This window comes from Phaenicophaeus curvirostris, chromosome 1, assembly GCF_032191515.1.
Source record: "Phaenicophaeus curvirostris isolate KB17595 chromosome 1, BPBGC_Pcur_1.0, whole genome shotgun sequence".
Taxonomy (NCBI): domain Eukaryota; kingdom Metazoa; phylum Chordata; class Aves; order Cuculiformes; family Cuculidae; genus Phaenicophaeus; species Phaenicophaeus curvirostris.
The window spans coordinates 105,295,079-105,439,257 of NC_091392.1; the positions used below are offsets into that span (position 1 = coordinate 105,295,079).

Consider the following 144,179-nt stretch of genomic DNA (forward strand, 5'->3'; position numbering starts at 1 on the left):
TTAATAATGCCTCTAAGAAATCATCCAAGCTTAAATAAGCCATGGTATATCACATATAGTCCCACCCAGGATAATAAAACTCATTACTTCATAGAGACCACAGTCCATTTTCCACCTTACAACTTCACAACTTAACTCTGGTGTCCAGAATTGTGCCACCTTCTAGTGTAGAGACATGAATAGACAGAACCGACCTCACTTTTTGACCTTCTGCTACTTGATGCCCTCACAAATTACTCATCTAACCCACTACAGGCTCAAACTTCAGAGCAAAACTCAGGTAAAAGCTTTATGTCTCAGAAAATGCATACAAACCAAGCTGTGCAAAGTAATCTCTCCAGCTGTCTGAATAAATGCCACTGAATTTTCAGTTATTTATAGCTATGTAACAGAGCAGGCATGATTGTCTCTTGGCTAGAAAGATTCTTGGTAGCAACAAACTGAAATCACAACAAGATAGAATTCTATGCTCTTGACTTCCCTAACATTATGTGACAAATTGCTCCTATTACCTCCAAATACATTTAAATTTTTAAATACAGGAACTTGTACAGCCAGGTTAAAAAAGTCACAACGCTGCAATAGAAAGAAAACTCTTTTCTTTTTTAAATGGGAAAATATGGATTATGCTGGATCAGTTAAAATGTTCCTATAGCAGACTTGAAAAGAATAATGAGGCAACAGGAAAGACTGACAACTGACTTAAGTACTCACTAGAAAATATTTAGCTACCCAATTAACCTCAGTTGGATGGCAAACTTTTAGATAACCAAATAATAAGAAAATTAATTCCACCCTAAAACTCTGCGGTATAATTCCAGATTATATCAATTTCTTGCCAAGAAAAGCATGCTGAAAGACAAAAATATTCTTATCCTTCAGTTAAGTATTGGCTGAAAGTCCACAGCCAGAAAGATAATTATATCAGAAAAATCATGCCATCTTGTAAAAAACAAAAACAAAAAACAGAAAAAGGAAAAGCATAACTTAACAGGGAAAAGGCAAATGAATGCTTCAATGGTATAGCAATAAGATTTTTAGGAAGTAGTGCATGAAACCATACATTAAAAAGAACAGTGTTATCATAGTAATAATGTATAATTATCCCTTCAGAGTTATCTCACGTTAAATAGGCTTATTAAAGAAGGTAAGAGCTAATACCTTCATTTTACAGCTGGCATACCATAGAGCAAAATATCACTCTTAAAGAAGGATAGTAGAGTGCATAAGCGGTTCAGGCATCCCATAAAACTTTGTCTTTCCTTCATGACTCTGTTTCAATTAAAAAAAAAAATCATATACAAGTTTCCGTGCAAAAGAAAACTGTGGTTTACAGATCTCTGACTTCATGGTGCATCAGAGCCTTACTACAGAATTCTGTAACCTAGAGTACCTGTTTGCCAGTCTCAGGGAAAAAAGGAGATGAGAAGAAACATTTCATACAATTTCTAAAGTTGTTTCAATACTAAATTTTTATAAAACAGCACATCTGTAGCCCAGTACTTGTATATGAACTCGAACTTTATGTAACAGAGCTATTCAGAGACCCCATTCTTAGTGTAAATTAGCATATTCAGATATATCAGCCTGCTTGCTTTATTTCCAAAAATGTTCTGCAGAGATTTATACTTACCATATTTATAGAAAACCTAGCGAATATTCCTGCTAGATAAATGCATACATACCTACCTACAACGTTACAGAAATAAATAAGATGGCTAGCAATCAATGACATTCCAAGACAGTAGGACTGCAAATTGCATCCTGTTTTGCACAAGCCTGCATTTTTTGCATTCTAGGTGCTGCAACAGGGCATAGCAGTACCGTGGCAACATCTGAGTTAAGCGTCGTGGTAAAGTGCCGTTCCTGGGAGCCAAAGGCACATCAGAAGTTATGTGCCTCACCAGCAACATATAGACTCATTGGAAAGCCAAATATGGGGTCAGGTCTTACTAGATAAAGGTCCACTAGGTTATAGGCCCCAGGGAGGAATATGGGCAACATCACAGCCTGCAAGGGAGGGCTTGAATGGCTACAACCAGCAAAAAACCTCGAAGACTGAAATACATTTTAAGCATGTAATCTCCCATCATGTGGTATTATTCAGGAAGCTGCTTGAGCTTGGAGGTGACAGGGCTTATTCTCTTAGGGCTGGTGCGTTAGCAGGAGATTATTGCTGTGCACATTACAGAAAAGGAAAAGGATTGCATTGCTTGTGACGTAGGAGAGAAAGGAGGTTACACAGCATGAGCCAGAAAAGGGAAAGGATCTGCAGGCACAACAGAAAGAGCACGTGATGGTCCCCGTGACTAATAATGAAAAGGCTGGCAGCCACTCTGACAATAAGAATCAGTGGTTTAAAGCTGAAATCACAGTGACTGCATTTCAAAGCAAAAAGTCACCAAACAGTGATTCTGAGAGAACAAAAGAGTCTTAATTGTTAAATGTATATTAGTAGCTCTGAGATTAGGCTAAGCATTCCTGTACAGTTTTCTATACAGAAATGATTAATTTGGATGTGCAAAAACTGCTATACTCACTGAATAGATGACCAAAGTCCTCCAAAGTAAACTGGATAAGCTGACACCATTGCTTTCACTAGGGCTGAATTTGTGCCATCATTTTACCAGAATCAATACCTAGAGATGCTTCCAAGGCATCACAATGAAATCTTGGCATTCTTACAGATGAGAAAGCACCCTCTTCAGATCTGCACGTGTGCGCTGCCTTTCAGGTAGATTGGAGCTTCTAAATCGTTCATCCCCCTCACAACAAGAAGAAGGAACTACTGTGCGCTTGAGGCAACCAGTGAGGATAGGGAAGGTATTTAATAAGTTTCACTGTAGTTTCAATACCCAATCTATACTTTTCCAAATGGCACAAAAAAAAAGTAATAAGATTGCAAATCTCTCTAGTTAAGACTATCATCATTATGATAGGAGCTGGCAATATCAGTTACTGATTTACATTTACCAGACCTCTGAAATGCTAGATTTTATTTCTAAAGCAAATCAATATATGAATTGGTAAAGGTCTGGGGCATATAGGCTCTTTTCATAGTCATTCCAAGTACTCTTTTGTCATTTTGTCACATGGAAATCAACTGAAAAATGGTTATAATTCTTTTATCTTGGGAAAGACTGCAACAGCAGCAGCATGCTTGTTATTTTCTCTGGGAATTTCCTCATATATTTTCTAGCTTTGATTTTCTGTCTTTGGCTCTTGCACTGATATTTCCTTGTAATTCTGCTACATTCTCTGCTTTATGTTCTTCTGGGGTCAGTACACATTATGACACCCAGTCTATCTATTTCAAGGACCTGCAGAGTTTTTAATACTACAGGTGGGTTCCAAAACTTCATTATTGCTTCTTGACTGCACTACACTTAAAAACCCAGACCATAAGCTACATCTAAATCTGTTACCAAAAACTATTTAACCTTTTGCCCTATATACTTCCATGCTCTGCTGCTTCTCTTGCAGAGATGCATTAACCCTACTGTGCTCTGTGACTGCTCATGGTTGTTTCTCCATAAGCCTTAGCTTTTATTGTTCTAGAGTTGAAATACTACCATAATGACACTTCCTGCCTGTCTGATGACTAGTTGTTTTTTTGTGGATGCCACTTTAACCAGTAAACTCTGGTCTAATTTTGGAGGCTTGGAAGAAAGAGGTAGAGAGACAGGGTAGCTGGGCAGCATAAACAGTTAAATACGAGAAAGTATGGAAGAGATCTAACAGGGAAACTTCAGCTACTATAATTACCAGAGCCTCAGTTTAACTGTGCTACACTGATTTTTGCAAAATGAGCTTCTTATCTATTAAAGATGAAGCTGAGAGCTTCAGTTCATTGGCCTAGTTCCTTGCTAAAGCTATCTCCACAGATGCAGCACTCCTGATGACTTTAACAGCATCATTCCATCAGAGTTTCTTTAAACCTTGGATATTTCACTTCATATTACCTCCATTATCAAGTTGCTTTGTTCAGCAGCTTTGAAATATTATATAACACTAATCTCTCCCGTCTCCCTGAATGCAACATATCGCCATTAATCCTTTTGCAACTGTGAATATAGGTTATACCATTCCTTCGGTAGACTTTTTCTAAACTTGCTAGAAAATGCAGCAAAGGTCTTTCCTGATTTAAATTTTAGAGCTTGTTCCTAATGTAAAAATACTCTCTTGGCCTTTAGGCAGTGTATCAACTGAGGCAGACATATTTAACCAGAACAGTGGATGCGCTGAAACCAATAAGGTGCTGATACAGTCTTCTGGGCATTTTCAAATCTGTATGCTGAAATTATTACAGAATTTAGACATGCATCAAAAATATAAGGCTGAACTCTGTGATGAAAATCTTGAGGGTTTTATGTAACGATATTTCACAGATTCTAACTTCAGTATAGTGTTTCTCCTGACAAACTACTCGGAAGTTACTCGTGCAGGAAAAAATACATTCAGCCTACTTGTCTCTATAACACGCTAAATTTTTGTGAAATATTATGAGGAAGTTTGTAACTACACTCTCTACATTCACATTAAGAAGCATCATAATCTAAGCAATTAAACGAGTGACAATAAAATAAATCATATTCTTATTAAGGCTGAGCAAAGTGATTTTCACTCAGTGGGCAAAGAGGCTAGAAGAATTCCAAGTTCTACGGATAAAAAATGAAATCTATCTTTCTCTGTGCATTGAGTTCAATTCAGACCCCTGTCCAGATCTGAACAAACTCAGGGGCTATAGATCAAGTCCAGGAATCATGTTACAGCCAAAGAAGGGATACTATTGTTCCGCTGTTGTCTCTGCTGATGTAATAAGGTCCTGTAACAGTACAAGCTTCATTTCTGAAATTTTGTAGACTGAGAGATATATCATCTATAATACTTCTAATTTTATAACTGCGAAAAATGAAAATTAAAAACTTCCATTCTGGAAGTGGAAAACAAAGTGCTACCACAATTTTTTTAATTATTAGTATTATTTTAAGGTGCCTTCCTAAAATATGAAAACAAACCCAAACTTCCAGAGTTTAACAATACAAGGGCTGTAAACATTAAGAAGGTTTACATTCATTTTGGTTTTCTGCCATGAAGCTTGACGAGTATTTGACTGGCTGTCCAACAGAACTGACAATCACTGTTTGCCAGTCAGCTCTAGTTGGTTTTGCTTTCACCATCTATACATACAATATTGTCAAAACAAGCCACTCTGGGATGAACAGGTATGATTACAGGCCAAATATGCAATTTTTAGATGGCTAGAACATTATAATGTTTTCTTTTTGATTAGCCTTTCTTCTTTTCTGGCCAATAACTTTGCTGAGTACTTTATCACTGAGACCGAGGCTCCATTCAAAAGATTTGATGGTGATAGCTGAATTCAAAGCCTCTTCCTGGCACTCAGTAATATTAATCTTACCAATTTGATTGAATATTTTCAGGGTGTCATTAAAAGATTCAAGTATCATCCTCAAAGTGATCGTCTGTATACTAACAAGCTGTAGAAAAGGATGAGTTTGCAGATGATGCAAGCTAAGAAGGGATCTTGCCATGGCAATTTTCATACATGGAAAGTTGCTCCAAGTTAGAACTCTGTGTTTTTTACAAAACTATGCTAGTGGATATCCAAAATCTGACATTAGCAGCCTTGACAGAGTTGTTTGACTGCTGGATGTTTACTGGACACCGTTCCAGAGCAGTACCTGTGGAAAAGAGCAGAAAGTAAACATCAGAACCTCAGCAGAGCATTGGATGCATCATTCATTCCAAATATTATTTTCTTGATGATCTAAACAAGCTCTCTCCCCAAAAGCAAAGAGATGTTGCTTCCTCATATATTGTTGTCTTGGAGAGAGTACTACCAAGGTAAACATGTCAATCACTTGGAACCTTGTTTCATCAACTGTGGCTGTGAAAAAGCTGTGTAATTGCCTTGGGTCAGTGCATACAATGACCTCTATCTTCTATATACTAATGACAAGGCAAATGTCTCTGAAAGACAGCAAAACAACTGAGGATAGCCTGATGACTTCCATCAAATAGGAACGCATTTCTGCAATCATGAATGAAGACTGGATGGATCCTCCCTAGGCTGGGCTCTCAGTCTGCTGAGGTTAAACTTGCGGCCTTCAGTTCTCTAGTGAATTTAACATGTTAAAAAAAAAAAAAAAGGGAGGGCCAAGGAGAATCTCCATCCTTTACTGGATGCAGGAGGAACAATTGTGAAAAAGGATGAAGATAAGGCTAAGTTACTTAATGTCATCTTTGCCTCAGCCTTTAATAAGGTCAGCTATTCTCCAGGTATCCAGCCCCTTAAGCCAGAAGACAGGGATGAGGAGTTAGAATAAAGCTCCCATGATCCAAGAGGAAATGGTTGGGGACCTGCTCAGCCAATTAGACATTCACAAGTCTATGGAGCTGGAGGATCCACCTAAGGGTATAGAGAGAGATGGCAGAGGTGCTCACTAAATCCCTTTCCATCATCTACCAGCAGTCCCACTTGACTGGAGGGCAGCAAATGTTAAGCCTATTTACAAGACTGGCTGGAGGGAGGATCTAGGGAATTACAGGCCCCTCAGTCTGACCTCGGTGCTGGGGAACATCATGGAGCAGATCATCTTGAGTGCTATTACACAGTGCACACAGGACAACAAGGTGATCAGCCCAGTGAACATGCATTTATGAAAGGCACATCCTGCCAAACTAACCTGATCTCCTTCTATGACAAGGTGACCTGCTTAGTGGATGAGGGAAAGGCAGTGGATATAGTGTACCTGGACTTCAGTAAAGCCATTGACAATTTTCTTCATAGTATTCTGCTGGAGAAACTGGCTGTCAATGGCCCAGACAGGTATACTCTCTGCTGGGTAAAAAACTGGCTGGATGGTTGGGCCCAAAGAGTGATGGTAAATGGAGTTAAATCCAGTTGGAGGCCAGTCACTAGTGGTGTTTCCTGAGGCTGAGTGTTGGGTCCAGTTCTGCTCAATATCTTTATCAATGATCCAGATGAAGGGATTGAGTGTATCCTCAGTAAGTTTGTGGATGACACTAAGCTGGGCAGAAGTGTTGGTCTGCTTGAGGATAGGGAGGCTCTATAGAGAGATCTGGACAGGCTGTATCAATGAGCTATGACTAACAGTATGAGGTTCAAAAAGGTCAAGTACCAGGTCCTGCACGACAACCCTACATGACAATGCTACGTGCTTGGAGAAGAGTGGCTGGAAAGCTGCCTGTCAGAGAAAGACCTAGAGGTGTTGGTTGACAGCCAGCTGAATATGAGCAAGCAGTGTGCACAGGTGGCCAAGAATGCCAATGGCATCCTGTCCTATATCTTAAACAGTGTCACCAGCAGAACCAGGAAAGTGATTGTGCCCCTGTACGCAATATTGGTGAGGCCACACCCTGAATACAGTGTTCAGTTTGGAGCCCCTCACTACGAGGACATTGAGGCACTGGAGCATGTCCAAAGAGGAGCAACAAACCTAGTAAAGGGGCTGGAGAATAATTCTTATGAGAAAGTGCTGAAGGAACTAGGGTTGCCTAGTCTGGAGAAAAGGAGGCTGAGGGGAGACCTTATCACTGAAAGGGTTGTCAGGCACTGGAACAGGCTGCCCAGGGAAGTGTTGAGTCCCCCTCCCTAGATGTATTTAAAAGATTGGCAGATGAGGTGCTCTATTATGGTTTAGTAGTAGACAGGTACACTTGGACTTGATGATTTTCAAAGGCCTTTTCCAACCTAACAATCCTATGATACTATGATTCTAAGCTGCATTCTTTAGTCATGTTCTGGGAAGCATTAAGACAGAAAAATGAATAGGCTAGGTGCAAGTCCAGTAATATGTGACCATACTGGGAGCAAGAAACTACTCTAAAATTGAGAATTATGGGCTTTTTTGTCATTGTGAAAGGAGCAGATGAGGTTATAGAGTCAAAACAGCCTGGACTGCTTAGGACTTGCAGACTGCTGAGTCTTGAAAAAGACAATCAAATAGTTTAGTCCAATTAGTAATGCTTACAGTACGAATTCTGATTCCAGGTTGTTAGAAGCCAACAGAACATATTGGGAGAAGTAATATGTATTAGTTCCCTCTTACAGTCACCCTTAAACATGCACTAATAGCCACTCCAAGCCAAAACACTGAACTAAGATGAATCTTTTATCTTATCTAGTACAGAATTCTTACTAATCTCTTTGCTTTTCCTGTCAAAGCACAAATATCTCAGGGTTGCCACACACAGTCCAGAAACTGCCTGGTCATGAGGCATCACTCTCAAAAGGATGAACTCATGTTAAGGACAACCTGAACTAACTATTTCCAGAGTATAAATTGGAGGAGGATACTAGATAGCTCTCTCATAATGGATAATAACATTTCTTTTTTTTCTGTAGCTATGCAATTAACGCATCTTTAAAGTCTTCCATCACTTCTCCTTTTCCACATATTCAGGTGAATAGTGAAAGAGCTCCACAGAATAGACTTCTTCCACATGTAAGTATGCTAGCAGCTATCCTACCATCCTTGGGGATATATCCCCTTGTAGTATTTTATATATAATTTTTCCATTTGATCACATTAATCATTGCGTGATGGAGATGAGAGGTGACTGACTAAAGACCTTTTTCAACTGCCAAGATCAAAAATGCTACTCCAAGATCTGTCAAAGCAGTTAAAGCCAGTAATGGTGGGACTCCATACAGAGATCTTTTCAGAAATATATTTGGTGTTGTATGTATTAGTACAGGACGGCATGTCCTCAGTCTTCTCTTTATCCTACGCATCTTCCATTTCCCAAAGGTGTCACATTACACAAAGATTTAAAATGTTCCTGCTTCTTGTGAAGTTTAACATTTGAGCTGTGCTAGACAGAAAGAGTCTGTTTGATCTCCTCATAATTTTAATCTGTCCATCTTTATGTCTGCTTTTAATAGAGCCGATTGGTGATTTGGGTACGGCAAGTGAGGCATCTTTAAGATGTGCTGGCTGTTTTCTCTATGTTGCTGCACTGCTTGAAATGGAATAGAGACTGTGTCTAATGCCAGGTGGGCACTGGGGCTTCCTCCCTGTGGCAAAGAGCCAAGATGACCTGGGCACAGGCAGAGCTCTCTCACACAGAACTACACACAACAGCTGAGGTTGGGAGGGACCACTAGAGGCCATCTGGTCCAACACAACCTTTCACATAAGACCATCCAGAGCCCACAGTCCAGGGCCATGTCCAGAAATCTTTTTAATATCTCCAAGGATGGAGGAAACAGCAACTTCTGTGGGCAACCTGTGCTTCTCCTTATGTTCAGGTGTAGTCTCCCTTGTTTCAGCTTGTGACCATTGCCTCTTGTCCTGATACTGTGCACCACTGAAAAAAGCCTATCTTCGTCTTTACATTCTCTCTTCAGATAATTAAATACATTACACTAATAAAATTCTGAGCTTTCTCTACTCTAAGCTGAGCAGTCCCAGCCATCTCAGCCTTTCATTAATAAAAGAGACAGCCTTACAGGGAAAGTTTCGTAGTTTGCTTTTTCTCTTAGACTGACTTACTCTTCAAAGCACACAGACAAGGAGAGAGCATGAGAAAATACCAGTCACAGCCGTACTGCACATTCTGCTGAATAGGAAACCTTAACCTGTAGACTTAGCACCACATTTCACTGTGTTTGACACTGTACAGCAAATGGGAAATAATCATTTGCCCCTACCACCTGTACAGCTCACTATCCCACTGCCCGGGAAGCATGAAGGTACTTCTGGCCTTTTGTTGCTGACTTTATTGTGTTCCTCCACTTTCTAAGCTTTCACCTGTAATCCTGACAAATGAGATCTTGAGATCTTACTGGGTGCTTCCAATGACTCTAGTATATATGCAACTGTAATTTGTAAACGTTAAAATTCTCTGGGTTTGTGGTTTTTTTTTTTGGTTTTTTGTGTTTTTTTTTTAAAGAATAAAAGATGAAAAGCATTTTTCCCTGGTAGGCAGAATACTTCCTGGATGTTTTATGATTTTATACTGCTGCCATCAGGCTTACCTGAGGTGTTTTGCTATGACCTTGCTTCTGATAGAAAACTTTCAAATAGCAGCAAATCCTTTTTTATTGTTGTTGTCTTAAGATCTTTCTATTTTCACCCAGATTGGTAATGCCTGTAAACAAAGGGCAGGCAGCTAGAAGACGAACAGCAAATGTCAGTGCTTGTGGAGAAAAGTACATTCATGATTAATTATGAACCAGGACTTCCCATATCAGGAAGGTAGGACTGGAAGTATCCAAGCTAAGGCAGACATTCCTCTCCTGCAAATTCAATGTGAAACATATGGAAAGTGATATACCAGGCTGAATTTTTAAATACCTATACTGAAGACATTTACAGAACAATGTGGGAAACAATCAGCTGTTCTTCAATATATATTGTGTGGGAGATAACCAACATCACCTGGCTACAACAGGGAAATAAAATGTTAATAAAGCTCACTAGGGACAAGTATTACAAGGAGGAAACTTCCCTACACTCCTCTATCAATATAAAATGAAAGTCTGACAAAATGTGAACAAAATTAACAGCAGCCTGGCTAATAGCACTTAGAGTAACTTGCCCACAATCATAACGATTTTCAGAATATTATCTGAATATGTAAAAGTAACTTAAAATTAATAACTATCTCAGTTATGTAAAGGCAATGATTTTGAGAGAAATGTGAATCAGTGGGCTGCAATTGAAAGCATTGGCTCTGGGAAACAGGTATAAAATGCTGGATGAAATGATTTTTACATCAACTTATAGAAAAAGAAATGTTTTTAAGAATGCACATGAAAGTAATTTTCTGGCATCCACAACCATTGGATGTAATTTCTTTTTGCTTATGACAGGGTTTTCATATCAAACTTTCACATTTGCTGTCATTGATGGTATTCAACCCAGCACTTACCTTTGACTTCTAAGGGCCTTGGAGAAAGTGATCAGTAAACTAATGTTTTCTACCTCTTCTGTTTAAGTTTCTTAAATATTAGAAACAGATGTCTTCAGTAGAACTTCTTTCCTCCTTATGCTTTCATTATATTCAAGCTACTAATACTTTACATTGAAAACTTATACAGCTGTGACACTTTGTGAAGGTGTGACATCCTGTTAACACAAGCTTTCAATTTCATTAAAGCCCTTATTAACACTTTCATTCATTTCTCAATGCTGCCTGCTAAGCTGTGGTTACAAGGCAGACTTCTCAGTTTTATTTTAGAAAATGTGTCACCATAAATAGAAGAAGACTGGTTATTTTCCAATTATTCTGACACTTAAACCAGAGCACTACTGATTTTGACAGGCCTTCAATAAACTCAACAAAACAGAACACTTGGTTTCTATCACCAAAGAGCCTACGTTGTCAACAGTAGGATAACTGAAAAAGAGGTTTGATGATTTGTGGTTTAGTTATCTACTGACTCACAGCAAAGATCATGGTCTTACACTTACAAACTACTGAAAATTTGCAGTAAAGCAGACCAGCATTGCATAGCATTAGACCAGTGAATTCATATGACACATGCCATGATGCTCTCTACATAAACTGAACTGATATGCTCTGAGGACACAATTACACTTATGATCCTAAAATACATAACCTTGGAGAGAATTTCTATGAAGGAAAATACGAAGAATGAGTAATCAACAATTCCACTGGGAAAGTGATCTCACTGAAGTTTGCAGTCCCCACTAAATATTCCCACAACCAGCTTTAACATATTTTGGAGCTTCAAATAAAAGTCTAGAGAGTACTTTTTTAAAACAAATCAAAATAAAAATGAACACAAAACAAGTCTCTGTGTATTTACTTTACCTGGTAATGACATGCACTAACACCTTATTGCTTTTCAAAGCCAGAATGTATTTATAGAACTGTAAAACACAAGTCTCCTTCTTTGGCCCCAGGATCTAGGGTTTGTTTTTAACTGCTTATGGCTCAGTCTCATGTTTGTCTACAGAATATGGAACCAGAAAATTCATTTTTTCATTGGACTTTAGTGCATAAATGTGTACTTTGAACCAAACCAGCAAATGCACGGGTGGCTAAAAGAAGTGGTATTGGGTTTCACTGTGCGTTTCTTTTGCAGGAAACAGGGAAGAATATGGGACGGCATCGTTGTATCCCATTCTTCAGCAGGTGACAAGCAAGTACTTAAAAGAAGTCTGGAAATAACTCACATCCTCTGTGGAAAGTCCATGAACAGTGGTTTTGGATGAAAACTGCACCAGGACTAAGCAGTGCTAGACTTATCTCATCCAGACTTATGGTCGTAACTCAAAGGCCCTACTCAGCCACTTTCTGTCAGCTGTAATTGATGCCTACAACCTGAAGAGCCCTTTCTGTCCTGCTGACCACTCCAGAAAGCAGCTGCCTTTATTCACATGAGATACACGATACAGTTCACACATCAATCGACAGCAGTAATTTTGGAAAGAAGTTACTATTTCCTTATTCAGTTAGAAGCTGCAGATTTGCTAAGTCAACCCATGTGTGCCTGCCTAATAACAGCAACAGTATGTAGCATTTCCATCAGGGGCTTTCAAATCCCTCTATAATCTTTAACAAAATTACTTCTCCAGCACATCAGCTATATATATGCTGAACTTGTACTACATTATCCTGAATTTACTGATTCTGTAAATTTTAAATTCTGTACCAGAATTGTGGTATAGATAATAGTTAATGGAAGATACCATTAAAATCCAGCTCATGCTACAGTGCATAACAGTCTGGAAAGCTTCCATCTCAGTTTCCAGCAAATTCCTCTCTTAACATTTGCACAGCAATATTTTATTCCATCTATGAACAGCCTCTTAGATATTTTTCTGATTGTTGACTCTTTTCTGTTGAGAATTGCATCTAAAATACTTAATCCATATTTGACCCTTAAATTGTACAATTTAAATCTTAGTTTCCAATTTGTAAAAAAAATAAATGAGCTGGGTTTTTTTCCTCACACTAAGTCCAACTAGATCGCTCCTTCAATATGTCTATTCAGACCTGAAGTGTTTTTCAAAAACCTGAGGCAGTCATCAGCAGGATTAAAAAACTATAATAGGATAACTCCTCAGAAATCAATAAACAAACATCTAATAGTGTAATGCACACCACTCAACTTTTCTGTATCAGGTGAAACATTTCTCAGTAATTGAATTTGCCTCAGATTCTTTAGGAATGTTGATGATCCACACAGGTGACTGGAATTAAAAATTGGAACATGACTCTAAGTAATTTTATTTAACACACAATAGAAATTTATCACAGAAAGGCTTGTGTCAACCATTCTTGAGCATCTTATCTAAAAGGATTGGGACAAATTTTTCACTTGATTCTTCAGTTGCCTATGCTTTTATTACCAAAGCCTCTCAAATATCCGGTGAAAGCATCGCTGACATGATCAAATAGCCAAAGTGGTGCTGCGTACTAAAAGAAACTAGACTGAAGTATGTTCCCAGTGGAAAAACCTCAGGCCACTTCTCTGCTGACCTACCACTGCTTTTACTGCAGTTCAACATGGGACTGAACAAGAGATATTTGCTTTTTGATTCCTGGCCTTACAGGTGGATTGGAGGTGAAAAGAGAGTAAAATGTTGCATTTTGGATCTTGATACATCAAGGAATATTTTTTTTTTTTCCTATGGGCTTGGAGATAGGAAAACAAGGAATGGACCTGGTAGGGCTGTACAATTAAGTGCTGTGCATTGAAATAAATCTATGCTTTTGTTTTGTGAGCAATGCAGTTTTACAAAAATCCTCTTTTCACACAGCGTCAGCTTTTAGCTGGCAGCTATATATGATACATTTCCAGAAAACTCTATTTTAGCAATAAGGTATTTTTTTGTAATTACCCTCCTAGCTGAAAAGAAAAGTCACTGGAGAGATCCATCAGCTGATATAAATCAACAGAGCTGCACCAAAGCAAAGATTGCGACGCCAGCCTATTAGCTAAGACTTTTATCCCAGTACATTCCATGAGTCTGTGTACCTTTGGCATACATAGAGTGGGCTGTTTAAGAGAGCTGTTCTATGAAATTTGAAATGATTTTTGCCCGAGGCAGGAGAGATAATAAGCAACCACCCTTTCAGCAGCAAAAAATGGAAGGGGTGGATACCGCCAGTGAGGAGGAGCAGCAAACCTGTGCAGTGATTTCCTACTGAAGATAAGGTCTCAGGTTCAGTGACTTACATGAGATGCATGTGACCACTGTATTTCAACAAGAGAGTTGAGCAGAACTAACAAGCAACAAAACCAAATCTGATGTTTTTAGAAATGAAGTCATGGCCTACTTTTACTTCCTGACCCCAGGCAAATGATTGACATTGGAGCAGACTGTGACCTGTTTAGACTGGTTTAGTGTGTCAACTGCCACCTGGTTTTATGTCACTGAACATGTAATGAGGCTCACTAAATAAGGCAGACCTAACCTAGAAAACTGCATCAGTATTCACTTATATTTTTGGGTTGATTTCTTCCCAAATAAATTTAAATACCAACCCGAGTCATTCACTGTGAAAGTCTGTACAAGCTTTTCTGTGCTATCGAAAGAGACTAAGGATTCTAGCCAGCTGCATGATGTCATTTTATTCTGTTTTTTAAACCAACTCTCTTGTTTTGGGCTGAAAACCTGAAGGCAAACAGCACGCCAAAGCCAGAAATTTCTTGTTTTCAGGAGATAAGAAATACCGACACAAAATCAGAGAATTCACCTGCCAACCCCAGTAACTGGCCAATGAGACTGCTCTTCCCCAGTAACAAGTTAACATTATTTTTATTACTAGTATTGGACCCACGTGAGGCAACAGTGATCCTGCTCCATGCTTTTCTAACAGCAAACAGTACAGTTGTTTGTGACAGGACGGCTCCAGCCTGCCACATTTCTGGGTACTCTGCGGAGATCTCAGAGTCAGTACTTCCATGGTGACAAACTATATTGCCTGGGGGAAGCTGAATACTTGCTACCTTTCCTTCTCCACTTTAGGACTGAATCAACCTCGTCATGTGCAAGGATGTTTTTGATAGCCCTGGTGGTAGGAAGGCTCTGCCTGCACACAAAGCAGCTGGGCAGGACTGAGGCAGATGGAAGAACTGTGGCATCACACAGGCCCCAAGGTGGGGTATAACAGAATGACTCAAAGGCCAAAATCAAGCTTCATGCTTAGCTTCCTCTCACAGAGACTTATTCCTACTGCTGTTCCTCATAAGCTCATATGAGAAGTAGGGCACCTGTCAGCTGAAGCTTAACCTTTTTAAATTTTTTCCCTGACTGAACATTTCTTAAAAAAAGGATGATGATTTAGTCTCATTTTCTATGTTATTGCAGCATTAGAAGGTCTTGGATCAGACTTTGGGATGTTCAGTTGACTCCTGGATCTGCTGCAAAGCAATGGCTTTAGGCAGTGCCTACGCTTTGAAAAAAATGCAGATACTTTCAGTGAGTTATTCAAACTGCAGCACTGGGTCTAAACTCACTGACCTACTTTAACTTGCTTTTTGAGTGGCTGAGCTTCAGACTTATCTTCATTTTATCTGAATGTTAAATATTGCTTGGCTTTCAGAATTTTGTGCATGGTCCCTTCTGTAGTCAATCTCTTCTCTAGGTAGGTGGTTTCCTGTCCTAAATTTCCGTTACTAATTGTAGTCATTCCTAATGCACATAAAAAGCACCATCCCAGGCTACAACATCACCAATGTGTGCTCTCATACCCAAGAGGCCTTCAGACAGCTGACGCATTATGCAGTTAAGTACTTCCACATCTGAACGTATTTTTAAAAGTGCATGGAAAAAAGAATAATTGCAAAGTGTTTGCTTGCTTCCTTAAAACCCTAACAGTTGGCAGGCTATCAGAGCATCCAGTCAGTTTGCAGCAATGGCAATCAAGTGTGTGGGCAAAGATTAGCCACCAGGAGTATTACACATGATCGGGCTGTCAAATTTCAGAGGAGAGATTCAAATCCATGAATGCTCCTCATTCAAAGGCAGCTGCCCAGACTCTGTCAATTCACTTCAGTTGTGGCAAAACATGGCCCCAGAGCATCATTCCTGATGGGCAGATGTTAATATTCTCATGTAGGGCTCCCATTCACTTCCTCAGAGCTGTCTGTCGGCATCTCTAGTCTGTGAAGCACACCGTTACCACAAGTTTTCTTGCAAGGAATTTTCATGCTTCTCTGCAGACGTAACTTGTGCAGGCTTGAGTTCCAACTATGTGAAAAAAGAGCAGCAGTTTCAGACACATTAACTCCTCTTCCCTTCGTTGGGTGCATTTCAGTCTCCATCACTCACTTGGCTTATGGAGTGTCTGAGATTCCTCCCCAGTCGGTGAAACTAATAACTGCCTGTACTGCTACTTCTCTACACCTGACAGATCTCACTCTTGGAGAGAAAGGATCTGTGAAGCCTTTGGTCACAAAGCCAAAATCAGCTTGTTCACTGTCCCCTGTATTTCACTAGCGTCTTCCTCCAAAATTCTCTGTGTCAGCTCTAGAAGTCATTGTTTCCTTAGACTACCTTGACTCTGTTAAGTAGCTCATAGACCTGGGCACAGTAGAGATGTCATCATAGCTGCGGTATTTGACTTTGTCCTGGCAAGACCTAATTGACATAGAGTCAGCGGTGATTCAGTTGGCTGTGAGATTTTATTGAGTCATTTGTGGAAGAGAGCTGCTATTGGCAGAACCACTCTCCTCAAGCCCTATCTCCTTCCTTCTAAGCGATACCCAAGCGCCCTTGAGAGGCCTTACCCCAGAAGTCCTCTACTATGGGCTGGCATGGTGAGCCTTTGTCTTGTTTCCAGGACAGGAGTACTTGGGAGGAAACACTAGCTACAGCACATTTTTATGCTGGACACCTGTTTGGAGTTTTTTACCTGCATCATGCCTCACCTGGTCAGAGCACTAGCATGACCCAGCTGGAGCAGCACATCGATATGCTCAGTGCCAGGATAAGAGGGTGTGAATGGGTTTGACATGATGCAGACAAGCCCAAAATAATCTCAGCTCTTCGCAGAGCTGACAGAATTTTTATCGGGAGACTTTAGGCTAGTTAGTACTCATCGTAAGACACAATAGATCTGTTACATTTTTTAAAAATGCATTTGAAAGAGAAGTTTGCAAAGTTCCTCTTCTTCATCTTGAGGCTGGTGTTTTTTCCCTCACTTTTGGAATTTACAAAATGACGTCAGCAGAGGGGGAACCTCTTGCAAGCACATACCATGCATTTTCCATCACACTCAGACACCACCTCCAAAGTCATTGCCTCGGCATGTGCCCTCTGCTCCTCCTAAACCAGTAAAAGTGCTTCATCTGAGAGCTTGACAGATGTTATTTTTCTTCATTCATGTCATGGCACAGGGTTGCTGGGGACATGGCCTGGCCAATCCCACTGCCTCTGCAGGGAGCAGGGGTGGCCCAGATGCAGTCCCAGCCCCAAGGGCACCATGGGGCCAGATGAGCCCTGCAATGAGGGAGGCAGAGGCAGTGACAGGCTCACTGTGGTGCTGGCACTTGCAACCTGACTGGACAGGGGCAGTGCAGTGGGGTCAGCAGGGTGTTATATATACACATTTAAACAAATAACTTCACAGAAGAAAATACTGGAAATCTAGCATCAGCAAGAATGGTCAAGACACACACTGTACAGCAACAGAGCTGGATCCTGCACTTCAAGCTACACTCGTGTGCTTGCAGATGCAGGAGTTAATAAGTTTCTTTGCTTAAAATCCCCCTCCTGGTAAAACCCTTGTCAGCTCTGGCATGTCAGCCACAAAAAGCTCCTTACAGCGTAGCTGTCACATCATGCCAGATGCAAACCCTTCCTGCACAGCAGCCCTGATTTTTTTTTTTTAAATAGGATCATAAACAGAAGTTTCTTCAGCAAATCGCAAAGGTATTAAAATATGTGTTACGAATGCTTGCCCACTGCTCCCTCAAACAGCCAAAAGGGCCACATGGGGCAGCTGGGTGGCCAGCTGCAGGCTCTCCTCCACAAGGAGACAGACTTCAATGCTGTGCCTTCCTCTGGTTCTGACCCAGAAACTTTGCCTTCTGCACTAAAAACAATTGCTTGTCTATAAAACCAGATGATAGTCTGATTAAAACACGGGTGGTGTTCAACTATGGGGGAAAGACTAGTGTATACCCCATGTTTTAGACTAAGTATCCTTAGATGGTGAGTTTCTCTCCCATAACAGGTACCCAAAAGACAAGACAAGAGTGTTTATACAGAAATAAACTCGTACTGCTGGGTGAAAAAAACCTCACAACTTTTTTAAAACCTGTGTTAGCATCTCTAAATCAGTGACAAGAAATGTACAAACATAAAAAGAAATACTAACCCTGCTTCACAATGCTTGCATCCTCTCCACGTTCCCCAGTGCAAATGCCCTAAATGTTGCTTTAAAATAGTCTTCTCCCGAATGGTATATGATGCAGATCCATTGGAAACCTACTGGATCTACATATGCAGATGCAAAGCCCACAGTTTCTTTTGCAGAAGATCTCTGCATCTCCCTGGAACAAAGACGTGGTCTCAGACAGCTGCCCAGGCAAAGCCACAAGCAAGCACCAGGAGCTACTCACAAGCGTGCTGGATATCTATGCACCATAGACTTAATATTGGCAGCACAGTCGCATGCCTGACTTTCTAAAGCCAATAAGAATCAATCACTATAGAGTGTATCAAACCATTTCTTCTTTACAGGGGCATAATTTACTAAGGTATAAAATTGTAAGACCCAGAAGTGTTTGCAAATTTAATGCAAAGCGTGCTTTTCTCTGTTTAAGTTGGGGCAGTAACAACTTGCATCACAATCTATAGTTACAATCTTGCATTACCATTCAGAGTGATACTGTACCATAAAAAAAATCACAACCAAATCAGGGAATTACAAAAGATGGGGCTGGCACTGGGAGTTAAGATTGAAATTCACAAGCATGGCTGAGTTTGGAGTTGTCATGGTACCAGTGCTACTATGTGTGAATCACTGTGCCATCAGATTGCATGCTGAAAGCAGCAGTTTTACCTGCATACAAAGCAAGCAAAACCTTAGAACAAACTGTTAAAGAACTCAATGTTCTCTCCAATACAGCAGGCTGGATTCAAAGTTTAAAAAGTGGTGAGATTTTTGAGGAATTAGTGACTTTCAGCAAGCAAGGCCTAGCTCCCCACTGCTGTGTTTTTTTATGGCTTTGGAACTCTGCAACCCAGGGATTAAGAAGCACCAGAAACACTGCAGCTCTTCTCACACACTGCTGAAAAAACATGTGGCTTGCTTAGGCCACTGAACCTTGTCCATGGCAATAATAAAAATCAGCAAAATCAGTCTGTAATCAATGCTTTTATTAGTATTAGCCCTCCTGTGCTTTGCAGAGGACCACGTGCATTGTAGCACACATAATCCATCACATCTTGTTAAACTTATTTTGCAAAATTTTCTTCAATATGTAGGCTAAGGTTTGCTCCCTTTATTGCTATGTTCTTAATAATGGTGCGCAGCCAAGTGTAAAAGATCTTCTGTCTTCTCAATTAACAGACGATTAAGCTATCCCCTAAGAGTAATAAACTCCTGTAATCTGGCAGGGGCAGCAGTCCACAGATGTGGGTTTCTTTTCCCGAAATGCAAGTTTGTGTTTCCAGATCTGTGCAGGTTGTTCTAAACAGATTTTGCTGAGGAGGCACACAGAAGGTATGTTCACTCTAACTAACATGCTAAACAGGTGAAAAGTCATCTGGTATACAATTAAATCTAAATTGTTCCAAAATATTTATTTTCATTTCATTGAGTATTCCTGCATGTTTTACTCATCATACATAAACACTCTTCAGAGACTCTCTCTCAACAGCAGACATTTTTCTACTTGGAGATGAGGAAAATGTCTAGGAAGCCTATGAAAGACAGCTGGAAAAAGCAACATTTTTTATCAGGATGGTTGAATTCATTGGCTTAAAAGTGTCAGCACTGCTGTGAAATAAATGAAGGAGTTTGTAAATCCCAGAACCCCTGCTCTGAATTGAGGAGTTGACAAATGAAGAAACCAAAGATAATGGCAAATTCCCCTAAATGCATAGCAGATATCATGCATTTTACACAAATTTATATCTAAATGCACTGTTGTTTAGTCTAAGTCTCAATGTTCTTCATAAAAAATGGTAAGTGAGATCAGGCTGAAGAGGTGAGGTGTTACCAATACTCATTAAGTTGCATCAAAGGAGAACCAAAGATCACACTCAAAAGAAATAAACCTGCTTTGTTTTCACAGTGAAAAAGCAAAAGCTAGGCATTCATACCTTAACTGATCCAAGGCCAGAACATGTTCTTGGGTAGTTTTTAAAAAGGACAAAGAGCTCCTTCCTGAAAATAATGATCTGAAGACTTGAAGGAAGATCATCTGCCCCTCTCCCCACTGTGCTGCAGAGAACAATCAGGCACATCTGCTGCCTGTAGCTGCTTGGCTCCATGTAGGTGTGCAGTCCCAAAGAGAACACAGTCATATTATGGAAGAAAAGAAGGTGCAGATAGATTCTTTTACAATTTATAGAGCATGTAAGGTCATCTGCTTCACCAAACTGTATAAAACCATGGCCGGTTTGAAAACTTCCCAAGAGCTATGCTATACTAGCCTTAATTTGTTATTTTCTTGTCCCTTGAAACCAGATATCAGGAAAATTCCCTAAAACTCCCTTCTAGGAAGTCTCATTACATTTTTTTCAACTTGCAGTGATAAGATGGTATTGTCAGCACTAACCTTTAACTAAGCAAGGACTAGCCTTGGGTTGCAATGCAGAGACCACCCACACACCAGACTATATTTCTGTGCTTGTTAAAAGCAACAAAGTATAAACAAAGAGAGCACCTAGGGACTTGGGCGTCCGCTCTCCCCACATAGCCTTCCCTGGTTTTACCTTGCTACTGCTCGCTTTTCAGATCCAGATGACACTTCACTTCTCTGCTAAAATCTCAAGGCCAGTCTCATGCAGAGCCCTGAGAGCATGTCTGTACAGCCCAGTACTGCTCTGCTGCTGTGGATGTGCAGAATGTCCACACTAACTCTAAATGAGTTGGCATGAGCACCAGCAGTATTTCCAACAACATTAGAGCTTTTAGCTAAACACTTCAATGGGTATTTTCCATTTCTGAATATATTAAACAAGGTTTTTTTTACTTTTTCTCTCTGGGTGATTTAATGAGTAACTTCTTTCTCACCCCGCTTTTGATTTTCACATTTTTTCCTCAGACTTATTTCTGGGTTCATACATACTTTTTTAAGAGATCACTGAGGAAACTCACAGTGACAGGTCTGTTTTTTTGATCCCCTCCGTGACACAATCCATATACAATAATTCGTGTTTCAAGTTAAGAAACAAAATTCCCTTCTGAAATAAGGAATACCAATGCTGAGATAGTTAATTTATCATTAAATAAACCTTTCTCCTCCTCTACTCGTTTCATTTACCATTTTTCCAAAGTTTGTAAGACATTGAATGCACTGGCTTGATTCAACTCCTAAAAATCATCTCAGTACCATCTGTAACCAGTTTGTCTTTACTAGCTCCAAATCAAGCTGAGTTGTTATTTTTGTAGTTGCATACATCCAAATTCTTCCCTCTTTCCCTTCCTACACTCATCTTCCCCTCATTGCCTTCAAAAGTTGCCTTCAACTCCCACTGCAAAACTTTTCCCTCCAGTTCAACCTGCTTCCCTTTTCTTCTCCTCTCCGTAACAGCTTCTTCAAACGGGAAGTCATCTTTCCCAAGCATTAGGGATAAAATCCACCCCATGCAGAGGAGCTGGTGCCGGGTCCACTTAAGTCTTCCAAGGAATTTGACCTCAGGTGACTTTCCCCTCTCCTCCTCCCCTCACTTACTCTTTCCACAATAGTTTCCAACAATGGCCTTAGCCAGTTTCCTTCATTACTGCTAACTTTTACCAGCACTTAATGTACTTTATGTGCCTGCAGTGTTTTTTCTGAGTTTGTAATAGGCTGCAAATTCCTTGAAGCATGTCTCATTATATTTTTGTATAGCTCCACTCATTCTGTCTCTACTGAATAAATAATGGCTACCCTACAAGAACACTTACTATACACCCCTACTGTTTTAAATATCAGCCATTGCATTGTCAGCTTTCTTAATTTTTCTTTTGTCTGCATGAGTCATTGTACCCATCTTCTGTGTGTGTTTACATACAGATGCTCATAGATATTTCTCTCCACAGAAAGAAATGGTAAAATAATCCCCTGCACCAAAATTCCTTATTTTGCAAATAAATCCAAACATTTTGGATTAGCTAGAGACACAGTCAGCTTTTTTATTCTTCTGAAAAAAGTTCCTCTTCCCTCACAGCTATTTTAGACATGAGACCCTGAGTTTAACTTGCCTTGCTGTTGATATAAGAAATATATAGCAAGTGATAAACAAAAAACATGCTAAAAATATACTTGAACACTGGAACTAAGCCTAAATGAAAGAGCTTTATATGTTGAAGAAAACACAGTGAAGTGTAGCCCAGCTGAGAAAAACTACTGTCATCAGGCTCCCACGAGCACAGTTGCAATAAGGCACTTTCACTGCTGCAAGGTCTTATTTACTTGTCCAAGCATATTAGGGGTTAGACCCACTATACAATTGCAAGCCTGGAGTCAGATTTCAGAGGTTTCAGGTACAAATCATAACCAGTGCTCTACTTCTATTTAGGTTACCCTCTGGCATCAAAAAACTTCCTTCCATTTTCTTAATCCTCATTGGGTTTTAAACTTGCTTATTTAATGCATTGTAATTAAGTTATATTTCCAAAATATTTCTCTTGCAAGAACATTTTAACCTTGATTTACTCAAATGTCCCAGGTGAGATGACAAAAGCAGGGGCAGGGTTAAAGAGTGTGAGTTAAATAAACAGACCAGTTATGGAGTTTATCTTCTGCTTTGTGATACATTGCTTGCAAAGCCATTTTTGACAGGTTACGAGACGACAGCAGTTCCACCCCATCAAGGAATTTTCCCATCTGATGGGAATCTTTACGTTTAGGTCCTCTAAATAGGAAGGCTAAATTGCATACTATGTCTTTTAACACACCAAAACGATATAGGCTGACCAGGGAGGTGGTTGAGTCACCTTCCCTGGAGGTGTTTAAGGGACAGGTGGAACAGGTGCTGAGGGGCATGGTTTAGTGTTTGATAGGAATGGTTGGACTCAATGATCCAGTGGGTCTTTTCCAACCTGGCGATTCTATGATTCTGTGATTCTATACTCTCGTCTGTCTTGGGCACATGTACAATTCTATTTTACTAGCACTGTAGCCTCCCTAAACCATGGGGAAGTCTTATTTTGTCTATTTAACACAGAAATCCTAACATTTGCCCCACCTGAAATCTCATGTAACTCCACAGTCAACCACAATGCAAATCTGGGGTTCCTCTATCGTAATGTGCAGACCATCCCTCCTCCGGTGAGGATGGTGGTAGGAAATAAAACCAGTCATGACAGCCTGTGGGCACTACCTGATAGTAATATAGGTCCTATCTATACTGTGTATTTCCAACCACTGAGGCAAGAGCAACCTTTGCTCATGGCAGGAAGGCTGCAGTGACTGCTGCTGAACTTGACTAAAGAGTGATGGTGTATAATTTCTGCTATGGAAAAAGAAAACATAGCAAACAGGGACTTCTGCTTCATCAGGAGCCTTATCTTGGCTCTGTAACCTGACCTTGTTTGCTCAGATGCTAAAACAAAGCATCCTGATACCGCAATACTCTTCGTGATGTCCTTTTCTGCATTCCATTCTTATCCTGGACTCCTTCTGCAAGTCTAATCCAGTCATCATTCTCTCCAGGTTCAGGATGCTACCTTATACCCAGCTGGCCACTGTGTATTCCCCACTCCACTCAGCAGTAGTAGCAGCTGCAGCTTGCAGGGCCACCTTTTTTGGTACCTCTTTTAATCCATGCCAGGTTCCTAGTAACACCAGGAATTTGCATGCTAGACAGAAAAGACATTCAGCATCCCTCCAAGCGCTCCTCCTTTGACCGGTCTACTTCTGTAACTGTCTTTTGGCCTTGATGCCTTTCTGGATAGAGATCTCTGTGCTTCACCACTTTCTGATCTGGTTCCTCGTTCCAAGGACTGTACTTAGCCCTGTGAGTGCTGCTCTCCTTCATCCAATTCTTCCCCTCGTTGTTCCCAGTTCAGAAAAATACATGCAACAGTGCCTCGAGCAGAGGAGGAGAGCAGACGCCAAGCATCCAGCACAGCTCTTCAAAAAAGGAAACACTACCCTGCCTCTACAGATGTTTCAAGTTTCCTATCACATGCAGAGTTTTCTACCTGCTGGTGAAGCACAGGGCTTCATGCCACAGGCAGCCATGTTCCACATCAAAATTGACAGCACCATCTCAGCTCCAGCATAATCATGTTTGAGCAGGTGCCAAATTGGCCCAAAGCAAAGGGTGAAGCTGGCAGGGCTAAGCCATTAACACAGGGTAGCATGAATATAGTAGATGCCTGGAAGTTGACTGCTACTTCTGCACCCATGCTTTACATATGACCAAAATTTTCCGTATTCCCTTGATCCGAACAAGGAGATACAAAAACTGAACAAGGCAGAAATTTCTACAGTGCTCGATGTATCACTAACATTACCACTTATCGCTCCAGGCATCCTAGCAGCAAGAAACAACCGTTAGCCTGGGTCAGAGGAGACTTCTGTTCCATGTAGGAGGTTCCTGGTGCTGCCAGGAGATGTTTCGCAGGCAGAATTGCACTGTTACAGACATAGCTTGAAATCAAACAAGGGATAGCAAGCCATGTTTCTAGTGTAAACACAAGAAAAAAATGTTTATGTAAAAAGAAAGAAAAAGCTGACAGGAAAACTGCAATAGTACTTACTAAAATGAACCAAATTTCCAAGTACTAAGCAGATGTGGGAAGACAATTTAAAAAAACCCAAACACTGTTGAAGCAAGTGGATATTAAAAGCCATTTTTATGCAACTAGGTTTATCCTTAAACCTTCTACATAAGATTTTAAGAGTGAGATGTATTCCATGTAATAGCTGCTGTCTGTTTCTAGACAATTATTCCTTTTGCTTCTAAATTAATAGCTGAAAATCTATGCGATGCAAAAATAGAGAAAAATTCTTCGGGTGCTAACATTTTTTTAGCAGGGGATTTCAGTGTCTCTTCTTCCTCTATCAGCACCTGACACTGTTTTGTTAGCAGTGAGAGAGTAGCTGCCACCAGCAATCTGTTTTGGATCCCATGCAAATAGCAGCATTTGACCCTCTGGGAAGCAACCACTGCCTGCAGCACCATTGAGCTTTCCCTCTGGGAAACAGGTGGTAGGACAGAATAGGAGCAGGCAACAGGTTGCCAGCTGGAACCAGCTTAGGATGCTTATAAAAAAAAAAAAAAAAAATCCCTTTATCTCATTTTCCTTCTTTTACTGTCCTTGGACTTGCATCTTCTATTCTGCATCACTTAAAAAAAAAACCAAAACAACCCACCTTGAATAACTCTTTTTTTGGGGGGAGGCGGTATCAGGGGGAAAAGGGCTGTGACGTATGCTTTGCTTCTTCCTGCCATAGTAAGCAGCGTCCTAAAATAAAGGAAAGGGCTACTGGGGGTAGGTACCATTAGAGGTCATCACCTCTCTTGGTAAGCAGGCACTGTGCAGTGCCTTGAGTGAATAGTTTCAGGAGGAGAGACCAAGACACAGCATTCAATACAGTCAATGCATAACATAGTACCTCAGGCAAATGCCTATTTCAAAGCAGGGTTTTTTTGTCTAAAAATATATATAGTTTTTCCACCTTCTATGCCCTTTATGAGCGATGACTAGGCTCCCACATACTTTGAAAATGAAATGAAGGGACTAAAAATAATGCGGAAAAGGAAGGGGAAAATGGCATGAGATTTAACAGTTCCTAGCATAAAAGACAGACAAATCGCTACATGCGAGGATTAACTAAACTAATTCCTCTCAGATTTTCAAGTATGCTTATGCACCAACCAACTAGCTATTGGTATGTCTGCATAATGAAAGGTAAGGAGTAGGGAGAAAGTAAACTTACATCAATATACTCTGAAATTTAAGCAGTGATACTGAAGCACAGATAGTATGTTATCTACGATATGAAGAGCTGTATGAAGTTTTTGTCTTCTGGATGTATGTAGTTCTTGCTGCAGATGCTAACAAAGACTTTCTCCCAGCGACCGTGTTGAACACGGGAAAACAAGGTGGGACTAGAAAGCAAAAGGCACTTGAGAATAACGTCCTTGTAGCTCACCACCCTAGGATTCTCCTTCCCTGTCCTTCTTCCTCCTCCTCTTAATTTAACTGTGTTCCAAGAGGTGAGTAACAGCCCCAAGTCACACAATGGACAAGCACAGATACATGTGAGCACTAGGGTCATGTATAGCAACCGAAAGAACACAGCTTTCCTGCATGACCGAAGGCAAATCATATGCTGAGCCAGCTGTAGAGCAAGTGAGAGTCACTTAGGTTTCTTTAAAGTAAGGAAGGTGGTGAGAAGGGTGTTCTTTCAGACTCAAATGTGAATAATAGATTTGGAAAAAATTGTACAGTTCTAACAACTAACTTCCTTCCATCTTCCACAGAACCTCTAGTAACGCTTCCAAATCAAGGCATATAAGAGACTGGGCATCAGGGCATCCAACTCCAAAACATGCTTGAATTTTACCTCTTTCTCATTTGGTACCAGTGATGAGACTTGGACGTAGGTTCTAGTTAGGCAGAACTTGGAAAATGATGACATTTTGCTGCAGACAGGTAACTATTAAGAGGTAACAGCAACAGACTGGATGTATTTAGTTCCCAGAGGCTACCCACAACTCCTTTACATTTGAGGTCTGTACTAAAATTTTCAAACGACTTCTAAGCATGCAAGGATGTGAGTCAACACCAGCTTCAGTAAAGACGGGCCACAGAGCCCCCACAGAACCACTAACTTACAGAATAGCCCAGTTTGCCCTCCGTTTAGTGAGAGAGTATTTTTGTCTCACCAAACTAGACTAGGCAAAGGGAATCAAGATCATCTAATACTGTAATAAGCCGCACAGTTATTTCTCCATCACTCCCCAGCACCCCAAGATGCACTGAAGGCACATCATCAGTTTAATCGTGGAGGCAGGCATCAAACTTATCTAACTGGCACAGCTGCAAGTCAATAATGGTCGGTTTGCATTCAGTTAAATTCCAAGCAGTTTAATCAGAAAAGTAATCTGGAAATAGTGACAAATCTCTTTATTCATTAAGAGCAAGCAGTCCTTAAAAAGTCAAATCAAAGTGCGCTGCTGTGAGCTTGGATCAGCATATGCTCTTTCATTAGCAGCATTGATATTTACCAGCAGAGAGGATTTTCATGCCCTGAGTTTGTGCCATGCTCCTTTTGAGTCCCTCTGACAATCAAAAGGAAATAAAAATTTTATCAACATTTATTACCTGCATGTCCTAGGCACTGCCTGAGGCTCATACCAAGTCCCTACAGACATCCCCATAGGTACATTACATGTCTAGTGTGCCAAGCTGTGTCATAGAGAAAACCTTTGTCATGGTATTCTTCAGTTTCAAAACCCAATTTTTCTTGACAAAATTTAGTCAATGAAGAATAATTTGCTTTACAGCGTGTAGATTTATTTGTATTAGTGCAACAGGTTTTTCTACTCTGATTAAAGCTTCCACAATGCGTGGGCCCGCAAATGATCTATCAGTGTCCAGATCTGTCCTCAACACCCACACTGCTAATTTCACTGAGGAGCATAACATTGGGCTGCCAAGTCCTGTGAACATAATTGCTACCCTTTCCCCATCCCCCATTTTGAAATCTCTGAAGAAAACCCTTTCATTTCTTTATCCAGTGGCTGTTTTACAAAAAATCATCAACACCACACACGTGTTTAATTTTGTGAGGAACAAATTGATGATCAAGAAGAGTCTGCATGACCATAGGTCTGTCTGTAAAAAGTTCACTAGAGGTTTGAGGTATTTTTGAGTGAGTTTATGATGAATCATTATGCAAATGTTGTTAACGTTCACTCAAAGTGAAATGCGTCTCAGAAAATTTATACCACTTCAACATCCTCATCATTCCACAGGCAGTTTAAGTGTATCATACGCTCAGCTCCCCAGGGTTGTTTGCTCTGATAGACACAATGCAAGTTTTACCTGGTGTTACAGCATAATATATTGAATAAATACAGTGAAGTTCTAAGAGCCTGAACTCCAGGTAATAAAATAGAAAAACAGTGATATGCAGGTGCTCCAAGGAACTGTCCTAGGGCACCATCACATAAGAAATAGAGGCATACCATCGATTTCTGCTTGGTTCATAGAATTAAAGCCAAAGGAACTGACTCGGGAAGGAAGCATGTATTTCAAAAATTATTTCCAAGCTTCACTGCCATTAGAAAACTAGATTGGCTCCTCAGGTATATCATAGTTTTTCACGTGGCTGTAGTTTGGCTTAGTCATTCATCCCTCAAATTAGAAGCAACCCTATTTACACTGACAAGAGTCTATGCAGAAGCTGGGCCACTGGTCTTTTCCCTCTGAAGCACTACTGAGTACCACTGGTGGCATTCTATATGTACTTTAAGACAACATATCTAAAGAGATACCGAAGGATAGCCGGTATCCAGATCCTATTCCATTTAGGAAAACAATCAAAATGTTCAGCTATATACTTGAAGCGCCGGCTGAGATCTATGGAGTTGGAATTATTGTTTTAACTTTATGGATTATAATTTGTTTTCAAGAAAGCTTCCGAAGAACCTCATGCATGTATGTTTATTGCTAAGAGATCAGAAAACATATGATGATTCATGAAAATAGCAGTTTCTGCTACCCAAGACAGCTATGACCAAAGTGCCTGCTTACGGCTCCAGACTTAGTGTGCCTCTGTATCTTCGAACACCACTTGTACTTATGTTGCAATCCACAATTTGCACTGATGTCATAACCCAACTTAAGAGCTGCAAAATATGTTGCAAGTGCACTGTTAAATCTCTGTACAGTCTCCACAGACAATTTGCATTCACTTTTCTAAATGTTTGCTTAAGAACTTCAATTGAATACAACTAAAATGTCTTCTTTGACAGACCAAAGTAGATCCTAGTGGGAAAATACACCTTTCCAGCCCTACACAGGGGACCTGAACAATGTTTTGTTTAAAATTTTCAGATGAGAATTCTCATCTAGAGGTTACCAGTGCGTGGTCACTGATTTCAAGTCAATAAGCAGAAAGGTGTTTGAATAAAACACAATATGGTGGTATGTAAAGTGAAGCTGCTAATCTGATTTAGATCATTTCATTTCCAGCTCCATGACTGTTTCCAGTCAGCAGCCCCGTTGAAAGCTGTGTGTCCCTTAGTTCCTTGAGATATTTTTGTTGTCAGAAAATTATATTAATATCACTGATGCAGAGAGCCCGTTAACCCTCCAATAATGAAAAGTGCACATGAAATAAAGCAGATTTAAAAGCCATCAAGACAATGCATTTTTCTCATTTATTCAAATCTTCTGCAGGAAGTAAACACTGAAAGATTTAAAAAAACTTCACACTGCAGTATGTACAGTTTTGTGACACCACATGAGGAAATTAATTTCTAATAAAAAAATGAGACCAGTTAGATAAATTACTGAAGACACATCACAATAAAACTGGTTGTGGTAAAATCCTGAATTCTAATGTATGGCAATGAAAATCAATATTCCTTTGCTTTACAGGGATGGAATAGTCCTGGTACAATATTTCAATTACGCAAAATGGAGTCCTGAATTTACATGACTGATTATATTTATATGAGTACTTCATGTTTTAAAAGTAGTTTTGCATTTGTTTTTTTTTTTTAATCCAGACCCTTTTGATTTGAAGCACATTCTTTCACAAAGCTAAAATACCACAGCAGAAGTCATGTCCAGAAGTGGAATACTGTTGTGTTTTGAACTGACCTGACTTGTTAAGACATATTTTTTTTTTGCCAACGCACAGATGCACAGGGTCCCCCATGCACTTTTCATGCAGCAGGTAATCACAACTTTAAATAAAAGTATTTTTCTATACATTCTTCCAGACTTGCAACTGTATACATACATGCAAAAGTTTTTAAACCTATGTGATCATATTTACACTTATACATGGAATATACATAACAAAAAAGATTAAAAGGGTTTTTCTTCCTTTGCATTAGAACAATACAAAATATGTATTTCTCATTAAGGAAACCACTATTTACATCACCTTTTAAAAACCAATTTCAACATATTATAGGTGTAACAAGTCAATATATTTACATTATATATAAATATATATAATATATACTTACCAGCTTACTCCTCTGTAAGATGTGACAGAGAAAAAACTGGTAATATCATGTCACTGACGTCAATGAGAGCTGTAACTTTCACCAACATTTAACAGGGAAAATTTAAACCATTCATTTCTTTCTTTTAAAAACATTGGTAAATTAAAAATTTAAAAACATTACTAAGAGTAAATGGCTAAGAAAAGTGAAAGTTATGGCTGAATTCCCTTTTGATCTCATAGTGTTGATAAACTTCTCAAACTGAGCCACTCAGTTACACGGTATCAGCAGAGAAGCCCTCCAGCAAAACAGCTTTGAGTCCGTAGTCACGCGTTACCCCCACCCCATCATTTCCTTAAATTTTGGCAGAGGAGACACTTAGAAATCTGGTTACCTCAGTTCCGTACACTTTCCTGTAGAAACAAAAGGCATGCCTGTGTGGCAATTGTAAGACAATCCCCAAATATAACTAGCTTGAGCACTACACCACAGTGGGTGAAGCAGCATGAGCCTGTAGATGCCCTCTAAAGTAAGGCATCGGGCACTTTACAACCCGACTGCTGCTATGAGGTTAAAGTTAATTCAGGTGTAAGTCCCAAGGGGCTGCAATTGCAATTTTAAGTGAAGTAGACACATCTCTAACTAACTTCTTCCCTGCTCCATGGGGTGGAGACAGCTTTCCCTCAGCAGTCTCACGCAGCTAAAACTGGGAGATGATTTTCTCCCCTCCCTCCCCTCCTTCTCCTTTGATGATGAGATCACACAATGGCACCCATCTATCCCGCACCTCTTTGCCTACACAGCCACTGCTAATACCTGAAAGGGCTCCATGTTCCTTCAAGTCTCTAATCTGAAAGCATAGCTGAAACTTCAGCCTCCTGAGTTTGCAGAACTATCTTTGAAGCTTCTACTCCCATGACCGAGGAAGCATACTGCGGACAGCCGAAATGCATAACCTAGCAGTGAATGTTTACAGAAACAAGGAAACAGGAGTTGCTGAGAATGTCAAGCACTACTCAGATGACCTAGTGAAAATCAAGGATCTTTAAGCTACTTGGAAAAACATGGTCATTCTGCTGATGCAGCACACCCAGCTTCTGTACCTTCCTTTTCTGATGGGAAAGTCCCCAAGGAAAACAAGGGGGACTTCTTCTTACTTACCCATACTACAAGATAAAAAGATTAAAAAGCCTTTGGTCCTCAGATTTAAAGGCTGTAAGTGTGGATAGTCAAGATTTTAAAGACCTCCTACCTAGCGAGGGGTAACATCAGTGATACTGGAGAATTTCACATAGGAGATTATTGCCCTCTTAGCAGCTGTCTGAAAAGCATGAAGTTAGCATGCTCCACCCTCTCCCAAGGGCCTCACAGTTATATTACATGCTGCTTGAGATCGCAATGTCTACAAAAGGTAAAATTCTTTCATGAACATCATGTCCTAAACTCAAATTCTTGTGTATTATGGTTTACTGACGTCTGTGAGAATGGTAATACCCTTTTCATTAACATCACCTAAAAAGAAAGCTAAATCATTAACTGGTCAAACTGTTAACATTTTAACTTAAAGTTTCCTAAAACTTTAAAAACTAAATGTTCAAAAGTATATATTATAACAATAGAGTACCATAGAATAAATACATAGGTAAACACACTTCCTAGACTCCAATATTACTTTTTCTTAGGGTTAGACTCTTCTCCCTACTTTTTATCTCAGCTTTGTTTTGATGAAGTTTTTCCAACCAGATTATTTCATGTCCATTCAAGCTGCATTTTTCTGCGGAGCCCTTCCAAGTAAATTATAGCCCTGTATTTACTCTGGGGACCATCTATTATTCTATATTGCATATATTTCCTAGCTATATACATGTTGTTTCCAGAAAAATAATCAATTAAGACTTTAAGAGACATTTAATGGATGGAACAAATACCATCTTTTAATATTTCTGCTGGGTTGACTCATATAAAAAGAATTCAGTTCCACTATCAATCCAAAATATATTTTATCTTGTTAATGATTACTCTGAGACATCTGAATTGTCACTGGGCCACTTATAAATGCAGTATTAAAACCAAACAATTTTATTTTTATATTATACTTCAGACAATGACATTTAAAATGATACTAGATGTGTGAAGGTTTTAAAATATAAATCTTCTTTGTACAGCCCATTAATATATTACGCTTCACCCAAATAACATAAAAATATATATTTAAATGACTCTGTTATTTCTTATATAAACCAGGGGGGAATGTTTTATACTGGATACTGCCAAATATTTGTGTTCCCTAAAAGAAGGTATCCCCCAGAGGGATGAAACAGAATAGTGGTGCGTTTTTCAGCTGGCAGAGAGAAGTCCCTTTCAGTAGAGACTGCACTGGAAAAAACGGAAACAGATCCCAGGCAAGGGGTGGCGGATAAGAGGGGAACAACAGCTCCCTCTGTCTCAGCAAGCCAGCAGTCTGGGAAAAGACTCTCTGAAACTGAACCAGAAAGCAAGACAGCAAAATGCCCCATCACTCATCTCTGCTATGCAAACAGGAGACGGACAGAAACAGGGGTTTTGTCAAGTCATTGGCTCTCAATGGTGAAAATGGTCAAAATTAAAAGAGAGCGTAACTTTCATGACCCTTGCAAGTCAACTACTTCGCTGTCTTCTGACAGCATAGTGGATTATTACTCAAATTAGAAGCTACAGAGAACTTTTTTTTTTCCACACATGTAAAAGGTTCAGCAAAACTTATGGTTGCCAATCATGCATATAATTTAGAGGAACTGGGTTTTGTCCTCCTCCTCCTCCCAAGAAATAAGGGCTGCAAACAGAATTAACACTGACAGTGTTAACAGGAAAGCAGAGCCACATGGCTCCTCCCCAGCCAGCAATTCTTTTAAGGTCTCAGCTTTGACTGTAATTTTCAGTTACTCCCATCTCCAGCTGATATTGCCAGATGTTATAAATCACAGCACAGGTGGAGACTGAGGAAAAGGGCAGAGGAGGAGGATTTCTCAGAGATGTCCCACTATCCTTTACAGACCATGACAAAAACACCATTTTATCCTCAGTTCAACTTGAAAAATTACTCTAAAACCAGTGAAAAGGTAGTGCATTAAACCATATATCAGCTGTTCAGAGAATAATAAAAACTGTCAGAATATGGATTCTTTTCTCGGGTTGTAAAAAGAGGCCAAAACATTTTTCATTAAAATCCGATACCATTTTTGAGTGGAAGTCCAATGTGTTGCTTTAGCTTCTAGAGGGGAAGCAGGTTGCTAAACAGACAAGTCTTCTCATCTGCTTCACAAGCTTTCCACCATTTTCCTCACCAAATACATGTACTAAGCTTTATTAATAGCACTCTTCCAAGAGGCATTTTGGCTTTCCCCTTTTAAGCAGGGAGGGGATAGGAATGCACTGACAAAAGGACTTATGCAGTACTTGTATGGCCTATGAAAATCTGCCTTTTGTATAAAAACCTAGAAAAAACACTTAACTGTAACTATAACTCATTAAGTATGGCTAAGGATACTGAGGAAGGCATTTGTCAAGAGCAGGACATGGAAGAAAAATCAGTTTTACACCACTATTCTGGCAGGATCACAAACAATATTTAAAAATAACAGTAAAAATTTTGGAAGCACTAAAACCTACATTTCAGTGCCTTTCAATTATTAACACTGACACAGGTTTTCCAATATGACGAGCTAATACCTTGGACGGACTGCTCCATTTCTTAAAAGTTATTTTTAAAATGTCACAAAACATATTAAACATTCAGAAAAAAAAAGTACACTGTCTCTATGCTCAGGCTTCCAAAAAATAAGGATTATTTTACAGGGAGGGAGGAAACGCAGCATTACCACCACCTAGGCTGTACGCTTACAATTTATGTTATACCAAAAACTTGCAGAACCAAATAAGACTCTGATCAAAGAGTACTCATAACGTAATTTGATACATACAGAAGTGTCTTGTACAAATTACAACCTTTCTCGTTTTCTTGTGACAATCTATTGTAAAGCAAATTTTATCTACATGTATTTTAAATAACATCACCAGAAAAATAAAAAGTTTATTAAATGAAAACATGTTTCAATTAGACCATGCTTTTCTAAAATCATGCTCAATTTATACAGTAAAGTTCGTACTCATTTTTATTTTTCTTTTTTTGTTTGTCTTTTTTTTTCTTAAACAAAGATTCAAAACCACCGATTGTAAACTCATTGAGGAGGCTATAGTTTATTCTGGCTCTTTTTTGATTGTTAGCACTTTTTCCAGAAGTCCATGCATTTCTCCATTCACACCATGTTGATGAGAGGTCTTACTCCCCATATGGCTGTTGTAAGGGCTTCTTAAGTTACTAAAAGGAGTTTTAAGCTCTGCATCAGATGTCAACTCCTCTTTGATTGTAACACGAGTTGAACCATCAGTGAATGAAGGTTCATTCCAAATTTCTTTGTCATGTGCTTCTTGGCTAGTAACAGAGTTGCCGCCTTTCTGTAACATGTAGTACAATATTGGATTGGTTTTGGTCAGTCTTGGAGAGTCTTTGTCATAATCATTCTTGTCCATACCTGTGATCACCCATCTAATGGGCCCTTTTTCATTGGGCATCGAACACATGCTAAACTGGTCGGACTCGAGTCTAGATACTGTATTACCTAAATGTTCAGGGAAGGGGGAACTGGCAGGACTTCTTGCTGCTATGGGATACTGAAATGTTCTATGATCTACACAACTGTTCTGTTGCACAGGGCTGCCCATTAATGCATTTACTGAAGAAATGCTGAATTCAGGTTTATTAATTGTTACACTGGTTTTGTTTCCTTTTTTCTTGCCCTCTGTTAGTATGTTATTCCTATGTTGTGACAGATCTCTCTCACAGTTTTCTGAGAGAAGCAGCTGTTTCAACACATTAAAGCCTTTACTATCTCTAGACCAGCTCCTATTTTCACTTTCATTATTTGAACCATGACTTACAGCATATTTAAATTCAGCATCGCTTCTGCTGTACTTCAGTTCTTGCTGGTTAAGCAAAGGCCCGTAAAGTGCCTCGGTAGGAGAAGCGTGATTGTTTGCAGCATCAGACACATTACTTTTCATCTTTTTTAATGGACTTTCCAATGACTCAGCATGAAGCTTCCTCTTCTTCGGTACTGTGCAAAGACTCTTTGATTCAAAGTGTGTCAGTTCACTGTTTCGGTGACTTCTGTCCAGCTCATCTACAGGGTAACTGTCTTGATTCTGTCTCAGCAACCTACTTAGCAGGCCGTTTTTGGAAAAAGAGAAATCCTGAGGTGAGACAGGCTCAGATTTCAACTCCTCAGATGCTGGAGAAGCAACTGTGTTTCTCTGCAGTGAATGAACAAATCCTTGAAATGTGTTACCCTTGAACTCTCTTACTTGTTGTGCGTTTGAATTATAAGGAACATATGATTCTTCAGATGGTTCAGTTTTTATTTTCACCGTCAATATTTGCTCATTCAAAGCCTTATCTGTCTGTTCTTGAGGACTTTCATCTCGTAAAGGCATCCTCTCTTTCTTTTCACTTTTACCTTTATTGGGAGTTCCCAGAAGCAGCTGAAGGACAGTGCGTCTTTCAAGGAGATTTTCTATTTCCGAACCCGGAAGTCCTTGTTCAGTAGGTGCAGGCTGACAACTGAATATTTTGTTATTTTCTTCATGCGTACTCAATTTATTCGTAAACAGAGGGCTGTTCAATCTATCAATCAAGCCAACAGGTTTCTCTGTGTTCCCTGCTAGCAGCTGTTTGCTAGCTCTTTGTTCTTCACTTGAAATGGAAGTCTGCATGCCACACTGAGCGAGGTTCTGTAGCAGCTTGCTGGCACTGAAAGCTGAAGAGTTCTGGGGACTGTCATTCCTGCTCAGTTTGGCTCCTTGAATTTCTTTACTTTTAGAAAGGTCTATCAAATGTTTAGATGCAGGATTCACCAGCCTGTCTGGCTGGATGCTGCAGGCATATGGTGGTGAGCTACGCTTGATGGCTAATGATTGGTGCGAGAGGTTTATAGGAGAGTCTGCTTTTGCGGAAGTCAGCAAAGGTGGAGTGCTTAATGGAGTCATTCGATTGGTACTGGGACTGTCAGTAACAGGAGTCCTTTTACCAGTCTGTACAGTGAATTTTGCCACATCAGCTGCACTGTGTGGTCCCTGAGGATCATTACTCTTGTCTACCTTTTCTTCACTCTTATGCCCAAGTAACAGCTGAAGTAGTGTTACTTTCTGATGGGGATTAAGCTTAGAAGCTTTTGGAGTGTCTTTGTCTTCCTTGTTCTCTGGGCAGGAAACTTTCGGATCCCAGTTATGAAGCAAGGACTGAGTCAGGTTATCCAATGAAGCAGGTGGACCTGTGTCTGGTTTATCTGTCCTCTGTTTAAAGGATAGGTCTATAGGAAGACAGTTAGAATGAGAGCTTTCATCATCACTGCTGTCGTCTTCTGTAAAACTAGGATTGTTGTCTGAATACTCATCAATAGTAGTTGGTGTGCTGCTGTCTTCAAAAATGCCAGCTCTCTCACTCCGTTCATGCCCTTTTATATGTTTGGTGGTATTCTGGCTTTTCAGTAGATGCAAGAGCAAACTGTTGCTGGGAGATGTTTTCAGATTATTCCTTTCCACAGAACTTTTGTATCCCACATTTTTTGGAGATGAATGCATGATTCCCATTGAACTCTGAAATGGTGCCACACTGCTTTTGCTAGATACTGTTTTGGTTGATGATCCTGTTTGACCATTGAGATGGCTTGTCACTCCTTTTGATAAACCAAATTGGCCAATATCCTTCTGAGCACTTTCTTGTAACCTGGCCATAGCTGCAAGTCTCTCACTTGCTATTTGATTTGCATTTTGTGCTTTTAAAGCATGTTCCCTGGAATACTGCTGCAAGTGAGCTTCACTTGAGAGGAGTAAAGCTAGCTGGCTGCATGCTACGCTGGGCTTTGGTGAAGCAGCAGGACTAGACCGTTTCTCTACCATGCTTGCAACAGCTTGTAACCTTGCAGCACATGACAGTGGCTCATTTATCACTTTAGGTCCGCTCTGCACTGCTTGAGGAGATTCTATAAACCTCTCCTTGGGCAGGTTCTTTGTTATATCAGGCAGGCTGTTGTCCAGCTTCTGATCTTTTGCTTTGCTCTTCTTCAGCAGAGTCTTCAGGTGACTGGATGCAACACCGTAGCACCTTAAATCTTTCTCCACCTGTAAAGAATCAGGGCTAAGGGAGTATCCTTGCTCCTTGAGGCTCTGCCTAATCTGCTGTGACAAAGCAACACTCTGCAACCTAGAGCTGAATGACTGAAGCAAAGAGGCAAGTAATGTGCTATCCTGTTTGCCTTTAGGCACATTTTCAACCACGTCAGCTAACAAAGCTTCCTTTTTTACATCTAAATCCACAATGGAATCAGACAACCGCCTTCTCTTTGCTGCATTCCAGTCTTCTGAAGACTGTAACAGTCTTGCTTTTTTGAGGTGCAGCATGCCAGATCCCTGATATGTATTTGTGTTAAGAACTGGACCATTACTTTGACAACTGGGAAATGTATTTCCAGAAATTTTAAAGTTTTGATCCTCTCCACTACGCCCAGTAGACTTTTTGTCAGCTGCAGTACCTGAGCCTCCTGCTGCTTGATGCATTAGTAATCCCTCTAGGTAAGTTAAAACAACAGAATCCTGGTGCATCTCAGAGCCAAGCTCTTCTCCATGAGTCATGTTCAATAAAAGTTTCCAAAAGGGCTCTGGTTCTATTCACAAAGACTAGTTCTGCTGTAGCTGAATTGAGACACAGAGTTAAGAAATAACAGGTAGATGTCTATAGTGCTTTTTCACAGACTTTCAGAAACAATATAAAATGTCATATTCCAAACAGGCTTCTTCTAGTGTAAACTGTTCGATGAGCTGGGTTTCCAATCATATGAATCTGCTGATATCTCGAATATTTCTGAAAGATGTCTAGGAAGAGCACTCAAAACACGGTTCCATGGTAATACAGTCCCTTTAAGTATTTGTTGCCTTCTTTCTCCAGGAAGCCAGGTTGTTTTTCATGTTTTGCCATCTCCACCAAGCACTTTAAATTCCTAAGTGAAAAACAAAACAAAAAAACAAAACAAAACAAATAAGTGGTCAAGAGAGAAAAAATTTAGGATAAGATCTAATTGCATAAGTTTCTTCTTCTTCTCTTAAACACACTGTCTTAGACAGAGACTCAGTACATATAAGCAATAATGACATTCCAGAAGAAAAAGTCAAGTAATGAGCAAAGTACATAGCAACTAAAAGAACTTTGCGAAAACAGTTTCTCTATAAAATTTTCCATCTCAGAATTAAGCTTAGCTATCATAAGTATAGCTGTTCAAAATGCTTATCAAATTTCTATACTATAGCTGAAAATAAGGAATAGCAACCACTAAGGGAAAATCTTAAAGCACTTAAATTATAAATTTAAAAAAATTACATGTGATTTTACTTCACAGTTGGATCAACCTTTCTTCTTCTGATGTAAATACACATGACATGCAGACTATCACTCTAAATGAGAATTAAGGGGAAGAGGCATGCCTAAAGTCAATGTTCAGGTTCATGTTGTATCTGTTTTCAAATAACAGAATAGGCAGCACAATTTTGTTTGGCAGGTAGATGATATTGATAAAAGCAGGAACCAAGTTGTCACTGCTGCCAAGGCCTATCCACTATTGCAAAATCTACTACAATAGCACAAGGGGAAGGAAATTTGTTGTTCTTACAATTCCCAAATACCACAGGTCACTGGAAGAGTCATGTGATAGAAGTGGTGAAAACGGTGCTTATGCTCCTGATACAATATAAATCCCAAAATAAAAATCCTCCCTTTGCTGGAGATTTTTTTTACCTTCACATTCTTTCATGTATTAAGACATATAGCGGCAAAAACCCCACAGGTCTTCCCAGAAGCCTTGTTATTTTTAAAGACTGCAGAATATCTCTACTTAGTACTTCTTTGGATGAGGCAGTATGCTATAAAATGCTGTTTCAAAAGCATAACAATGGTGCTTATGCTAGATGCATCTCTTCATTTTTAGATTACTGGTCAGTGATAACATGAACTCCACAGAGAGTCACCACAGTTCAATAGTGAGATCATTACACCACATATGACTACTCCTTCACTCATTTGGTTTTAAACTGGCATAAATATTCAACACTATCATACCATTTTAGCTATGCATCTTTCCACATACCTAACTCGAAATTGCTTTCACAGTCTAGGAGCCCATTGAAAACTTGTATTTACAAGTTTAAAAAGGATGTACACAAATGAAATCTTTGCCTCCTTAAAGTAAATGAATATTTTATGATTGATTTCCCAGAAGCTATTTTTTAATTCAAAGCTACAGGCAACTAGAAGTCAGAAGATATCAGATCTGAAAAAGAAAGAAAGAATAGGAACAACAACTGGGCAGCCATGATGTTAACAGCTCATATATCCCCCTACGCAACTAGTCCCTTATTAGATTGTAAGTCATTTAGAGAAACTCTAAAGACTAAGCTATCTCAAAAAGAAAAAAAAAAGAAAAAAAGAAAAAAAGTAAAAGAGAGTAAAAGAAAAAAAAAAGAAGGAATTAAGATACCAGCAATGCATTTTAGCGTAAATGTGTATACTCATGTATCTAAATGTCTAATTAAAAGCCGGTAGCTATTGCTAGGGTTTTAGTACTTACCTCAGAAATTTATGTCTACATTAACCAGCATTTACAAAATTACCTGTAGAAGACAGCGTCCATTCAAATATGCAAGTACAACTTAAGTGTGGATTTAGCTAAATAATAATTGCCAAACCATCCTGCTGTTTCTTCAAAAATCTGTGCACCTCTGAGTGGGCTTTTGTATCATTTCCACCCAAATGAGACTAAAATCAGAAATAACAAATCCTTGAAAAATCAAGGTTGTCAATGAATACATCAAGTATCCAGCAACCATTACATCAACACAACAAGACTTATTTCCTCAAATATTTGGGAATGCATTTTATCTGGAAAACACAGTTTTCCAACTTCCAAAAACTGTTTACTTGCAGCCACATTTTCATATTTCAAAATGTAATTAAGCTGACAGCTGCCATTCTTAAAATGGAGTGAGGAACACTTGATACAGAGTATCCTTAAGAGTATAAAACTGAAACTTTTTCAAGGCTTCCTACTTTCTGATAAAAGCAAGACTTACAGGTCACCTTTAAGATCAAGCGCCAAACAAATGCACCATTAAGCCAATATTCAGTAAAACTTCACTCATTACAGCTCTAGGTAATTAAATAAAAAAACCCCAACGCATTTGTGCAATTCCCTTGGGTACTGTAATAAGAGTTTTGTTACCTTTGCTACGAAAATACAGAGAATTTTACAGAAATCAGGTTGATGCAAAGAAGCCTTCAGTAAAAACAATGACATCTAAAAAGCACCTAAAATACAAGCAACAAGAGAGACATTTGCAATCCTTCTAAAGAGCCTCTTCAGATCCAGTGTTGCAACAGGTATGGCAGCACAAGTAAACTTTACATGACCTAATGTACAATACACAAATGCAATGAAGTCATCCGTCAAGAACTGAAATCACATTTTAAAGTCTAAGCCTACAGCTTATTTGTGATGGAAAGCCAGGTAGTAGGGTTTGAAGATGATCTCATAACTAAGCACTTCCTGTGTGTTTTGAACCCAATATGCTCTTCTTTCACTATCTAAAGTGTGGTCATGTGGAAATTGAATCAGATTTGAAAATTAATGTTTAGCTCGACACTAAGGCAACCATTCAGCATCCTTTTAAAAACATGTAGACCATACCAGAGGATTTCCCTGGACCCACTGAAATTTTAGTAATTTATCTCACTATTATGTATTATTTCGGAAAGTACCAGAACCAAAGAAATAAACAAAGAATACAAAGAAAGAAGGCAGAAAAGAAGAGAAAGGAGAAGCCCTACAGCAATAGACCTCATATTTCCCAGTAAGGGCCAAAGTAACCTTATTGCAATGAACTTCTAACATTAACCTCTAATGCCTATAAACCTCTAGACATAAAACTTCTATTTAACTATTGTGACAAAAGCAATTGATAAAGTCTGTGCGCTTTCTTGACCATGTAACTGCATTGGGTTGTATTGTTTCAACTACCTTCTCCCAGATCTCTGTATCAGAACAAATAAATAAAACACTTGTTTTGCAGAGACTTTGTTTCAGAACCTCCAGGAATGCACTCCAACCACAGCTCATTAAGCCATGTTTCTCTAGACAGAACTAAAGCACCAGCAGGTCTCGCAGCACAAATGTTGTAACCTGGGGAAGACACTCCCCAAGTGGAGCATACCATGGGAAATCAGTCCTACTGCTTTTGAAAATGTGTCTGGGGAGAAACTGTGGGCAGAGCAGGCAAGATAAGAGAATATTAAAATGTACAGTGAACTATAGAAACTGTGAATGTCCAGAATATTAATATTACTTTTGTAGTTGTTGAATTTTCTCTTTGTTTGCAAACTACAGATATACTTATCAGTCAAAGATTTTGAAAGAATGATAATAAACTTTAAGATCCTTTGGTTACTGTGAAGTATTACTGCTGCAAATGATACTTAAATTTGAGAACACATGTTCTAATAGGTTAAACAAGAACAAAATCTGAACCAACAGCTTCTTACTCCTGAATGTTTGCTTATTTTTAAATAATTCTTTGAAATAAGGAATGTCTCAACTGTAAAACCTAAATCGGTGACTAAACCAACAGCAGCCTTCTACTTAAACCAGTAGATATTTAGCTGCTGCATACTAGATTACAGACCAGAGAGCCACAGTAAATTAATAACATTGCACTAGCATTATTTGAGTAGGTCATCTACACAATCTAATGAAAATAACTTGTAAAACTTGATATTGTGAAGGTGTCATCTTCTATGGTCTTAGTTCAAGATCTCACAAAAAAAAAAATCTTATAAAAACCATTAAGGTATTTGTTCAGGGAATCGGCAATCGCTAGCCAATTGCCCACACAAAGGCTTATTAAACAACAGCTTATCCAAAGTCATGCACATTGTTAAAAATGATTAGCAGATGTTGAGATGCGTACATGTATATATATATAAAAAACCTGTTCTCATTAACTGCATTTCAGAGTTCTTTAATGACTATTAAATTCCTGTAGTAATTTAATGTTCCATTTTTAAGTTGAGATGAGTCAAAACACAAATGTGTAGTACTGAAATCAAAACAGCCTTCAGTTATTAAATAAATTCAGTGTCTTAATGATTAGAAAATACTGGAGGAGCCAGAAAAAGTCCCTCGCTAGCTGACTGCCTTTCTGTACCCATATTCCCAAATGTGAAGGCTACAGCTCACCATCTCAACCAGTCACTCACACAGTCATTTTAATTATTACAGATTTGAGGAATGCTGTACAGCAATTACAGTGGCGGCTTGGATCCAGGGGTCCCATTATTTGTTGTGCTGCAGACAAGCTGTCTGACTTCTAGTTTTACTTTTTTGTAACCTGTTTTCCCAGATGGGAGTAATAATAGATGCAAACTTCAGAAAGATAATTGATGATTAATATATTTAAGGTTGTGTGTTGCTCAACAGCTCTAGGAATAGCACTGAGAAAGTACCTATAATAGAGGATTTTTAATGATTCCTCATTCTTACCACTGACTCTAGTGAAATGCTGCAGAGCATGATGAAATTAAGATCTCCAGAAAAAAAATCTAGATGCACTGGAAATTGCAGCAGAATCTTGCAGTGAACTAGAGATTAAAGTGGCAAATAAGACTAGTTATCCCAGAATTATTTTGTTATTAAGCTCAATTTGTACTACTTCGATTTTAGCAGGCAGGAAGCATGCGTTCAGAGTGATGGTATAAACACTTCAGTTGACTCTTTTTGCCAAGGCTATAAGCAGGCCCGATTCAACAACCCACAGTCTCAAATCCACATTGCTGCACAAATGTGCAGGTACTCCAAAGGCATTTAAGCATGTGCTTTAAGTGACTCAAGTATTTAAGTGCTTCACTCTATCCACACTTTATGTCAGGAATGTATTGAGATGAATGGAGCAGCTGAGACCTCTTCACAGTTTTGACTCAGGCTGTCAAGACATTTTGAAGGTTCCCTTTGCAAATGCAATTTAGAAAAACAAAAAAGAGCAAAAGTGATCAGATTATGGAACAAAACTCAGCAATAAATGGGTGAATTCTTCCATGGTGGCATGCAAAAGAACTTGGGAATCAAAAAGTCTTCTTTAAAACAAGTTCATTTAAAAAAAAAAAAAATTCAAGCTCCTCTCTTACAATTTTTGGAATTGTAGGAGATCACTTTGAGAAAACAAAAAAAGGCTTTACTTTTCTTCCCAGGAGCTTGGCATGTTATTCACTCCTTTGTTAGGCTACTGATTGACTCCAAAAGACACTTGAAAGGTGGAAAATCCTATCACTTTCAAACAGCTTGGTCAGGAGAGGGCACACAGGGAATCTGTGCTGTCAGGGTTTCTGGAGGAGTTCCCAAAGCCCTGACCACCCTGCCAGGGAGCTGATGCCACCTACCTTGGGCAGAGGGGTTCCCTCGAGACCAGCAGTCTGTCCTGCTGCCTTTACTGCAGCACATGCTAGCTTTGCTTGCTCTAAAAAATACCTGCTTTGGATAGTGGCAGAATTCACCACAGCCATGGCTTCACAGCTCCATCTTGCCCAAGTATACAAATAGAAAGGCCTTTTCCCTATTGTTTTGTTAAGCTGCATAATGTAAAACACAGTCCTGACCTTACTTTCCTTAACAGTTGATGCAATAGCTCAAACAGATAGAAAATCTACTATGTTATGAAACATTTGGTAACTGAGAAGTCTTAAGTCACATAAAATTGACAGTAACACAGAACCAACAGCACAGCAGACACAAGAAACAGTCTTTCTTGTGAGAATAAGATTTGACAGACCATTGAACTGAAATGTTAGTGAACCAAAACCTGGGGTGGGGGTTGTGTGGAGAAATCCAACTGTTCTAAGTGGTAGAGACTATTTAGGTTTACTTGGGCTTTTAAGAGACTGCTAAAATTTAAAGGCTAATTACTGTCATTGCTAATTGTGGCCCCAAAGGCACATAAGGAAGGTGAGGCAGTTCCTATGTATTCCCTCTGGGGTGTGGAAAGGGGGATGCAGGCATCTCATCTCAGTTTCCCTCTGCTCCTCAGATTTCACTTGAGATTCTCCACAGCCTGGGAATCTGTGACTCACACAGACCATGCAATACCACCTCATGGTAAAGAGGAGCTTTGGGACGATACATAATATATTTCAAGAGGGAATATAATATTTCCACTGTCTGCTTAAATGCGGTGTGGAAATGTCAGAGAGATTTTTGTATTTATGCTGAGTGTCTTCTGGGAAAGCAGCACAGCAGGCTGCGCACATTTGTGCCCATGCAAGGAGAGACGCAGAAGTCAGAATGCTTCAAACTCAGCAGCAAAGCATTTCAATGTGGAAGACCAAAAACCTGATCAGTGCTGGCTACATGGCAGCTTTTACCCAACCCTAGGGAGCCACACTGCAAAGAAACGCCCATCTAGCTCCAACACAGGGCTCTTCCCAGAGAGGGGATAGTATCGCATGAACAACAGCAACCCGAGCATAGCAGTACTGGGAGAAAAAGTTACATGTGCACCACAGACTGGTGTATACAGGAGAAACCTAACACAGCTTAGGTTCCAGAGTATGCCTCACCTGGCAGCAAGGGACCATGCAGAGGTTCGTCTGCCCCGAGAAGCACGGTATTTCAACACAGCACTGGTCTGCTGCTACTTGTCCAATGCTGGCACTCAGCCCATCCCAACTACCTCTTCCAGAAGGCAGAGCACAGCTTACCTAAGGGAGCAGTCACCTCTCCTTGCATGCGACTCAGATTTGTGAGCTAAACTTCAAAAACATTAACAGTAAGAAGAGGAAAAATAAATTTTTTTTTAAAAAAGAAAACCCACCCAAACAACAACAACAAAAATCCCTCACCCAACAACACCCAAAAAACCAAGCAGAGCCCCCAAACAGCTGAAGTAAAGATATGGGGGGGCGGGGGGGAGAATGGGGAAGGACATAAGTGCCCTAAAAGCTAAGTTTGTGAAAGCCATAGTAGCAGCTCTCAAGATTTACAAGTACGCTCAAGCACTGTACACAGCATAATCCAAATCTGGCCTGCACATCAACACCTCCTCCTAAATTCAGAGACAAATCACGTGTCACTCTTTTCTATGCTTTTGGCACTTTTCAAACAATAATTAGTGTCAGCCTACCTTAAGTTAGTATTTCTTATTCTAACAAGTAAAAGAATTGAGAATCATGGAAATACTGACTCCTAGATATGGAAAACCCCATCCTGTTCATATAATTTATGATTTACCACTATAATCAAGTAGTTCACAGAACTTCACTCAGTTCCTTAGTGCAGACCCATGCACATACACTTGTTCTTACACAGAACTGTTCCTCCAGCACTATTTGTAATTCTCGAACAGTACTGTAAAGGTCAACTTTGAGTTCATTTCTCGACTGGGATCTGCTAACACTCAGACGTGAACTTAGAAACAGTTACAGTACGAAGAGGAACAGATGTTCAACCTGCAAACGCCACCCATGAAACAGTTAAGTAGTTGACACCTATAGCTGCCCTATGAGTTGCTGCTCAATGATCTTCTGCTATTGAAGACAAAACCCTCAGAAACTAAATAAGCTAAGAAATACAGTGAGCAGAAGGTTTTTGTTAACTGTGTTTTCTTAGTCAAGAGATGAAGAGCAAACAGGTAAAAAAATATATACCAGTATCTGTTTTCAGGATAGAGGGGTGGATAGTATACTGGTAAGTACAACAGAATGGACAGAGGATGCATCTTCTCAATCTTTATAAACTATTTGCATATAAATAAGCAATTAAAAGAAATGAACAACCAGATTACCATTCCCTTCAACACCCACAAAACCACTGATTATGCATTTAACTATGTCAACTGCCCAAGAATGAAACTTGATTAATGTACAGTGAAGAAATCAATGTCCTCTTCTGGACAATCATGTTTTTGAGTTACAATCAATGCATGCAGATAATGCATTTCCACACAACTCTGCCCTTCTGCTCACTGGAAGGATCTAAAGATACAGCCATTTATACTCAGCGTTACAATAGAATAGTGTATTTCTTGGATTTGCTGTAATAACTATGCGTGTTAGGTGACTTGTCATATAAGTCACTTTACGTTATTTTAATCAAGATTTGGTTTCACAGAGACCAAACCGCAGCAAAGCACTAAAAGAAATACCCAGCTTTTATTGACACTGGTAGTTGTGTTCCACTTGAGACTAAGCAACTCATAGCTACTTATGAATGAGAGCCACTTTCTAGACTCTTCAACTGAACAGTTTTCAGCTAACCAAGCACGAATACACAGTAATTCCATAGCAAGGTACAGGATCACAGTCACACAGTATTCAATAATACGCAAAACTCTACAAATCCACATTAAAGACATAGATGATGTGTTTGGGGTTTTTTTTTAAGTGAGTGGAAGAACAATATAGTTTCTACCGTAATGAGAGATTTCCAGCTTACTGTAAATGATGTTTCTAAAGGCTACAGACACTGAAAAGCCTCATATAATTTCAGTTAAGCGGGGAAGGAAGAATTCGCATTAGCAAGAAGGTCTCTCCTGGTTCAATTACAATAAAAAATTATTATTTTTTTCTCTGCAAGCAGCAGTAGACTCAAGCAGAAGTGAAGATACAAGGTAAGTATCAACTTTAGCAAAACCCGGGGAGAAAAGACTAACAACATCCTGTAAAGAATGCCACAGAAACTCCTCATCTTACCACTATGCCAGAAATAATATGAAAACATTCATAAAACAAGCGAGTAAAACACTAAAAGCCTTTTTAGTCATACAGATGCATACAAAGATAAGTTAATTAACAATATCCTCAAGCATTCCGAACTGGCCTGCAACTCAACTTCAGCCATAAGTCAAATCAGAACAATTAAAATAGTGACTTCACTAAAAAAACTATGAAAACTATTCACTGCCACAAAGCCATGGTAGGAAAAATGGCTGGCTGGCAAGGGAAGTGTTTAACTAGCCCTCAATGTAATGGTATACACCTTGAAATAATTTCTCCAATCTCACGTCGATAAAAATGAAAAGCATTTTAAGAAGAAAGAGAAATCACTGTCACAAACTTGTGCAAAAGAGCTCTTACTAATAGGTTTTATAGCGCTGCATTAAGGAAAAAACTGCAAAACAGCAAGAATGCTATTTGTTATTACCACTTGTTCCATTAACGTCAAGAAAGTTGAAACAGGTCCTCATATCACCTTGAAAACCATACAAACCAATGCAGATGTTTAACTGATTTCTGAAGAAAGCGTGTGCTTTTCCACAAATAACAACATTATCCCAAAATAAAAATATTAAAAATAAATCTATTACTCCATACTTGCATGTAAGTATTGGCTAATTTGGGACCATCTTTCATAGGGCTTGTCAAACCAACAACCTCACTAAGCCTTTATAAAGCCATATGGCCAAAGTGTCAGTTACACCGAACAACTTCACTGCCCTGTTAGCATATGTCTAAAATTAAGCCTGTGCACAAGAGCCCTGATGATCACACGCAGCACCAGCGCATCAGAGTCAAACTGCCTGCTAGTGAGTTCCGTCTCTGTCTCTAGAAAAAACAGCTGTCTCAGTTGCCATGAAGAACAGCACTAATAATTAAGTAGTTCAGAAGCTGCACACTTAAATGTATACAAAAATGTGTTTGCACAAGAATTTTTGTCTGATTTAAGTGTGAAGCTGCTGCCAAAACACGCAGCCTTTTCTTAGTCTGCAGACTGACCTGCAGCTGCTTGCTCCTGCCACCTTCCCTGCATCGACACGAACACTCTAGAGAAAGCTCCTACAAGGCAGGTCAGAGAAAGGACTACATTGCCATCAAAAGAAACCCCAAAGATATCGTCGAGCGGTTGTTTCACAGCTCTCCACATGGGAATACATGACTACTAGGGTGGTGTAAGGAAGGACAAACAGCAGGGCCTCCTCCTTTTCAGTGCCAAACCACACAACACAAAATGAAAGCAAGAAAAGCATTGCCACCAGTGAGACTCCCAAAGAGGAAACCCCACCTCCAGGTAGAAGGTCTGTGCTGAATTTAGAAGAGTTCACAGGTGATATAAAGATGCCTTTTTGGGAAGCATTTAATAAACAGAATTTTTTAAAAATAAAGCCAAAGTCCTCGATGTGTTCTTTTCAAGCCCCTGAAACTTGAAAAGAGAATTAGAAATAGAATAATTGATTAAAATATTTTAGTTTTTATATTTTACTGAGGCATCTTGTGAAGCTGGACTATAAATCCTACTAAACTGAACTTAGTTTGTCCACCCCTAAAATAGATTTGACATACAAACACAAACACAAGGTCAAGGTCACAGATCAGCAAGAGAGATTACAAAGAGGACTGATGTAAGAGCTGGCATTTGATCAAAGCTCCTGGATTTCTTTTTTTTTAGTACTTACCAGAAATATCACTACAGTTTCATCAAAGTGGTACATTACATGTTTTAAGTATTCCCTGTCTTTAAGATCACCTGCCCTCTGCTTATTTATTTCAACAGGAGATGTTAGACACCATATCAAATAAACCAAGGAAGAACTCTTTGGTCAAATGAAAAGGAAGCGGAAGATACTTTTTGCCATCCTTTTCATTCTATTCAGCTATGTGCTGATGCATATTAAATCAAAAATTGAAAAAGAAAGCCCAGTCGCAAGTATAGAACATGATAGTAAGACCACTGCTAGAGAATCAGAATATTTGGATATGCACTTCCAAACACAACACTTGCTTATCTATCCTAATTATCCTAATTACCACAGCATATATTTCTCAATTAAAAAAAGAACTCTTAACACAAGGTCTGTGCAGAACACAATCAAAGTAACCTCTTCTGTAATCAGGACATTTACCTCCTAGAAAGCTTCAATGCTGAATGTTGAGTAAGTGAGCAGATCAAACACAGTAGCAACATTTGAAAGTCATTATAACTCTGCTACTGAAAATAGTTAGCAATGAAAGTCATTTACTCATCTATCCATCCATCCACCCACACACCGATTCATTCTCAAAGCCTTAAACACATGCTGAAGAATATTTAGCTGACGGGTCATGTCCACCAGATGCACTTTCTGACACTCAAACAAAAGGAAGAAAAGGTGTTTTGGGTGACACAAGGTCATAGGACATTCAAAGGCATACCACTGTCACAAAGTTTATACGCTCGTAATTATAAGTAGCAATTTAAAGAACAGTGTGGCCTGTACTCTTACTTCTGAACCCCTACTTTCAACAACCAGCACAGGTCTGATGTTAGTCTAGACATGACTGGGAGCAGTTTATATTTAGACAGAGAGCTATGTCTATAAATAGGACCATTCGTGTTGGTATAAAGCTTTTAGCGGAACCCATTTGGGGTGACCTGTATAACTCACTCATATGTGGGCATCTCAGACAGTGCCAGTAAGACCTTCATGCCACCTCAAACCCTCCCGCACCTTGTTTCAGCTGTGTTTCAGCATTTATTTACTGATTTTTCTCCATTCAAATTTTGCGTAAGCATTACCCTACTTGTGTGATTGCATTGGCTCAGCTAACATAGAAGCTGTAAACGAAAAAAGACAAAAAAAACCAACAACCCTGCAAGTTTAAAAAAATGCCTCCTTCTTGAAAACATCCTTCACAAGAATTAGATTGTCACTCTTTTAAGCTTTAATATTGCCTGAGCTACAAAAGCCAGATACAAATCACTTATGAAGCCTGGGATGCAAGCTCCTCACTGCCACAGCATAGGTGTTTTTAGCCCTGGCTGTGTATCACCCGATCTTAGAACAGTCACCAGTTTAAGATTGAACTGAATTAAGCTGTAGATCTCGGGGCAGTACAATTCTGCTCTTCCTTACTCCCTCTTTTTCTAAATACTTTCATCAAAAGGAGAGAAAAGTGGAAGCTGAGGGTTGCTTCTCTTTCTACAGTGGAATTTCTATTTTTCCTACTTTGTGAAATGCTGAGAAAGCTTCTCACTGCATTGAAGTGTTAGGCAATTATTATGATTCAAGATTTAAAAACCCCTGAAGTTCATTTAACATCCACAAAAAAATCAGCAACTTACTCTGAGAATGCCACACATGTGAGAATGTGAATATAACACATTTCACAATAAAAAATATTTTAAGAAGTACGAGGTTATTAGCCATATAGTTACCCAACACTTCAAACCAAGTCTTTTTGGAGTCATATAGCTTATTTAGGTTCACTAACACATGAAAACTCTAACACGTGTGAAAACTTTTACTTTAATTGAACTATATAACAGTGAATAACTTTTGATTCAATATCATGTTAGCTCTTCTCCTCATGCTTACTCCATAAACAGAAAGTCAACAACCTTTCTTTAATCATCATAATCAAACCATTAATAAAACAAGTCAGCAGCAGTTATGGTTTTGTTTTTTTTTCCTGTTAAAAACAAGTTCAGAGTCTTTACATGCACAGCCTTTAACATACGTAAGTTTTCTGACAGTTCAGAATTTTGAATCAAATTTCCTGCTTTTCAAGCAGCAGGGATGTGGTACTCTGCTGTCAGTTGGCAGTGGCAGTTTTAGTCTCCTTACTGTGCCACCATGGAGAAAACTTCTGAAACCCAATTCTATGCCATTCCTCTTTGGAAAGCTCTAACAGACAGAGCCAAAGCTTTCCAGACAGAGAGACTAACATAAACCATTTCAAGTATGCTGTCTTTGAAAGGGGGGAAAAGTGACTAGCCAATTTAGCGAGAAAAATAAGTACAACAGCAAGCACAAGGAAGAGAGTACTTCTGATCAATTCAGTAATCAAGTAGCCCACAACAATGGATTGTCTTGAAGCACTAGACTGCTGCCAATACCCAACCTGTAAAAGCACTATTGTTTGTTTTTTTAAAAAATATAGTCAGTTATCTTTATGTCTGAAATGTCAAATCAAAAAGTTTTAAAAATGTTAAAATATTGCCTTGATGAATAGTTAATAATAACTCCTTTAACTGTGCATTTTCTTTTTTACTTATTATGTATTTTTACTAACACAAGTAGATCTACAAATTTTAATAGGACAACAAAATCATGGCAAGATCACGCACGTGCACAGATTTTTATGAGGCATCTAACTGATGCACTATATATTAAGGTTGCAGAATTAGGCACATGTCAGAAGGACATCTACCACACTGCAAACAGTAGTACATCACCAGTTTACGCACCATAATTATTCAAAGCAAACTGGTTCATATTCAAAATTTGAATATTCTTCTGTTACTCAACACACAGCACAGGACTTCCTTTTGCAAACAAGATGTGCAAGATCAGTTATTTCCAGCTTTCCCATTCCTCAAGTTGTTCAGCACACACTAACCATAGCAGATGATCTGGTTTCCCACATTCTGGAAATCTGATACAGATTCATCATCCAATAAAATTGGCTGGTTATAACAACGAAAGGCAGTGGGAGGTAGGTGGTGAATTTCCCTCTGTAAATCTTGTCTCAGCTTTGGTGGTAAAAAAACCCACAGAAACATCTCAAAGTTGTAATTACGGTTTTAATCTGTTCAGTTAATGGCTCCCGATAAAGTACAGAGAGAGAGGGAAATTGTCATAAAACAAAAGACCTAAAAGTCATGAATCTAGCAACTAAACACATGAAACTCCACCAAAGTAGTTTAAGCTATGTATCATGTAGTAGAAAGTCATTATCTAATAGTTATTATCCATAACTACAACTATTGATTTAGCTGATCAGGCTAGGTATTATTCCTAGCTTAATCTGCCACAGTAGAGATCTGAGCATGGCTGACAGGTCACAACCAATGTCCTTTGTGTTACATAAAGGCATCTTTCCTTGATGTATCTGGAAGAGTAATTTCCCAGCTCAATATACCATCAATAATTACCTACATTTCATTCTGAATCAATATATAGTAAGGCATTGTCAATGACAAGATAAGTTTCACTGACTGTCTGTACCTTTAATAAACTGTACTTTTTTTTTCTTTTCTTTAAAGTTTTTAGAAAAAAGTCCTGTAATAAAGCTAAAGAAGAAAGATGTTTTTCAATCTCTGTTACTAAATTTCATCAGTGAATACAGCACCAAAAGAACTTAATTGAAGACTATATTAATGTGATTCCATCCAACAGCAGTTCAGGTGCATATGTACCTGCACAAACTTACAGAACCACAAGAACTCACAAATACCAAATTTGCGGAAGCAAACCATACTGGACAGGCAGGTATAAGTCAAAAAGGGCAACAAAGGAAGACCAGAGAAAACCAAACCAAAACTCCACTATTCTCAGAGACTTTATGTTCTATAAACATAGAATTTAAAATTCATTTGTTGAAAAAAGGCCAGAAGTTCTGGTGATCAGGTGGTCAGGTCTCCAGCTTCCCAGGAAACTTTTAGCAGATTGTTATCTTGGCACCCTAGTTAACAATCTCAGGAAAAAGAGATCAAAGTCTATCTGGGGACATGAAATAAACCACCTTTCAACTCACAATTCTTAAAAGGGTTAAAGACCTATGCTAGTGTGAACTAGATACGGTTACCACTCCACACCTGGTGTGAGAAAAAATACAGATCAATGAAATTTTTCCCAAGTTTAGGGGCAGAAACTCATACCTTTCAAGCATCAATGCTGGATCTTTGTGAATCTGCTTCTCATTCCACCCTGCCAAAAATAAATACACTTTAATCAGGATGTAGAAACTTATGGTGGAAAACAATTTATTTCTACTGTAACAAGGAAGTAATTGTGTTAATTCAGTATTAGCTCATGAAAGGGAACCTGTCTTATTTCTAACGAAGTATCAAAGTAGAGTTTTCCCCTGAAGCTGGTTATACTTGTGGTCAGTTTGTGACAGTATCAGAGCTTGACCACTGAAACTGAGCTAAGCAAGCTGGTGAATGTAACATGCCAGGATAGAGAAGATAGGTCTCCTTGCCCAGATAATACTACCCATTTTGTCAAAAAAAAGTTGTCATCAGGACATTATCTTTATTCTGACACTCTATCCATTTACCCAAGATGACCTAGAAAACACCAACAAGCCAACACCATGCAACACATCCTTAACACTGCACTCTAAAGCCTCACTTGCCTCCTCCCACTATTATCTTTAATTTACTCTCATTTAGCCTTTTCTCAGCTCTCTATTTCTATAACTCACATTGCTGTAACATTTCAGACATCCAACCACCCTTCCACACTAAACAGAACCCAGCTGTTAATGTAATCCTTCCCCTCAAGAAGCTTTGGCCATGTAACCTTTTACTGCAAGTTTTCAATTGTTTTGCTCTTCTCTAGATTAAAAATTCTCATTTGGATTCTACAGACATTAATAATTTGGATTTCAACCCACACAGCCTATCCACTTATTGTGTCCTCCTGCCTTACCCTTTTGTTTCCATAAATACTTGTTTTTGCTGTAATACTCAGGCACCTCTCACACAGGAAATTCCATTTATGCTCCTTCACTGCTCCCCAGGCAAAGATCACCTAGACTCTGGAGGCTGTTTCTTCCTCTCCTCCAACAGTAAATTACCATAGCAAAAAATTAATACAAATCTACCAAAATACCTCCTGCAAAACCACAAGCCAAAACATAAACAATGTATGTCGCTCATCTTTCCTCCCAGATTCACACCATACTGTTTCTTTTCCCTCATCACAGTTTACATGAAGTTTAAAATACATCTGCACCTGAGAGATGCTGAGCACACACATCATATGAGTTCAGATGGACAACAATTAAATGAAGCCCTAGAGTACCACTGGCCTCCAGAAGTATGTTTTCCCTTCCTCTTGCAAAAGAAAAAAATGCATTTATTGTTTTCACAGTACAACAATACATGTTGCTGTAGTAATACATTTTTTACCTGATACCTTTCTTTTACTACATATGATTGGAAGAGAAGTAGAGTGATGCAAACTGAAAGATCAACAGAACACAAAGATTAACGATATGGAGCAAAGGGTACAGAAGGGCTGAAATAGAATGTAAAAGGGGTAAAATAAAGCATCAAAGGGTTCCCCTTCTCATAAGCTGCTGCTATTAAAATCTACTGAAATCTCTTTCCCTTCCCTATATGGTACAATAACAATATCCACACCTTGTGCTATCTGTTTTCACTTCAGAGGGCACAGATGGAAGTAAGAACAGAGAAGGAAAAGAAAATTTTCAAAACTAAGTTTACTTACTTATTTTTAATTGTGACAGCAAATGGTGCCAAAGATGACATGAGGAGGAAAGTGAAGGCAGAGAAAGTACCAGTCCCACGGACCAGTTAAACAGAAGCTCAGATCTCTTTCAATGAAACAAAGGAATCCTTCTATGTCTCAGCTGCCTTAATGGAAATACCCTCCTGAGCCCAAACAGCAGACTCAATTCTGCAAGCTCTCCACTGTTTTTGAACATTTCTCCTCCTATTTCTCAAACCAGAAGGATATGATTTACTGGGTCTACTTCTGATTTCAGTTTTATTGATTCATTTTTATTTTATTTCAGTAAAAACTTAACCCTTCTTCCTAAGTCCTGTTGGTATGAGTCTACTAAATCACATAACTTAGAGCTTGCTTGTAGCACTTTTGAAGGTGAACAGTTTTTGGCTTACCAAGAATAACCTACTGGGATGCAAATTCCACTTTTTTTCTTTATATTCTGCCAGGCTTATGAGACCAAGTCTGAGCTTGACATTTGTGGGGAAACATTGCATAGCATAATTAATACCGCAAAACATTTTATATTCCTGTAAATTTACAGTACAACCCCAAAGTGCTTACAAACTAAGACAAGATACAGGGATAACCAAGCAGAAAGGAAGGCTTGTAGGGGATAAGTAGGCATAAGGAAGAAAAACATCAATGGCTGCTCAGGACACTGAAGCTATCAAGCTGCCTGAACATGTAATAACAACTGCCTATTTTCTGCCAATACATCTGAACGTAACAAACTACTGAAAACACCTTTCTCAAGTTTTCCAGGAATTCTTGTGTTCACCTTTAATTACTTACTTCAAAGCAAATGGGTATTTTCCAAGAGCAAGCACGATCCATGTTCCTCATGGATATCAATCATGAGAAAGGTCATAGTATTTATGACAGTCTTCCTAATGCACATCCAAAAAACCCAGACTATTTGACAGGGATACATAAGCAAAATCTTTGCTGCTCTAGGTACTTCCACTAAAACCTCTCTCATTAAATATTTCTCACTGTTTGACTGGCAAATTTGATTACGAGTTTAATTTTTGCACAGTAAAGCTCATCCAGCCATTTGTAATTTCAAATTGGTTTGTACTCCATCAGGACTAGCTAAATGCTACAAAAACATTTGACATAGCAACCTCATAAATCGTGAAGAAGAGAAGAAATGCTCTTAGGAGCAGGGAACTGTTGATAAAAGACTTTTTCCTCCGTTGACTGTACTGTCAGCTGTAACAAAATGCAGGAGTCCACACTCGCAAATTACACAAAACATGCTTCTGAGCCACCCTTCCATGAAATTATTTTCTTTGTTAAAATGACAGTCACAGGTAAAAAAGCTGAGAAGAAGAAAGTGTCTAAAGTTGACCAAGTATCCTGTTTTTTTCAATACAACATACAAACATCATTTAAAAACTCCATAATTAAGAAAACTTCCACCACCAAACTACAGACAGTAGGCAAAATTGCTAACTATAGAACAAATTTTCATTGTTCCATCATGAATCTGGAAGAGAAAATCTGAAACTATTTCAGACTTGAGTGAAGTACAGAATTCAATGCCATTTTACTTATACATAATTTGAGGTCATAAAAAACCCCTCCTACAAACAAATGACAAGTAAGAGGCATTTCAGTTACCAAAGACCTATTTCAATGTGACATCTGGCATTAAATGGCTGCTGTTCTTCAGATACTGATCACAGTAATTTAATTCCTCTGTTGTCACCAGGACCCCTCATTATGTGCACTGTGCAGGTCTCAACCATGTTGGAGGCAACTGAGCACTGTCAAAATTGCAAGGAAAAAAGTTATTCCATCTTTGAAATAAAATAGAACACCATACAAACACCAATGAACACATCACAGCAGTTCTTTGGCGAACTCCCGCTTAACACATGAAGAAAAATGAGCACTGTGGAAGACTAAGCAACTCGCCCACAGTCACATCAAAACACCTATAATGGAAGAAATTTTTAATATTTGACCCTTTAATTAAAAGATATTCTGTCTTGACTGTTTGTGGGCAAGGCTTTGTTTTTCCCTACTGGTGAAACAAACCAGCAATTGAATACACTAAACCTGAGGAAACAGTGGGGATTACTAAAGGAAAGAGACTTGCACAGCACAGTAAATGCATTTATCTTTCCAAAATAAGAAACATTACCAGTACTGCCATTCCAGTTATTGGTATATGTGTGTCAGTTAAATACAGTCAATAGACGTTTTCAGCTATACCTCCTGAAGCACCTTTCTCTCCATGAAAACAACTGTATCAGTAATGAATTGAAAAGATGAATGATGGCATTAAGATCAAGAACATAATTCCACCAACTTTTCTTATTTCTCAGAGAGCTGACGTGCTCAAACAGCCCTAATGAGCAGGGCAAACACTATTTAGTCGATCGGACCTGGAAGGACCACTGCACAGCAGCAGCAGATAAGAGGCTCTGCAGCAGCGGTTCTTCTGATCCACTGCCCACTTTCAGTCCCTTTCCTAACCAAGAACAATGAAGACATTTTTAAACCACAGCAAAGATCTTTCATAGCAAAGTCTGTATCAGTATGTACAAACATATTTAAACACTTCCTTCCCAAACAGGTACATTTTTACTTCTTTGCTTTAGAAAGCTGTCAAAATCTGTTCTTTACCAGCCTGTTTCAGCTGCAATACATTCACAGCCTTAGACTGCTAGGACGAACTATAAACCAGGGTGTGCATTCTTCCATATGTACACCAATGTATAAACAAAACTCCAACTGTCCATGCTAGAAGCACAGCTATGGAAGAAAGGGGACTGAAGTTGCAGTGAACACAGACAGGTGGATTGTTTTGCATGTGCTGAACTGCTCCATGGCGCCCAGGCTCTGGAACTCTGAATTAAACCAAGCCTGACTGATCATCCTCTGTAAGTTGCACCAGTAACTAGAACCAAGCCTGCAGAAGTGAGCCTGCCCCCCTCTTTCCCCTCCTCCCCATATGCAAAGCCAAAAAGCATAGGAAGAACATTCAGCCCTTAATATTAGTTTTATTACTGACAAGTTGTCACAAAACTCAAATTCCATTTTCAGAAGATGTAAGTTTCCAAACTAATAATACTAATTCAACAATATTTCCTATACTTATTTATTTGTAGAACTTGCAAATACATGCCACGTGCAGTCTTTGCCAGACTGCGAGAAAATAGATCAAGTGGCTGCCATCGGCTTTGCAAACCTTGTAAGTTTGGGAGGAGGGAAAGCATCCCAAATCTTTTAACTGCTAATTGTCAGTGCCACCTACAGTTGATGTTGCAGAAGCAAAGATCCAAACAAAGAAAACAAAGGTTTTTCAAATGACTTCAGGAGAAGAAATTAGACAAGGAAGATTAATAATCTTGTCTACTCCAGATCATTTACTACTATTGCAATAGGGCAACTGTGCTAGTACCAAAACCAGGTCCCAATTCTTTCTACATTTTTACAAGAACACATTCAAAACACTAACACTTGTAAGTGCAGCTTTGCACATTCTTATCTTACCACACTCGCCCCCTTAGGTAAGACTGACCACATTTTTATTAATGCCTCCATCTCAACCATTCAATCCAATTCTGCTACTGCAGATGCTTTGTCCAGTGGTTAGGAAAAAGATGGGAGTTTCTTTCATCAGGTCCTGTAAAAGCCTCCATCATTATCCTAACGGAGTATTGGGACTATTTTTAATTTTCAGGGAAAGTCAACCAACACAATAGACAAAATAATCCCCTCCAGAGGTTCTGTAGCAGTCTCAGTTCAGTACACAAGGCCATTAATTACAAAATGCCTTTAGCATGAGCAGAAACCTGGTAGCTACACAGCACGGGTTGAGTTAAGGTTGCCTTCAGTAGGCACAGAAAATCTATTGACTTAGAGAAGTTATGCAACACCTCAACTTCCTCTTTTCTTTACAATGTTAAAGCCTGGTAACAGAAGGAAGGGGGGTGGAGATGGGGAACAGGCATTTCACAATCTCAAGCAGGGCACAGCTACCTTTCAAAATGTAACTTAACTGTAATTTGCCTATAAGAATCCGCTCAACTTGATGCCAATGCTCAAGCGTTAACTCTTGCTTAAAATTTGATTAAATATTTCCAGAGCAAAACGTGGTGTTACAGTTAACCAATGCCAGAATCAACTGCATGCCTTCAATGTAAAGAAAGACAGGTTTCTAAATCTGATTAATGTTATTTGCAGTTCTATTTGGTTTTATTTTGGTTGGTTGGTTCCCCCCTCCCCCCCGCATTATATCAGTGCACACTAGGCAGAGCTGTATTTCAAAATTCTCATCAAGATTTTAGTATTATCAGGCATGCTCATTCGGTAAAGTTAGCAGTAAAAGTTTTAATACTGCAAACATCCTTCATACTTTCCATGTAAGGGGGAAAAAAAAACCCAAACCAGACAGGAAAATCACATGCTAGCCAAGCTGATATATTCCATGGCACTACTAAAAATTGAGATCTCAAAAACTTAGGGGGTGGGGTGGGAAGAGGGGACCTTGAAACAAAACAAAACCTCCAGGACTCCCAGAACTGGCTCTACTCAAAAGAGAATTTATAAGTAGTGTCAAAGCAGTCACAGCAATCTTGACTAGTAAATCCAAGTCCTTGAAAACATTTTAATCACGTCATTTTATTTTCCTCTAATCATTTACAGTCATAGGTTGAATTATTTACGAACATAAGTTATTTGCACTGAAATGCAGTATTACCCTGTATTTATCTCAACTTCTTCAGAACTCAACCATCTGTCACTAAGTGGTTAAAATTCACAAAACGTCAGTACAGAATTTAAGATAAGATTTAACCACTTCTGCAGTATTAATGCAATTAACTTCCAAAATCTCAAATATAGTCAGGCCCCTGGATCTTGCAAGTCTGCTGTGCAACTACTTTCTCTGACTTTTGTTATAATTACAACGTGTCTTTATGTTTAAAAAAACAAAAACAAAACACAGAGGGAAGAATAGCACACTGACAAAATATTTGCTTTGAATAAATAAGTTTTGACTAATTAGTTGTAATTAAAGTCATAATTATTTGAGTACAATCACATCACATAGGCTCTCTATCCAAGGTTCTTCAAAATCTTCTTAGCTGTCAAAGGATCTCCAAGATCAACTTGAATGCATAAAGCTGTATTCACACTCTTTGCAAGGTGTAAAACGTAAGCTCAAGTGTATACTCATATAAATATACTGTGCATCTATAAAGTGCTAATCTTAAAGTCAGCAAGGCCATATGACAGAAGTAACTAGTACTAGCATAGAACATCTTCCAACTCCTTCATTTCCTTAAAGCAACTCATTTACTTGTCACCTGCTGGGACAGAGTAGACAGAGGATTCTGCAAATACCTCTGTGGCTTGTGCATGGTGATAACACACCAGGAAAGACGGATTTTTGTTTTCTCAAGTTATTAGTTTTACATGCAGATTTAAATACCCAGGATGAGTCTGCCACCTGTCCTAAACTTAATTAGTTGGGAATGTCTGCATGACAAGAGCAGATACTTCAGATGCTTCAGAGTGACCACAAGCAAACATCCAAATAATCACCAACACAACTTCAGCAATGCCAAGAATAAGGCACTACGCACAGCACTCTGAAACAGCCTGAACTTTATTAATGGAATGCTTCATACTTCCTATCAAATACACAACTGACATCAGCTGAGCATTTAGAAAACCAAAGCATCAACTGCGTGAAGTCTGCAACTGAGTTAAGAAAATAAAGAGTGCTAGTTTTCTCATTAAAATATAGGCGCATATTTACACATTATTGGGTGGGACGGGGGAGGGAGGGAGGGAGGGAGAGATGAAGGCTCAAATCCTATAAGATTTTTCCACAGCTTTGTTCTATCACAGCAGCACATCCAAGATTTCTATGTTATTATACCACTCTTCACACACACACCCTGCCCCGTAGGACCAGTGCAGCAATTTAAAAAAAGGGAGGGGGGGAACCCATTTTCATTTAAAGAGACAAAGACAAGCATATATTTCTCATGTATTATCTTACTAAAAGCTAAAGCAATACGCTCTTAAGTGTTAATTGGAATTTTATCTGTATATGCACACAGAAACTACTGGCACAGATGTGAGTAACTGAATATAATACAAATAATTCAGTTATCCATCTCCTTACATTGCCATTGGCACGTACAATAAATTTGTCTCATTAGCAGGGGCTACTTAGTTCATCGTAGTAAACAAAGCTGCCGATACGACAGCCTCAAATACTTTTCATTCATTCACATATTTTTCTTCACTTCTAACATGTGCCATAGAAGAGCTGAATGTTAAACATTCCTGGAGTGTCACAATATGTAATACAATAAAACAGATTACAACCATACCTTTCTTTCACAGCAGTGGTGCCAAGCACAGGTACACTGTAGCAATCAATTTGTTCTGCAGACAGTAAGGCTTTCATAGAATACTAATGCAAAATCTCTTTTCTTTCTCCTTCGACTTGACTCCCCAATGCCTGGGTCCCGACCAATACAAGGAGGAGGGCAGAATGTCTTCTGCTGAGATAACCACAACTACTAATCAAGTATACGTGTACAAGGGCACAGGATTAAACCTCCACCAGGCTTGACTCGGGCACCAAAAGCAGCTGAACACATGCACAGCAAGGTCAGAATTAAACACATACACACGCACGCGCATCTACTTGAGTGAACTAATTTATCACACTTTACCACTGACGGCTTTTTACCTCAGGGGAGTAAAATTACATCCTGGTGAACTGACAAGGTTCAGACACAACAGCTTCCAACAAATCAGATCTCACAGAAACGGGAACCATGCTGCTAGGTGAACACTCCTCTCTCAGCTTCACAGGCTGTTTCTGAAACTCTGTGCATGCTCTGCATGTCTGTATACATGTTCATGTGTTTGTGCACACACACACACATGTAAGACGCAACCTTTGGCATCAGCTAAACCAGAATGACAGCATTAAAGTTCAAAACCAGACAATAACTCCCTTTGAGAGAGTTTTCTTTTTGATTATATTTATCTCTACCTCTTAATATAATCAATCTATCAAGTCTAATTACTCCAGAAGAAAGCATTTTATTATTGTCTAACATAGCAAATGTCAAACAAGCTGTTCATTTACCTTGAAGTTTATTAGCATAGAAATGCAACACGAAGACGCTCTCAAAATATTGTCACTTGTATTCACAACATTTCCAAAAACCCACTTAGCAGGTTTGTACTGCTTGGCATAGCTGGATACTGTATTAGTTCTTAAAATAGGCAAGGTATTATCTTAACTGTATTGTCCTTGAGCTAATGTAAGACTTCTTCTTTAAACATTCAATTTATATTTAACTTTTCTCTTTGGTTCTCTTTATTCAAAGACTTCTCCCTCATTCTAATGGACATATGTGGATACATGTGTTTTCATAGAGCTCTATACAAGTGCATTTCAGGAAGGAGTGAAAAGTGGAATACGAGAATTTTAAAGCAGGGTTTTCCTACCCCCCCAGCCCTCCCCCGCCTTGAGTTCTGCTCTGCCTTGCGTTCCTCATAGCATTTTCCTTACTGTAAAATCTGATGTACATTTTACCAAAAACATCAAGATGAACCCTGTAACTTATCACCGGCGGGGTTTTAACCACTCTGCTTTTGCATGTGATCAGTATTGAGAAGAAATCACTGCAGGAATACTCCCCAAAATGACCCCAAAAATCATGTTTGGCACTTTACCTAGAATAAATTAGCAAATTTTTTTTAAAATATCAGTGCCTTTGCAGAGACACCAAGAAAAAGTGGCGTTAATCAATACTGATGAGTTTGTCCTTGACATACTGACCGTGTCATCGGGCTATTGTCATGTGATATCATGTCATTTCCCCACCTGGCTCATGACCTTGTCCTTTAAATGACCCAAAGCTTCCCTCAAGTAGCAGGAGGCCCCTCCCCGCTGTCTCAGCAAGGTCGAACGGGTCAGCGTGTCCTCATCTATAATCCAGCACCATTTGTCAGCAGGGAGGCTGGAGGAGGCAGGCTTGCTACAAGGGGAGAATGCCCAATTAGGCAGCTGTCACACAAAGCATAGGCTGCAAAATTATCCCCTGTCAAAAGAAAGAGCAGCTGCGGGTGCCAATTACAGCAACCTTTCAACCCTTTAGGTACTGGAAACTACACAGAAGTAAATGAAGTACAATTAGTGATAACAAATCGATGAATTAGGACAGTAAATTAGAAATTACTAGCAGGTGAGCTTAGGTCTCCCATAATATTAAGGGCATGGCACACCCCAGGCAAGGGCAGGAATGCACAGATTTCACAGAGCACATCAGTTTCATCCTGTTCATCTTTCTTGTGTAGAGCTTGCTCTCCACTGTTTTCTTCTCACAAGCCTTGTCCAAGCCAGAGAGCGCAGGGAAAGAAGAAGGGGAAAAAAAAAAAAGAGGAAAGAAGTTGCAGCGCCTGATCTTCCCTCTTTATCCTGGCAAATGCAGTTTCCACCTTTCTCACAAGGAGATCCTCAGAGCCAGCACAAGCTCTCTCTAGTAAGCATATTCCATTTCAGCCCGACATTTGACATTTGCTGTGCCTCGTGTTCCAGCTGAGCCAGATTTACCCCAGGAAAAAAAAACCAACAAACAAACCTCAAACCCAAAACCACAAGTGATAAACTCTCTGTAAATTTTCTGTCATTTACATTTGAAACACGTAAATCTGAATTAAGAGCTACTCTTTTGATGACAGGGAAGGCTTAACTTCTCCACATTCCAGTTCTCGGATGTGTCATGCAGTGGCATCACTGAGCATAGCTATAGCCCTAAGTTTGCCAGCAAAGTTTCTATTCAATGCTCTTTTTTTGCCTTTATAAACCCTTGGTGAACAATTCCCAAATACTTTTTCACCCTCATTATTTTCTTCAGCAGACAACCTGGAAATTTACTGTGTGCTGGTACCAAAAGGCAGGTCCTGCAGACCACAGTAAACCCAGCTTTCCCTGCGGTGTGGCAGGGCTCAGGTCAGCCCCTGCAGCAGAGGGAGCCAGTCTACGGGGATGGGCACAGCCTGCTGGCACCTCAGGCTCCCTGCTTCTAAGGTAACCACAGAAGAGTGGTCACATTACTAACCCCCATGCATCTACAGAACAAGGAGTTTAGAAAACAGAACAACAACAACAACAAAAAGTAGGGGGATAAGATTAAAAAGATGGATAATTAACATACAACCACCTCAAACCATGGTTAAGACAGCTGTACCAAAAGGTGCTTTGAGTCAAAGACATGCAAAGCTTAGGAACAAAATTCAAATTTCAAGATGCCCCCTACAGTTAGTCTTTCCAGCCAGGTCACAATAATTTCAAATTAAATTTGCTGTTCAGTTTGTAAATTCTCTCCTTTAATCCTCCATTCCTTAACCTCAAATCCACCTTGTTTATATCCTTATGCCTTACAACCATGTTGAGTACTCTGGCCAGTAGTCCAGATTTCTCCCAGCAGCAGTTCTGAAACAATACCTGTATACTGGCACTGCAATTCACACATGTACTCACACACGCACGTATTTATGCTAATGCATTCACCAAAACATGAAGTGTGGTAGAAATTAAGTCACTGATCTCCAAGAAGCAATTTCCTATGTCTGTCTCTTGATCCCTAGATGGCACAGAATATTTCACTGTAAAGGGGAAAAAAATCTTGCTCTCATAACTCCGAAAAGAAAAAGCATAATACAACCTTAACTATAAATAGATGTAAAACCACTCATTTAACTGCAGTTGTAATAAAGCTTATCAAGTTTGACATCTTCTTTTGAGTAGCATATGGAAATCTTAGAGTACTGAAAGAGTTAATGTGTTTGGAATTCAGTTTCCATCATACTTGGGTGACTATCTCTTTAAATAATTTAAATCCTCTCCATCAACTACAAAGCTGTTTTGAAGCCATTTAGCTTTGTTCTTTACATGTGTTCTAATTAAGAAATGACCTTGTCATCACACACACCAGAAATCCTGGATTATTTCCTGCAGCAAAAATCTACGAAGACAAAAAAAAAAGACAAAAAAACCCCATATAGGCACAGTTCTTGCTTTAGTGGGGTACTGACGAATTTGTTGGTTGGCTGAATGCTGAAGCAGTTTCACCGCGTAATTTTTGTGTGTGTGCATGTGTGTGTGTGGTGGTGAATGTCACAGGGCGGGTTATTGTGACCTTGAGCTGCATCAGCAGCACAGCAAGGGTCGAGATGCCTGCAGGCGCCCTTGTACTGGATTTGCAAGACAGAAACCTTCAAACTGGCTGAAGGACATCTTAAATCTCTTCAAAGGTTTTCCGAACTAATCTGGGCTGCTCTTAGCCGGATCTGTGCCAGTGTGAGAGGCAAAATTAAAAACAAGGTCTCTGACAGGATGTTGTCTCTTCTTAACCCTTCTGATGCGGGAGGCAGCGCATCACAGGCACACTGAAGGTACACTGTCATCAGCCACAGAGAGGAGCGGTTCAACCAGCAGCGTTCTTTCATAACACAATTATGTAAGCCACCATTTACTAGGAGCGCTGCTGTTATTAACACTGAACATCCAGCCAGCTCTCCGCACAGTCATCCCTCTCCTCCCTCCAGACTTCAGTTGTGGATGTGTGTGGGCACATTGCAGTGATACCCCAGCTTCCAGCAGCCTTGCTTCCCGGGCTGCAGGCAGGAGAGAGGGGTGCTTGGCACCTCATGGTCCCAGACTCTCTGTAAACAACTCCCCGTGAAGATTATTTTTCCAAGCGAAAGTGGTAGGACCTACCACGGGATGTTGTATGTTCAGGCCAGACAGATAGGAGGAGGAGGAAGGTCTGGAATTTGCAGCAGGCTGCTTTGGCAGGCACCAGGTGTGTTTTATGAGAAGAAATTAAACAAGTGTCCACTCCTCATCTTAACCTTTAATTTCCCTCTCGGTCATCCAGAGCCATGAAGGAATTAGAGGAGAGAATATTAATATGCAACAGGCCTACCAAGAGTTTGAGGGCATGAATGTAATGCAGTGGGGGAACAAAAATAAATTAATTGCCCAGCCTGCCAGCTCTTGACTGCTCATCATCTCACAAGTGATACAGAGGCTTTCTAAAGACTTCAGCAAACGTGCAGTGATAACCTCTAGGAGAGTCCCTAGGAACATACGGTTACTCTATGAAACCACAAGTTTACCCAATGGATTTGGCAGGGTTATTTGAATGCAACTATCAACATATTGAAGGGATGGATGCTTTCATCAAACATAGTCGCACACAGAACTACCAATTCCAGCTTGAGTAGCAAAAAGTTTGCCAACCAAGAGTAACCTTCTGTACGCTTAGTTAGAAAGTAAGATGGATTCCCACATCTCAAAGTGGAGAAAAACCATCACCACTTTCTCATCTGTTATAGTGGTGGTATGATTGGTCAGATTAAACTACCAAATTTCATCAGGAAAAAATGAATACAAATGAGCTAAATCACCCTCATCTTAACCAAGAGGAGTCAGCATCATACTTCAGACTTCAGAACTGTCTTTTACTATTTCTAGGATATCCACCAGGCAAGTCCTTGAGGAGAAGAGGAAGAAGGTGCTGCTCATACCAGCAGAGGGTGTTGTGATTCTTCTCTGGTTCCTAAAAGCTTCATTTAGTCTGGTTTTGTACAGACATTTTTAAGTACTAGAGTCTATTCTATTAGACACGAACAAAACACATTTAAGTTTACTGAAGAAGGACACAACTTTGGCAGTTATGTCACAACTGTTATAATGCTACCCTCTACCTCCCACTAAAATAGATTCACTCCATCACTCCAGAAAACTGCAGCTTTTCTCACACAGCACCCTTCTTGTTAGCAGGCTATAACGATTTCAAGGGTTAGTTTTTGGTAACATCAGTGAAGGCGCCTTCTGTGTCAGCAGAGGAGGAACTCTCACCATACAGAGGCTTTTCCATAGACCCACCAATGTTTCCAGGGCATTTGTTATGCTTGGATAGAGGGCCACAGCATTCCCTTAGTGCCTGGATGTCAGAACAACCCCATGGATCACTCAGGGCTATCTGAAGGCTTGTGCTGCTCCACGGACCAGACCTGTCTATGCTCCACAGCAGCGGGAGTGGAAGGCTAGAGGTGGCAGGCAACCATGCGATGCCTTTGCCATCACCTCAGGGCCTCTGGCAAATGGAGACTGAGCAGATCCATGCATTTGGTTCATTGATCTTTCTGCACAAATGTGTCCTTTCTGTGACCTTTGAAAGCCAGGGCACCATAAAGGAAGCCAACTGTGGTTTAAAAGAAGAAGTTTGGTCACTTAGACTATTACACAATTATTGCAGTACTGGGCCCTCTATCATGTTTCCTAGAAAACTTCCCAGTTTACCACAGAGTTACTTGGTAAAGGCATTAGAAAAGAACATTTTAAGTAGTTCACATACTGCATATTAGCCTGGCAGAAAATATTACGAAGTATTTGCAGGGTATGCACAGGCGATTATGAAGTATCTGGGGTTTCTTTAGTCTCTTCAACATGTAAAAAAAAAAAAAAATATGGGTTTTCCCAAACATCAAGTGTTGTGACAACCCCCAAAACAAAAAAAAAAAAAAAAAAAAGAACTGGTGCTGCAAGGTTCCAGCTGAGCAAGATGATTTAAAGAGGGAAGGAAAGGTTTCAAGCCAGGTAGTTGTTGCTGCCAAGTATGGGACACATTGTGTGGCCCTGCCAAAAGTAGAAGCCAAAACCCAAAAATACAAATTAGCAGCTTTCTTTTAGGGCCACAACCCTCCAGTGAAAACTTTCCAAATCAGGCTGTCCTGAGAATGACAGACAGAAGCAGTTAGTGTGGCTATGCAGCACCTAGCCATGACTCAAATGCTACAGCAGCAACCTCTGCACCCATGCAGCCAAAGCACAGCCACAGTGACATGATAACATCTGCGAAGTCAGGCAGTCATTGATTTCTGATCATCTGATAAAAATGGCCTTTATGGTTACAATTTCTCATGCATGGCAAGTATAGAGAGGGAGGCTGTTCTCTATTCACCTGTCTCCACACATAGACATGGCTCGCACAACCTTGTGCAAGCTCTATAATGGATTGGATGAGCATTTTATAACCCATACAAGTACAGGTTGTCTGTGCAACTTTAACTCTACCATTTTCTAACTGCTGATTCTAACTATCCAATCTTAATGTTCTTTAAGTACAATGCAGTTCTTTTGTAAGCAGTGTACTTCTGCACACCAAAAGAAGGCGTAGAGGGGGTAGACTTTAATATAATGTATTCTCTTCCCACCCAAGTCCCATTATTAAATGAAACCATATCTGCTAAAGCAAAATGCTGTTGACAAAAACATTCTCTTGGGAGCAAACATAGATACCTCCATCAGTACCTTTATTAACAGGAACAGCTGAAAAACCGTCCCGAGACCTTGTAACACAAAGTTGCTGACCTAACTTCTCAGCAGCATCCAAAGCAGCTCTTGGTCTAGCACTGCACAGGAGAATTTTCTAGAGACAAGAGCTCTAAATTACAATTCTCACTATTGTGCGTTCTGTTATGCTGGTTATGAGATAGCTGTAGTGTAAAGCAATGACAAATTTTTTTAAGTGCAGATGAGGTAAAGGGGAGGTGCGTTTATGTAAAGACCAAATACAATATTTGATGGATTGTTCTTTATAGTGCTAATATACTAATACATTAGTAGTTATAATATAGTGAAAATACGTATGCTTTCATGAAACATATATCACCAGACACAAACTAAGTACTGAAGTGACAGACATAAGTTTTAGGATGGTTATAAAGAAAAAGAAAAATCTAGTTGAAATATTAAGATGAATACTATTATGACGTGTTAGGTAGGTCTACTTCATTGTCTCTATGAATTCTACACATCTTTACATCCAATTTCCATAACTGTGGTTAAAAAGCAAAGGCAGAAAAGCCTTAGTGGTGTGTTACATTTCAAGTATATTTAATATAGCAGCATAGTTTGTAATATACTAGCTATACTGGTGTATTAGAAATTAATGTTATAACTACAATTTAAGAGTTACAGTTAAGGGCAAGTAGTACTGAATAACATAGATTAGAGCAATCAAATACGGTGATGCTTTCTGTATCTACAGGGAAAAAGCAGCCTTAATAGATTATTCGTGTTTATATGGTCACAAAGGAAATAACCTTATTCTACTGAGATCTTCTGCACCTGGCTAGTAAAACCAGACATTTAATTTAGATCTGCCAACAACTCTGAAATACTCACAGCAACAATCTTTTGCGGACTGTTAGCCAAAAGCAGTGACTTCCAAACCTGAGGACACCTCTCCATCAGGTACAGCTCAAAAAAGCATAGCTGACTACTTACACAGATAGCACTGCTCACTTTGGGAGGTTGACGTTATCAACACTTCATTCTACATACTAGAATAAACCATATTCATAAGTATATTGTCTCTCAATCAGGAATTACATGAACATTCACAGAAAAATAAGGACTGTATCCATGTTTAAGATTGTGTTTTGCTGAATCAGGTCCCTGAACCTTAATGCAGTTTTTTCTCATTGCTGTGCCAGTTTATTTTATTCAGTACAAAGCCACCAACAACCTTTGAGTTCTTCTGCTCAAGGTCATTTTTAACATTCACAAGCACTGCTTTTTGGCTGTCTGCAGAGCAGAGAATTTTTTTAAAGTGCATTTCAGAGCAACGTGATGTCTGGAAACATCTTTAAATGGTGAAAACCACCCTTTAAAGTCGCCTTAATCAGTTGGCTGTTAATAATTCTCCTTGGCTACCTTTATTACCATAGGCTCTAATTTAGCCTTCAATCTCCGCAGCCACACATATCTGGAAGGTATAAACATGATGTAAAAATCAGTTTCAGCTCCTGCAATCTCCGTCTAAGCTATACCTCCCACTCTAAGCCTTTGAAGGAATCCAGTGTAGAATCAGGTCCTTCAGCTCCTTTCCTGGCCCTGCCAGACACAACCTTTTCTGAATTTGCACTTAAAAGGGAAATAGGGTGAGGAGCTACCTACATTCAACATAATTTGCAAGATAAAAATAAATAAATCCACAACTTCATTTATATCTTGTTTTATAGAGTTGAAGAAAGAAAAGCAAGATTCCCTTGTTACCACCCCAAACAATCTCCTTAGGTGTCTGCATCAATTGTCCCTTCTTATATTTAAGGATGTGGGATTGCGGGGGGAGCAAGCACTTACCTTACACTTTTGATTGTACTACGTTAACTATTATTAATATTTTGCCAGCACCTTATTTATAAAGAAATATTGCAAGCCGGGGGGGGGGGGGGGCGGGAGAAGGGGGGAAGAATAATCATTGTGTTTTGGTTTTATTTTAAACAAATACATCAGTCTCTGTACCATCATTACCAATACACATCTTCAAATGTTTTTGTTTAAATACTCTTCTGTTGTCTTTGGAAATCTCAGATAACACTGAACAGTAAGAAGCAGCGTGCCGATTACAGAAAATATAGCTAGTTATGAAAAGTGAAAAACTGGAAGTGTCTGGCAGGCAACCATCATTCTGTATACATGCACTCCATTTCTACATGTGTGCATCTGTGTTAGACATACATACTTTATCCTGGTACCTCAGGCCATTTTGAGAAGAGAGCAAGAAGCTGAAAATGAGATAAGCTCAACAGAAGAATTCATTACACTTGTACAGTTCCAGCAAGGATCACACTGTAATGCTGTTGCCATGTGTCCAACAAAATAGCTGAAGCCAACAGCAGTCAGCAGTGATTCCTGGTTATTGACTGTCTTTGGGTACTCAGTTGCCAAATGCATTTTCTATCCCAAACATGCTTTGTTTATCTTTAACAACACTAATTCCTAGGTCCTACAGTAACTCAAACTTCTTCTCTTCCCTTCTCCAGCTAACAAGTGTCAAACCCCATCTACCACAAGCATTCTCTTACTATGTCATTATTACAGTTTACAACATCCTTAATTTAGGATTGCAGGAACTTTGCCTTATACTCAAGCCAGTAATTCCCACTTTACTGCATACATCTAAATTTGCGACATATATTAGGTGTGTCCCTCCCCCCCTTCTTTTGTTTTCAGCCTTAGAAATTCAAATCTTTATTAATTTATAGTAAGTCTCAAAGTTTTAGACCTCTTGACTATTTCTTACCACATAACTCAGAAGTGTAATTAAATCTCACATTAAAGTCAACAGAAACTTTAACAGGGGCAAGTGAGATTTACCCTGTTCCTACTCAAAACCAAGGCCATAAGCTTAGGTATGGGCCAAGTCATCAGAACAGGTAATGTTTTCAAATAAAAATTAAAAAATTATAAGAAAAATAAAAAGGGAAAGGAAAGAAAGTTCTTCCGTAATTATCCTGAACTATTCTCTTCCCTTTCTGAGAAACATTAGATAGACCCTTTAAGAAACAAAGGTTCTCATTTGTCTTGTAGTAGACATAAATCCTAGAAACATATTGCCTCAATAAAATGAATGTGCCACAGCTCCATACTCATAACAATTTTTCTAAAACTACAGTAGATCTTGCCAAACTCCTGGCTTAAGAAAATATGGAGCACACCAAAATTGTTCTGCTTTTTTGGGAGACATGTTAAGTTTGTATTTAGTACACACCACAATGTCTAATGTCACACAATGTCTAATTCTTAACATTATGCCAGTAGTACACCACCACTACCACCACTCGCCGTTTGACTGATTTAATGAATCAGAAATATGAAGACTGCACAATTTTTTTAAATGCACCCAAAGATTTCAAAACATTTACAAGACCTTTGTCACTTTTCAATTATTTTCATTTATGGACGACTAACAATACATCTGTGTGTCAAACACAGCCACAAAACACATTCTTCAAGAGGCATGAATCTGCATGAAAACAAAGATTTGCTAAACTAGAAAACTGTGAGAACAATATTTTCCTCAAACACAAAATAACTTGAAAATAATTTTTTCAGCTTTCCAAACTTTCATATACATCACAAAAATATTTTGAGCTTTTAGAAGTGTATATAAAATCCATAATAATGAAAAGCAACATTACTGCATTATTTACTCTTTCCTGCTGTAAAATAGAACTACTATTGAGAAACCATGGATAAGCAGAACATGCAATACTGGGAAAAAAAAACCCTGAGTACTATTTTCAAAAAGATAGATGGGGTGGAATGTTTTGGTTGCTACTCTAAATACAGCTTACACCTTATATAAAGTAGCTACACGTATAAACATCAGATATCATGCTACGGGTTGTTTCCAGTGGTCAACGGATCGGCAATATTAGAGAACCAATGCAAACCCCTAAACCTTTCCTCCTGGTAATGTTTTGTTTTAGTGCCAACAACCATTAAACAAAGTATCATCAATCAACAAAGTACTGACCACTAGAAAAAAATAAAAGGACCCCATTTATTTGCTTACAAGAGCAAAATAAATATTATAGTACCGCCCTCCCAAAAGTCTGAGATAACCAACAAATCTAACAACTGTATGCAGAATGCACCTGCATTGATGGTTCTGTGTCACGGGTCCCGACATTACCCAAAGGATCTCCCACGCTTATGAAGCGGCCTTCTCCTCTGATCTGTCGCGGTCACATTTGGAATATAAAGAACAGACAAGAAATGCCTGTGGGAAGAACCTCATGGAAAATTTCCTTCTCTTAAGTCTCTTCCTATGTATGAGGTTATCCACACCAGGAGTGGAATATTCATGCCTACTACCACCTGACATCAAGGTTCATTTCTCTGTGAAAGAGTCTCCAAAGGATAATAAAATAAAAGCCTGAACACTTTCAAGAAGCATGCAATAATGAAGAGATTAAGAGTTAAGATTGCTCCCTCCTTAAGCAAAGGAAGTAAATAGATAACCATGGAAAAGAAACTACTAGGATCTTCCAAAAGTCTTCTAGTTAAGATCACAAAAAAAATGCCTGGTCTTTAAACATGACAACCACCATCATCTAATGCACATGTCTTTCATGGCAAACTGGGTCAAAAACTACAAACTTTTTTTTTTTTTTTTGGTAATCCAAACTAGAATGCCCAAACTGCAGCTTTCTCGCTAGATCTATTCCACAGTAACAATTTACCTGGCCAGCTGCCCACTCCTTGCTGTCCTCCCTGATGGCTAATTAGATAAGGGAAGGAAGCAGGCAAGAGCTAGAAGAACTACTCTCACAACTGATTTCCCACTACTGTGTTTCGTAAGAACCTGCACCTTCCTACTCTATCAAAAAAAATGGACAGAGATTATCATGCAGGAGTGGTGCTGTTCACACAATCATCACATGGAGCAAAATTCACAGATGCTAACAAGCATATCCGTTAGCGTGAGCAGTCCTGTGTCAGCATGACTGTATATTACCCATACGTTTCTGTTACAATATATGCATACTCCATCCTAATGCGGGTATCCACATGACTAACAGATACTATCATATGAATCCTCCATAATAAATGCTGCTCCCTAGAGAGGTTGGGCACTAGTTGTCCAAACCAATGGGTTTCACACCAATCCAGCCAACAAATGCCTTAAACTGGGGTCTGTTTCTTCCTTTCAAGTTCACAGAGGAAGGCTCTCCATGCTCACTGAGTAACATTTAACTCTAAGTTAAGAGTGACTGCTATCTGCCACCATAACTTGATCAAGGCGTGCATACTAATGCTCTTGGACCGCTGCCATATTATTCATATATGTTTTATTACAGCTCATCTTCTTAATGTGCAAGACATTTATCTTTGATTCTTTCAGAATGAGAAAGAAAAAAATCCCACCCCAATACTGTAAAACTGGTTTTAGCACAGTTCACACTATTTGAACTGGGTCACTGTAAGCTCTACAAGCATATGTTTTTTTTCTCATCAGATACAAGTAACAGGACTGAGGTTTTTTCTACCTTATTAACAAACTTCTCAGAAATCTAAGGGCTAGAATTTCTAATAACAACCAAGTAAGCTTCTAAGTACAGTTTTCCCATTTACCAGCAGGGGGGTTCAAAATTTAAAATACAGGAAAATAATTTTGCCTATGGAATTATCCTCACTATTTTGTTGAGCCTTAAAACATGCATACGGATCAGTAAGTACAAAGGACAGTGCCTGAATCTGAGCAGAAGAAATCCAACCACAAGAATCAATCTACTGGCTTCAACACAAGCTAGTCATGGGGAGGGGACAGATGCACAACAGGACAGACAAAACTTGCAAGATAGAGCAGATTCATGTTCATGATTGAATGGGAGGCAGAGGGTGAGGAGGAAGCAGGAATCTCAGACACCAACCAACCAACATTATAAATATGATAACCTTTCCATTCTTTCGATAGACAGTGAGATCAAGGAATGCAGATGAGAAAAAGCATAATTTCAAGAACAATGAAGGCTCATTGCACAATGAAGGCTCATTCCACTTTTGGAACAAAGCTACTAGATTGCATTCTGTTATTTAAAGGGAAAAAAAATACAACCCCTTCCCAACATGTTTTTTTTGAGAATGAACTGTAGCAGATATCCTGCAAGAACATACTTCATTCTAGAACTTGAAGTATCAGTGGTGTGAAAAAAACAAACAACCCCACAACACAAAACTACTTGACTAATTACTGAAAAACTTAAGAGCCCACATGGAAACAGGATTTACTGGTCTTCCATAATGGTAAAGACACAGAGAAAATTCTTTAATCCACCCATCAAGAAACCAACTTCCCACTTCTCAGTTGGTTGCTTTATTAGATGTATTTCCTGCTTCACTTCTTTACAACTTCTAAAATCAATTTCTTACACTCACCAACACGAGATACAAACATCACACAAGTCATTCACCAAAGCAGAAGCACTGGTTATGCATTAAATACATTACACACACCACACTACCAACTTCCACAATAACATGGCAGGAAAGGATCAAAACCTCCAACTAGTTTTCTCCTGTACTTACACCATGGAGCTTCACCATCATAGTAGTTAGGGTTTCAGTTTCTGAGTAGTAGTCTGTATGGTTTTGCTAAAAGCACAATATAAATCTGGACATGGATTTGAACTCTGGTTTCTGGGTGTGCTGTTACATACTAGAAGTGGGTAAGCTCTCCTCCATCAGCTGCACAGGACATTTATGCTCTCCTACTCTGTTCCTGCCATATCCCTCTAAGTTTTTGGTCAAGAAGTACATTGCACAAAACAGCTCCAGGCACTTTTTAAAATAATTGATAAGTTCTAAAAAAGGAAGGCTTACAAGCCTGCTGAACTTGATAATGTCCCTATAAAAGATGCCCCCCTGCTTAGCCATAACACATGATAACTCTAGTTCTGTGCATGTGAAAAAAAACATTGAATGGGCAGTCTTCTACTGCACACTCTCAAAATTACTCATTTCAGAAAAAAAAAAAGTTCTTGGCAGGGAATAGTTTGATGTACATAGGATGGTTTTACATGGAGAAAGATACAGAATATTTTTAGTTATTTCTAGTAGGGATTGGTCCCTGGCCATAACACCCCTATTCTCCTTCTGTTATGGCTGTGACAGAGCTAGGCAGCATGAGGCTAAACACTGCTGTTCCCCTGAAAAGGGAAGGAGTAGTTCCTGCACAGGGAAGCTACACGGAACAACGGAGCTGCCCTGCCAAAGTATTTTATGCTAAGGATAGTGGAATAAACTACTACAGGCGACCAAATCAGAAAGTTTAAACGTGTTCCAAGAAAAAACAAAATTAGTTTTCAAGTTAATGATGAAACAGCAGCTTCAAAAACAGTCACTCTGCTTTTTGTCCATGCAAGTTAAGTGTTAATATTACACACCATCATTTTAGTACACTTTCAGGTCTTCAAAATTGTACATCATTTGCCTTTATTTAAAAAAGTAGGTTGTATATCCATTTTATTAAAACATTACAATGATTCCTCTCGAAAAGGAAAAGCTGACACCACACCATACGTGCAGCACTCATGCATAGGTTGGACAAGCTTTTCTCCCAACCCCCACCAAAAAAATGATCACATTTTATATGGATTCAGACCACCTTAGAGACAACTGAAAGGCACCCTGAAAAGAATGCTCCCAGGTAGTACAGCTGCCTCAAGCCGAAACCTGCATATCCAGCCAGGTCTGACGTCTTTCCCACCTCATTTTCCTCCTCTCAGTTACACAAGGGGAATCATTACGCAGTCCAAGGCTGTGAGACTATTTCAGCTTTAATCTGTGCCTGCAAAATGACCTGAATACAGACCTCGAGGGCTATGTGATCTTGGGCACTATCAAAAGTTTGTCATAAACTCTCAAAACATTTCATAGAATCATAGAATAACCAGGTTGGAAGAGACCCACAGGATCATCGAGTCCAACCATTCCTATCAAACACTAAACCATGCCCCTTAGCACCTCGTCCACCCGTGCCTTAAACACCTCCAGGGAAGGTGACTCAATCACCTCCCTGGGCAGCCTGTTCCAATGCCAAATGACCCTTTCTGTGAAGAATTTTTTCCTAATGTCCAGCCTAAACCTCCCCTGGCGGAGCTTGAGGCCATTCCCTCTTCTCCTGTCCCCTGTCACTTGGGAGAAGAGGCCAGCTCCCTCCTCTCTACAACCTCCTTTCAGGTAGTTGTAGAGAGCAATGAGGTCTCCCCTCAGCCTCCTCTTCTCCAGGCTAAACAACCCCAGCTCTCTCAGCCGCTCCTCATAAGGCCTGTTCTCCAGCCCCCTCACCAGCTTTGTTGCTCTTCTCTGGACTCATTCCAGAGCCTCAACATCCTTCCTTTGGGGAGGGGCCCAGAACTGAACACAGGATTCGAGGAGCGGTCTCACCAGTGCTGAGTACAGAGGGAGAATAACCTCCCTGGACCAGCTGGTCACGCCGTTTCTGATACAAGCCAAGATGCCATTGGCCTTCTTGGCCACCTGGGCACACTGCTGGCTCATGTTCAGTCGGCTGTCAACCAACACCCCCAGGTCCCTCTCCTCCAGGCAGCTCTCCAGCCAGACTTCTCCTAGTCTGTAGCACTGCATAGGGTTGTTGTGCCCCAAGTGCAGGATCCGTCACTTGGCCTTGTTAAACCTCATCCCATTGGACTCAGTCCAGCGGTCCAGCCTGTTCAGATCCCTTTGCAGAGCCTCCCTACCCTCCAGCAGATTGACACTCCCACCCAGCTTAGTGTCGTCCGCAAACTTGCTAAGGGTGCACTTGATGCCTTCATCCAGGTCATTGATAAAGACATTGAACAGGGCTGGACCCAGCACTGAGCCCTGGGGAACCCCACTTGTCACTGGCCTCCAGCTGGATTTCACACCATTTACCACCACTCTCTGGGCCCGGCCATCCAACCAGTTTTCCACCCAGGAGAGTGTGCGCCTGTCCAGGCCAGAGGCTGACAGTTTCTCAAGCAGAATGCTGTGAGAAACTCTGTCAAAGGCTTTACTGAAGTCCAGGAAGACCACATCCACAGCCTTTCCCTTGTCCAGTAGTCAAGTCACTTTGTCATAGAAGGCGATCAGGTTAGTTTGGCAAGACCTGCCTTTTATGAACCCATGTTGACTGGGCCTGATCACCCGGTTCTCTTGCATGTGCTTCATGATAGCACTCAAGATCACCTGTTCCATGACTTTCCCTGGCACTGAGGTCAGACTGACAGGCCTGTAGTTTCCTGGATCCTCCTTCTTGTAGATGGGCACAGTCCAGCCTCCAGTCCAGTGGGACTTCCCCAGTCTTCCAGGACTGTTGGAAGATGATGGAAAGGGGTTTGGCCAGCACATCCGCCAGCTCCTTCAATACCCTAGGGTGAATCCCATCCAGCCCCATTGACTTGTGGATGTCTAGTCGGGCTAGCCAGGCTCTGACCACCTCCTCTTGGATCACGGGAGCCTCATTATGCTCCTCTAGCTCCTGGGTTTGTACACAGAACAAGTTTCTTTACAATTAAAGACTGAGGCAAAGGAGGCACTAAGTACCTCAGCCTTTTCCTCATCCCGTGTCACTGTTGTTCCTTCTGCGTCCAATAGGGACTGTATGGTCTCCCTAGTCCTCCTTTTATTATTTATATATTTATAGAAGGATTTTTTGTTATCTTTCACAGACTTGGCCAATCTGATTTCTAGCTGAGCCTTACCCCTTCTGATTTTTTCCCTACACAATCTCACTTCCCTCCTGTAGTCCACCCAAGAGGCCTGTCCTCTCTTCCAGAGCCCATAAACATTTCTCTTCTTCTTGATATCACTCAAGATCTCTCTATTCAACCAAGCTGGCTATCTCCCCTGCCGGCTTTTTTTCCGGAACACGGGGATGGCTTTCTCCTGAGCTGCTAGGACTTCCTTTTTTGAAGAGCTCCCAGCCCTCATGGGCTCCCTTGAAATTTGATGATACTCCTCTTATTTAAGACCTAGGTCAAGAGCAGACCTGTTTGAATATGACTTGAAATAGATGCAGAGGATATACAAGAAAATAAGTAGTGCTTAGGGATACTGTTGGGCTACATAGGATAAATGGAAGCCAAAAAAAGAAAAGGAAAAACATATGCTAAAGAAAAGCTGTGGATTCAGAAAAAATATAGACAGAACATGTGAAGAAAGCATATCATCCTGAACAAATAAAATAAGCAATAATAAAATGAAAAGCAGGGAGATTAAGAACTAAAAACGTAAATCAGATTTAATCCAAATACTTTTAGTCAGCCATGCTGCAACACAACTGTTACATTATTTCTTACATTTCAGTCAGCACATACACACACACAAATAGCTGTATCTTAATCCACATCAGCTTGGGTTTGCTGCTCAGCTCTAGATTACATCCTTGTCTTTCTCAAGATTGAGAGACTTCATCAGGGTCTGATCAGACAGCATGGCTCATCACCCTGTGCACGTTTTGGATCAACAGAGCCGCCTTCTCTCATACCTCTGCAACCTCCTCAGTAGAATCTTCTTCAAATACTTCCTAGTCAGGTCCTTGGTTACTCACAGCATCAGTACAAGAAAAATTCCTTAAAGCTGAAGGGCAGAGCATACATATGAGGGTTGGGAGAAGACGGGGCAGTGGCAGGAAAGTGGAAAAAATTAAGGAAAAAGGAGGAGGGAGAAAGTGTAACTATAGGCTTTAAAATACATTAGATAGAGTCAGCCTTACTAGTCAATTAACTAGCTTTACTGGGTATTAAATTAGCTCTAGTATTACTTGAGTTTACCCCACCCCCATCATCCCTCAATCATAGTTTCTTGTGAAAGCATTTATTTTTTTCAATACCAGATGCATACATTATAAAATGAGCCTGCACAGAGACAGTAAGCACTTTAAGAAAATACACATAATAATGAGAATGAACTGTTCACGTTGGGTTTTTTTTTACAATAAAAATTAAGACATTCTCAACAAGGCTACCTTTTAAAACATACATTAATAAACCATTCATACAGTCATAACACTAAATTTGACACCCCTCTTTTTCTTCAAGAAGCATTAGTCCAGTGTCTGGAATTTTAATACAACTTTTTTTTTTTTAAAAAGATAATTTTAACTCCCCTATGAAAAATTTCCTGAAAAAATTAAATTGAAAACATTTCACAATAGCAGAATGTTAAAGCTTTATTGTTTCGTTTTTCAAGAAGTCAGTTCAGGAGACATCTGTTATACTGCATACCCAGAGAATAATACCAAGCCACCATATAGTACGCTGGTATTCCAAATAAACCATGTGAAAATTTGAAAGAAAATACTTAAATGGAGTTATAAATAAAATAAAGGTAGATGCATTCCTTTCATCAGCAGTTCTGCAGCATGAACAGCACTCTCAAAGCTCCGAAGTAATAAAAGTAGATTTGTATAGATAAGATAGAAGCAAGTCATAGAATTGTAACATGTGCATAACACTTAATAGTGCAAACAAAATATTAAAATTACTGGCTTCTAGTAATAACAAAACAAGAGTTCTTTTGTTTTATGTGGCTTTATTTAGCAATGCAGTGCCATGCTCCAATTTCACCCAGGAACCAGCTTCGATAAATCATTTACTTTTCATGGCCCAACAAACATGCTAGGTGATTTACAGGTGAACACCAAGTCCGTCAGTAGAACATACACTCGGCTCGCCGGTAATACTGTCCCTGTGGAGCTCACCGTCTGACCACTTGTCATGCCTATGCACCCCTGCCAGTAAATCTATCACTAGTAGATAGGGGCAATTCAGGAGGCTACTACTTCCAACTCTTTGAAAGTACTTCCTGCTCCACAGCTGGGCAAACCGTGTATGTGCTTGCTTCTTGGTAGTGATGCTACAGGACTCAGCCTCATAGCACAATCCACCACTGATATTCACATGCACAGACACAAGAGGAACAAAGAGCCCATTTTGCTTTGCTTCTGCTGCCCCGATACACTTCCCTGAGGGGGTGGTGTGTGAAGAGATGGCATGGGGTGATGCCCTTGCAATGATTCAATATGAATCACTAGCCCTACCTGGGCAGATCTCTGGAAGCTAACTTCCATTTTGCAAGTGTTAAGTCTTTACTCAACTAGGATGGAGGGCGTCTGACACTTAACCACAAGCCATAACAACAGAGCACCTGTCTTTCCATTCTTAGATGTGGAGGCCAACCCAGAAATCACTTGACCAAAGAGAGATGTTTACAATATAAGCCTCCCTTTACAGCCCATGGGAAGAACTAGGTTATTCTACTGAACTCATCCCATAGCACTAGTCTGAAGGAAGTCAAATTAATCACATCCTAAAATTACCTATTTGTCCTCTGCCTGGTAAGAGTCCCACAGGATCCCTACTGCTCTTTGCTGCGTATACATAGGGTCTTCCCCGCACCTTCCACTCAGGCAAGATAAATCCCACACTATGTCCTAGTATCATTTTAACTGCCTCCATTTAAATATCAGTGACTAAAGACTGATCATTTAAGTTTTCCATTTCTCACTCAATACAGTGGATGCCTACTAGTGGATAACACCAGTCCTTCACTTAACTGCTTTTAGTTACATGACACCAATTAGCATGTTTATTTCAACATATTTGACAGCTTGCACTTATTCCTTCAGCACTTTTCCCCTCAGGTGTCAAGAATTGCCTCATGTAGGGTAGTAACTCTTCTCATTAGCACAGGAAAGTCCTCTCTTCACTACTAGTCTTCAAACAAGCCTTACTGAAAGATCTTTCCCTTTCAGTGTGACCTATATATTTTCTTCTAGTTTATTTTCTTATTTCCTTTAAGTTTTTTTCTTAAGTCTTATTCCTTTCTATTTTTTTTCTCTTCTTTTTTTTAAAAAAAAAGTATTATCCAAAATCTACTTAAACCAGTGACTCCTCAGTGGAGTTTGAAGCAAGCCAACTGACCAGTTTTATCATCTCTTATTGTTCCTTATAGAATCCTCATTTTATTCAGATAGTCAAGATCAAAAACTGTTAATATTTGCAAGTTCTGTAACTTATGTTTATACAAACATTCAGACACTTCATAGTAGTTGTAAAGCCCAAGTTATGTCTTTGTGTTCCAACAATTCACGCAGACTTTGGCATGCAGTTGTCACATAGCACTCAAGACAAAGCCCCTCCTTCTCAAAATTACTTTTCTTCCCAAACCTTCGACTGAACTGACCAACGTCATTGGAAGTGGCATAACTAGGAAAAATGCATCAAACAGCTTCTCAGAGATAAAGCGGGCCTATTACAGTCTCTTCAGCTGTGAGGCTTGAGGAGGGTACTGAAGCTCAACAAGAAGTTGGCAACAGTTTTAGTGGCTTGACAAATCTTCCCAGCAGAAAGGAAGCTTTCTGTGCCTAGCAATGAATTGCGAAGTCTTATACAAAGCTGAAAGAAAACAGCACTTATCTAAATATAAGCTGCCATACTTTCAAACTGGTCTGTGTGAAGAAGTGTCTTTTTCTTTCATACTATGCAAAATGTTCTATTAAATTCTCTCAAGAAAAAAAGCCCTTTTATGTATGAAGGAACATATGCTTTTTTTTTTTCTTTAAAATATAATTCACTGGCCTTCCCACATGGTTCAAGTGGAAAATCTTAGTGTAGTGATTATAAACCCACATTAACCTGCCTTTCTTCAGGGGCAAACGAGAACAGGAGAAGCAATGAACAATTCCTCATCTCCAGAGGCAAAGAAACAAGATAGGCCTGGCACTGAGCCCGTTCAGCAAGCTGACTCCACCAGACCAGGTTGGAAACACATCCACAGTCAAAAGTCCTGCTCAAAGAACTTCCTGCCAATGGCTACTTGACATTAAAAACTAGGATGATCTAGGTCAAGTATCCTGGTTGACATTAACTGCTTTGTTGGTTAAAAAAAAAAAAAAAAAAGAAGCATGCAGCCTCTCAGCCAGAGCTCAAGTCACATTAAGCTTAAAAGCAATCAAGGCCAAAGCCTTGAATTGCACCCAGAAGCCAAAAGGAAGCCAACGCAGCTGTTGAACTGCCTGAGCATGTTTTTGCCACCTATGCCCACTCCGCAGACAGGCAGCTGCCTACTTCTCAAACTAAAGCTTCATAGCACTGGTCAAGTATGGCCTCAAGAACAGGCTAGCCTGTAGCCTCACATAGAGGTCATAAAGTCAGATTGCCACCATGACGTGCAGCCCCCTTAAACACACTGTTCTGTATCCTGATGCAGAAGGCTGGTAGACTGCTGGCTGGAAATACCTCAGAAAAACAGCAAGTTATGAAATGCCCATATAAAAGGACAGATGAAACACTCCACTTACTAGTTTACTAGTACTACTGGCCTTTTGTGCTTTGCCTCCTTTTGCTGCTACTTCTACCTACATGTACTCTGAAAGCAAAGTGCGTGCAATGTCCAATTGGAAAGGAAAGATGACCTGGAAAAGCAAGTCATCTTTCTACTCACAAGATCACAAGATCAGATTTCCCAAGTTATCCAGAGAAGTCAATGAATGCTTCAATACACTGTGCCCAAGAGTGTTGGCTCAAAACAGAATTAAAAAAAAAAAAAAAGCAAACACTCCCAAAGAAAAGTTTTGCCTCTTTTGCGTTTCTGTTTTTTTTTTTTTTAAATAGAAAATGCAATCTTGTTGGACTATTACATGAGATGAAAACAACTCCAGGGTAATTTTTGTTTTAAGGCAAAATAGCTAACAGTGCTGAGAAAGAACATGGAGAAAGACAAACCAGTAGCAAGACTAATCAGCACTTCAAGAAGAATCACAAAGAAACATTAAGTAGTTTTTTTGGGAGGGCAGGGGATGGACAGACAACACCACACAGTAGCAAAGCAGTCAAAACTACCACTGTTGAGATGGCAGAGACCGGAATAAAGGACTTAAAAATCAGAAACATTCATCCAACACCAAAAGGTATCAGATGTTTTACTTAATGTTTTTTAACAGATGATTAATTAGGAACAACAGTAGTTTTGAGAGCATACCTTACTAATGCAAACAAAAAAAGAGAATTCATATTCACATTTTAAATCCCAGAGTTACCATCATGGCCAACGCCAGAAATGTCACATTCTGGAACCACTGCTCACGCTGAAAGGTACTGCCTTCCACATATTCTCCCAATTATTCCCAAAACATTACTTACCACAGATGAAGGAAACTTTAAGGTAGAGTTCATGTAAAGTAGAGGCAACTCCATGAGCCCTTGCAATTAATATACTTCCCAAAGCTATAGCTAGAACAGAAAACAACTTATCTGTTTATCATCTGCAAGGGGTTCATCTTACTTATCCACACAGCTTGAACAACACAGCCTTTTATATAACAGAGATGAAAGGAACAGATTAATTTTTAAAGAGTAAAAGATGAAAATATATAGTTGTACTCTATAACTCATAGCAGGTTTCCAAATTGTAATCGATATTTTCCTTTGCATTTAAGCAGTGCTGAATCTCGATGCATTTTAAATGTCAAAGCGCCAGAAAAAATAATTTTATTATAGATAACTGTATTAGAGTCTGCCTGTAATTTTCTAAATGTCTTTGCAAACCCAAAATGGGTTAAGTGCCCATTTGTATTGTTAGAAAGCTTCTTTACAGTGCTGTAATACAATAGCTCAAGCAACAGATCCTGAGCTAATAATTAGCATACAGCATGATAGCTACGTGGAGAGCCAAACGTAGCTGGAAAACCAAAAGTCTACAGCAAGTCCAACAATATTTGTATCATTTTATTCCAAAGATTAATAATACTGGTTTCAAAATGTACTTTTGAAAATAGGAACAATATTTCAAAAGAAGCAGTAATTTACCAGTCAAGCCAACTACTTAGCAATTACAGACTGTGTGCCATGGACCATGGACAGCTTGGTTAGGCCAATGACAACATGAACAGGTCTTTCTCCACTGCAAAACACAAGCTCCTCAGCCAGTTAAGGGCATCTAACACTTGTCTGAATAACTTACAAACAATTCTGGGCTAAATGTGAAATTGTGTCAAGAATAATTTTCTAAAAATCTAGCCAGTGCCATTAAAAGAAAACAAACAAGCAAAAAAAACCAAAAACCCAAAGAAAAAAAAACCTAGAACATAATGCCTTATTTTCCTTCTTCTGTTCTATACAATGCATACTGTTCCAGACCCAAGGAAGGCATAAAATGTTCAAATACAGCAACAGTCAAGATTAACCCTAAAAGTGGTTGTAACACAAAGTATATAGCATTTCTCAACATAAGCCAATAGGAATCACTGCAGCCTACCTGCATTACTGGCAAAAAGCTCAGTGAATCTCCCTGTGATTAGGAACTAGAGCAGATCTTTCCCTTACTTAGACATTAGGAAAAGATTCTACACTGAGAGGGTGGTTGGCCACTGGAACAGGTTCCCCAGGGAATGGCACCAAGCCTGTCAGAGTTCAAGGAACATCTACACTACATTCTGCATTATATGGTTTAGCATTAAGTAGTCCTACGAGGAGCAGAGAGTTGGACTCGATGATCCTTACAGTTCCCTTCAAATTAGAGATGCTCTATAATTCTGTCCCCATATTTGCAATCAATAAAACGCTGACAACCTAGTAATACTATAAGAGGCCTTTTTGATTTGGAAACATCCAATGATGCCTCGTCTGCTCCTTCATTCACAGAAGGACATAAACATTTCGTGACAGGTCTCCTGTAGTCTTCAGAGCAAAGCTCTGGAACACTGTATATTGAATAGGTATTAAACAAATTCCTAGTGCAAACAACAGCTGCACAGATGAAAGACCAAGGAACCAAGAATATCAAACAGCAAGCCTACCTTCTGTATTTAAGGAAAAAAGCCCACAGAACTGCATATCTCTGTGCCCTTTGCTCAATTTCTTTACACATAGTAGCCAGCTACATCCCAGCAATCTACAATGGAACAGGCCAAGGTTTCCTTTGCTTTTACACAGCCTGGAATTGGCTTTCTGAATCAAAGCAGAGAACAAACACTAAACCATCCACAGCCCATTAAGATGGCTAAAGAGGAGAAAGACGCAAAGGGCTTCAAGTCACTTCAGTCACAAAGAACCTGCAAAGCAATACTGAGACTGCAGCACATGCAACTCCACATCTCCCTTTGCAACTGGCAGATTTATTAGTTTAGCACAATCTGATCCTAGAGTCCTCTAGCCTCTTCTCTCTCCTACTGCTCTAAGTGAAGATTTTATACAATGTGCACAGGAAAAACAGTGTGAGAGCATTTAACTAATCTTAATCTCATTTTGATTCACAAGCATTACAATGAGTTGTTAATATGTTAGGGGGGCAACACCCAAAATGCTTGGGTTTTTTTCAGCAGCAGAGAAGCTAGTCTTTTTACAGCACTTCTCTATTAACGTGCTGTCAAAATTTCTAGACAAATTTAACAAGTAAGAAATGAACTCCTATGCACAATACTTACTTGAAAAACAGACACTGCTTGCTTTTGCAACACCTCCGCAAGAATATTACTTTAGTTAAAACAGCACATTTTTGAAGATATTAGATAAATTGATACAATTCAGTATCAGGGAAAAGAAAAGTACCTTTTTAAACACAAAACCTATAAATAGTAAAGAACCTATTTACATTTTGTTTACTTACTGTTTGTTTATTAGCTAAGAATGTTTTCATGTTCCCGAGTCAGAAAAGTCTCACGAACCCAAACTGAGACAACTAGATCCAACTTTTGTGGTCGATGCTTCCTCATCAAAATTATACTAACCTTTTTATGTATACCTACTATTTCTGCCTACAGTGTACTGTGGGATGAGAGTGGCTTGTTTGTTGAAATGGCAATTTCCTAAGTTTGGTCCACTTTTTTTATCCTGCATGCAAACTTTTAAATTCTTGAAGGCCCCGTCCTCTTCACCTGTTAGTACAAGACTTACAGGAAGTGAGTGGTCTTCATAAATTCAATTTAGTATTTTTCGTTTGTTTGGGGTTTTTTGTTAAGCTTAGTTTAGATTATCCAATGCATTCAGAAGTTATTGTGGCATTATGTGCCTTTTCATACAGTACTAGGCTAGAAAAGTCACTTATTAACCATAGAGCAGAACTGCATTTTACAATGAAAGAACACTACATGTATGAGTCAGACTTGTGATGTAAGAAAATTTACTTTAGCAAAGCTAGAGCAGAATATCTCACAAACCAGACTCAAAAACATCCTCTGCTTACACATCTGATTATTTTTTTCTTTACTTTGGAGAAGTGGTAAAAATAAATAATATTGGAAAAGGAGGACAAAATAAAATAAAGAGGGAAAAGAAACCCTGACTGCTTCCAACACTGATACAGCCTCTTGGAAGGAAACACTCTTCGGAGAATCACCTATGATACATAACACATGCTTTTTTTCTTCATCTCCTGCTGCTGTTCTTGATCAACTGCCCATAAACTCAGGTTTGCCTGGGGTGGGGAGGGGAGGAAGTGACAAGAAAACTATTAAAAAATAATCATCAATAATCGTCACTTCCAATCCCCCAAGTTGCTCCTGCTTATACCAATGCACAAACCTTTCCCTAGATATCACATCCACTCCCTGACTCTTTGATCAGTAACAGCACTGTTCTTCCTGATCCTGCAGTACGCTGGGGCTCAGGTAATGAAGACAGCGAACACATTCATATTTTTAATAGGACAAATAATTGCACCTCCTTAAACTGTTCCAAACAGGCTAATGCCACTGTCCATGCCTGTATCAGTGAAATGGCAGGACTAATGGGGCAGACTTCCCTGCTCAGTGAAATCAAGCTGCAATATCAATGTTTCCTGATAAGGATTCACTGTTGCTACTCTTTTGTTCTGCATCTAATTAAGTGAATATTCCCAAGCTCCCCCTCACATACACAATGTCACCCTTCTGCGCAAGCAAAATCTCACGTGATTTGACACAGGTTTAAAACTAAAATTGATAAGCAGAGGTCAGACAACACCCACTGATAACACTGAATCCCAACTGCATTGGCCACATACATAACTGTGCACTGGCTTCTATATTAAGAGGTCAAGTAAGAGAAGTACTTCAGTTCTTGAACATAAAGCACAAGTCGGAGATTAAAAGGCAAGAAAAGCCGAAGTCTAGCAAGACAACAGTAAAGATAAAAAACAAAATAAGGATATTTACACAGTGTGCTTCTGAATGAAGGTTGTGTCTGGTGTGAGGGTTACCTGTTGTCTTACCTGGTCTTAGTTTGTCACTGACTGATCCACATGCTGGTCTAACACAGTATACTGCTAGGAAGATCCTGTCCTCCTCGTCAGTTTTATGGCACCATTATTACTCACATTCTGTTTTATTCTCTTGTTAAATAATCCTCCAGGCAACTAGAACCAGATGTTTTGTCAGTGCTAGACTCAATCTCCACCCACAAACACTGGTATAAGCCCATGGGGCTCTGGGATGGGGTATACCCTTGCCACAGACCTCCCTTCTGGTTGTTCAGGCCAACTTCAGTCCCCATGTTTTAGTCCCACATATGTAAGAATTTTATCAGCCCCATTCTTAGATTTGTAGTGCCAGCATGGGGTTTTAAACTCCAAAACACAGTGAAGTGCTATTTCCACCTACAATTTCTGTGCTCCTATATTACAGAACAATCATTAGCACATGAAACAAAAACCACAGTTAGACCTGGAGGAGGGAAACTACTTTTTGGACATAATCTCCTTCCAACAAAAGGCAACTACAATAATCAAATCACCAATTAACAGAAGACCCTACAGTTTCACCAACCTTCATGCTGCGCTGTCCTTGGAATCAGTGCACAGTATGGTTAAGAGACTGACTGTCCTCCTTGGAAAAGGCACATTTATCACAATATATCTATTAAAAGGAGCAACTAAAATAAATGTTAGTTAGCACATTAAAAAAGCATTAACTGTTCAGTCACAAACTCAGCCTTTACCTCTAAAAAGTGTTCACTTTCTGCAAGCAGCAGGGTTACTTCACCTAGATTTGAGGGTGTTCTATTTTAGTCTGATGTTCTTTCCCACTCTGTATTGAAGCTTACAGGAAGGGTGGGAAGCAGTGAAAGCAAACCAAGACAGGTTTCTCTCATAACATGAATAAGTATTTAAGCATCACAAATGTGCAGCTGGGCATGTTGAAAGAGATGTGTACAGCTATCCTTTTAAAAAGCCTCTTTCGGAACCAAAATCTTTTATGTTCTCTTTCTCACAGGTATATATTCACATGCTCTATTCTATTTTTAGAACGTCCTTCCTAGATTAATTTTTAAACTCAAGTCTGGATGCTTTTTCCCCTCCCCCTCTGCCCAGGTATCCCTGTTGAGCCTGTCTGTTTCACCACTGGAAGCAGCAAGGACAGTCAGCCTGATGCAGGTTTGCATCCCACCCCTTTCCCACTAAGAGCAGAAAAATTAAAATGTGGAAAATAGTCACCCTTGCATATAGGAACAGGGCACAACACTTACAGGCCAAGGCCTGTAACTTCCTACAGCATGCATGCTATTACATGCACTTTGTATTACAGCAGATGACAAAATGATCTAATTAAATGCTGCAAAATATAAAAAGATAAACACAGGACTGCTTCCCAAACTTTACAGAAAATGTAATATATATACCTGCCTTCATTCAACAAGTAGCCAGCCCAGGCTTAGGTTGGACAGCATCTCTGTAACACAATAAACCCAACACAGACCATTGCATAAAAAACAACTAAAACTTCTGCCAGTTTTCTGTTTAGCAGATATAATGCAGCCTCCACAGCTTTAGCTATGCATGATACAGCTCATAAATGTGACAATTTTTACCCAAATGTGTTTCATGCCCTAGACCAGCTATAAGGCTTGGAGCATTTCCAGCACAATATATATTTATAACATTTTATTTAAAAAGCACACCTTAAAGCTATTAATGCAATGATGATATCAAAAAAGTACCAAAAAAGGGGGTCTGCAGTGTGCATGCAGAACAGACTCTGCAAGTCCTATGTGAACATGACAGCATATATCACAAGACACAGCTTCCAATTTTTAACCTTTTACGCTACAGAGTTAAACAACTTTCTCCCAATGGTGCTCTCAGATCCACAGAGCAGCATGTTTTGCCACTAGTCTCTAGCAGTCATTCAGTAATCTCAGGAATTAGAGCAAACCCCATGTTCAGAATGGTACTGACAGGGTTCACAGGGCACATGGTGCTCCTGTCAGCTCCTCTTCTTCCTCATGAGACAGTCCCCAGGTGCTCAAGAAGCCTCACATACAGTTGGCTGAAGCGTGCTCCACACAGCCCCCTTGCTGCCACCATTGCTCTTCCCTCTAAACAGTTAAACAGTTTGTAAAATTAAAGGATATTCAACCTGGTTGAAAGGGAATAATCAAAATTTCCATCATTTGCACACTGCTGACTAACAGATTTATTTCATGAAGACTTCTCCCCCTCTTACCCACACCAACAGAGAATCAAACAATTCACGCAGAAGTTAAGGTGCTAGACTGTGGTAATATCCTTAATTCTTCAACAAGTAGTATTACAGCAACATGATAACAACGACCTGCAAGTTCCAACTATTTAGGACTTAAGTCTTACATCAATATCATTTTCCTACATAAAGAGAGCCTTTCCATAAACTAACAATGCTATTTTTTTTTCTGATCTCTAAAGAACGTTCACTGCTAGACCCAACTCATTCTTTATCCTGCTTATCCATACCTACTATCCTTTACATTCAAAAAAAAGTACTAGATTCTGCCTTCACACTAGAACAGCTCAGGTATATTCTCCTTCTCTATACACTCTTAAGGCAGGCGAAAGCTCTCTTCACAGTTTTTCCTCTAATCATTTTCGCCACACCACTATACCTACAGACAAGGCCTGTAAATTATTTGCCAAGGAATACATTAAAATGTAAATTACCAAATTTATGTCACACATGGGGAAAATGTGGCATGGGTATTATCACTTAGGCACAGAAAGACTGATTTTTTTTTTTTGGTCTAAAATAAAAAACGCTTCTCAGTGTATTTAGAGATCATGACATAAATACTTAAATGTGACCACCTTAAACTAAGGTTGTCAATGAATTGACATCAGTTCAGACTTATAGTATATACACACGTAGTACCAAAGACTGGCAAACAGCATTTCCAAACTGAGAGGAAGCTATGCCCACAGAGGATACGAATATTCAGTGCTGGTCAAATCCAATGGGAACCAAGCCTCCTGGTTGTACTATAGTCACTGAACCACTCAAAACATAAGCCACTTGTGCACCAGCAGAAGAAAATGTTTTATATGCACATTATACATGAGCAGCCTGCAAAGACAAAATAGCATACAGAAGGTAAGCAAAGACAGCTAATAAAAGCATACAGAAGATATTATGTCTTTTTCTTCTCCTCTGTGACCACATTTTAGTAATTACCAGCTATTTCTACATATCTTAAGTGACTTGCTTCTAAATAACAAATACAGGAATACAGTGCTGGAACATGCCATTAGTGCATGCATGGGGAGTCAGAATTCAGAGAAGTGATTTTATGAGTTATGTTTATGTTTACATGTTTTATATAGCCTAGTGATTAAATCAAAAGGGAAAATAAAATCACAGGGATGTTTTCCCTTACCTTAATTAGTAAGGCTGTTTATGCAGGCTGAAAGGTAAGCATGTGTTTGTTTCTCCATCTCATTTTTACCTATTACAGCTAAAGAGAATTGCATTATTTGTACTCTTCAAACTGTGAGAAGCTCCCAAACATATTTTTTGCAGAAACGGTTTTTAGTGACATATTTAGAAGTTTTGAATTTGATCCATTCAAGTAAGACCCATTTTACCCAGAGAGTAAGGCTCTCAATCATCAGAAAGATATGAAAGCAAACAAAATAATCACCTTCCCCCCCAGGACTTCTATCACTACTACCCCCGATACTGAACTTCTACAATTTCAATTATATCATTAGGTGGCCCTCTGCCCTAATTTTTTCAAACAATGCTGTATGAGGTCATTAGATTGAGGTCTTAAACATAAAATCTAAATTAGGATTAAAAAAACAACCAACCAAGATCATACAACCAGAAAACCCACAATACCTTAAAAGCTACACACACACACACACTCTCTCTACATGCTTTGTCCCATGGACAGCATGACAGGTATGAAGAACTGGAAAATGGGCCCTATCCATTACTTCCCTTCCAGTCTTAAGAGTTTTGATGCTCCTAGTATCACCAGCTCTAATACACCTATTGCCACACGGCCTATATACAGTTCTGATATCAAAGCATAATAATCACAATATTCAGGATTATTTCAGTATTTTATTGTACTTTTCTGAATTGTTTAAACATCCACTGCTTTTTCTACAGTCTGGGGCATCTTGTCAGAGTCCTCTGAAACCTGCAGATGATCTCCACATGACATTGGCAAGTATTTTTTTTTTTTTGAAAAGTAAGTTTTCCATGGAAATAAACTGCATGATGCATGTTTAACAGCTGTATTTCCAAGTGACTGCTCAGCAAGGAAGGGCAGCAGGTGAGGAGACAACACACCCTGCCTTCTACCATCCCACTACAGGGAAGTGACCTTCTGCAGGAGTGGAGCAGGTCACTAGGGTCAGTAGCACCACTGTGAATAAACCTGACAAAGTCCACCTGCCACAGCACCAAGCAATAAGCTACAAGAAGTAGATCAGAGAGCAGATCTACAAGTGTTTATAGCCCATGACTCAACTTTCCTGCCTGTATGCTGACCTTTAAAGACGAAAGGAAAAAGAAGACGAGCATGTTTATATGTTAAATTCATACAATCCATTAACCAAAGAGTAACTGATATTTGAGGCTCTAAATCTACTTAAGTAGGACAACAGCAACGGTCTATCATACCCCCAAAAGGTCACCACAGAAGAAATTTGATTGTTTCTGTGCTCCTGGTACCTTGTGAAGCATGCACAATTTTCCTCAGAAAACAACAAAGTCATAAGGCAAGAGCCACAGAAATAGCAGGATCATCAGCACAAAGAGGGTACTGTAAGAACTGTTTTAACACTCAAGTTCAGTTTTACAGAGACAAAATACTTCCAGTATTTTTCTGGACAAGGCTCTGAAGACAGAGCTATGGGAATCATACTGCACTGTAACACAAAATACCCACTATTACCCCAAAAGTAGTATCCAAATACTGCTCATCATCCCTATTGCACATCAGAATACTTTGAAAACAAAACGAGAGCACAGCAATGCAAAAATGAAGTCACCCAGAAAGCACACTGAACAACACCCCTTTTCCATTAAGGGAAGTCACAGTAGAAAGTGACTGATAATAGAACTTGAGGTCCAGGAGATAAAGCTTGGAAAAGTGACCTTTTATGCATTCCAGATCAAAAACCAGTTTGGTCATATGTGTGCTGAGACAGCCTTGGGCATGTGACTAACTAGCTTAAAAAGAAAAGTTTGAGCAAGCAATCAAGGCAGCTGTTGAAGACCTATATGCAAGACACCATCAAACTTTCGTGTTTGATACTGCAATCCAAAGACAAACCAGAGTTCAGTAAACAGTAAATGTGATTCTGTACAACCTTGTTATCTTTTCATCTCGACAGTTAAACCAACGTGAGAGAGTGCAAAGAGGTTAGAAAATGCTATCAGCACAGTTTATTACATGTTCCTTTTGAATTTATTTTGTAGCAGGATAAAACTTCGGATAGCAGAGAATTAAACACCAATAAGTTAGGAGAACCAGGACTGATTCTTGACAAATCATCTTGACCTCCAGCAGCAAGGGGAAATTTTTCTTCGAGAAACTTTGCACTCTTACATGGTTACTGTTGAGCAATTCAGAGCAGGTTTGCTCCTTGTATGTTAGCTAAGCAAAAACATTGAAACAAAAGTGCAGATTCCTCCATTACTCCCCATAAGTAGGGTATGAAGCAAAGAATTTCATTCAACCATAGCATTCCTCCTCCCCACTCCTTCTAGATCATTATATTCTGATTTTGAACTTTAGCTTCCTACCCCCTTTCTCACATCTTGCCCAAGAGAGATTTTGCTTATCTCTCCTCTGAAAGCACTTTTACATCATTTCAAGTTATGATTGTTATTATGAATTCAAGAGAGATCAAGCTGTTGTTCTAGCTGCACATTTAAGAAGCACAGACTAGAAGCCAAAGCCTTCAGCTCTAACAAAAAAATGAAAGGGGAATGATGGTCTTGAGCCAGCTATAGCTGTATCCTCACAAGCTAGGAACAGTCAGACAGGACTATTCATTGCGTTAATCAGCCCTTAAAGAATATTCTCATTGCTGCATAACTAATTTGGCACGTAACATTCTAGTAAGCAGAAGTCAGCTAGCTACTTCAATAGCAAGGAGCCCATCTACTACTCATTACATGAGAAAGAAATGACAAAAGCAAAGTAGACTGCAAAATGAGGCCAACATAGCCAGCAGCCCTGGTTGCCTAAATGGTTTCTAAGTTTCATGTAGCTTTGTCCTTCCCCACTAAACCTAGCCCTGTACAGGTATGGCAGAACACACGTGGTTGCCACTCACTGGGAGTCACTGCTTCTCCAAATGGTAGCTCTACTTCTAGAAAACTGGCCGTGAGCAGGAGATGAAAAGGAAAAGAAAGGGTTGTGGTTTTTTTTCTTTGCATTACGGTTCTCCTGTACTAACCTTTTTAATAACTACGAAAACTATGAAGTGAGTGGAGAAAAACAAAAACACTCAAGTAAGCAATTTTTTTCCATTAACCATAAGCAGAACAACTACAAACAAAGAAAGATAAGGAGTACAGACAAGAAAACAGAGGCCTAGAGCCCTGTTCTTTCTATAGCCTGAGAAAGAGGAGGGAGTAACCAGGAACTTGATGTTCTTCCCTGCTGTTTTATGCTGCTTCCTCACCTTATTTCAGCAGCAGTAAGAATAAAGACCAAAGAAGCACTGAAGAACAAAGCCTGAATCCCCTTCTGGCAGAAAGAGGGGGAACAATGAAACAAGTGGAAGTGGATGGGCTACTTATACCAATTATTGTCAAATATTTTTGCACTTCCTTCCTTAATGCAGCTCCTTTCCTACACAAAAGCCTACAAATAATTTTTAGAGGTTCCCTTTGTAGAAAGAGGAAAAAGGAAAACTCTAATAAGACTATGCAATGAAGATAAATTTTCCCAATAATGCAAGCTACAGGAAACACATGAAGGTCAAATAAAACTATTATTTGCCTTTTCAAACACTATTTTCTTCAGCTGCTAAATTAGAACATTATGAAGCCATTTCACACAGTAAAATGTAACCTTATATTAACCTTCCATAATAAGTAAACAAACCTTTCCAGCCAATAAGCATCTCCGTGAACTCTCCAAGATGATAAGCAATACCTTAATTACATTCATTTACATGACTTTGAAATTGTTCCAGACCAAAGTCAATGACTACAAGGTCAAAGAGTATGGAAATCTAAAATAAGGAGAAATCCATAGTAGGTCAGCTCACACAAACATGGCGCAGCATCCTTTCTATCCAGTTTGTAAAGGGTCAGGGACACCAACCAAGCACGCTCACCTTTTTGTCAATTACATGAAAAAAGCAAAAATGCTCTGAAAGACCAAATATTGTTGAGTGCATCTTTTTCTGAAGCATATTCAGAGTTAAAAACAATGGACACTCAGAATTGTTTTTAATGCCCAAAGGCCAGTCAAACTGTATGCATGTATTATGCAAATATTTTATAATAGGCACAATACAAAAGAAGACTTTTAAAAAAATGCAGTGAATTCACTGAATTACAGAATATTTGGTATAATACCCCATTAAATTCAGTACTGTTAAACTGAATAGTTTTACCGAGATTTATCCAATGATGAACATGGAATGATACAAGAGAAGCCACCACACTGACTCTACGCCACTGTCCTTCATGAACTACGCAGACACAGAGAGAAGCCAAAGCCCAATAAAAACTGCTGCCTTGACTTCCACTCTCATCAACAAAACTTGACTAAACCCTTAAGATAATACGAGAAAACATCCTGTGTTTAGCCCTAAATACAATCTTTATCACGTTACTTAAAAATCTTTATTAATGAATCTGTGCTGTGCTTAGAGCAGGAAATGCTAATTACACTCAAGCAGCAGCCATAAAGATGGCAATGATGACTGCTGCAAGGAACTTAGATAAAGTATGTTCTGCCCTGAAACAGCAGAAGAGGAGACACTGTATCCATCCCACTCCCAAGATAATAGATAATGGTTCAGGTATGATCAATAGCAATCAAATTAGCCAAAATACAGCATACATGCACACTGCACTAATGGATCGTTTTAGGATTATAGTTTGTGTATTACAAAAGTGAAAATATTACTAATATGCATATATGGAAAATCTAAAGCACAGCTTCTGGATTTAGGCAATCCCCTATCAATGGACTGCAGCTGACATTTTTTTTAGTACTAAGGTAAATCTCCCTGCACCCTCACTTTACTAGCCAAGCACTTTTCACACAACTTTCAAGCCAACAACCTTCTGCAATTTAAGAATGATTTAGTGCAACAGAAGCAATAAGTGTTATAAAATTTATGCTTGTTCACCTTCTCTCCCCACAGAGAAGGGCAAGATGTTTTTTTCATGTAAATATGTATTAGATCCAAATCATTTAAATAGATATTATTCCATAGAGAACATGATGCTGCATATGCCCATTTCAGCTCCATGTTACTAAATAAACTGCAAGATAATGATGTTGCCTTGTTCATCCTAAAGGACAATGAAAATATTTTTAGTCATTTCAAACAGAAGTAAAAGGAAGAGACTTTCACAAGAACAAAAGAAAAACTAAGATGGCTCTTAAAAAGGTAGGTAAGGTGAAGGCAAGTTACTCATAAATCACTAATAAGTAAATCTCTTCAGGAACAGGCCACAGCTGTTACAGCAAAAGTATAGCTCAGGTACACAGAACAGTCTTTAGAGTATGATTATCGAGTCATCACTATCTTAACTTTCTTTTTTATTTTAAAGGAGGAAGGGAAAGAACATTATAATTTCTAGGAGAAAACCAAGAAATTTTAGACAGATGAATTATTTCAAAGTTAATGTAGGAACATTAAATGCAAGGTGCCAAATGTTAATTTCATTCTATTTCACAATTATATCCAGCTACAAGTGGCACTGCTTGAATGGACAGGAAAGAGGAAGCAGTAAGAATCTAAACAATGTCTTTTTAAAAGTAATGCTTAAAGCTGTCTTTTTTTAAGTGAGCATATCTCTCACTTTTTCATAAAATAAAAAACAGAAGTTACATCAGTACTTTACCACAAAATATTTATACTTAGCAATTTAAGGGAAAATACTGTATTTAAAGTGAGGAAGACTGTCATTGGTCTTGAAGCTACCATCTATCATTTGGGCCACAGTCAGTTATCTTATAATACAGTCTGACCTCTGCTTGGTTTTAAAATAGGATAATCACCTTCAACTATGCATTAACTTGAACATTATCAAAAACAGTTTTATTGCATCAATGACTTATTAATAGTTTTATATTAATAGTAATGCAACTTTGACTTTACAAAGTCAAAGATTACAAGAAACAGAGTCAAGATTTACCTGTCTTATTTTAGAGTCAAGTGCTACCTGTCTTATTTTAGGTTTACAAAGCAACCTCATGATGCAATCAGAAAAAGTACCCAGAGAGCTACAGGGGGGTGGGGGGGAACAACAAAACATGCACTTATCCCAGTTAAGCAATGGAATGAGCAGGATACTGAAAGCGTAAGATGTTTCAGTATTTATCTTAACTTCATTAAGTACTAAAATTCTCTTCCAGCCAACTGTGCTCAGAACAGGAGAACTGCTTGTACTGAGGCAGGCACCTGGGCAAGCACATTAAAAGGAACTGTTAAAAAGAAAAGTGTAGGGGCACGCTAAGCTAGATCCCTCTTCCAAGCAAAACACTGCAAAATGACCGAAGACTACAAGCTGACATTCAAAATAAGCCTGACAAAGGAAGAAGTGTTCCCCACACACCTTGCTGGTTCAAAACACTTGCCACAGGAGCCCCGCCACATTTTTCATATTGCATGGTCACTTTTATAGCAGTTAGCCTACCATTACAACACAGCTGTCAGTTCAAACAAAGAGCAACTAAGAAAGTACAATATTCTATGACTGGCATTTACAGCTCCGGCCTTGGACTTCTAATCTTTACCAGACAGGCACACAAATCAATCTATCAGTTCATAAAGGTGTGCTTTTTTAACCTCTAAAACAGATGGGACTGGCCAGAAATGTCTGACGCGTCAAACTGCTAATCACTGCTGCCCTTTGCACAAAATAACCCACTTAAGTTGAGGCATGGTTGCACTGTAACAGACATTAGTCTGTGGGAAACCCATTTAACTGTCACATACTCCTGCCACTCCTGCTCTCCCTTAATTAAGCCTAATACCTTATGCTTTGACCTTTTGTTCTAGCCTATTAACCCTATCTAGTACAAGTTCAAATACGTTAAACTTAAAAGTTTGCTGTAAAATATTAAATGCCAAGCTACAGAAAGAACAAGAGACATTTCTCTACCCTGCAAGTTCCAAATCCCTTTACCCCCTTCCCCAGGTTTACAAAGATGGAAGCACTATGTTAATTCCTAAACACAAAACATACCTAAATTGTGATCAGTTTCATTGCAAAAAAGTGGAGTTTCTTCCACTTGCATAATCTACCTATTACTCTCAGAGAAGAAAGGGAAAAAAAAGTGAAACTTTCATTTGCAACTTCATATCCTCAGGCTCTGGGGTTTGTATCCAGCAAGAAAAGCACATACTATCAGCCAGGATCATGCTACACTCATTTGCTGTTGTGTGAAACCTATCATTAAAAATAAGACTTAATTGGTTTACAGTGACCAATTAAAGGCTGCCTCTACCAACCTTGCTCAGGCTGAGTCACACCTCCTCATTCTTTTGACAACATAGTTGGAATTAATATTAGTGTTTAATTCTCATCTTTATCTTTTCATGAGTTGCATCATTTGAAGTTTCTCAGACTTTCAGAAACTTAAAATAAGGGTGCAATTTATGAATTTAACTCATTGCTGCAGATTCCTCTTTGATGTAAGCTTAACTTTAGACAGCATGACTGCCTTCTCCTTTTGTAACTCTTATTTCATAAGGGTTACACTGTATCAACGGTATCAACAACAAATCTTTCCAAAGCAGTACTCTCCTGCAGAAAGATCATGCTAATTGTCCAGAACTCTGAACTATAACAAGAAATCCCATCCCAGTGACAAAACCCAATCTCTGATCAATCTCTGACTGCATACCACACGAAAGCTATTTACAATGGTATGCAATGCAAACTTGCAATTGCAACCAACTGTCCCATGTCCTGTCCCCCACCTCCCAAAACAAAAAAATCCAAATAAATCAAGACATAGCACATAACTGTTTTGCAATACTGGTTAGAAATGAAAAAAAAAAATAATTGCAAACTGTCAGTATTACCAGCCATGCATACACTGACAAACAGCTTCTCAAATGTTTAGTTTAACTACCTTACTGACAATCTGAATACTTGGTACAAGACCCTTACAGCTTACATTTCTGCAACTCTGACTAAATAGAACAGCTTTTAAACACTGTTGACAATTTAGAGACAGAGCTTTGAATTTAACTATTTTTGAAGAAGTGAAACATTTCGAAAAACTTGTTGACACAAAAGCCACACTAAGTTCTATTAAGGCTGTAGAGGTAATATCTGCTACTGGTAACAATTCTCAAATAATTAATTAGGCATTTATGACTTAGGTTTTAAGTCCAAAGTAAGTCTTACTCACTCAGAGACCAGAAAACAACACAATTAACTTTACTGTAAATACAATTACTCAGACAACTAAAAAGTTCTACAGCAATGCTAGGCTGCCTTTCCCCGCCCCATCTTTATGTCCCTTTATTTCCAAGACACTGATTGTGGATAAATGGGATCTTCCCACATTAAAAAGCACAGATATTTTCTAATTATTTCATTTTGCTATATTCCATTGTGTTGGAGATCTTCAAACTGCAGTACACAGACCAATGCTATATTCAAATGAAGTCAAGCAACACATGGATTTACTGAATAAGGAAGAAAAATATATTGTTGCATCTGCAGTCTGTGTCATTAGAATGGATGAACGAGAAGTTTTACAGGCTGGGGATTTGGTATGACTGCCTTCAGCTTCTAGACCTTCCCTACTAATGCTCACAAAAGTTGCCACTGGAGGCAATGCAAATGAGTCCTAAGAGAGACCAGAAACAAAACAACAACTGCTTGTCAACCATTACATGCCCAAATTGTATTCTTTATGCTCATCAACACTCTTGAGTTCTTAGGCATTCATGTAGGCCCACTGAGTACAGTGGGGCTACTCAAGTGAATAAAATTACTCACAAACCGAAGTGCATATACATAAGCAATCACTGGACAACACTTGGGGAATTATTCCCCAGTATCAAAGAAAAATAGGATTTAGGAAATGGGAACCAGGGGAGCAGATCCGAACAAAATGACAGTGGTGCTAAACGTCTACAAGCCATTGTAATGTAGTATCTAATAATGATTTTACTGTGACGGTCCCTTGCCATGGAAGCTCAATTTGGATCTGTTTTATTTAAAAAAAAAAAAAAAGAGATTGTAACACAGTAAATTTTATTTAATCTTCTCTTTCATTTTGAAGTTACATGTAAATCGTCTTTTTCTCTATTTAGCAGCTCCCTCACGAACAGGCAGGGTAAATCTTCAACACTTACCAGCACTTTCCACATAAAAAGTTCAAAGGCTACTAAAATGCTTATTTCTTTTTAATCAGCACACACTGTAAATCTTGTATTAAAAGAGAGGGATTAACTTGAAAATTTATCACTCTAAAACATATTATAATCCTGCAAGATTTATACATGGCAGACAGTTGTATGACAGATTTGGCAAGACAAGGAAGAAACCCTAAACCAAAGGGACAAGGTAAATAAACCCAACTAATCATTTACCTTGAAAGTGGTCCCATCAGGAAAGCTCTTCCTTCAGGAGTCCAAGGATGCATTAATTTTCTTCCTCAACAATTCCATGCTTGATCTGAAAAGAACAGCAGAAATTGCCCTATGAAAGTTCACATACCAGTTTTTCCTATCCAATTTACCCCATCTACTCTTACCGTTGGTGTAACAGAAAATCATGCTTTATCATAGAACTGCAAATAACATGTCTATTTCAGAAGAAAAATGTAGCTCTAAACTTCAGTAACCAAAATCTTCCAAATAGAACCATCAGTTAAACAAGTACAAACAACTTAAGTTGTCCAGACTTGTATTGACTAACTGGACAGTATTTCTGCAAGAACAAAACCCACGTCCAATTCCGAGTCAAAAGTCAAGGTTCTCTTTCTATCTTTCATTCAAAAAAACAGCTATAACATGAAAGCCCTCCTTCCTGTGGAGCAATTACTGCCTTAACACTCAAAACCTGCAGCTATGAACATCAAAATCATGTTTTTTAAAGAGCCCCTATTAATTGAAAAGTATATACACACACAAGGAAAAGGCAAAAGTGAAGCACAACTGGTGATCATAACACTGAACCTCATAAAATTACTTAGAAAAATTAAACCAGTAACAAAAGCTAACATTTGCTTTTGAGATATTTAGGAAGTAAACAGTATATAAAATTATAGTCAGAAGATATTACCCATCAGAAACACCACCTTAAAAATACTTCTCAGCACTTCTCTATTATTCCTAAGCAAACTTTTGGTTAAAGATGAAAACTTACAGCTAGCCTAGATCACTATGATTAGCACTATTTCAGCCTTGTTCTTGTGACAAGCCTCATTACTAAAGGTTAAGTTAAATCTTCTGTCATCAAGTTACCACCCAGGCAGCAAGTTTGTTACACATAGAGTCAAATTTAACTACAATAAAATTGAAAAAAGAAATATAGACTTTCTCCCTGTTTGGCTGAACTTTTCCCTCCTCTTGCTTGGCAGATGGAGAATTCCCCTCCTCTTTGCCCCACCTTTAACTTCTGGTCTCAAAAAAAAAAAACTGCATACAAAAGCTTTTTAGACACAATCTCCAGCACTGAGGACCCCACAGGTGACTACAGGTGTAAGGGGTGGAGAAGGGCAAAATGGGAAGCACATGCACCTGAGGCAGCACTCCGCATTTCCCTCCTCTGCAAACCCACTTCGGCTAAAGTCAATTTAGAGACAACATCTAACTGACCACTGCAATGTGCTAGCTGAGAAAAAGAGATGCAGGTGTTGAGATATGGGTCATCATCCAAAAAAGATCTCTTCAAAGCTTTCAGGTAGATGAAAGCTAACAGAAGCATGCTGGACTACTGCCAGCATCAAGACCCAACAAAAGCAGTAAATCCAATTAAGCCAAAAAATAAGTAAACACCCTGAAATAGGACAGGCAAACACCATTTTAAATCCTTCCCCCATATATACATCACAAAATAAAAAGCCAATTTGCACCACAGAACAGCAGCAATCCTCAACATTTGGATTCAATTGAGGGCAGGAGGAGATAAAGCTACCACTGAAATCAAAATAAACAGAGAAGTGATAGGTACAGTGACAAAGGTGGTAATAAACATAGTTCAAAGCCTTCCCAACCCCATTTTGTTGAAAGGGCAAACAAGCTGAAAAAAGAATCTTTTGCAATGAAAGGGAACATGGGACAAGAGGCCCATGACAGGAGAAGAAAGTGACACTTTTAAAAAAAAAGATACATTCACCTTTCAAGACATCTGAATTTGAGACAAATAGTCAATTCTAATCTTTCCGTTCTATATTATAGATGTAGAATAAATGTTTTTCACCACTGAAATGTAGTTTTATGTAAGTATCCCCACTTCCAAAAGAAGACAGATTCCCATCTAGTAGGAGGGGGGAAAAAATCCAAACCAACAAACACCACACGATGTATTGTCATTAAGGTTCAAAGTATAGACATGATTTCCTTCAGGTCAATATTAAACTGTCTTTTCTGCGTTGTTCTAAGCAACTACAAAAGGTTTATAAGAGTTCAGAGAAAAGAAAACAAAATGCTTTGTTATTTCTGGGGAAAATTCTATGTTCCTTCAGTAATGTTTTAAAAATGGGAAAAAAACCCAAACAACCAACCGAATTTTCCAGAATACTACTTTATTCCCAAAAACCTCACATCTGGATCACTCGCTTTGCACATCTAAAAAGTGTTTTTTGAATGTTGATTTGTTTTGTATTACAAACTGCTGGAAGTGACCTAGGTGAGATTACACAATGCCAAATGGATAATGTCTCAAGGCAAGAATGATCATTTTTTCTACCTCCGAGTAAAGCCCTGATGCTTTCTACATCACCGAAAAAGCCTTTCCAATTTCCTTTCCCACTCCATTTTCATAGTGGGCTGGGGCACACAGAAAAAATTAGAAAGCCCATAGCCACAAATCTTAAGAGTCTGCTGTGAAAAAAAAAAGCTTCCTGGAAGCAAAACGCTTTACTTAGACACAGTTCAGCACAGAAATTAACTAACCACTTTTCGGGGGCAAACCGAAAAAAAAACCCTTATATGTTTTCAATTTTTTATATCTAACACCTGATCCCTCATAACTTCCTCACAACTTTCTCTCTCAAGAGAAGAAAGGGCAGCCCTCCAGAAATCATCCCCAACACGAAGCTGTTTTTCTGCGCTAAACTCAACCTCTTAGAAACTGGTGACTAACAGAAGATCTGTAGCCTCTGCTTTTAATCTGTCATTGCCTATGAGCAAAACTGGTCTTCCTCTGCTGAACACAATGGAATAAGTGGCATGAAAACAAAGTTTCTCTCAAGACAGGCAATTAAACAGCAGCAATGAGCTCCAGTAGCAATTTACGTATGAGAAGACTATGCCAGGAGGGTTTGACCTAAACTAAGACGGCTAGCAACTGTTTCTTCACCTTTCAACACGTTAATATTTATTTACATGAGTCTTAGTTTCTATTCTCCTTCTTCAACCATCAGGACAAGTGACCTGCAATAGACAACAAATAAATTACCAAGCTAATTCTTCCAAGTGCTGAATAGGTTTGATAACTTTAAGTATTTTAAATAAATAAACCAGAAACACTTCAGTGCAAGCATTCATTTTTACCAAAAGAATCCTTCTGCCTGCTCTTCCTCAAGCAGATCTCCCCATCAGAGAATGCAAGGAAGTTTTTATGTGATCACAGATGTCCACCCAAAGTACTGCCTGCCAACCATAGCACTTTGTTTTCTAATTCGGTATTTTCAAATGCAAATAGCGAAACCCTAAGACCATAACACACAAAAACAATCATAGAATAACCAGGTTGGAAGAGACCCACCGGATCATCGAGCCATTTAAATATGCTCCTCATATTTACCATAGGCAGGCCAGCACAGTTCAGATAGTTACTGTTCTTATCGCTTTGGCCTGTTGACAGGAAGAAAGAGCAAACCACAAATGCTGTTACTATTAACCTTTTTGTCTTTAGCAACAGTCTGTCTAAATAGTCGTACAAGTTCATGGTTTTTATCTTTTTTTTGTATATTTGTGGATATTCCTTCACACTTTTTCCTCCTGTTCAGGCTTCATTCCCTACCTACATAATCTTTTCACTTGCCTGTCATTAAACCCCCGCTGAGCATTAATGATTTATACCTCAAAACCTGCACTTCTGGTCCCAACAGAGTATTTACCCTTTTCTAATCCATAGGATAGTTATCCTGTTTAACACACCTATTGATCACAAGCCAGCCCATCACCCAGCACAGCTGCCCAGCAGCACCCAGCCTGCCCTGCCCGCAGGCCCCCATGCACAAAGTGGCACATGCCCCCACAGCAGGCGTCCAGCTAGAAAACCCATACTCTCTCCAGTCTCTCTTCTGGACTCCCTCTGCTCCCCCTATCTTCATATACAAGAAAAAAAACCCACAACCCATTTTTGTTCGAGGTTCACGCAAGTTCTGAAGAGCTATTCTAAAATTAACAAAATATTACAGTCTTGGTGTCTCCTCTGATGGCCTTGTGAGGAGGTGTCGAGCGCAACCCTTGAGCAAGACAGCTGACTGTGGGAAATGCAACGCCCTGGCTTTGCCTTGGGCAAGTTTACACATGTGCTCGGCACAACCCAAAACATAGTTTAGCTTTTAATATAGTAATGCCCTGCACTGTCACTGGTAAAATTAACAGGGCTCTCACTGCTAACAATAATACAGCTGGTATTACAGAAACCTTTTGCCAACGTTCAAAGCCAGGAAAATAAAGTAAGCTCCAGAAAGAAAAAATAAGCTTCAAGCAAGCAAGCCAGCCTTTGTCAATTCTTTTAAAGTAATCCTACATTAAGCGAAACCTACAGGCAAATATGATCACCATAAAGTTAATTCATGTTCGAGTTGAATAACCTTTACTGAATCACTTAAAAAAAAAAAGAAAATTTTCCTTTATGCCTTTTACAGAACAGATCCACCCTAAACACAGCTATGAAATGCTGCAAGTGATACAGTCCACAAATAAACCACCCATTTGAGTTTACCATATAAAAACATCAGTTCACTTTTACTTATCAATGTGTTTTTTATGATAGAAGTAAATTTTGGGCTTTTTAGTTTCCTCTTAATTTTGACTAGCAAGTCTTTCATTTTCAAAAAAGAACCAAGTACAGGGAGCAGAGAGGAAGTGCACGTTTTCATCTGGTAATTATCTACCCTGAGTCTAATAGGGGAACTAAAAAAAAAAAAGAAAAAAAAAGAAATCCATCCATTCCAGTTTGGCATTTGACACCATCTTGTATTCTGAGCATGCAGGGCCTACAAAAACCTGAAAACCATTGACAGCTCTTGCTCATTAGATACCTCAGAGCTGCAGGCCCATCTAACAGGTCAGCTTTCACCCCCGCCTAAAACACACAGTCACTACGTGCTACCTCTTCCATCCCACTCCACAAAAAACACACACCTCTCCGTAGGCATTCACTCACGACGAACTTGCTGTCTTACTTTGGAGACAAAGTCAACGCTATCTCAAGAGACTGCTGGTAAAATAACAAGTCAGGGTTCTCTACCACAAGTTTGGGAGGACAACTGCCCTAGACAGCAGAAGCCCCAAACCTGCCTGGACACCGTTCTGGAGGAGAACTTTTGCTCTCCGAGACACCAGTTCTCGCTGCCCATACAGAAGCAATTACTCAGATGACATTAAATCAGATTGTAACCACGAAAAATCCTCAGCTCAGAAAGCTTTTCTCTGTATGGCATCTTCATGTGTCGCTTACTAGTGACAGTGACTAGTTTAGTCAGCCCCAGAAACAGCAAATCCCATTTGAATATTAAACAAAAAATGTTTCCTACAGCCTGATCAGGGATACACCACCCCCTTTCCACAAGTGACTGCTTCATCCCCGCAGGTCTTAGCAGACTGGATTCTCACTCTTTGTTAAAAAAAAGGTTTACAGTATCTCCGAACATTTGTAGTGCCATGACTCAGTTAAATTCTAAACAGCCTGTGAGCTGTCAGACACCGCAGCCAGGTCCCCTCAAAATAAAACAAGGAATAATATAGTCCCCAGATTCCAGAGAGATGAGACAGAAGAGGACAACTTCCACTTCAGCTTTCCTGACAACAGAATCCCAAAGCCACAAATCCCACCCTTTTTTTTCTCCAACATCCTCAACACGCATTAAGTATTCTTTCAATTAAAAAAAAACCCTAACAAATGAACAGAACCCAATAAAGAGGGGAGGGAAAAGAGAGGTGCAGCGCAGGGACGAGGCTGCCGGCGTGCTACAGAGCTGCCCCTTGTTCTGCCTGTGCCCCTACACGACGTTTCTTTAGGTTTCACCACCTTCCAACTTAATTGCCAAGTGACACTTACAAAGAACAGCCTCAAATAACACGTTCCGTAGGAAAAAAACGGGAGGGAGAAGCAAAAAAAAAAAAAAAAAAGCAAATAAAGAAAAACAACCAACAAACCACCACCTTTAAAGGGCTTCAGGGACACAAAAAACCACGTCTGGCAAAGTAACCTTTAGTCTCGAAAGGAAACAGCGACGTCCCCCAGGAGCGCGAGGCGATGAGAAGGCATCTTGGGGGAACGCGGGGAGCCGAGCGGGGGCCGCGCTCCGGGCAGCGCCAACAGACGGGGGGAGGGGAGAGGGGAGGGGAGGAGAAGGGAGAGAAGAGGGGAGGGGAGGAGAGGAGCCCGGCCTCGCCCGCAGCGCCCGGGAGGCGCCCCCGGCGCCGCAGCCGCCGCGCCCCCCGCCCGGGGCTCCCCCTCCATCCCCCGCACGGCGGGGCGGGCGGGCGCCGCTCCCAAGCGCTGGGGAGAACGCTCGCGGGGCCGGCGACTCGAGTAACTTTCCCGTCCCTCCGGCTCCCCCCGAACCCACCCCGCCCGGGCAAACTTTCCGCGGCGGGGGCGGGAGAGAGAGATGCCGCAGCGGCGGCCGCGCTCCCCCCACCCCCCCCCCACCCCGGCATTGTTCGCCTCCCCTCCCCGCCCCCCCACCCCACACCGCCTCAGCCCCGGCCGGGCCCCGCGCACGTACAGGGCGAGCCGAGCTCCGCCGCGCCGCTCCGCCGTGCCCTCCTCGGGGCTCTGCTGCAATGCCTGCCAGGCGGACTTCCCGAGCCCTAACCCGCAGCCGCGATCCTGCCCGCCGCGGCGCGCGGCCCGGCCCCTCCCCTCGCTCCCGCCCGCCCCGCGCCATTCATCGCCCCGGCCGCGCGCCTTAACCCTTTTGTAACCCCGGGCGGGAGGAGGGGACGGAGGATGCGCGGGCGCCGGGCAGGGGCGCCTCCTGCCCTCGCTCGCTGAGGGAGAGGAGGGGAAGCAAACTTGGGAGCCACGGCGCCGGAGGACCCGTCTTTAAAGAAGTCGGAGGTGGTTTAAAAATAACACCTTTCTTCTTCTTTTTTTTTTTTTATTTTATTTTCCCCTTCGGCTGGCTCAGATGACTCATAGAATCGCTAGGTTGGAAAAGACTTTTGTGCTCATCCAGCCCAACCGTAGTGTCCACTACTAAACTGTGTCATGGAGTCATAGAACCACAGAATCTTAGAATCGTAGAATACTTGGAGTTGGAAGGGACCTTAAAGATCATCCAGTTCTAACCCCCCTGCCACAGGCGGGGACACCCCGCTGCACCAGGGGAAGGAATCGGGAATTGGGAGCCGGGGAGAGACCCAACATTTGACTCTAAGAAGCACTTAATCTACTCGTCTTTTAAACACCTCCAGGGGCGGTGCCTCCACCACCTCCCTGGGCAGCCTGTTCCAGTCCTGAAAACCCTTTCGGTGAAGATTTTTTTCCGAATATCCCCTGGCGCAGCTTGAGGCCATTCCCTCTTGTCCTATCACCTTGTCACTTGGGAGAAGAGACCCAACACCCACCTCTCTGCAACCTCCTTTTAGGGAGTTGTAGACAGTGATGAGGTCCCCTCAGCCCCCTTTTCCCTCGGCTAAACAGCCCCAGTTCCCTCACCCGCTCCTCCTAAGACTTGTTCTCCAGCCCCTTCCCCAGCTTCATTGCCCTTCTCTGGACTCGCTCCACGACCTCCATGTCTTTCTTGTAGTGAGGGGTCCAGAACTGAACAACGGGGAGGGGGCGCTTCCAGCGGTTACCGTTCCTTGTCGCTTTAGAACTTGTGTGTTCAGCCTTTCCTCCGGAAAACACGCGCTAGAAAGTTTGGGGCGGGAGGGAGGGAGGGTTTGGAGCCCATAGCTGAGATGCTCCCGCCGCTCGAGGAGGGCGGCGGCTCCCGGGCAGGGCTCCTCATCCCTCGGTGGCCACAGCGCGGGGGTGACCACCGCCCCCGGGAACGGGAACGGGAATGGGAACGGGAGCACCGTCCCGGGGCCGCGGGATGGGGAAGCGGAGGGAGGTGGGGGGGCACACACGGCCCCCTCTCCCGGCTCCCGAACTGCTGTTCCCGTGGGTGCATTTCGAGAATGGAGGGCAAAACCGGTTCAAATACGATCTGGGAGGAAACCCAGGGGGCATCCCCCCAGCCCTGGCTGCCAGCAGCTGCGTTATAACTCGGGGTGTTCTTTAGGCTTCGTTCCCTTCAAAGAAGAGAATATCTAGAGATCCCCGCTGAACTTGGCTGCACAGGCTGAGCTACAGAGTGTGTGTGACCTTCACCGCATCTTTCTGTGTGCCTGCATCTAACAGATGTCTGGACGCTTTGCCTGTTGTTTGACAAGTGCGTTATGGAACACTTTATGGCACTTATTTTACAAGGTAAAGACTGAGAAAAGAGAAACGCATTTGTTTACAAGTTGCTTATAAATTGTCTGGTAACATCTGCATGAACGTATGCCCACATTTTAGTTCTAAAACTCAGACAAAATAATTATAAGCGGTGTACTCGAGTGACTTCTTATAAAACATTAATATTGGTAAAGAACGTACGAATTTCCACTTTAAAGAAAGCAAAAGGGAGTCACACCTGTGAAAAGCCAAGTATTTTAATGAAAGGAGATGTGGGGATGTTAAGCAAAACCTCTTTCACTTTGGAATGTACGGATTGTGTATAGGCTTGCAGCAGAGCTAGTAATGTATTACTTGACCTATTTCTTTAAGCCAATCAAAGATTTAGGTTAACTTCATCATCATGTGTTTTTAACCACTTTCTTCCAGAAACACAGCAGCGTTTTCTAAAGCTACCACATGTCACAATGTCTACACAACAGTCTTTTTTTTTTTTTAAGAGCATAGCATGATCATGCTTCCATTTAAACAGTAAGTTTTGCTCTTCATTTTATTAGCAAATTCTGATTGTAAAGGAATCTTTAATTTTTTATTTCACAAAGAATCTTCATCTCAAAAATGTTTCAATGCTAGGCAGCTGAATTATCTAGGGAGAAGGAAGTTTTCTCATTACTGCAGCAATTTAGCTGCTATTTCAATCAAGAATGTCTGTAGTAGAGACCTCTTTCATTCTTAACCTTAGGGAACATATTGCGTAGACGAGAGACCTACAAAATGAGGAATGTTGCATGAGCAACAGAAAAAACGCACATAAGGAATATCTGTTAAAATGATCACTGTTAGGTTGCATATAGTTGGCTGAAGACAAAAGTTTTGATACCAATCAACTGAGACTGTATTAAATAATACAGTATATGTATTTAGCTGGTTATTTCCAACACTTAATATTCATCACTCTGAATTGTGCCACTTGCTCATATTTATCTTAGCTATGAGAATTCAAACAATATACAGAATAAATTCTCTGTGTGAGTGAAGGAAGAATTCCAGCACACAGTGAAATCAGTCCCTCTGAAATACATAAGTAATAATGTGTATTTGATAGCTCTTCCTGTGCAATCTTCAATGAAACTTAAATGCACACTCATTCTCCAAGCCTAACAGATGTGCATCTACCAATGAACCTGCCTATGTGCCATCTGTGGGTGGTGTCTGTAACTTTATTATAGAGGTTGCAAACAGGGAAATTTTTAAAATTTTTTTCTTCAAGGGGAATTCTTCACTATAAGATGTCTGTAAATGGAAGCCCAGTTATGACAGGAAAATATTAACTACTCTGTGATTGGTCTTGGAAGAGAAAAACGCATTTGTAGAGGTTATATTGGAACTCATTCCCAGAATTGCAAGCACTTAGTAGAGAGTTGTTGGTGCCATACTTTGGTAACATCAGCAGAACTCTTCTTTAAATTGTACAATCTCTCTCTCTCTCTCTGTCTCTCCAGTTGCTAACAAGAAATCTTAGGACAGAAAGGTATGGTTTTGACCCAGGAGGAATTTTATCAAAACAAAAATCTAATTGTAATTCTGACGTCCTTGAAGTACAAAATTAATCTGTGTGACCATTTCAAAAATGGTTAAATAAATTGTTGATGTACTCCTTTGATCATTTTAATGATTACAATAATGCATTTAAAAATTATTAACAAAAATACAGTTCCAGTTACAAAACTTTGACTTTATCTTGCTGATGTAAAACACGTAAGTCTGTGCCATGTGGTCACAAGATACATATTATTTTCAAAAAGTAAATGAAAATGGTACTACATGATTCCCAAACATTTTTAAGCTAATGCTAGCCTATTTTTAAGTCTCATAAAGTGCTTCAAAGAGCTTGGGTGGACTGCAGTGGCTCTTATTTTGATTTTCCTTTAAAGCTATCTCAGCCTCTCGAAACCTAACAGCTCTGAAACTACCTTTTTCAATCAAAATAATTAAGGCCTTGCTTTATGGCATCCAATCATGCTATGAAAGGCTTAAGATGTGGTTGGGAAGCAAGCTAGCTTTACAGAAATTAATTTCCAGACTAAATCTTACTCAAAAATAGTTTGTCAGCCTTACATAGAAAAATAATGAAATTCCATCCTTGACTCAGCCTAGTTCAATTCATGTAATATGTCAGATTACCCACTATTTCAAAGGTGCCGTCACAGAGGATTAAATCACCTAGTATTCCAGAACTTATGTAGACACACTAAATAAATAAATAAATAAAGGGATTCTTATTTATTCAATAATTTACTTCAAAGCATGTTTGTCTAAGTAAATGGTAATCGCGTAACAGTGTTCATCCATAAAGCTGAAATAGTAAGGTGTAAAAGTCTGCCTTTCTTCAGGAACGCTATCTAGGACTACCTGAAATCAATGGGAAGCGTATGGGTATTGTCAGAGCAAAAGCTGGTCCAGGGCAAGGGGTTTTTGCAGGTTGTACAATAGCATGTATCCTGTTTTGTTCATGACAGCAGCAAGTCTGCAGCTGTTTGAGGTGGAGTTGCATTACACAATAACATGTCTTATATAGAACTGAAAGATACCAAGAGTACATACTGCCTATTACTTTACCTACCTATGTTTAAAATTATAAAGGTATTTGTATGCTTGCATAACTCATATAATTCCCCACTGGAGTTGTTTTCTGCTTCTTTTTTCCCCTAATTATGAAATTTACTTATATTTTTTGCAAGTACTTTGAAGCAGGTCATCTGAGAGGGGTATATTTCTCTTAGTGCCTCATGTTCTTTCTTTTTTTTTCCCCTGCATTATTTAAAAGTAGACTTCAGATCGTAACTATTTGATCTAAGAGTAATAAGGAAAGGACCAGATGCTACAGTCTTTTCAATTACAAAAGCATTTAAAGACAGCTGTACCATATAAACACTCACGGAGAAATCATATGCTTGCGGCATCTGGTGAGTTTTGGCCATGCTTCTAGTGTACCGTATCTGTTCTGAGGCGTGAGCTAGGGTGAAGTTTACTTTCCCATAGGCATTTTTGGGGTGGGGAGGTGCATTTTTTTGACCATAGATAGGAACTAACACTTTCGGTCTTATATTTGGTAGCAGGAAATACACACTGCTTTCAGCCCCTGTAACAGGGAGGGTGGAAGAATCAGAGTATATGCTAGGTTGACATAATTACTTTAAATTAAGTGGTAATGTTTGACCAGAATAGAATGCTGGTAGTTTTATTAGCCAGAAGAGCACATCCTGCGCTTGTGATTTTTAAGCTATTTCATCCCACTTGCACAAACATACACGAAAAATATACTTCTGAGAACATTGCTCTGATGAGTCACGTTCCTGATAGCCAGTGTGACGGCATGTCCAGAAAATAACCAGCCTGGAGTCACTACACCCAAACTTACTGGAAAAAGTACCAGCAAAGCAGGTATAATATTGTCAAAATACTAGTACTACTTGTAGTTCGATAAGGCTGAAAAGATAACGTTTGAGAAGGTTATATACGTGTAGTTGAAACTGTTCAGAATATGCCTATTCCTTTCAGAATTCATGCTTTCCCGTTTTCTTTTGACAAAGATGTTCCATATGTCATAATAACATTGAATAAGGAGTGAAGAATCATGCCCTCTCTCACCCCCTGCATTTAGAAGTTACTCTCAATAACAATATTGTTTTGCAGCCCCGTTTTTCTGGCTGACTATCATGAAATCCAGATAACCCTTTGTTGTGGTTCTCATGATGACACAAGCCATGTTATTGAAACAGTATGTTCTAAAATAAAATGAACAGTACGTACAAATTATACATACAGCTATCTGGCAGCCTGTACCACACTGCAAATGAATAACATTCTGGAAAGGACCATTAGGAAGCAGCTAAAAAAGTGAAGCTGAGGTGTCCTGTGTTTGCCATTCAAATTAACACTGGTACTGGGCAAATGTTTTACAATATATGAACACTTTAATTACATATTAAAAATGTAATAATATTCTTTAGTAGAAATGATGTTAAGTGTTCTGACTCAAGTAAAAGAAACTGCTGAGTTAAGCTAAACTGCATATCTTTTATGTTGTTATTAAATGTATTTACCTACTCACGTACTAGCTTATGAACAAGAGAATCTTTGGTAGTAACCCAACAATATAAAATACAACTTATTTTAATAAATTTAAGCTATGGTTCTACCCATTCACTAACTTGGAACATTTGCTTGAGTAAATTTAACTCACATTTTCATTTCTTTATTCTTTTTCTCCATTTATAAGAAAAATCATAAATAATAGCTGGCTGTATTTAACAATAAATAAAAGGAAAACAAGCAAGTCCAGATTTATTTTATCTGATTTCAGTTACACCAGAGTGCAAAGATCAAATTTCTAATATGGCACAGGCTACCTTATTTTAGCCAGCTCAGTTGTTATACCTCAGAAGAATGGACCTTTTACTGATGAAATAATACAGTACCAGTGTTTTAAGTGCCAAAGTAGTATCTTATCTTTTCCATTTGTCTGCAATATTGGTTTGGGTTTTCTTTCTCAGTTGCTGATAGTTTTTTCTCCTTCTTTTTTTCGTTTTTAGAGTTGGAAGGAAAAATGAAGGAAAGAAGTTGGCCTTGGGAGATTATCGGAATTCAAGAGTACTAAAAATCTTTATGTTTTTCTTGTTTTATAATGAAAATAAAAATATGTTATTTTGGAAAAACCTATCCTTAACGGTTTTCACAAATGCCCCAAAACAGAACAGAAAGAGAGCATTTCCTTACATCACTCATGAAAGCCCTCAGAAAAGTAACAACCGAGAAATTCTGGAAAAAAAATCCAGCTTCTTTGGGTAGGTGCCTACAAGGTGACTGTTTGGAAAACATGGTCCCAGTTCTAAGGATTAAATTGTCTCAAAAAAAGGTGATGCTTATCTACCTAATGTCATAGATTTAGTCTCAAGTGATTACTGGTTCTCTTTACCTACAGGTGCCTAATGGGAAAAATCCATTTAAATTTTGTATCAAAAATTTAAGGAACTCAAATCACTGGGCCATGTAAGCTTAGATAAGTTTCTGCTTGATTGTATTTTATGTGATTAGTTTATCATAATCAAATTAGCTGAACTTCTGTAACTGGGCCAACTATGTATCTTTGCATATTTTTATAAATAAACAAATATCTAGGTTTTATTAGGAGACATTAGCTTCACTAAATGTTAGATATATAACAAATCTAGCTCTGATGTTGTTGATCATAACAGTATTTTACACGTGGCATAAAGCTGGCAGAGGCAGAGGAGTGATTCAGCTCACAATAAACTAGAAAGCTACAGTTGCGTTCACATAAGTTACATCCCCTCATAGAGCTGAGAAATATCTCTTGCAATTTCTTGCATGCATTTTAAGAGAAGTATCTAGTCAAGATTGCCCTTGCTTTGAAAATCAAGGAGTAAGAATATGGGGAGATGTGCGTGTATAAACATCAGATACTATAATCTGTTCCTAAATATATATGATCCTAATTTTGGAATAAGTGCCTCTTTTTTACCCCGTCTGATATGTAATTAAAAAAAAAAAAAAAGCATGAAATCTTTTTCTGTGGAAAAGAAAATTAATTCTGAGTTTTGATTACTTAGCACAGAGAATATCTGGGTTACATTCTTCATTTGAACAACATCCATTTTGCTGCATTACAATGGCTGAGACAACTCTTTTAAAGTAAAAGCTTGAGTTGAGAAAAATAATTACATTTTATGAATAGGCTGAAAGTTTTGCTTCATGTTTATTTGGGGCGAGAAGCATCATTTTCATTCCTCCAATATTATTATAATTATTGCTCACTATACAATTCATTTTGGAAGCCAAGACCTTAATGATGTTGTCTTGATAAAATACTCCATGAAGTATCTCATACAAAATACAAAGGGATCCATGTTTCTCTGACAAGCTCTATTTAAACTTATTCCATTCCTTAAAATCCCTTCTTTAATGCAGATGATACTGAAACTTTTGATACATCTGTTCTTTAATGCTATTGCTAACTTGCTTAATAGAAGGGTAAGGACTCACATGGCTCCTGACAGATGTCTCCTAAAGTATGTTATGTTCTATATCCCTAATAACTTTAAAATATTTTACTGGCTCTGAGTGTTGTCTACGAACAGAAATGTACAAAAAAAGGTTACTTGAAAAATTAAAAAAAAAAAAAATGTGTGTCTGTGGTTTGTCTAGAGCCAATTTAAACTCTTAAAGAGGTGATCACTATTCACAATTATTTAACAATTAATAGCAGTTAAATTTGCCAGATCAATGCAAAATAAATTAATTAAATCCATAAACATTTCTTCAACTCTCCAAAGTCTTTTTAGGCACTATTTTTTTGTAATTTCTACTCATGCTGTCTGATTGATGTTGTTTAATATGGATGTTTAAAGAAAGCTAATAAAGCAACAATTCACGTGAATTCTTGTCTTTTGGAAATGAATAGTTCCACGTGTTTTCTAGAATTATTTCTTCAATTCTAAATATATTTTGTTCATTTCATATCTATAAAGAAAAGGCAGAAACAATTTACTGTGTTATGACTCTCACTGTTACTGAATTTTTTTCCCAGTATTAGAGATCTACTGCGATTCCACTAATAAGCTGTAGTTGGATTTATGAGTAAAACACAATGTAAATCAGGACGTGAAAATTCTGTTTTCTATAATTTATCAGCTTTTTCCAAGTTCCCAAATTCACATTACAAAAAAAAAAAAAAGCCTTTTTTTTTTCTTAAGTTGTGGGGTGAATTGCATAGTCCAGATCATGCAAAAAAAGGAGGCTATTCAACCTTTCCATCTATTGTACAGCTGTTCTCTTACTTACAAGTTTCCATTTCTTCTCTCCCCTGCCTCTTCACTAGCAGTTGGAATATTTGTGAGCAGTTTCATCAACATTTACTAATCCTTCTGGAATGCTTCTAGTAGAAAGAAAATACCAGAAAAGAAAAACTAACCTGTTGAACATTTTCTCAAATTATTAAAAATTTATTAAAAAACATTTTGGAGAACTTTTCACCCAATTATTGTGATTAATTGTCTTTTTCTTGTCTCTTCTAGGGTTAAATGAAAAATAGTAACAATAAGCATTATTTAGTTGCTGGAATTCAAAAGAAATCGAGAAGTGCAACACTATGCACAAATTCTGTTTGTTATATTGAAAAAAGAGCTATGTTGATATAAAACACAAAGCACAAAATCCCTCCATGAACTGCTGTCTTTCTTCACATACCCGTAATTAAGCATCACCCAAGTACATAAAAGACTTGCCGTTGACTTCAGTAAGCATGGAATCAAATTCTGCATTTTGGGTGGGTTTTTTACTATTTAAAATTTTCAGCATCACAACAATGAGATATAACCTTCTCCTAAAGACAGGTTCTCATTCTCCAGCTGCTGTCATTTTGCTAGATCTTTATGTTCTTCTTGAATGCCTGAGGGACTTTATCTTCCTGTTTGGCACAGTTCTAAATTGGCTTAAATCGTATTTATCCAACAGTTACCTGCATTATATTTTCAAGGGTAATTTGTGTCCTTCTCCTACAGCATTTATTTCTCGTGCTCTGTAGGGTTCCATATTGGCCCTGGTCTTACTCAGCAATCCAAAGCTGCCTGTGCGTAGGGTTGTTCATTGGCATAATGCTGGGTTTCATTTCTATGCTGACAAGACACAGATCTATTTGTCAACCATACCAGCAATTTCAAACTATGCCATTACCATATTGACAAGCTGGTGACTATAAAAACCTCTATGAACATCAATTTTCTTCAGTTAAAATCAGATAAAACTGAGCTGTTTATGGCTGGCTCTTGCCATCAACTCCAACTCACTTGAACTTCTAACCCATCTTTAAAATTCAACCCAGGTTCATTGGTTAAAAACCTATGTGGCTTTTGATTGCAAGCTCTTCTTTCAGTATTGCAGTCAAAAGATTAAGACTTCCTATTATTAGTTGAAATAAATGTGCTTTGCTTATTGCTCATTCATGCTTTTATGTTCCCTAGAGTAGATTATTTTAATGCCCAGCTTGTTGATCTGCCGATGAGACCAATTACTAAATTTCATCTTGTATAGTAAGTTCTGTTTCCAGGGCAATGTATTGTGCAGACTAATGCATGTTTCATACCTGCTGTTCTCTCACAGTGGCTATTAATACACCACAAAATCTATTCAAGCTACTACTGCTTTTGCCCTACCAAGTTTTTCATGAATTTTGAGTTTTTACTAGGAGATATTTGTCAGGATCCTACCGAGTTAAGTTAACAAAAGCTGAGTTGTGAACTAATGTAGCCACTACTCATGTTCTTACAGCAATTGCATGGACACTGGATGATGCCTTTCTGCTTGAATCCTGTGTATTTTTTTCAGGAAGTCTTGGTGCATCGCAACTGGCAGATTCAGTAGCACTTTTCAGCTCCTGAATCTAGCTGCTAGTTCTGCTCTGGCTATATTCTACATGTTGAAATGAAACCTACACTCTATTTCTTTGCAAACTCTAATTTTCTTCTTAAGGAAACCGTCACGTGTGATGGCCCTCCTGTCAGGCTGTTCAGAGGACTAGGACTGATGGAGGCAGGCTCAGCTGCTGTGCTTCACAGTTTTGTTCCCAGGATTTGGCTTTTAAATGACTAGAAATTATACCTACCAGAATAATGTTATTAGATCCTTTCCTGAGAACACAGAAATTAGAAGGTGAGTAATGAGGAAAGGGAGGATTTATGACTATCTAGCCCCTGACAATGAAGGTAATTTCAGAACAGACTGCAACACTTAGTTGTTTATAGAAAGTCCTTACAAGGGCAAGACTTGCTGCACAAAGGAGTACTGCTGTTCAAAAGAAAAAGACCAGTCATAGAACCACTAAAGTTGTAGCTAAGAATATGGTCCTACAGGGATTATACTGAAGATTAAAATACTTTGGCTCTTGTGACTGCTGTAATGAGAATACACATAGAGATAAACTGACAAAGCTGAAAAGTATTTAATTTAGATGACAGCCTACAAAAATTAATGTGAAAATGAGAATTGCTTAGAGGTAATAGATTGAGGGTACAAGATTCATTTTTTAAGTGTTAACCTTTTACATGACAGTGTGATACTGTAATTAAAAATCGCAACATTCTTTGTTTGGGGAATTTATTTTACATTTCTAACTGCTTTGTAGTTCCTAGGTTAGACATGTTTTCAAGCAATTTCTGACTGGCAGAAGTCAAGAATCTTTAACAGCCACAATGGAATAAGTGAGTTTCATTGTACTGAGAAAAGATTAAGCAGCAACTTATCTTAATTTTTGTAAGTGATTAAACTATTCTTGAACATTAATATTTGTTCTGGTCCATGTTGAATATGAACATGGAGATTCAATGACTTTCTTTCTAGTAACCCAATACTTAAGAACTTGGCCCAAACTTTGAGCTGCTTTGATGTTCAAAGGCTTTGGATGAGATCAGAAATGAGAAGAAAAAGAACAGGGACCTCTTCACAATATTTCTACCTTTGAAGTCTCAGGTTAAAAGTACTATTACTGTTTGCTTAAAAAAGTGAGAGTATGAAGGATAAGATTATGAATTACAATAACAGATAAATAACAAATGTTTTGCTTGAAGTACATTTCCTTGTCAGGAGAGAGAACATTCTTCCAATAGATTTCCAAAGAGATTGGCAATTTGTAAAGTCAGTTATAGGGACAAGAGATACAGATAGTTTTACTTTGGTTTTAACCCCTTAAGCGGGAATAAAGAATTCATTTGGAATTTTCCCCTTTGTTTTCCCCTACATTTCATACTAGTAGTAGCAAGCATGCACGTTATTCAACTGTCAACAAATCCCCTAGACTTGAGCCTGGAACAATACATCCCACATCTCCCCCATGAAAGTCTTTCATGAAAGCTCCTCTGTCATTCAAGATCATACTATTCCCTCCTGTATTTATTTCTAAGTGTCACTCAGCTCCATTCCACCAGCTTGGAAAAACGTCAAGAACTTTTATCTTCAGAGTCAGTTGCCAGTTCTGTTTAGTGAACAAGCCAGCAGGGACCTCTGGTGCCATCAATGCAGCTCAGTCCGTGCCCCTCTCTTTAGGGATGGAGTATATCATTATCCAGATGGCTGGAGAGAAAAAAGATGCATTTTTAGAAGAGTTCTCAGGGAGCAGTTACTGGAAATCTCCTCCCTTGAGACAATCTATTGGCAACAAGTTTTGCTGCTGTGACATGAGGTATTGCATCAAGGCCCAATCCTGTCACTAATAAAGTTAGTGGGAAACGTGCCATTCTTTTCAAGTGAAGTCAACAGGATTAATGTAGCAAATAAAGAGCTAAAAAATATACCTTGCATCTACAAATACAAATGGAAAGTCATGTCACAAGTGGGAATGTCCTTTTATGTCTGTTTACAGGATTTGGCTTTGTTTCAAATCAGAATAAGCCCCTTCCCCAAATTTAAAATTGAAACTAACAAAAATGGAATTTTTATTTTCATATTTCAACATTGCCATTTTTTTTGGTTTGAGGGTATTTATTTACATTTGCATATAAAATAATTCAAGAATAGGCTATTTCAGGGTTTTATTTTTTTTCCTCTTAAAAACCCCCACTTGTTTTAGTTTCCTCTAACATATGGCATCAACATTACAGACATTTTAATTTTTAACAAAACTATTTTCTGATAGAAAACAATTAGATTTAAAATTTTCCTTAACCAGCTCAAGATGGCTCTTTTAATTGCCAACATACACGTTACACAGCTGTGCTAGAAAACTACTTCCTCCTCTCAGCCTGGATGGAGAATTTCTGTTGATTTCAGCTGTCAGACCCACAGGCTCTGGACTGCACTGACAGGTAACAGTCCCACTGTCTCGGCAAGTGAACCTTTCCTAATAAAAATAACATGCTGCTTGGATTTTTTTCTTTTTTTTTAGTTTTGGTTCGTTTTTTTTCATAGGATATTATCATACTTGGCAATACTGGATTTAATTCCACTTAAAATGACAGAACTGAATTGTCATCACTTTTAATGGGTAAAATCTATGCAGTTCATCAGAGGTGCTGTAAAATCTAATCAGAAATTAGACTATAAAATTAATATGCCTATAGTCTATATAATGCTCTTTTATAAATCTGGAACTGTAGCAAATTTGGAGTTTCATATAGAGTACAAGCAGGTAGGGGTGGAATCTTCAGTTTAAACAAATAACCTGTGAAATAATTGGTATACCATGCTAATCAGCTAGTGGCTGTGCTTTACTTTAAGTAGTAGGATACCAAATCCATTAATTCCACACCTGGGCTTTCATTTCAATATGTTTCTATACTACAGCTATAAGCCATGGGATAACTTCCTTCCAGTTTATTTTTATTCATCAAAGGTTAAGGATGGCTGTAAGACACTGATCTTGACCATGCAGTGCTTGTCTGTGGATATCCAGGTGACAGCGGGTAGTGCTAATCCGTTCCCTTTATTTGGAGAAGAATAACAGGGAAAAATGAACTGGAGAGGTATGAGGCAAGCTAAGGAAGGAGCCGATGCACAGCCTTTCCTTAGCAGCATCACAGAGAAGAATGGGAGCCCAGCCAGCAGCTCACCTGCACTGCCTTGCTTCAGAGGTTGGGGACTGCAGGAGCGTGGCCACAGGAAGGGAGGCAGGAGAGAGGTGTCAGCATCTCCTCCCTCTCTGGGATTTGCCCAGGGCACATACATAGAGACAAAGAGGCACGGAACCTGGGACAAAGTTTCCCATGCCCAGAAAGTAATATAGGAAAAAATCAAGTGGGACTCCCCATGATTTTCTTCCCCATCACAAAAGAACTGGGTCAAGAGGGTGTGTTTGTTGTGTCCCATCCAGCCCCCAACAGCAGTGGGCAATCTGGCTAACCATATGTAACATTACATAACGCTGTAGGAATTTCTGCTGTTGACGGTGAACTATGGAAAGGTGGCAATAAGCTGATAGCTAACCTTACTTCCCTGTTCTGAAACATTTCACTTCTAACGGTAATTTGCACCATTTTAGCTCTGAGTACCTTCCACTTAACGATTATACAGTATTACTACAAAACCTCAGGGTTCATCTGCAGAAATATTTCTTATGCTGGAGTTCTCTGTGGAGACACACTTATAAAAATTGGTATGAGAGGAAGATTAAATAGATAAGAGCATAAAAACAGATTATAGAATAAATACAGTCTTGTACATTAGTTCAACTGGAAGGCAGGAGATTACATTCTCCATTCTCCTACTGACTTCTGTAATACTGGACAAATGGCTTGGTCTCTTTGCACTTCAGTTTTCCGGATTTGAAAGTAGGGTAATGCCTTTTTCAACTCTTTCTCTGCCTTATCTAAACACATTGTAATATAGCAGGAATACTTTCATTAGAGACAGTAGCACTCTCTCTAGCCTATGGTATCTTGATTTCAGTTTAGTCTTCTATCTTGGAAAGAGTAATTATCAACATATAAAGGTATTTCCTTTTGGGTTTGGTTTGTACTGTCTTTTCTTATGGATTCTGCTATCCATTCCATCTCTATCTCCTTCCCAAGAGAAAAAGAACAGTGTTTGCCAAGAGCAAAAGAGCAAATTCAGTAGACAAGTAATTTTTCCTTTACTTTTTTTAACAATCTGATAGAGGATACAGCATAGTGAAAAAAAAATAGATGTTTTAAAAAAAAACTAGTTTGAAAAAAACCACTTTAGTAGTAGGTCTTTATATTAATAAAGCCATTCACTAAAGTAATCTTGCCTTACTCCATTAGTGCATAGCACAGCAAAACAAGGTGAAAACCTTTACAGAAGTACTTAAAGGAATAAATCTGTAACAAGGAATACAATTTGTATCAATCATAATTGCACATTTAAGAGGCCTCTGCTTTACTACGACAGTACAGAGTGACAGTGTTTGGCTTAATGCTGTCATTTGTAGTTGCTATTATAGACATCGTAGTTGTACAATTTTCAAAGTGAGCAATGTTATGAAGTTAATTGTGTAACATTGTTTATGAATTTAAACCACACAATTAATATATTATTCACAGACATGCATAATGGATTCTTTGTATTGAATGATGGTTTAAGGAAAAAAAATGTAACTGATTTTGGAGCTACTGTGATTGATTTATGAGGTAAAATTAAAAGTTCTGTGTATGTATTACTTGGCTACTCACCAGCTAAGTGGGTGAGGGGAGTATTGAAAATATCTGTGTGTAACTAACTGCTATGTATGAATACCAAGGAATCAGATATTAAAAGAAAAGCAAGAAGATTAACCTAGAAGTAAATGGTGAAGACTTAAGAAAGACAATTCGCTACCAAGGGAAACGAGGCAAGAATTAGTTGTTCCTATAAAAGTCTTCTCCGATGTCAGGTAATGGAAGTTCTATTCTTTGTAATTTTAAAACAGCTAGATCGAACAATATCAAATTAAAAGACAGCACTCTAATAACATTTCTCATTAATATCTTGCTTTTTAAGTAATGATGGGACTTTAAATGAAATGCTACCCTGCATGAATAATGGAAACTACCTGCCTCTAATGAAGAGAGGACCTCTGTAGTACCAAGGGATCCGACTTCTTGGTACTTACCAAGAAGTACTGGAAGTACTTTCCATTTTTAATTCAGTTGAAAAAAAAAAAAAGATGTCATTACACATGGTAAATGTCACAGGAGTTCATAGGCAGTTCCATTAAAGAGCTTTACACCAAGTAAAAATTCTCAGTTTAGATAAAAGCTATGCCCTACTGTTCTGCTGTAGCTTTTTATACTAACAAATTTTTACTGGACAACAAATCAAAGAAGTCATGTGTTTTATTTCACCAGATTTCTTTCTCTGAACTGATAGTTTAACAGAAGTACATAAAATCTTATTAATGCACATGACCAATTTGAAAGAAACACACCAAAGCAATACATTAAATTTGCTTCCTCTACCACCCTTTTCACTTATGCTTTGTATTCGTTCTCCGTTAATTCTCCTGCCAAGGCAACCTGATACTCACTTTACCTGAACATTAACACATTATAAGCTTCAGTTCTTCCTCTGTCATCTGGACATTTTCCTTCACATATCGTGAAGTTTATATCTCATATTTTCAGTGAGTTTCAGTCACGAGACTGTAACAGTTCTGACTACATTTGAGTGTACATTTGCACTCTTGTATCATGTGTGATGGAATGACATTATGAACTTACAGAAGAAAAAACAGATCATGTGTACAGTATATCAACAATGCTTACAATATTTCATATAAAAATGAAATGGAAGTACATAACCTGACACTATTGCCTTTTATAGTGTAATTTATTGGACTTGTGGCCACCGATTTGAAACTTGTATATATGCTAGCAGTTCTGTTTACCCACTCCACTGGCTGAGGTATGATTATATTCTCCCCAAAGAAAGAGTGACCATTGAGCATGATACGATAACTAAACAGAAAGGAGAAGTTCACATTTAGTAAAATACTTAATAGAAGACCAGGTTACAAATAAATAGATGCAGCTGTCAGGAAAAAAAATAAAAAAAAAAAAAACAACCCCCCCAAAAACCCCTAACTTATCTGCTAGATTTCATTTGTTATTAAATACAGTCTACTACAGATGACGTGGTGGCCCTCCAGGATTACAGATTAGAGCATGGGCTATTCAGCCCAAAGGTTAGGGCCCATGTCCAGAACTGGGAAAGAAGCCCAATGTTCATGGCCAAAAATCAAGAACCAGAAAGTCAAACCGAGGGTCAGTAGCCAGATATAGGAATAAGAATCTGTGCAGGAATCCAGAATTGAAATCAGAAACCTGTAAGAAGAAATTACAATCGTAGGGCACATGCAGAGGTGGCACTGAAAATGTACAGTACGGGTTCTGCCTCAGAGACCTGCTTCTGAGCCACTGGCTTATGTGCTCTGGCTAACCTCTTAAAAAAGGGTCCAAACTACAGAGAACCTGATTTACTACTAGAGAAGAAGGTCTTATCCCAGATTAGCAACACAGAGGATAATGTGAAGGTAAGGTATTTGGTGTATCTGTGTGGATGATACATGCAGTATGCATTTGCTTTCATTACGTTGGAAATGGGACAGCCATCTACAAACCCAATGCTGTCTGCGTTGGCTGACAGGCACCGTTACTAGCAGAGTGAATTGCCCCTAGTTTCTCACAAATTCAACAGCCAGCTATAGTAGACATACTTGTGAGGGTGAGTGCACATATAAATCCCCATTTCTGTATCACAATTGCAATTAGTCGTACAACAGATTCTGAATTAAACACGTTGTTCTTTGATGCCTGTGATTTTAAGAAGAATTACTGAGGACCAGAAAGTGAGGAGGAAAAGCTTAAAAACCTCTTGGCATAAGAAAGATTAATATTCACATATCTTAGTCGTATCTACAAGAATATCCAAATGAGTGTCAACAGAAGACTATCTTGGTGCATCAAGATAACTGCAGCCACGGAAAATTTTTCCATGAAAAACATGGCAAATGAGCCAGCCTCCTCCCCTTCCAAACTGTCTGACTGTTGAGAGAGACGGAAATGCTTTTCATAGTGTCATACCTGTTAGGTCAATTAATAGAAGGCTACCATTTCTGCTGCTGCTGCTGCCCCAGCAAATTCCAGAGGCATTACATCCACATACCACTTTTAAACTGGGTACTAACAAGCAACTTCTGAATCTGTTAAAGCAGGAATACATTAAAAACAAACAGATTCAAGTTGCACTAATATGAATCTTCATAGTTTTGGTAAACCTTTGAGCTTCCTAGAGCTTTTCCTTAGTATCATTGAAGAGTGGTGCCAAATGGTCAGGCTGGATTTCCACTTATAATTTTTATGCAAGAAGCAGCAGTGCAGGAACGTTGTATGCAATAGGACCTGGAGTAAAACATAGAGATCAAAAGACAAAGAATAAATCCTGGCCCCTTAGATTTTACCAATGCAAATTTTTCTTTACCTAGGATGGATACCTCCATCCTGCTAAGTCAGAGGCCTTAACTCTGCTGGGCTACTAGCACACGAGAAAGGGCAGCTCTCCATCTTTGCACAGTTTGTGCAAGGACTAGGAGAAATAAAGGCCCTGCATACTCAGAGATGCAGTAACTCCCATGAGTCCTTATGAGTGCAGTTGTCTCAAGGAAAGCAGCAGATTCTTTGTGGGACAATATGGACTGGGAATATAAAAGTAGTTTGAAAAGGAAACGTCTCCAATGAGCTGGACAGCACCAGGATCAGGGGAAAGGGTAGCTGCTTCACCTGTTTTCAAAATTCAGATGATTTAAGTATGGAAATGAGCTGATTATGGATGAAAAAGTAACTCTCAGGCAAACAAAGAAGGAATTAGCTGTGACTGGAGTTGGAAGCATCGCTGTGTGAGACAATAGGTAACAGTACAGCCTGAAGAATGGCTTTTTTGATGGCTGGCATAGTGACCAGCATGAAGACCTACTGCCTGGGTGCACAGACGGGCCTGACGGATGCAGCAGTCCCTCACTGCCAGAAGCAACCAGCCCAGTAGCAGTCATATAAGACTGGCCTGAACCTTTTAGTGCACCATCATAGAATAGTTTGGGCTGGAAGGGACCTTTCAAGTTCATCTTGTCCAACCCCCCCTGCAATAAGCAGGGATGTCTTCAACTAGAGCTAGTTGCTTCAACTAGTTGCTCAGAGCTCCATCCAACCTAACCTTGAATGTTTCCAGGAATGGGGCATCTACCACCTGTTTGGGCAACCTCTTCCAGTGTTTCACCACCCTCACCATAAAAAAATTTCTTCCTTACATCTCATCTAAACCTCTCCTCTTTAGGTTTAAAACCATTACTGCTTGTCCTACCACAACAGGCCATACTAAAAAGTTTGTCCCTATCTTTCTTAAAAGCCCCCTTAAAGTACTGAAAGGCCATGATAATGTTTCCCTAGAGCCTTCTCTTCTCCAAGCTGAACAAACCCAACTGCTTACAAATTGCTGCACATTCCCAAACTGGAGTGCTCTCCACTATTGCAGGGATGCTCCTTAGCATAACAGCCCTCATTAAACTCTTCTATATGGTTAAATGTAGTTTAGGTATATAAGATATCTTAGGCACATAAGAATTTAAATGTGCAAATATTGTGCAGTGGGTCAGACCACCACCATCTTTCTTAGAAAAAAGCATGTTGAGGATCTTGCTATGACCTCACCCTATTTTTCTACATGAAAGAAAAATATTGTCTGGCTTCCTTCATAGCATATTCTACATCTTATTGACAAATCACTTATGACACTAATTTATTAGCATAAAAATATTACTATACTCAAGACAGCCTGCTTTGATTTACTACACCAGGGTTTTTCATATGCCAAGGTCCTATCATCTCTGGTTGATCATTAAAAGTCCCTTGGCTTTTTTTTTTTTTTGCGCAACAGAAGAGTTTTGCACTGCTGCCTTGGCTAAAATCCTGAATATCAGAATGGCTTTGGATCTCAAAGGAAGATTCACTGAACTGATGCTTAAGAAATACAGGATGGATTTTTCAGAACCACTACCTTTACGTTAGCTCCTCACCACAAAAGTCAATGGCAAAGTTGGGAAAAAAGGGGATATGTAAACATAGGAGAGTAAAATCAAATGACAGTTAGAGACAAGACGCTTAAATTGCAACGTGGCTTTTATCCTCCTTGTTTGAAAACTACCTTTGCTATGTGCAAAGTGAAGGAATTAAATTAAATACACCTATCCCTTTCCCATACAGGTAGTGTTTCAGGGGCTGAATCTGCTTTGTTTTGTGGAAATGTCCACACTTCCTTATAGAAGGTCGACCCACTGAATAGACAAGAGGGATCTGCTGAATTCCACAGAAGACAAAGATGAAGAACTGTTGGAATTAAAATCTTCTTGCCAGCATCATTCTATTATAAGGAAGATGGCTGGCTAATTTCATAAATTGCTGTTCCGGTTTTTTTCCTCTCTTCCATGGCTGTGCCTTTCTCTCCACCCCAGCTTCATTTCACTACAGCAGTCATGCACAGCCAGTGACTGGCTACTGGTGCTGGTCAAAGTAAGCAAGCCTTGCATCACTAAGTCCATTCAGAAAACATATTTAAAATAGAAAACTAAGACTAAAATTAAAACTTGTATTCTATCCTTCACATACATTAATTTGGTTTTTTGAAAAAAAGAAATCAAAGCCTCATTGACCTAAAGCTTGTGGCTCAGATGAAATCCATGAAAAATCAGTTGGCTTATATTTAATTCAAGGATCTTTTTCTGGGAAAAGAAAATACACCTTAGACATGTAACTGAAAATAACCTATTATTTTATCTTGTCTCCACTTCTTCAGCCAATACTAACTGTAACCAAATAAGCCAAAATGATTCCACTGCTATTTAAAAATGAGCCATCTGAATGGGATATGAATAAAAAAATGCAGACATTTTAAAATCTTTCATGCATTCTCAGAGATTTTTATATGCATGTTTCAGCAAATGCTATAGCCATAGCAATAAATTTGAACACCTGTTGTTTGTGTAAAGCGTACCTATCAGTCCCTCAGCCAGACCAGATCATGCTGTAATACATTTCCAAAGAGTATGTTCTTATTTTGTCTGAAAAATAAACAATTCATCTGCTTCCAAGGAAGCAAGTTTCCTTGTGAACATAGGAAATAAAAGCATGATGATGTTATATGTTCAGCATAAAAAATAGCACAAAGTTTAGAAATATGAATAAATATATAAAATAGTAGTTAGGTCTAAAGTCAATTCATGTAAATAAGCAAAAGCTAACAAGCGATTGTTTAAGTTGCATTATGAAACATACTGTACACATGCAGGCACACACCTTAAAAGTTGTGAGGCATACACTTGCTCCTTTTTGATCTTCACACCGCCTGCCAGCATGGCTGATAATGTACTGAAATGCCCTAACCTTTTCCCTTCCCTCTCCCGTCTCCAACAGATATGAAAGCATGGTATATACCCAGCTGCGTCAAACTCTCATTTGGAAGAAAAATCTTTAGTAGGAACTTTGTACATGTATACAGCAAAAAGTCAGCACGTCTCATCTTCACATATGCCATCCATTAGAAAGCTTGCTCCACCCTAGGACTGAGATACTTGGCAGGACAGACAGCCAGTCTCTCTGTCTCCCTGATGGCGTCTGCCTTGCTGCAGATTTGTCATGTAATTCACTGAATTGAACTTAGCACATAAATTTTCAGTTACAACTAAAAAGCTGGAAAATCCGCAATAGATGAAAATTACACGTCTGTACTGATAGTCAAGCAGGGAGCACTTTGGGGAGCAAGAACAGGAACAAAGAATCAATCCCAGAGTGTGAAAGTGACTTACAGAAAGGAAGACTAAGCTAAAAGAAACACGGCTAGGGAATAAATTCCAGTTTAACTCTTAAATATCCTTTTACTTTTGTGTGAATATGAGCCAGCAGTGTGCCCAGGTGGCCAAGAAGGCCAATGGCATCTTGGCTTGTATCAGAAACGGCGTAACCAGCAGGTCCAGGGAGGTTATCCTCCCTCTGTACTCGGCACTGGTGAGACCGCTCCTCGAATACTGTGTTCAGTTCTGGGCCCCTCACCATAAGAAGGATGTTGAGGCTCTGGAGAGAGTCCAGAGAAGAGCAACAAAGCTGGTGAAAGGGCTGGAGAACAGGCCTTATGAGGAGCAGCTGAGAGAGCTGGGGTTGTTTAGCCTGGAGAAGAGGAGGCTGAGGGGAGACCTCATTGCTCTCTACAACTACCTGAAAGGACGTTGTAGAGAGGAGGGTGCTGGCCTCTTCTCCCAAGTGACAGGGGACAGGACAAGAGGGAAAGGCCTCAAGCTCCGCCAGGGGAGGTTTAGGCTAGACGTTAGGAAAAAATTCTTTACAGAAAGGGTCATTGGGCACTGGAACAGGCTGCCCAGGGAGGTGGTTGAGTCACCTTCCCTGGAGGCGTTTAAGGCACGGGTGGACGAGGTGCTGAGGGATATGGTTTAGTGTTTGGTAGGAACAGTTGGACTTGGTGATCCGGTGGGTCTCTTCCAACCTGGTTATTCTGTGATTCTGTGATTCCTTTTTCATCAAAATACAATTCAATACTTAAATCACTCCCACTTTAGATGGCGGTTTGTTGAGACTTTCATGAAAATTGAGATCCCAGTAAACCAAAAGCTTCTACCACAATCCGAATCTGAATTTAAATCCAGCATCTCCACAATAAACTACAGAGCTCCATCATTAATTAAGGCAAACCAGAGCCCAGATCCTGACAACAGATGAGATCATGCAGAACCTTCCCCTTACACAGAACCAATGCAAATCTGTATTTTTGTAGGAAATCTCATGTCAGACAGAAAGACCAAGAAGGACAAGGTCCTTTCATGGGAAGGATTTGAACCTTTCACCAGTATTATGCCATAGTTAACAGTCTGTAAACAAATTCGATGACTTTACTCAGGATTTTTTTTTTAGAAAAACAGACACTTCAATCATTATTTTACATAGAGTAGGCTGTGCTATAGGACTCAAGTGCAAAAATCTAAGGTTCTTTCCAGTGAAATATTTAACCTGAATAGAAGGAAAAACCATTACTGTTTCAACAACTCTTTAAAGAACTTTGTCAAAGTCCTTACATAGCAAATATACATATACATATAAAAATAACTTCAATTTAATTCACTCTTTCCTCCTGATTTTGTAACAATGTGTCCACTACTTTAAGTGAAGCTGTATTAGTTTCATAATTACCAAGATACAAAGTCATTAGCTACTCAGAGATCCCTTCGGCTTTTAACATTTACCAAGTATGGATTTTTTTTTATTTTAAATATGTTTTTTAAAATTAAGTAATGATATCACTGAAATTCTTAGTTCACAGTTTTGCTGCATAGATATGATGTCAAATAATAGATGTCAATTTGCTTCACAGAGCATCAGAAGTAGTTGTAGAAGCATCATCTTACTGATATAATACAGTCTGCATTAGGAAAAAGGAAGAGACGTTGGAGGGTTTGCCTTAAGTACACCAGCAGAATAAAGCAGTAAAACTTCAGCTGCAGACAAGCCCTCTTGATCTACGACTCCAGTGTATACAAGACTGAATACAGTACACATGCAGAAAAGAAAAATTCTGAAGTGGAGAACAACAACAACAAAAAGAATCAGAAACAAATAAAAAGACCCAGCCCAAGGGCAGCTGTGCCAATCCTATTTTGCAGTATTCTTTGCTTCTTCCAGTATTCCTGCCAAAGGAAATCACTCTGTATTTTCATAAGACATAAATTTGAATGAGAAGACGCAAGCTAAACTGCAGAAGCGCTTTTCTGATAGTCTTACCTGAAAGGATGAGAAAACAGGAGCTGAGGACTGTGTAAACTGGTAAAAAAACAATTCACAGGCACAGATTCTTAGTGGAAAGATATTAATGCATGATGAAAACAATCCCTCCAAGTCATATCTGCATGCATGTGCCTTTTTCTTGGGATTTGGTTTTCAGAGAGGAACAGATAGCAACATCAGTCTTATAAGGGCCTCAGACCCTTGAGTAAACTTTGTTTTATACTTACCTGTTAGATCTCTCTCAGTACTAGGATCCCAGTAGATCTGCATTCAACCAGTACTGGCACTAGTCCTAGTCCAGGGTCAGGTTCTTGGTTTAGGTACACAACAGGTGAGATAATTCTCAAACTACCTACTGAGAAAGAAAATAAGTAGTTTTAAACAAAAGCAGATACACTCAGACAAAAAAAAATAATTGAGCTGTAAATAATTTTCCAGTTTGTTCTTTTATTCTAACTGAAGACAGGTGACATGGGCACAGAAGAGTGTCGTGAATAAGAGGGACAGATAAAATCATTCACCCGTCTACTTCAGCACAGCCAACAACCAGAATAGTTGCTGCCTTGCAGACTTGGTCCGAGTTCCTGCTTTGCTTGATTTGGTCTGTGTACCTGAACTTCAGCCTAGAACCCCAGCCCATGCAACCTTTATAACCACAGGGCCATAGGGACTCTTCTCCTTCCTCCTATTATACCTTTCCCTACAAATATATTACCCATAAAATGCAGTCCATGCCAAGAGAAAAGAATGAAAGAAGCCCACTCCACAGTAGACTGACAGGGTCATCTTTTTGGATTACATGAGCCAAGGCTCAAATCTGTAGGTACCATCCAGCAGAGCTATAACATCTGAAGATGGAGTAAGCAATCTATCAGTGGAGTAAGCAATGTATGTGTTGTATAGCTGTTAATTTCATCATCTTCTTCTCACCTTTTGTATGTTTTCAGTAGTCTACAGAACTGGGGAGAGTAGTGGCACTAGTTTAGTTTCTCAGGAAACAAAGACTTCAAGGCCATGTCTAGCAAAGAGATTCCAAAGATGTGACAATGGACTGGGGTGGAACTTTAGCAGTGGAGGCAACCAAAATTGTTACTCACAGGGATGAGTATGTCAGGGACCTGTATCAGTGAGGACCAAACTAATTAATTATGGACATGCATTGCAATTGTCACTACTTATTACTAGTCTCAGTGACTTGATCTGTTTATGGTTGCTTGGAGACAGCAAAGAATAACAGAAAAACCGTGAATACTCCTGGTTTTCCACCGTCCAGATGAGGAATGCAACAGTAGATGTGCAGTACCTGTTATTTCTCCTTCTCCATGCCTTTCCAGGAAAGGCTCAGCCATTATAACATATTATTTTAGATCTTTTGACCTTGGCTGCCTTTTTTTTTTTTTTTGGAACATATGTAGTCATATGACCACCTGAACCCTTACAAGCTGTGGTCTGATTGTTCTCTCTGTGGGCCCCTGTTTGTTTTTTTTGTTACCTGTCTAAGCACACTACTCAGAAGTGGAAGGTCATACCAGGGCTGACTCATCAGAGGAAAGGTCCTCTGATGTTTGATGCATGCACAAATGTGTGCAGGAAGGGAAAAAAAACATTGTAGATAAACATATAATTCTTTTTCTCCAGAATTCATGGGTTTGGCTACTGTAGGCCTTGCATCCTGTTTTTAATGGTGGCTCTCAATGATGAAATTTACTGATCCCAGAGAAACAGAAGCTGTGATACAAATGGGGCAGATTTCTGATGTCTAAGAAACTTTTCTGAATGTCCGTGTTCCTTTCAGTGAAGTAAGATGACAGCAGTTTAGTCAGACCTGCAGCACTCCATGTGCACTGAGCACGGATGACTTGGCTTACCACCCGTGGTTTACCATCCTTTCCTTGAAAAAGGATGTGGGAACAGACGTGAAACTCTTTCCTGCCTGTAATACAGCTACAACACTGCCTGAAATATAAATTCCTCCAAGGATGTTTATACCAGCCTTTGCTATCAGCCACCAGTCTTGTTTCTCACTCATGGTCTGTGCTTCAGTAAATCAGCCTTTGATGTGCCCATAGCTAATAAAAAAACCTGCACAGGTGGGGTTTGCAGCCCTTCTGAATAAAAAAGTTCAGGTGAGCTTTGCAAAAAGCCTTTGAAGGAGGAGAAAAAGGAGAATTTGAAGGCAAGATACTCAGATGTATTAAGTTCTCTTTACCTCCACGGTGTGGAACATTGCTATTATAACATAAAGGAAATGCATGGACTAGCTTTTTTCTTTTTTTATGCCTCCTTTTTTTATAGGGAAAAAAACCCATTTAGTTTAATCTCTTTGTATGTAGAGAATTAGTTCTTTTACTTCATTTTTGTTCATTTAAATAAATTTTGAGAGCAAGGAGAACACAAACAGGCACTACTTCCTGCATGCATCATTTTCCTAGTCTGTCCCTTCAGCAGAGTTTAGTTAGGTTGCTTTGTTATACAGCACATTATTTTTAAACAGTTCAGCAACTTCTCCTAAAACGTTCCTCCTTTAATGAAATGTGACACAATGGAAAAGAGAACAGGAAGTTTTTTGAGTTTTGTACTTATAATCTTAAACTGACTATTGCTTATCCCGAGCATGTCAGATAGGGCAGCAGACAGAGCCAGCAAGCCTTTAGACAACGAACTCTGAACTTTGGCTGGACCTTGCCCCAGTTAGCTCTGTGACAGAAAAGCAGGCATACTTTGAACCCAGGGCTTTGGGGCTGCTACAGGGTTGCCACCAGAGAAACAGCTGCACTTTGCAGCGAACTTTGTACTTAGAAACATGCACATTTAATCTCTAGAACAGAGCTTTTCCTCCATTACTTATTAACATCTCCTCCTTGAGTAAAGTTCTATGTTAATGAAGCTTTAAAGCAGGGCTGTGTGTATATGTGTGTGTTTCATCACCCCCTTCCCAAAAAAATAAAACACACCACTCAACTTGATAGGATTACAGTAACTATTAAAAAAATACTAAAAAGAAGAAAAGTTATACTTCATGCATCTTCTGAATACCATGGCTATTTGTTGTGTTCTCTCTTCTGAGAGACTCAGTTGTTATAGCCAGAGCTAATTATGGAAATTGGGCAATATCGTGGGCTGTGCCTTTGCAGAGATCACTTCTTGAGATGATACTCAGAGCAATTCAGCTTGCAGCAACGTTCAACCTTGTTTAACAAATCAGATTAATTAAAATGAATTAGTAGAAAAGGCTCAGCCCACTCATGCTAAAAAGCCATACCCACTTACAGTGTCACGGGACGTTTTACTTGTACACATTCTTGCCATCGCTTTTACTTTGGAGTAGTGTCAGTGCTTGTTTTCTTCCTATTTCACCATAACGTATGCTAACTCACAGAGCACAGCAGATTTATAGAGTAGATACTCATGGCCAAGATCCATTTGTGTACCCTCCAATTTTTAGCCTTCACTAAAATAAAACTTTGATCAGGACCAGCAATTTACCTAAACAAGGACCAAATGAAAACCTCAAGCCAGGGGCCAAATAAGATGCTTAAATTGCTTCTTTACCAGAAGTAAAAGCTGAAGATGCACATGTGCATTTACTGTAACAAAATGTAGTAGCAGGAAGGTAATGGAGAATCCATATTGTATCCGAGTGGCAAAGATTAAGAAAGTAAAGGTTTCCTGAATAACTCCTCAAATATAACTTGAATAAGACAAATACTTGAAGTGTTATCTTTGTATTCATGTACCACAAGTATTTGTCACAGCCTGTGTGAAAGAAATTATCCACAGACAGAGGGATCGCAGTTCTTCATATTTTTTTCTACACTCTTCCTATTTTTCCATCACCACCATCTTTTCAACATGAATTTCATTCTATGCCTTTATGATCAGCTTTTTTTCTTTTTCACCCAGCTTTTTTCTCAGCCAGCTTTCCTTCCATTTTGTGAACAGAATGATAAAACCAGGATTTTTTCAGCCACTTTAGAAAGACAGGAGAGAAAAGAATAAACGAAGTCAAGAGATTTCAGACCACTCCCTTGTGGGAAGCTGAGTGGACAGGACTCAGAGGCAATCCTGTGAGGCTGGTCAGCTCCTGAGCTGCCTTGTGAAAAGCCCATGACTTCTCTTAATTAGACCTATTTGCTTGCCCACCACCTGTAAAGCAATGCTTTGAAAGCATCATCATTCATCTAACCCTAGAGTTTGTTTTGCATTCTTTGCAGAAAACAGACTGACAGAATTTTTCAGAATTACTTTTCTTGTGTTACTACTACTACTACTCTGGGTAGCGGTGCTGCTAGCCCTCCAATGACTGCAAAGCAGTTGGCATAACTGCAATTACATTATACCATATTATTGTCCTTTCTATATCCAGAAAGCCATGATTTCTCCTCCTTGTGATGCTCCCCCATGATAAGGCATGAATTATGCATGCCTTATCACCCCATACCTGGAACATGGCCCCCTGTCACACAGGGCTACCATGATGATCATAAGATCTTAGCTGTTCCTAAGAATAGACACAATCATTTGGAATAGATCCTACTTTATTTCTGGGTGCAGTTTCCGAAGGATGTTAGACAATAAAACTATTAGGTTTTATTCTGGATAATACCTGCCTGCGCTTTCCATTTCTCCATGAGGACAGGCACAAAGACATGTACCATTTCCTTAGCTCAGGACAGCCACAGATGGGAATGTAAATGAAGTCAAACAAACCAAAATGTCTTGATAAACAAAGCAGGCAAAGCTCTATGAAACTACAATATCTTTCATTAAAATAAATAAATATAAATAAATAAACCTGGGAAGAGTGCAGAGAAGAGCATCAAGAATTATTTAGGTCTGGAAAAAAAGACTTACTCTAATGAGATGTTGAACTAAATGTGTTTTGCTTCAAAGAGAAGATTATAATCTTTAAGAGACTGGACAAGAAGAAGATATTTCAGAGGACTCTAAATTAGTGGGCAGATACACAACAGAAACCAGTATTTGCACGTTCAGTCTGGAGATCAAAAGTATGTTTTAAGTCAGCTACTGAGATGAATTGTCAAGAGACACAGTAAATTCTCCATCACTAAGAAATTATTTTAATTATTGTATGCATTGCTTACACTAGAGCACATAAGTCTCAGTCTACATAGACTCAATAATCTTTATCTACATTCTAGCACAAGCTACCTCCTCTGTCTGAGAACTGTTCCTGTTGCTAGTTGCAAATTAATTTTTTTCCTGACTAATCCAAGATGGAAGAATCCTGACAAATGGATAATAAGCGCATACAACACAGGTGTTACAGACATTATTCATATAATATGAGCATTCCTCAGTCCAGTGCTTCCAGAGGAAAAAAAAATAAGGAAAAAAAAATCCTATGTCTATTTCAGATCAGAAAACAAAAACAACAACAAAGATACCCCAGGAAAACAAAAAGGGATATCACTTTATATATAAGCTTAAAAATATACAATGCTGTGTATAGCATTGTAATGTGCTTTTATCAGACCCAGAATCCACCACAGAAAGAAAAGGTTTCAGACTAGCACTCTACCAATTTACTCCCACAACACTTCAGTATTGTTCTATACCATAAAAGAAAAATAGAGCTAGCAGAAAATTATTTCTCTTTTCGGTTCTCTAGGAGGATAGCTCCTGTTAACACTAATCAGAGTTAAGGGCAGAAATCCTCAATGGACACGCATGTTGTCTGGGGATATGTCCATAATTAATATGTTCTAAGAGTCTAATTTTGAAACAAAGTAATCAGGCTTAAGATGAGTTATATTAAGACCAATAAACCTCTGACTGCATATTTGTCTATATATACACATTGTATCTGATGTCAGACCAATGTATAGTTTACAAGATAGGCAAGACAGCTTCTGGTAAAACAGGCTATATCTAAGCTGTATTTGGAAGCATGAAATACAAATATATAACCACAAAAAACACAGAGTGGGGTTTGTTTTCTTTTTCTTTCTTACTCTTCTTTGTAGCACATCATTATTATAAATGGTAATGCTCATCTTTGTTCTTTTTCACATCATGGTGCCCTGGCTTAGGAAAGCTAACATAATCCTCACACTTCTGATGTTACAAACTAAAATTACCATGTGGCACGATGGGAATATTTGTAATATGAAAGATGTGGAACAGGGAGTTTGTGACAAGTACATGGAGGAGAGAAGAGGAAGCTAGATGGCTTGAACATGAGTACTTTTGCAAGTAACAAACATAGTAATGGGACAAGGAATACAAAATAAAACTCTGCCAGCAGAATTTGCTTTCAGTATTATTTAGGATTTCTGTCACTGAAAGGACATTTTCAAGTCTGTTGCTGCTGATGCGCCAGCACTATTGATGCCCAAGTCATACATAATGTACTATACAACACAGTATATTAACTCAGCTTCAGTGTTAATATGTCAATAAACTTAATTCAGATATCAGAGATTATGCAAAGCGGATAGATATGTGGAAACATGCTCTTATTTCTCAAAGGTGTCAGTCAGATTTTGCTTGGTGTTCCCAGTCCAGGAGGATATAGCAGCAGCTCAGTCTAAACCTCTTTCATAAGGTGAGGGCTAGGTGGCTCTTCATCCCAGTATTTTTGGAAAAGAGATCCCATACTGAAGGAAAAATGATGTATTAAAAGAAAAAAATAAAAGCAGAAGCTTTCGAATACAAGACAACAGCCCTGGCTTTGCAGCGTCACAGCTGCAGATACATTTTAAATTGCAGATGTGAAAATTGTATAATATAAAGACAATAATAAATTATTCTGCCTTTATCTAAAAGAAACCGAATTCCTAGCTTTAGTGATGTATGGGTAAAGAATCCAGCTGTTCTCTCTCAATACTCCTGAATAGATGGTAGCAATGGAGACAAATTATTTTCTTGAGTGGCAGCTAGGAATAAGGATAGCAAGTCTTTGGCCCCATTAACTCAGTTGGGGATGGAGTTGCACCTAGTGCCTCTGTCAGCTGAGAACCAAACCCATGAGAAGCCACAGTACCTAAAACTGAGATAGAGTCCTTCTCCCATGTCCACACACACTGTTTTTGAGGGTCTCGCACTAACTGCTTTCTCTCTGTGAAGTTCCAGACTTCTGCATATGAGCTGCTGATAAAGGAGACCATAAGCAACCTCTACCAAAACTGCATTGAAAGCAGCAGCGGGGAGGCATCCACAGGAAGCTTTGCTTGTGGTATGAAGTTTTCCAAATCCTCTTTGGAGGCACTTCAGCTGAGGGAAAAGGAATGCAGTCCACTGTATAAGCCTAAGAATGAAGTTTAGCTCATGACATCACCATATCATTCTTGCACGACCTTGGGCCCTGATGCTTTTTTAAAAGAGGTTTGGAGAGATAGGTCTAATTGAGTTTCTCTTCATCTGTAGAAAATGGAAGATAGGGGATCATTTTCTACCTATAGAGATAATATAGGTAGATAATATTAAGCATTCAAATATTAAGATGTTGTAGAGACATAAAATACATAATATAGAATGCCCACTAGCAATCATTTTCCTTTTGTCTGTTTAACTTCAGGTAAACCAGCCAAGGCTTTTAAGAACATAATTTGAAAATATTGTTATGCAAAATGTTTAATGATTTTATTCAGATATTCTGTATGATTCCCACGATTTGAAGCAAGAACTCAAGACATAAATCAAAGATGGCTAGATAGTATGTTTTTCTTTGTGAGGGAAAAGTTACCTAATTTTAATAAAAATACAACTCTGTCCCAGAAAAAATGCACGCGCAAACCCAAACTCAGAAAAAATACCCTAACTCTTGAAACATCAACTGAAACTTCTTTCAGTTGATGAACTATGTGGGCTTAAGCCTTTGTGATTATCTAGGCTATGTTTTTCTTTTTATTGTTTGTATTAAACTGAGAGGGAAAAGCGATGCTTATATTATTCAGACCTACTAATCATGCTCACAAGAACAGACTCGTTTTAGACTAGCTACACAATCCAGTAGATATGGAGACAAATTAAAACAAACTGAGACAACATACAAAGGCTAGGATTCCATGGAAGAAAGACCAGCTAACAAGACTGATCACAGCCCTGTACACTAGTTGAGGCAGAATATGTCCCTTGATGGCCAATTTGAGGAGGGTGGGAAGAAACAAATGAAGCAAAAATATGCTGTCTGCAGGAGACAGCTTGCAGGGGGAAGCTGTGTGCAGGAAAGAGTCCCCAGATGTAGTGGAGAAATCTTTCTATTAGTTAGGAATATGGAAAAGCAAGGAGATGTTGTATTCTGTATCCTTTCATAATCTACTAAAAATGTTCCTTCTGGAAGATCAGCATCTGATACTACTAATATCCTGAAAAAGCATTTCCTTGTGCATACACTCAAGAAAACACCATTCACCATGGTGAATGACAGACAATCTGGGAGCCAGCTGAGCCATCCTGTTACAAATACACAACACCAATGTAGAGTTAAACATCTTTTTTAAATGATAAAACAGTAAAACACATTACCAGATCATACTTCACCATCAGCTTCTCCCTCAGCTACTTCAGGGGGCATCCAGTTCTGGCCTGCACTCACCAACTTGCTTCTGTCCCGTTCTTTGATGGCAGGAACTCCAGGTTCTCCTTGTCTCCCCTTGGCCAAGTTAGAGCATCCTGATCTCTCTTAGGTAGTCCTTACAAGGGCTCGTTTCCTACTTTCTCCTCTAAAGGCAATCTCATTCTGGAGCTTCTGCCAAATATGGCTGTGGAGACTTAGTTCTCCCATCCCCTTTTTTATGCAATTAAACTTAGGATATAATAGAAGACTTAGGATCTATTTAATTAAGGCTTAGGTTGTAATAAAAGGGATGCTCTTTTGTTTAAATCCTCTGCCTTACTGTGGCTGCTTTAAATTTGTATTTCTATCATTCTCTAATTAGTATCTCTCTTCTGTCTTTAGGCTGGCTTTTCCTGTTTATAAGGCTGTGGTAAAACATCATACATCATTTAACCTAGAAAAAGTGATTGTACCAACAGTTTACAAAAGCTACAATTATCAGTTTGCTCTCAATATTACACAGAGAATAAAGATGACAATAATTCTAAAAGAAAATGAGTATGAGAAAGGGGTTACCTAAATAATTTAAACTCACCTTCCTACACAGAAAGCACAATTTCTGGGAAATTCTTCACAGTAAATACTATAATAAAAATATCTTTATAAGGCTAATTAGTACAGGTGTGGCAGCAGGCTGATGAGTCTAGAAGATGGTTCACCTGAAGTCGGTTCAGGTATTCACTTACTACCAAAGAATATGAACATATTTTGTCTATCTCTCATGCTCTTAACCTTGTTAAGCAAGCTTATTAGCATTCAAGAAAAGCAAAAGCATGGGAACTAAGACAGCAGGCTCACCAGGACCACGAGCAACTCTTTAAAAATATAGAAAAGGCAGGAAAGTGTGGTAATGAGGAATACATAGGAATCATTTACCTCCAGATCCTCTAGCTCACCCATTTTCTCACATCCCTCCCCTTGTTATTCTGTGGCAGCTCTCCAGGTTGTACAGTCTCCTTTATGGTTTACCTTGTCAAAAGCTTGGATGACAACTGCCTGTCATCATCATGTTGCTGTGTGCTTGCACACCAGACACAAGCCTTAAGTCTGTTTCCCCAACAGCAAGAGACAGTGAAAGGAAGTAAAATCCCCCCCAAAAGTCAGCCATCAACTTCACAACAGGGTACTGCAGAGCACTAATGCCTTTGTCACCCTTTATTTCAGTCCAATAACACTACCATACTCAGTACACTCTTAAAAGAAGTTGTAAGAATTACTGTCAAACACACACAAACTCTCTTTTTCCATCTAAAAAGCACACACTTTTCAAATTCTGTCTTCTTCTGCAAGAAAATGTGTGAAACTAACTGCATGATAAAATGCAATCCAAATCTAGAATATATACTTTCAACTTTATGGTAAGCCACTCAGCTATGCATTAAGCACTGCTCAACAATACCAGTCACAGCAGAGCTCTGACAGGCATTCAAAATAGATTACACAACAAATAAAAAAATCATCATTGACCTCTGCATCGCGGTATGACTCTCAGTTCTTTGAGGCTAGTCCATGCAGTAATTAATCTATTATACATCTTTGATCCTGCACATCAGCCTCTGCCAGCAAATCCACTTTGAGGATATTCCTAATATTCCAAGTCTGAAAAGTTTTAGTCTTTATTAATTCATTAAAAAAAGGAAAAAAATAGAAATAAATTAAAAAGATATCTATGTGCCTTAGGGCAATATTCAGTCTGATCCCACTGACAGGTTTCCTTATGGCTTTGAAATCCATTACCTTCTGCAAGAATAGGAGCTTTACGGCAGCCTTCAAAAAGAAGCTTCTACCTTCAACATAGGAACTACAGTTGCTTCAGTGGCAGATTAAGGTCTCCGTGGAGTACAGGATAGCAATTACCCAGTGAATGTAACAAATATGCCAGCAAGCACATATGAAAAAGAGCATATTTAAAGACAGAAAGCTCTGATAACAGCTAGTCAAAACTGATCCCAGAAACTCTTTTCCGAGCAACAGTTCCTGGGAAAGGGGAGGGGAGAATTAAAACAAATCTGGCTGCACATCTTGCAGTTGCTGAAGTCTGAAGACATTCATACCAAAAACAGTAATTTACTCCTAGGGGATGAGTTGTTCACTTTGTTTGTGCAATGGTTGGATGCAGAAAGAACGGAAAATTCCTGCTAAGAATTCCTTCTCCTGGGTCAAGTGGACCTAAAAGGATTTAAGAGAAATTGGATGCCTGCTCTAAGGAAAGCCATTAGTGCAAAAGCACAATCAAAACATAGTCTTAGGAAAGCTTCAACCCCGTTTACAGATGCTAGACCAGAACACTGGACAATAACTCCTTTGGAAACCATCTGCTTGAAAAAGAATCGCTCCTTTAGCTAGGTACAGAATCTAAACACCAGTCAAAAAACCAGATGTCAAACCCGTGCAAAAAATTTCCAAGAACTTTTCATTTTTCAGAGGAGGCAACAATTTAGATCAGGCGAAACCTAAGCATGTCTTCCACGCATTCAATATAAACACACTTACCTGTAAGACTTTCCTCCTGTCTGAGTTACAGTACCAGTTGTGGGGTTTACACGTCACATTATGTATCTGTGCAGTAAGGATGGGTGGATTGCTATGGCTGCCTTCTCCCTCACCCATCATCCTTTCCAAAACAATGAATGTGGTTGTAAGGTCAGTTCTCAAAATTGGTTGGTAATTACACAGACTAATTATCAATCTTTCATCCTAATAATTAGCATTTCAAAGGTATTTTATTAATCATCCTTTCTACAGGTAGGGACCATTGTAAACTTAGGATTTTTTTTAAAATGCTTTTAGAATCTTTTTCGTTATTAAATCACTGTTGAGGTTTCCAGAGCTGTTGTTATAGAGCTTGTAATAGCTTGACACTCCCCACCCCTCTTTGAATTCCAATTCACTATCTACATGAATAACTATTTAAAATTATCAGTGTACTCTCCAGATATCACTGTCTAGAATAATCAGGCTCCTAATGCTTAGCAGATACAGTTATAACATATCTAATTTTTAACTTTCATGATAGGGTCTCTCTGGAACAGAACAGAAGGAAGATCTATGTATTATCAGTTTTATAAATAATTTAAATGAATGAAATATACTAAAAGTGGAAAGCATAAACGAAAGGAAAAACTATCACACAAACCCTAATGCAAACTACTGGCTCTGTTTCTATTCAGTACCAGCCATATATGTTCTGTGCTCTTTTATGTCTCTGTGAGAAATGCACAAAACCTTAATAGATAAAAATAATATAATTCCCCACTCATTTTCCACACATGGAAGTATCTACAGAAGGTGCAAGGCAGGGGAGAGAGTGGTCAGTGAATCGTGTTTTAATTTATAGCTATTTTTGCCTAAGCCCTGAATGGCCTGCCAATTATAAATAGTACCAGCTGGGCTGTCAGAAGAGCAGGCTAAGAAGGACATACAGAAGAAAAAAAATAATAATAATGTAAAAATGAAGATCAGGAGAAAAGTTTGGAGTTGGGGAGACCTGATGAGGATCTCAGCTCTGGTTTTAAAATGCCTCACTACAGTCCTATCTTCCCCAACCCCTAAGTAAAAAGATTATGAGGGTGATCATTATCTGGACGTATGCTTATAACACAGCTAGAACTACATCCCAGATTTCTTGGGGCATAATCTCGTTATCTAATAAGTATAAAAATCAGGACTTCTCTGCAGCAAAAGTAAGAATTAAATGTGATGAGGATGAGACTTTTTTGATGAATCTTCTTTTTATTTTCAAATAAGTAATAACAACACATTAGTTTCTTTTTATTTATTTAACATAATCCTTTTATCTGAGTTTCATATGAAATGTCAAAAAAATAAAGATTTTCAGTAACATGGCAACTCTGCTTTCCCCAGCCCATGTCACAGGACAAATATAGAAAATAATTCTTCTAAACAAAACTCAGCATATGCCCATCAATGAAGTCACATCTTGAACAGCTATTGAGGGAACAAAGAATAAATGCTTGCATTAAAAGACAAAGATTTTGTTCCATTGCTGTTAGAATGTCAGTGCTGGATCCACACTGATGTGTATATACAAATGTTGCATTTGGCAAAGCAGTAGTTTTGGAAACTGACCTGCTTTTCATGACTACATTTATCTGTGAAAAAAATAAGAGGTTTACTCATGCTTTATTTGCTTATTTGTGGATGCAGATCAGTTTAAAAAGGAGAAGTATTTCTACACTCATGCATTTCACTGTGTATCAGCACCATACTGATAAATTCTACAACAGCCTCCTCTCCTCCTGTTTTCATAGCCTTGTAGGAGAGAGGGGCAAGGCAGAGCAACCAATATGAAAAGCCAGCAGGCCATAACTCCTCTGCTACAGACAAGTGACAATTAATCACATTCACCAGCTAGGCAGGTAGCTCATGTCCTTTAACACTGAAGGAAACATAAAGCTTGCTGTCTCTGAGCACTGATTGTCCAGGTGATACCAGAGCTCCCAGAAGCAGCTACTGAGCCACTGAGATAGATACTTGATTTTTAAGTAAACCAAATCCTAAATACATAAGTCTCCTGCTATTTTATTAATTTTTATTTTTCAAGGGAGCACTGAAAGCACAACCAACTGCTGGAGTGGAACATTTATCACCATTTTTCCCAGAAAGATTGTAAGTTGCTCTTCCTGTGCCAGGGTTCAAGGTCGCTGGGGCTCGTTCAAGGTTGCTGGTGCTCATTCAAGCTCTGACCATAGCACCTCTGCTTAAAGGAAAGCCAGCCCCACATATGACTCTGGGAGTGCAGCACTGGGAGACACCCCCTCCCTTGGAACAAGAAAGAAGAGAATAAGCCATAACACTGTCAAATATGTCTGCTGTGAGACTAAGAAGAAAGGGATTATTGCTCTTTTTTTTTGGTTTTGCTCTCAAGCAACTAACCTTTCTGTTTTAGCTTTCTGCATATGCGCGTAACTCATTGATTCATTCTAACAATTACATAAGGCTTTTGAAGTGCAAAGAAAGACCAAAAAGCACATTCAAAATCTGGGACACCCATAATTCATATCTTTCTTATGGTTCCCTAGCATAGGTTTTATTTCCAAGTGAGTCAGTCACGTTTCAGTGAGTGTAACGGAGTTATTTTTGTAACCCTTCCAAAAACCCTTTGACTAATACGTGATGATGTCCTCTTGGAGGGGGAAGGGGTTACAGACATAATTTCATGAGAACACACAGATATATTAAGATTAGCTGTGGAATCTCTCCTTCAGTCACTCAACAGAACTCAAGCACTCGGAAACTCATGTTTTTGAAAAAAGATATGGCTCTTATTTTAGCTGCTGAAGATTATTTAACCCAGGACTGCTAAATAAGAAAACCTCCATATTGCAACTTGATCCCCAAGTTGAAGGGAGCCCCTTGTTGGCTTTGCTAGCTCAAATGAAATCCCCCTGAAAGAAGAAAACTGCAACAAGGATGCGTGTAATGAGAAGTCCTGTTTGTTAGAGAAGTTCACTCATCTCACTTTCACCCAGGCTCCAGCATCCTGTCCACCCAAAAGCTGACAAAATGAACATTTCAAGTACGTAGGCTGAAAGTGTAGGCAGAAATGGGTGATGATCAGGGCATGTCAATAACGTCACACAACTGGAACGCTGCCCAGTCCCTGGCAAACAGCTATTCTCCAAATGACTAATCACACAGGAGGAGGTAGAACGTAAAATTCTCCATTTTAGAGAGGAGGATACTGCTTCTCCTGGTGCCAACTCGCATAATTAGTTTCTTCTTTTCCTTCCAATTTCATGTTGGAGTAGTCTAGTCAAAATGTGTAAAGTAACTAGGTGTCATACATGTAAGTGTGATCTTTAAGTGTGCCAGTGTTTTGCCTTCCATAAACTGTCAAGCCTAACAGCAATGCTCTATTCCAGATGCGGAAAGATTCAGTGATCAGTGAACTAACTTCTGAAATTCTTTGAAAACAGAAGCAATTTATAAAAGTAAAACAGACAGAATAAAA

At 39.2% G+C, this 144,179-nt stretch overlaps 1 protein-coding gene and 2 long non-coding RNA genes across 7 annotated transcripts; 1 reads left to right on the forward strand and 2 right to left on the reverse strand.

Moving 5' to 3' along the window:
- Positions 1-29,515: 29,515 nt before the first annotated feature.
- On the reverse strand, positions 29,516-106,722 carry NRIP1 (nuclear receptor interacting protein 1). Of its 5 annotated transcripts, none has more exons than XM_069870417.1 (4): positions 106,620-106,722; positions 100,075-100,159; positions 53,087-53,135; positions 29,516-38,422 (listed from the first exon to the last, which is right to left on the reverse strand). In XM_069870417.1, the coding sequence occupies exon 4, from the start codon at positions 38,055-38,057 to the stop codon at positions 34,569-34,571; it is 3,489 nt and encodes a 1,162-aa protein (XP_069726518.1). In that variant the 5' UTR covers positions 38,058-38,422; positions 53,087-53,135; positions 100,075-100,159; positions 106,620-106,722; the 3' UTR covers positions 29,516-34,568. The 5 variants fall into 5 exon arrangements, with proteins under 5 accessions (XP_069726518.1, XP_069726535.1, XP_069726527.1 ...); XM_069870434.1 differs by lacking the exon at positions 106,620-106,722 and adding an exon at positions 106,098-106,170; XM_069870426.1 differs by lacking the exon at positions 106,620-106,722 and adding an exon at positions 106,051-106,127.
- Positions 106,723-108,145: 1,423 nt separating this feature from the next.
- LOC138727815 (uncharacterized) lies at positions 108,146-113,001 on the forward strand. The gene is made up of 2 exons (XR_011338620.1): positions 108,146-108,313; positions 112,879-113,001. It is a non-coding gene; the product is annotated as an uncharacterized lncRNA (long non-coding RNA).
- Positions 113,002-126,771: 13,770 nt separating this feature from the next.
- LOC138727802 (uncharacterized) lies at positions 126,772-140,552 on the reverse strand. Its single transcript, XR_011338617.1, has 3 exons — positions 139,943-140,552; positions 129,852-129,979; positions 126,772-126,896 (listed from the first exon to the last, which is right to left on the reverse strand). It is a non-coding gene; the product is annotated as an uncharacterized lncRNA (long non-coding RNA).
- Positions 140,553-144,179: the final 3,627 nt, after the last annotated feature.

Bases quoted from the DNA above. Each gene is read 5' to 3' on its own strand.
- NRIP1 (XM_069870451.1), bottom strand. From the start codon at position 38,057: ATGACTCATGGAGAAGAGCTTGGCTCTGAGATGCACCAGGATTCTGTT.